Here is a 144,179-nt window from a genome sequence, read left to right as displayed (position 1 = left end):
GAAAAAGGCTGTAGCCCTTTGGCTGCAGAGCCAAATTTGGAGAATGACAGGCTAGAGACTGAGTAAGCAGGAAAATAATAATGAAGTTCATTTTTAATTATCATGTGCTTTTCAAAACAATCTTATATGAGTATTGATGTTTGTGGCATGATTGCTGAGCATGACAATTTAGCAATATCAAATAGTGTTAGGGAGGATGATGCCGGGGACAAGTGACTGGGGCTCAGATGCTGCTCCAGAGCTCGAATCTGTAACTTTTCCAGGCAAATTACAAAGTTCCACTGCCCTTTGGTAGAGGAGAGCTGTTGTCCATTTATCCTGGAGGAAAACATGGGCTGGGGCATGTGAAGTGGCTGCTGCATTCATTTTGAAGATAGGTCCCCCTTGGCCCAAAACTATTGTCATGTAAATTATTTATTATTATTATTATTATTTTTTAACAAAAAGACTATAATTTGCAATTTGGCTTTTTTGTGCAGTGCTCTGTGACGCTTGAGGGCTCCCCTGAACGCCTGCAGGTACAAGAAGGATCAAATGCTGGAGTTGCCACAAATTTGGGAGAAATCAGGACTTTGGGCTGGGGCTGCACTGTTCTTACCAGCTACAAGAGCGGGCAATACCATTGCCCGTACAGATGTGAAGAACCCAAAGCATGGACCTTATCTGCAGCACCAAGTGTGAACATACACTAGATAAAAGAGATTGTACTGATTGGGCTTTCCATTATTTGTAAGATCTGTTATGAGGGTAAGGGCCAAGGGAGAAAAGGCAGGGAATATGAACAGGTGTTATTACACCATGCAATACTTCCTAAGACTCAAATCTCTTGCTGCAGCTCCTTTTTTTCCTTTTGAAACCACAGCAATGCTCACAGACAAGACACCTCTGTACCTTCAGAGGCACGGTACAGCTGAAGCTAAATTAAATGTATTTCTATTCTTAGCAAAATCAGCACCTCACTGTTTCTTTTCCCAGATTGCCACTGATCAGATGAACAGCCCACTTTACTAACCTATTTCCACTATGAAAATCATCCATACATTATTAATATTTTTCCTAACACATTTAGAACTTACTTTTTCTTTATTCACTCAGCTCCTGAAGATGTCTGTGTGTGAATTCTGTGAAGCTAGCTTCCTGCCCACCGCAGAACAAAGCATGATGGTTACACTTGATGATTCTAAAGGTCTTTTCCAACCCTAATGGCTCTATGATTCTGTGCCAGACCTGTCTCTAGCTCTGCCCCTGTTCAGGGCTATTTTGACACGGGGTGTGTGAAGTACAGTGATGGTTTGAAATCCTCAGAGAAAGAGCAACCATTTTTGCCCTCCATGCTTGACCATGTGACTTGACAGCTGCTTAGACATCAGCTCAATGGCTCATCTCTGGGATCAAAAAGTTCAGAAAAAGGTTTCCAGCCTGTGTGAGGAATGATCAGGATTCATGGCACAGTGCAAATATGGCCCTCTGTGAGTCCTGACTGTTGAATCTGCGGTGCTTTGGGGTAGGAGGGCAGTGTACCCCTGTGTCACTTCTACCTTTTCCTCTCCTACTTGCTGATGCTCATTTGGCAGCACAATGCAGAGCAGAGCCCACTTCTGGAAGAGTCCTTCTTGCACAAGATCCCCCTTATTCTGATCCAAATTTGCAGTTGCTGTTTGGAGTGATTGATGTTATAAAAAGGAACCTTCAGGAGCTGCCTCTGAGCTGCACCCATCTGGGAAGAGCACGACAAAGCCACCTTTGTGCTTGCTCAGCTTTTTTCTCATGATAATCAGCGCCTGTATCATCCGCAGTGCTGTTTGGCTCTTCCAGCCAGCATTAACCACTCGAGCAGTGAGAACTGTTGGCTGTGATGGACTTGATTGGATGTGGGGCAGTGACTCTCTGCTGTCTCCAATCAGATTCTCCACCTTCTGCCAAAATAACAGTTTGCTATAGAAATAACAGTTTCTGCAGTGTGCAAGATCTTGGCAGGACACAGTGGGAACTGCAAAACATGACCTCTGCCTCCTAATGCCCAAATTACCCTCTTGTTTCACAGTGCTGCCACCATGCCCACGGCGTTGCAGTGTCCTGCCAGCCTCACCAAGGCCATCACTCACAAAAGCCTGCACAAAAAGCCAGGAGACAGTGACAATAACACTCAAGCCACAATCCTGGTGACCAAGTGGCCAAGGCTAGTGGGTAGCTATCACCACACAGCCTCCCTTTGGCTGGTTCAGTACCTCTCCTTGTTTTTCCTTTGCTAGATGTGCACCACAGGCATCTCCCAGCCCAGCAAAAGAAGATCCCCTCAACCTCTAAAAGTTAAAAACAAACAAACAAAACCCAGAGATATGACAAAAAGCCACGATTTTTCTTTCATCCTCCAATTTCAAACAAGGATATTCTACCTGAAGTACAGTAGCACTGCAATTCTGAAATATCCAAACCTGTGAAGCAGGTAGTGGCTCCTCTGCAGGTGTGCTGCTGGTATCAGGGATCATGGGGATGACAAGGGGGACAGAGGTAGTGGGGCTGTTCTATGAGACATTTCAGCAATTAACTGCTGGGAAGCAGGGAACATCTGTAGGAGCTAGGCTTTTTTGCTATTATGTTTTTCCAACAAATTCCAATAAATAAGTAAATGCCTCGGACACCTTCAGAGAGAAGTTAATATGCCAGTGTCAATGGCTCTGAGGCTATGTGGCTCAACAAAAAGGTCTGGGTGAGGCTATGTTCGTGTGTAGGAGCATCAAGGGTTTTAAGTTACGGCTCATGCTTCATGGCACAGACCAGGAGGGATTGCCCTATTCTTCCCATGTTCATCACTGCACAGCTGGATGCATATGGAGGGAGCAACACAATGGAGCTGGGAACAGTTACATTCCCTGGACCATCACATCTGACAGGACTCAATCTGTCTGTGAGCTTAACAACAGCTCCCGTGTTTCTCTCTCACCGGGACTGAAGTTATCGATCATACATGGATTGTGATGCTGCCGCGTGCTTCAGACTCAATTTTATCTAATCAAGATTGAATTCATCTGCTACTTTGACTACTTTTCTCCAATTTTATGTTCTTGCCAGGTCAGGCTCCAGCCCTGCAGGTACTTAGGATTGGAACTATGTGCATGACCAACAGCTGCTGTGCACAGCCACTCTGCAGGTGGAAGCTTGTCCTGCAGTGTTCAAAGAAGCAAGGCCAGGGGTCCCAGAGGCCAATTCTCCCAGCTGTCCTCTTAATTTCATTCAGACATCAGGTGCTCCTAAGGCCTGATGAACACACTAACAACTGGTACACAGTGCTGTTTATTCTCTTGAATTCTGTGTGTTTTTTTCCTAGATGTTTTGGAGAAGTGTTGACATTCAGAACTGCAATAAAAGCTGTTTTCTTTCCAAGTGCAGCAATTTCTCCTGTCAGAAAGAAAGAAATGAAAGAGAATTACGACCAGGTCGTTTTGATGGCAGCAGTGACACCTGTGACAGCCATCTGTAGGAGGGGATAGCTCTAGCCAACAGCAGCTGTGTTCCCTTGGTGGTAGCTTGCTCATGTGTCACACCGAGCTTGCACGGATTTCTGACCCCAGTGGACTTCTTGCACCATGGTTTTACCCCTTTTCTGAGGTGGTTTTGGGGTCTCAAATTGATGCTTAAAGAGAGTGGGGTAAGTTTGTGTTCAGGAAGGACCATGAGATGCTCCAAAGCATTTGCTGCCTTTGGAAAAGCAAGTGGACATCTCCAGTGGGCCGAGAACTGTGCTGCCACAGTCGTGCTGTTTGTAGGATCCCAGCTATATGTTTTAATGTTATCTGCTTCCATTTGATCTAAAGAAATTTTAGTTGGTAGTTGAGTCTTAGCTCTCCACACCCAGTGCACAATCCTGGGATATGTCCAAGGCAGTGTCCTTGCCCATGGCAAGAGGCTGGAGTGAACTCTGTAGTTCACTTAATGTCATTATCTTGCTAATGTCATAGCTGGGCACCAGCCAGCATCACTCATCCATGTGTGTGAACCCCAGGCTGTCTCCCTTCATGCTGGACCTTGCCCTGAATCACAGATGTGTCTCAGGGAAGCTGTTTTGCCTTCTTTCTCCACCACTGTTGTCAGGCTCCAGCTGCAGGAAGGGCAGGAGCAGGTTCCCTGGGACATTTCGCATGAAGTCTTCGTGCAGACGAACATCTCAAACTAAGAAAACCTTTCCAGGTGCAGACCAGCTGTGAGCTTTTCTGATATTTTTATAGAGATAACAGAACACATGGTCAACCTGTGGTGGCTTCCTTTAGCTGCCTGTTGGCTTCAGATAGGAGATTTGCCTGTGTGCTAACATAGCAAAAAGAGCAACACTCTGCAACCTGACAAGACCACTGTAAGAAGAGGACAAGCTCCCCACTCTGAATACACCAGCTTTATCAGAACAATGATAATCCATACATTTCTGAGGCCCAAACATTCCTTCGATTGACTTTCACACTGACCTAGGAGCTAAAGGCAATCTGCAAGGTCACCCAGATGGTGTTATGGCCCCAACCACCATGTCACAGAAGTACAGGAAGCAATGCCAGATGGGAATGGGAAATCACCTTAGGAATCTCAGTGCCGAGCTGTGCACTGCACTTGGCCACCCACAGCAAGGGGTGAGATTGTGACTTGGCTGAGATTGTTCTGCAAGGAGGATCGCCAGATAATGAAAGGTGCCCTTCTCTGACCAGATGTTATCCTTTGCTGTGTCTATGGTTCCAGAGAAAATTATTCTAGAGAAAAAGGCATGGAGGTATGCTGAGATGTGATTTATCTCCTCCTGAGGAAGAAGTGTCCTACTGCTCAGAGGAACTGCACTGAGGAAATGTTTGCTGCCCCCCACTGAGATGGATGGGTTCCAGTTCATTGGGAGCTGCCACTGTTGGAGGACATCCAAGGGAATCTCACCCCAAAAGGCAGAGACCTGCCACATCCCTCCCTATATTGTGCTGTAGTTCATCCTCTGGTAAATATTTGTGTCTCAAGGATGTCTGGATGGGGCTGTGGATTACCCAGACTGCTGAACTACTGTAGCAAAGTAAACAAATATCTGAAACAAAAAAACAAGCAACTGCTGTCACAGTTTTTTTTTTTTTTTTTTTTTTTTTTTTGGTTGGTTGGTATTTTTTTGTTATTTTTTCTCTTATATTAAACAAGGGTTTAATTAAGAAGAAGTCCGACAGATGGCAGGACAGTATCTAATATAAGATAGAGCACTTCTGTGAATTTAAGGTGGTTCTTTAACAGTCCTTTCTGCAAAGCAGAAGTGAGAGCCATGGGTCTTGGAGACAGTACTCACTGGTTTTTGTGGGCATTTCCGAATCTGAGCTTACTGAGGAGCCTTCTGCCTTCACCTTCACTTCTGCCTCCTCCCTTTCCCCTCTCCCCGAGAGCCGCCCCCAGCTGACCCTGCTGCTGCCTCTCCTTTCTTGGCTCGGTGGTGAGGGGTGGATGGAACACTGATGAAGTGAATGAACACAGCTGCGTGGCGGAGGTGGTGGTTTTCATTTCCCTGATGATTTACAAGGAATTCTGCTGTAGGCTTGAAGAAGAAAGGGCAACTATGTGGCTGAATTGCTGAGGTGGCCATCCCAGCACCATGTGGCAACATTTTCTCGTAAGCCTGGAAAGCTTGCAAGCCCTCTGGAGATTTTGAGCTGGTGTGGGGTTTTGCTTGGACATTTTGGTTTGATATTTTAAAGGAAACTGAAAATAAACCAAATGTGGCTGTTTAATCTGAGTTTCCCATGAATTTTTTCACTCTTTCATATGTGTGATCTGTGGTGAGATTCTTAAATAGTAAAATAAAGGAATTCCACACTATTTTCCATACTTTTGCAATAAGGAGGAAAGGAATTTTTTCCCTTGGATACTGATCTACAGAGCCTGAGAGACAGTCCAAGGACTGGGGTGGGAACTTACTCCCTCATGCCCTTTCTGACACTCTCTATGTCATGGCCAGAAGATAGGCTGCTGCCATTTCTGAGAGCCCCTTGCTCAGATTGGATGTGCCTGCCCAGCACTCGCTCTTCATGTTCCCTGCTGCCAGCTCCCATGTTTCTGCTGCTTTTGAGAGCCCTCTGTGGGGAATGCTCCCCCTTGTGACAGGCACTTGGCATGAAAAAAAACAATTTACAGGTATCTCTGCAGAGGCCTTCAGACACTTTCTCCACAGAATGATGAGCTGAGTTTGTCTTTCAGGTGATTTGGAGCCAAAGTAAATCTGGCGATAGCAGTGGAATACACCAATATTTAGTTGAGATATTTCTCAAAATAATAATAACACCAACTGGAAATAAAATAGAAAAAAAATCCCCAATTGGTGTTTTGGGAGAAAATACAGCCCTTTTCCTGTGTCCCTTCCATGTTCTCACCTCAAGGAGGCCTTGAGTAGGATGTTGGCTGGGACCTTGTTTTCGTTTCCATCAGGAATGTTTTTAGTTGGCACAGAAGCTACATGTGCAAAGCAGAGGAGCTTGGGAAGCTGCTTTACGCTTTCTTCCTATTGGAACCCTCCTACAAATTGGAACAAGACACCTATATCTAACAGTGGAAACTCTCTGAGAGCCACCCAGGCTCTGCAACAGCTCATACATCTCCTGGTATGTGAGGTTGGCCACCATGCCCCAACATGCATGGTGATGACACTTCTCCCCCAGCACGTAGCAGGGTATGCTCTGCACAGTGCTGGGGACTGGATCACGCAATTTCAGTTCATCCATGTTTATTCTGTCACTGATAATTCAATATCAAATTAAAAAGAGAAAGCAAAGCCACTACTGTGTAGGTAGAACCAGCCAATTTCAGCACGTAACGGGTTAGTGCAGCGTGGTTACACTTCTTTGCTTTGTCTAGTAGGTCCCCAGTTGATCTCCATTTTTCCTCCATTTGCTCTCCCTGAGCTGTGTTTTGTAGCCTGTGGCTCTCCAGATGGGCTGTGCAGAATCAGCCCACAGCTGGGCTGAGTGCAGGACAGTCTTGCTCAGTGAGCACAGTATTTTTGAAAGGTCAGCTAATGGGAGAGCTAAGCCTCCATTTGCTGACAGATGATAAACTTAAGCAATTCAGAGAATTTCTGTTTTTCACATGGTCAATAGCCTTGGAAAGATGAAACTTTTCAAAGATGCACCCATAGGAAAAGATACACTTTATCGCATCATTTCTTAATCTGAGGCTCATTAGAAGGCAACAAGGATAAAGACACCCATCTGCTTAAGCCAGTTTTGAAAATACGCTTTAGACATCTTAAATCAATGGCTAAATATTTTGATCAATTGGGTACCATGTTCTGGCTCTGAGAAGTGCAATAAATCACTTTGGAAGTGGACAAGAGCTGAAATAGGAACACACAGCAAGGAACATATCGGAGCTACCCTTGCGTAGAGCATTTCCATTCCTCTGCAGGGGATCCCAGTGTTGCACATGGGCACAATCTCACTGCCAGGAGGGAGGTGTGGGCAGTGCAGCCCCACTGCCACCAAGGACAGCTCTCAGAAGGCATGGCACTGCCTGCACAGCTGTTTTGGAGGAGGCAGCATTTCCAAACAACATGTAAGAAAATGCCTCAGGTGAGCCAAGGGCAATATGTTGTCATACAATGTGCTTGTTTCTTTTTACTCATCTGTCTTTGAACAGAGACACAGCAGGTTTTACTGAGTGAAACAGAAGAGTCTTTTTGTAGCATTGATACATGAATAGAGACAAATGGACAAAACCTTGCTGCCAGTGCCAGGCTCCCAGACTGGCACCCATTTATGTGAAACAGCCAAACCCAGCCTTGGTTTTGCTGGGTTCTGTCACAAGGGCTCTACTGGGCCCCAGAGAAGCAGTGAAAATCCCAGCAAATATCAACAGTGAACATACATGGCATTTTGTCTGAGATGGCATTTTGCTATAGAAAACGTTATAATCATTTATGGGTTTGAATTCCTTACTTTTCCATCTCTGTCTCTTAAGACAATGGGTTTACACGGCATATTTCACAACACGTGCTATATGCAGAGATCACTGAATATAAAATCAAATTACATATTCCATCAGGATAGTACTAGAATGGCACCAGACAAAAGAGCAGGTTTATTTCAAAAAATGAATGATGCTTTGTGTAATCAGATCTGCAAAGGAGGTTTGGCAAGCAGGATGCATACAGATTAACCTCTGCTGGGTCTGGATTCAGCCTTCAGGACATTAAATCTGAAGTTGTGGGGGATTGCTGAAGATCTGCAGGAGAGCAAAAGGGCACAAACCCCTTATTTATTTAAATCAAAGCCAGGACTAAGGGAGACACAGACCCCATTGCTAAGCAAAGCACTATTGTGTTTTGGATGCAAAGGGGTCAGTGCTGCTGTCTGTGTGTGGCTCCTTGTCACCCACAATTCGTGCTGCATGTCCTGCAGGCTTGGGCAGCCCAGCCTGATTACTCTGGGGAGAGGCAAGGAGGGCATGGTGCTCCTCAGAAAGCTGGGTGCTGCTAGCAGAAGCGCTGCCCTTCCAGCCAGCCCTGCCTGGGCTGAAGCAGCATGCAGGTTGCTTTGCACACAAGTGGGAAGCCACCCAGATGCTTACAGTCACATTTTAATACCATCCCACCTTCCCCAGGATGGAATTTTCCTCCTACCCCTCTCAAACCCAACAGGTTCTGTCAGCTTAATTACACTAATAAAGGAAAACATGAATCTCAAATTCAAAAAGATCAATCTTAGTCTCACTATTATCCTAAAGGTACTGCACTCCAAGTGAATTCCAGCCTCATAAACCAGAAAAAAAAAACAGATGGGTAATCCTATAGGAACTATCTCTTGCTTCCCAAGACCAGGAACTGTCACCACCACAGACCAGTCTTCCAGCTCCTGCAGACATTCCCAGCTCAGCACTGGCCAGGTGTTTTATTCCTAGGATGTAACAAGGAACAACATATTCCCAATGAATGCTGTGCTCCTCTGTGGTTTTAGCAGGATAACGCACAACACAACACTTCCCACTTCTCCCAAGCTGGAAAGTGGGAAGAGTGTCCTCAGAGCTGACCCTGCTGGAGCAGAGGCTAGACAAGAGCCTGATGACTCCTGGGTCCCCTCCCACCTCAGCTATCCACCAGTCCTGTAAAATAAGATGTGCTCTGAAATGCTACAGTGGCACTAAGGAACATGATTTGGTGATGAGGCTCAGTAGGTCAGCTTGATGACTGAACTAGATCTTGAAGGTCTAGCAGAGTGTTCCAGCAGGGTGTCATGGCAGTAGGACAGGTTGTATGCTTCAAGGAGATAACATTAGGAAAGAAGCAGTGTAAAGAGTGTACCAGCACTATAACATACCATAGCATCTCTCTCTTTTCCTATTTGGAAAGCTTGTATTAAGGGTGTTAATTTTTATGTTATGATTCTGCTAGGCACAACACACTAGAAATTCTGAGAAACACTGCCTTCCTCACCTCAACAAATACAGGTATTTTGAGCTCTGCCCTTCAAATTTCAGAAATTCCTGCAACATGGTCTTGAATGCAAGTCAAAAATAACACTACATCTCCAGCAGGAAGGTTTTAAGAATCAGCTGTCACCCCACCCGACCTCAGTTTAGTCAGGAAGGGTCTGCTGAAGCAGCTGGATGGCAACAAGCAGGGTGTGAAAAGCTGGACCCCAGCATGGGACGGAGGAAAGAAGATAGATTGGAAGATTTAGTGTGAAGCTGGATCTGCGTGAAGTGGAGAATTCCAAGTGTGAATGTGTCTATGTGTTCGTGCATGTGCTGAGGAAAGCCGGGCTGGCAAGGGAGACAGAGGAGAGCTTTGTGCGCAGTGCTTGCTCTGACATAGCCCAGCCTGCTCCCTATCTCCCAGTTCCACTTCTGAGTGTGCGGGAACATGCGGTGGCTCCTTTTCCCCACTATCTTCATCATCCCCTGCACCCAGCAGGTAAGTTCATTAAATAGGAGAAAAAGATTTCTCCCTTCCTCGCCCTGTCTGGATTTAAAGTTTTTATTTGCTTAACAAGAAAATAAATTTCAGAGAAGCAAATTATTCCTAAAGAATGAGGAGACATTCCCTACTCCTGAAAAAATTTTGTGTGCAGCTTGTTTACAGCATCTGTTCTGATCTTGGTATTTTTTCCTCTCTATCCTGTACATTAATATGACTCTTTGAGAAAAAGAAGTGTTAGGGAAGCTCAAATTACCTGTGACCTTGTGTTTTTTTCTCCCTCTTTTTTCTTTTTTCACAATGTAAGCACAAATGGTTATTTGATACAGTGGAGGGAAGTAAACATCTTGTCCATGCTCATGTTCCATATACATCTATGTATACACAGGGATTTGTTTTCAGATAGTTCTGCATTTTAGAAAGGCATCTAGGCTGGGTTATGTTATATCTGTTATGAGAAAATATTAAATGATAACTATTGCTGAAGAGATCTGTGTCAAGGGCCAATTTCATTATTTACTTCATTTTGAAAATACAGGTTACCTGTACTAAGTATATTTCTCCTCTATGATCAAGATGACTTCCAAATGGAATATTTCCAAGAGACTGCCTCTGCTAACTTTCGGAATACTTAAAGCTAACTTGCTATAACTGAACATTAGTAATAATATGTTGCCTACTTTTGCTATTTATTTATGCCATACACACCTTGTTCAATCCTTAAAACACATGAAAACAAACAACAGCATATGAAGAGCTGCTATACAATAGTCTCATTTTCTGGTCTGTGCATAGGATCAGTAAAAGTACGCAGTGGGCTTGTATGACGCAGATAGCTTTGTAGAGAAGCTTTGAGATGCAAGAATTAGAAAATATATGGCCTGTAAATTTGATAAGCAGAATTTCCATCATCACATAACATTTTTGAAGATTGTTCAGGCAGACCGAGCTATTCTCTAATTCCAAAGTTAAAATGTTCAGGTACTTGCCCAGTGCTGTTTTCTTATGGGGCTACTTTGAAGTCTTAAACCTCTCAGTTGACATCTGTTCCTAAAAAGGGAAAGAGAAAACACTTGCTTAGATAGAATTCTGTAGGTGTTAAGCACATTTTAATTTGTAGTACAAATTAAACTTACTGGATGAAGCACAGAGATCATTTCCTGCTACACGTACCCATTTTGAAATGAGATGCCTGATTTAAACCACATATTGTGGGCACAGGGCCAAACTCATAATAATAATACTTTGCTTAAAAAGAAGAAAAACCCATTGAGCAGCAAGAAAGTGAATTTCCTAAAGCAACCAGACCTTCCTGAATACTGTGAAATTTATGGGAACACCTTTTTTCCATGTAGTGTTTCCAGAACAAGCCCTTAATAGCCTTCAACACTCCTATGCACGCATTCATCAAATTAATGTTATGGTTTAGAAAACAGCTTAGGTGCTTGAACAATAGTAAACTGAAGTTACTTGTATCTGTATTATTGCTGCACTTAGAGAAAAAGGATTAGAAGAAATCCTTTATCAGCAAATGATTAATGATCAGCAAAATACTACATTTATGAAACTATCTTCTGCCTGTTCAGTGGAATGCAAGATGAGACATCATTATTCATTTAATGCATAAACTGCAATTCTGAATTAATATGTATCTTAAAAAATCAGACAGCCAAAGGGACTTGAAAGCTACTACTTCAGAGTTTCATTAGTAAATGTGGATTAAGATATCATAAGTATAATTCCAAATGACCATAAAAAATGGAAACTAATGGTAGAAAAAAGAGCCTTTTAAAAGGTCATTTAATGCTCAATGCAATTAGGCCAGCTCAATTATGCTGCAAAAGCTTTCATGTGATCTGTCACATGAAATGTTGAATTCTGCAGAGGTTGAGAGCAGACCTGAAAGCCCAACCAGCACTGCAGCCCCTCTTTTCTGCTAGGGGTGCCCTACAGCTAGAGGGATGGAGAGAAACGGATAGCTGGGACTGCACATGCCCCGAAAAATACAAAATATCCTCCTTTTCTTTATCATAGAATTGCTTAGATTGGAAGGGACCTTAAAGATCATCTGGTTTCAACACCCTGCTGTGGACAGGGTTGGATGATGATACTGGTGATACTGGGGCCTAGGTCTCATCTTTCCCTCCTGCTTTTTGGGCAGCACGAGCTGCTAGGCCAGAGCAGCTCCCAGGTTTACACTCCACTTACATGCCAGCACTGGCTATGCCCCCATTCCCTACATGTCCTTCCTTGCTGAACAGCAGTGCCATGGCCTGCATTTCTGCTGAAACTCAGCATGAAAATACCTGCTGCTAAGATCTAAACTGGCATGTTTTAGATGTAATCCTCCACAAAAACGTACAGAATACCTATCTCAAATACATCCTTTCATACTGTGCAGACTTAATCTTCCCCAGTGCCTCAGAAAGATAAATAAATGAGTCAAGAACTACTTAGGACATTTTTAGATGCAAACTCTGAGACAGAATGTGGAAACTGTAAATTCTGACTAGATCTTGACTTCCTGCTGCTGAGGTAAATCTCTTTTAGAGTTCCATTTTTGCAGTGTAAGCCCTAGGCTTAAGGAACACTTATTAATCCAAGTAGATACTTGCTTAGAAAGTTACCTGTTAAGCTCAGTGCAGTTACCAGCTTCTCTTAATTAGTCACAGGATGCAGTTGTTGCAGCTAGCTCAAAAGAACTTGAAAGTAATATAATTCTCCTTTCAAAACACCTGAAGTGTTACTTTGAGCCAAAGTAACCCTCTGAATGTTCCCTATTTCCAAAGGCTTTTGCCATCAGAAGTGTCACTGAGCAGTGGGGTGAGTCAGAAGGTAATTAATTTGATATAAGGCTTGTAGGAAGGACTAATTAAAAATAGATGTACCTTTGGTTTTAAAACACTTTTTCCTTACTTTATCTGCTATGGGCTTTGTCCTAACGAAGGAATGACCAACGAGTAGTGTTCCAAACCTGCAGTAGGCCATGATCACTGTTGGAACTGCTTCCCACTACCAAAGTCTTGTAGCATCTCACTTTTCTGGATCCTGCAACCTTAGGAGCTTTATTTTATGCTGTACCAGCTATGCAGAGAACATGCAGCTCTTAATGCATCCCACTGTATGTAAGTTTCTCTGCAGGGCGCAAGCCCATCGCCCACAGCCAAGGCCTGGTGAAAAACGTCCAGAGTGCAGCGAGGCCCAGCCACGCACCGAGCTGTGCCGCTGGCCCTGCCAGTGCCCACCAGTGCCCACCTGCAGCCCCGGGGTGAGCCTGATGAAGGATGGCTGTGGCTGCTGCAAAGCCTGTGCCAAGCAGGCTGGAGAAGTCTGCAATGAGGTGGACATCTGTGATCCCCACAAGGGTCTCTACTGCGACTACTCGCAGGATGAGCCTAGGTATGAAACAGGCGTGTGTGCATGTAAGTTGTTCTTTCATGTTCTATTCTGCAAATCCAGGAGGGTGGGAGCCCAGCTTGCTGGAGCTGTGCAGCTCTGTGCTGTGTGATTTATACAAATGCACACTGGTTGGAGAATCTGAGAAAGGGGCAGGGATTGTCTTTATACTTTCTGCCTACCAGCTCATTGTGCACAAGCCTGCTATTTGCAGATATGTTAATGACAAGGCTTATTTAAAGTGGGACAGTAGTAGTCTGTAGTTATTATTGAGGTCAAACAAAATTGTGTTTGGGCTGGGAAGAATTTGAAGCTAAGAATGCAGGAAAGGATGATTGCATCAAGCACTTAGTGAGCAAGAACACAGTGCTCCCACTGTGTCAGTAACTGTTGTTTACCATTTGCAGATCTGGTTGCTGTAGGATGTGAGCTCAATGGCATTTACTATCTCAATGGGCAGACTTTCCAGCCTAACCCACTTTATAAGTGCCTGTGTATCAGTGGTGCGATCGGATGTACTCCTGTATTCACACCAAAATTAGCAGCAAGTCCCTGCTCCAGTGGCACGGGTAGGAAGAAGACTGGACAAAGGGTATGTGGCCCTGGACAGAACAAGCAGCTTCAATCAATCAACTACAGGCGGATGTCAGGTATGCCCTGCTATGCTGGTAACAACTCTGTGCATGAGCCTTGCTCTATTCAGTGTTCTTGCTGCAGCAGCCAGGATGACTGCATGCTGGCTACTCTTGTTCTCCATCATGGCCATTGCCAGGGCACCTGGTCTGTCCCAGTTACCCCTTTTACTCTCAAGTCACAGATTCTTTTCTCTAAACTCAATGTATATGAGAAGCAAAAAGCCTTTTCTTTTCTGTTAATAGGGAATACCCACAGCTACCTTTAGCCCATCTTTCTGCAGAACTTCACTGCTTGTCAGATCTGCCCTATTAGGGCTGCTGATGGACAGCCATTTAGCAGCCCAGGAACTTTCTTGTTTTCTCTCCCTATGTAATGGTAGAGAATCTTGGGTTTCACACATAGATTAAAACGTTGCAGGCTCCATTTTCAAATGGAATGCAGAAAATTATAGACTGCCTTAGCAGCTTTCCTCAACTCACAAAACTTCCCTCCAGTTTCTTCTCTATGCAGTGTGGTCAAAACCACACAACAGTTTCTCCAAGCAGTTCTGCCATGGTCAGCTGATACTCCCTTCAACCTTGTTCTTGTTTTGCAGTCCTCTCATTTACTTTAGGGAAAGACCACTGACAGAAGCAGTCTTGGCCCTTCCCTGTGTCTGGATCCTCCTGTCAGCCCTTCTATTCTCTCCTTCCCTTTGCAAGTGCATATTTACATTACAAAATGTATCCTCATTTCAGCTAATATGGGTACCAGAAAGCCGAGCTGCTTATTTGGTGGTAACTTAAATTATGGAGAAATTATGGCCTGAATCATCAACATGGATCAATACAATAAAAAATGATCCCAAAGCTTATCAGAAAACATTCCTAAATACTGAAGGAGCACATGAGCCAATCTGCAGATAAACAGACCAAAGATATAACCTGAAGTTCAATTTGGACAATTTCTAAAATGTTAACGACGGTTATAAAAGTTTGCAAAAATGAAAAAGGAAGCACATCTTTGTTTCAAAATTATAATACCTAGTGTCAAAGACCTTTTATAGGAATCTATTTGATGCAGTGAGTAAAACCACACTCAGAAAGGCAACCAACTTCAAATGAAGTGCATTTCTAGAGAGCGTTACTAATCAGATCAGAGAGGGACATCCATTGACAACAATGGTAATAGGTGCATGGGGAGCCAATGCCCAGTGACACCCTAGGCCAATGAGAGTATTTGTTAAAACGAAAAATGGCAAATGTGCAAAAAAACCCCAAAATAAATGTTTTGAAGAATAAATTTCTTTCTCACCCTATCTTCCTCTGAAGAAATCTCCTTGAAATTTTGCTTCAAAATGAGGTCTTCCCTCTTCCCTTTTCCAGTACAGCAAAGCAAATTACCACGAAAACTTGTGCATCAACCGCATGGATGGCTCAATGGGCCAATATCTACATGGATAATTTTTTTTTTTTTCCTGCTAGCATGGATAACAAGTGCTAGGCTTCTCTTCATTGCTCTTGATGTTTTCTGGATTTTCTTGTCCAACTTTGACCTAATTTAGATATTTAGGGATGTACAGAGGTTATACTTAAAAATGTATGAAGTATAAGCAAACATTAAACTTCCCTTTATTTATTGCAGAACTGGGACAGGCTTTTAATCTGCTTATTGCAAAGAGATCTTAAAATTGGTGTCTACTTTCCAGGTATCCTTGTAATTCTACCTGTCATCTTACATGCAGATGTCATCTAGATGCAGATTCCACAGACACCAAGAATTTCTACACATTTTTTTTTTTTCTTAAACAAAACCTAGTTTTTACACTGCCTACCAGGAATTGGTACTAATGGTTACATCACCCCCCATTTGAATGGTGCTTAGCCTTAAATAATCAATGTTTCTTCCACTCCGGCCATTTTATAAAAATTCTGTAAGTAAGTCTTCACACACTATTTTCTTCATATTAAACAGAAGAGCCATACAGCACATACAGTTTTATAGTCTTTGCTAGGATACGAGTGTCAATAAATTTTAAAGGCAGCTCAGTGCTAAGACTTCTAAATAACTTTTTAAGGCCTCATCTTTAGATTTACTTCATGAGCAGAAGCCTAATGCTTATCCTTTTTATATTCAGTTAATCCTTTTGGGGTTATTCTGCTGCATAAGTAATATATTGCTGCTTTAGCTTACAGAAACTTACCACTAGTTTTAAAGAAAAAGTGCCTGGTGCAGGCAACTCCTTGGACACCGTGTTCCAGGACCTGTGGCATTGGTATATCCAGCAGAGTGACCAACGAAAACAAGAAATGTGAAATGAAAAAAGAGAGGAGATTATGCTTCATCCAGCCTTGTCTGACCAATATCCTGAAGACAATAAAGGTACCTTCTCACATATGAGGGCTGCTCCAAAAGTAACACCTCCAATTTGATTATGTTGGCCCACAACATCAGAGAAAGATGTTGGTGATATGGGAGTAGAAGTTGAACCTTCCCATCAATATTCCATTACATTTTGTTGCTGTATGACAGATGGCAGCAGAGGGGCAGTCTGACACAAAGGCATTTGATACACAAGTGCATATGAAGCAAAGGTGTGTGTCACTGAATTCCTCCATGGGGAAAAGTGGCACCCACTGACATTCATCAGTGCTTGTTGAACGTTTACGGAAACCAAACAGGGGAAGGGAGAGCAGTGAGGAGTCAGCAGAGTGGGTGGTATGTTTCATCACTGGTAACAGTGGTCCACCTCCCCAGGCTGCAGATTTTTTACGAGCGTGGCATGCAGGCTCTTATTCGTTACTGGTAAAAATGCATGGCTAACGATGGTGACTATGCTGGAAAACAGTGTTTTGTAGCTGAGAATTTCCTGTCGTATACTGTTATTGTAGTCTTTGTATCTCTTGCAGTCTCCTTGGAAATAAATAGGAGGCATTACTGTCAGAGCGACCTATGTAAAATGACTTGGTAGTAGAAAATAAAAACGTCTGAAGTAATGGAAAAATTGATGTATTAGTAAATACTTTTAAGTCATAAAAGAACACTTCTCCTTTTTCTACCTTTAGTCTTCAACTCTTAATAGTAAGCTACAGATGTATAATTTCAAAGTGCTGTCATGCTGCTTGGCCAACCAAAATATTTTTATTTGTTTACTGAAAGAAAAATAAGACAGCTTTTAGTAGGCGTAATTTTCAACATATTTTTATGTAAACATCACAAGTTTTTTTTTCATGTTCTGTTTTCCATGTGTAAAAACATAAGCTTTTTTTTTTGTTGTTTTACAGATTCCAAAAGGAAAAACATGCCAACCAACATTCCAGCTTCCTAGAGCAGAGAAACTATTTTTCTCTGGATGTTCAACAACACAAAGCTATAAGTTCACTTTCTGTGGGGTATGTATGGACAAGAGGTGCTGTGTACCCAATAAGTCCAAAATGATCACTCTCCAGTTTGAGTGTCCCAATGAAGGTTTCTTCAAGTGGAAGATGATGTGGATAACATCTTGTGTATGCCAGAGGATTTGCAGTGATCCAGGAGATATATTTTCTGAACTCAAAATTTTATGAATTAACATCACTGACTGTAACATGCTGCAAGGGTGACAGCACATTCACATCCTGAAGAATCAGCATTACCTGTCACCCCAGCAATGTTTGTAGTGAAACTACAAATGTGAATCTTCATTTAAAAAAACACACCTGGAAAATCCAAGAAAGAAGGTATCCTTTTAAACTTAACTGTTTTGGTATGTGGAAATACATTCTCAAGAATTGTGTATGTAACACTACTGTCAAAAGGAGAACTTTTGGTAATTCAACAAAGCACAGTGAGAACTGCTTGGTAACCTACCGTAACACTTTGTCCAACAAGACAAATACATCTAGATTCACAGATGCTCTAACTAATCTATACAAAAGCAAACAAACAAAACCGACCCTGTAACATCATCTATTATTCTTGATTCTCAAATTAACATCTTCTACCATGTATCTTCAAAAGCAAAACACATGAATGCTGTTGTGGATAAATTAATTGTAAGACCCAAATGTTCTTTACAGCAGATAATCTCTCTATTGCTGTGAATATAAACAATGTCCTTGGTAAAGGAAGACATAAGACGACATCTACAGATAAGAGAACTGCAAAATTTGAAGGAAATGCATATTTGGAATGCTTAAAGACACCCCAAAGAACTGTTATCACAAGGTTTTATTGACTATTTCTGGACACATACACAAACTGTACCTACTCATACACCCAGTCAAACTCTGCTAGAAGGATTTCAAGGTTTAGATCATTGCATTGGCCCACTCTGATTTGTAACAATACACAAGTCCTTGTGTTCTAAAATAGTCAAGGTTGGAAAGTAAACAGGAAATAGTACATTCTTATAAGTTTTTAATGTAATATAAAAGTCTACCTACCTTGGTAATTATAAATATTAAAACATCTATTTTACTTGCATTCTTTAAACATATAAACTTTGTTCACCTAACAGTCTTTAGTATAAGTGCGTTTTTCACTCAGAGGTATGCTATCATCTCACTATCAAGTGCAATTCACCATTTATAAACACGAATCATTAAAATAACATGTTAATTAATGCTCCAAATATAAAACGTCAAAGAAAATGCATTTTGGTAAATTCCCTGAAACCATCAACTCTAGTATCAGCTCAGAATACTCTAATACAGCCAGGTACAACAACGAAGAGAAAAGATTTTGAATTATGAACATAGCTTAGAGCATTCCAAAATGACTGCTTGTCTGCAAAGTTTCAGAAACAAGTTCCATTAGAGGATTGCTTTCATCTTTGAAGAGTATGCAGTTTTTCTTCTCTTCTTCGTTGCTTTTTAAGACAACTAAAGAAAAAAGCTAGCAATAGCGATCCTTCTTCGAACCAAGGCTTGCTTTCAGTTCACTGTAAGCTCAAAGTCTGGGAAAAGCACTACCTTCTGGCTGCTACTACTTCTCTTTCTTCTCTTTGCAGCATATGGTATGTCAATTTACTCTACAGTTTGGAAGAACGTTACTGATATTTGCCATAATTAGATGCCTTCAAATCTTTCCTACAGGCTGGGCCTGTCACTTTATGTGACACTTCTCAGAGAGCTGAGGAAGCAGTTATCTCAGCCTCACTTTAGAATAACAATAGGTAGGCACTTGGCAATTCATTTGGGTTAACTGAAGTAGTTGGATGCTTGGGGATTTTATTTTTTTTAAAATCAAAGTTCTTCTTTACACAGCTATCTTCAGTCTTGATGGGGCTGTTCTAAGCCCACCTTTTGTGGCATCCAGTTCGTTATACTCTTCTATTAGGTCAGACAAGGACGATATGGCTTCAGAAAAACAGCCTTGCTCCATCCCATCTACTTGCAGATAGTGGTGAAGATGAGCCTATGAGAATAGTGAATTCAGTGTTATTCCCTTTATTGGCACATAACGTAATCTATTTGCCTCACTAAGTATTATTTGGGCTGCACTGAAGAACTGTATGAAGTAGATTTGAAGACATGCCTTGACAACCCTTGCTTACATAATTAACAACTTCAGTAACAACCTGTGGAATCACAGTTGGTATTACGGATTCCTTACGTATTAACCTTTTCATATTCTGTCTTTGATACACCTCAACAAACTGGTAGGCACATCCACTGGATAGTGGCTCCTGGCTGAAGAAGTAAATATCTCGCCCTGTAGGGTATGGGTTAATAAGGGATTCGGTTTTTTTAAGCAGCAGCTGTTAGAATGATTCCTTGATAGATATCACAGTTAAAAATCTTGGAATACTACTTTTAAGCAGTCCTTCTATGATTCTAAGATTTGTTTCCCTGTGATCCAAGATGCTATGATTTGTGGCTGTGGATGACGTACCTACGACAGAGCCATACCTTTTTCTTGTAGAGCTTCATGAATCTGTCTTTGAGTTCCATAAAAGTTGGTTTCACACAGGTGTTGTTTGCTAAAGCTAGAAGGGAATGGGAATGGCCCACAGGAGGTACAGAACACAAACTAGTTTTCCAGCCTTCCTGATTCCATGATACAAAGTGCAGAGAAGGCTTCAACCTGTGATACGAAAGTGTACAGTTACTTATGGAATGTAAAGAGAACAAAGCTAAAGTTTCCTTTGCTAACAGTCAGCAAAGGTTAATTTTGAAGTTTTCACAATTAAGTTAACCAGTCAGAATAAGCATTTTGAATAAGGCATTTCAGATCCCAGACTGAAACAGCACATATTTAAAATTCACCCAGTAAACACCAATTTTGTTAATTTAACATATCAGGGTTTGAAAAGTAAAGTTACAAGCATGTATGTCTATAAAAGCAACTGCAAACACACTGATTTATGAGAGAGGTAAATTAATACTGTGTGGAGATAAGTCCACCCGATATAGGTAAAATTATTTTGATGCTCAGAACTTTTCCTTGTGCACCCATCTGCCTGTAAACTCCATTCTGCACTCTGTTCCACCTTTCTTGTTGCAACTACATAGGTCACAATAGCGTAAAAAGTAGAAACTGAGTGTGAACAACAGCAGAGAGCCTATTCTTTCAAAATCCCACAGCAGCAGGAGACCTCTGGAAGGCCAGCCTTCACCCTTTCAAACTATTAAGAATGGGGGGAGGAGAACAGGCATATCTAGTCAGCTCCCTTTATTTGGAAATCAAAGAATGCCACGACTTACTCTAACTTGTTAAGAAAGTTATTTACATTTTCTTTCTTTCTTCAATTACAAAAAAAAAAACAAACAAAAAAACCCAGTACTTATTTGGTACTCAGATTGAGTACCAAACAATTACACGATTACTTCGTGTGCTGTTACAAACCTTTCAATGTTTCTGCGAAGGTCCGAGACCTGCACATTTCCTCGAACAAGAAGTGCACAAGCAAGGTAGAGGCTATGCTTTGGATCTGCTCGAATTAATTGATGATCTCTACTAAAAGCGTCTGAAAACATTTGATCCAACCTAGGTGAAAATAAAAACAGTTATCTACTCTATTAAAGCAGGCTACAAAAGTTCAAAATACCCACCCTTCAGGGTTTCAAATATCCTGAAATCTTGGAAATAAAGGTACATTTAATCTCGGACCACATAGGACAGCAAAATCAAAATAACTTAATGGTGTGGATTCTATTTAATATCTAGAAATATGTTGCTCCCAGCAGAATTGTTTCCCAACAGACATAGTAAAAACACATTTTAAGTCTGCTGGCTCAACCATTAGTGAGAACAGGGACAAAAGGTGTTCTCCAAATGAATAGGATGAATTTTCAGAAGCGTGGCAGGCTTTAGAACACTTTAGGACTTCTGCCCTTAGTTTTGCTATAGAATTCTTTTTTTTTTTTTTTTTTTTTTTTTTTTTTTTGTAAATGGAAACTATGGAAGAATCAGAAATTAGGCTTCAACTGTAAAGTCTCCACAGCAAAATTTTCTTACCTTCTAGAGGGTATATTAACATCAGCCAGCGTATACAGAGGAGTCAAGCTTGAAACCAAGTAATGAAGTCGAGGAAATGGAACCAAATTCATACTGATTTCATTAAGATCCATGTTAAGGGAACCTTTGAACCTAGCAGAGCTGAAAAGTTAACAGATGTTACAAAATAGTCATAAACAAAGAAAGTTACTTTTATAATGTAAACATTCATTAAATATACATTTCAACTGTTCCTTGCAATAAAATAGTAATCGATAAAACAATTATCTATAATTACTAAATTTCCACATTTGGCAGTAACACTGCTATTCCTATTTCTTTACACTTTTCACTGTAGAACAACTAATCATCAAAAATGAGACCTTAATGATCCCGATGATTAAATAAATAAATAGGATAGCATATAATGAAACACGTATGACTTAGCAGCCCTGAAAAGCTGTTCAGACCACTGCTTTGGAAATGCTTTTTCAGCAAGAATTCCTTACAGCAATACACAGTTTAGGAACAACTGACAAATGGTATTTATAAAATAATAACATTGGTTTAGAAATTCTAACTTCTTTGGGCACTATTAGGCACTAATGGAAGACAATATCCTTCTGCCCCAAAACCTTTTCCTACTTCAGTTCTAAGACTATCACAGCTACAGCAACACCACTGCCATATGTATAGTTCCAAACACTTCAGATTTTCATTACTTTAAGAACTAATTCTTAAAAAGACTAATATCAAACTAAAAACAACACTGAGTTGATGCAGGTACACGTATTTGCAGCACACACTGCCTCTAGCAATATTACTTGTACAGAAGAGTAATCTGTGACTTTACCTTGTCAGGTTCAGCAGCAAGTTGGCTACAATATTGTTCATTGCATCAAATGGCTTTTCTTGCACTTTTTTTGTAGTGCCTGCACTTGATGTTACCAAGCTGTTTGGCTTCACAGTTGACCCCAGCTTCCCAGAATTGACCATGTGATGAATTTTATTAACTATATCAAACAGAGACTTTGAAAGGAAAAAGAAACACACACACACACAAAAAAAAAACAAAACAGAAAGCATACAAATCTCATCCCCAGAACATTCAAATTCCATAACCCTATTTTTCTATTTCAGTTGATCTTAAAGAAAAAAAACTAAGATATGGTAACGACAGTTCAAACGTTACAACTTTGATTCAAATATGTTCTACTTTTGACCAGTTCCAAGTGGCCGAAGTGTTCCTGAACAGCCGTTCCTTCCTTGTCACAAATGTAGATAGTCTGACTCAGAAATTTGACTTCAAATTGAAGTCAGTTTGAAGACATTAGTCATTCCTCTTGTTGCACTTGAATAATACTACACACAAATTGATGCTAAAAGATTTGAGGCTCAGCCCCAGTAAAAAGCATCTTACTTTTTACCTTTGAATAACACACAAGAAGAAAAATCACTTCAGACTACTTTGCACGTGGAAACAAAGTACAGAGCATCTTTTAAGTGATTTCACTTCAAAAGTCTGCAAGTTACCGAGGACCTCAATTATGATAAAAAAAAAAACAAAGACTCTTTATTTAAGACTTGGCATTCAAATCAGTGCAATCTAGTAAGAAAGAAATGGACAGAAATAGTATGTTATTTCTTACTTCATTCTCTATTGGTAGAACACAGTCTGCATGTTCATTAAGCTCCTTCATAGCCAGAACACTGTTGTATGGAGAAGTAATAACATCATCTTCACCGGAGGGATAAACTGAAGTAACAAATCTATACACTTCTGGGAATTCATCCTCAAGCAAATTCAGTACAAAAGTTCCAAGACCAGATCCAGTCCCTAAAAATAAGTAGGAACGAAGATGGAATGAAAGAAGATTAAAAAAATCATCCAAGTTCTTACAAGCATTAAGTCTCATACGTTGGAAACATACTAGTTTTCAATTTTATTTATATTCCAGCATTTTGAAGACTGCAGGAGCTATCTGAATGAAAGAAAGCAAGCAAGTTTTTTCAAAGACAAGTAAATAACTAAATGATATTTCTCATATTTTACTAGACAGGATGAAGTGAATAGTCTTAAGCATTTATGCAAAGAGTCCTAATATGTAACCAGAATTTCTCTGCCCTTTCTTAGCATTTTAAAATCTTTAATTTGAATCTTGAAATAAAATATTTGTTTAAAAAAATATTGAACCAATCCAAGTTATTTAAATTTACTTTTTTTGAGGATTTTTTATAAAGCTTTCTTGTTCTCCAGTTAAGACAGAATAACCCCTTTGCCCCAGTACAAATATTTTTTTCCTCATAGCATTAAGTTCAAATCAGAGAATAAGGTTTTTTTTTTTCCCCTGTCACATACAAGTAATATTTTCAACAGCAGACAATTTTATCTACGAAAAACACAGCAATTTCCTGTAATAATGGAAATTCCCTCTCAAATTAAGCAAATGATCATAAAAAAAGCCATTGGTAAAACTCTTGCCCCATATTTAGAGCTATTTTCAGAGTCTATTTTCATATCATAGCTGTTTATAATGCCTGCTACTCTCAAGTTTCTGGGAGAGGATTGCTCAGTGGCAATACAGAAAGTATGTGACTGATTCTCCCTTCAGATTTATTAACAAAGTAGGTGGAGTGAATGCAAAAAGAACTGTGTGGAAGGAAATGTAAAAAAAAAAAAAAAAAACAAAAACAAAACTCAACTAGAACAGAAGCTAAGCAACATCAGAAGTCTACAAAGCCTTTCTGAAAACACTTCTCCAGAATTAAAAACTTGATCACAGCAATGATGTGACCATTTTGAGGCAACTACCCCTTCTGATCAGTATTACTCAGCTTTTTCTCGTATTTGCCACCTATCTTGATCCATCCACTGTCTTTTCTCGTCTCTACAATTTAAACTGTGCTTCTGTTCTAGGCAGCACTTACTAAAGTAAAAGTTCATGATTAAGGCTCCTCAGGGACTGTGTTATTTCATTCTGCATTCTTCATGATTAGATCATTAGAGCAATCTTTGTTCCAAGACTTAGGCTTTCATTTTTATTTACCTGTGGCAGATGCAACCATACTAACAAAGAAAGATATACTTACCACCTCCCATAGAATGAATTATAAAAAAACACTGCAGACAGTCACAATGTTCTGCAGTTTTCCTCAGCTTTTCCACAATGTTTTCCCGGTACTGACAGCCATACACCTTGTAACCTACAGCCCTGGGGATAAGAAAAATACTTTAAAAAACAAAACAAAACACTCTAACAACCAATCTTCCAGTTTTCATTTTATTTAACTCCCTCTCTTTGATGTTTTGTATAGTGTTGCTTAATAATTCAGAGTCCAGAGTTGGATGTAACCCCCAACTTGTTAGCTGCAAAACTGTGACTACATCACAGAAACACGGGAGTTGAGATGTGGTTTTAAATTTAAGAATGCAAGTACCAATCAATTCACACTTTTGAGCCTGCATTATCATTTTACATCAGTAAGAAAATAAATACCTATGCTGAATGATCAAATTTTAACTATGAAGTGAAAGTTACATCTGTTAACAATGAGGACATCCTTGTATAATAGTGTTCTGATCTTCATTTGAGTCCTATGTGAGTTATTTGCTACCAGTGACAAAGAAACCCAACAGATCATTCTCAGCACACTTGCCTGCTGTTAGGTGGTGAGGCTATTCCCAATATACCTTCAGTGTATTTGCTAATCATTCGATTCTCAGCCTATACTGGACTGAATATTACCAGAGGTACATTAGCATCTCAGTGAAAATGTGAAATTTATTATGTTAATGAATCTTCTTCTGAATTTCTCTTTTTGATAATGTAATTTATCTGCACTATGCCAGCAATCACGATGCTTCGAAATCTGAACTATCATGTATCTTATTTCCATGGTAGGTGCACAGTCCCAAACTGGATTATGGCTCTGGCAGAGAAATGAAAGCAGCTGAGTACCAAAGAAACAAAAATATAAAGCATGTTCTTTTGTAAAAAATAATCAAGAAGCAGCAGCAGGGGAAAAAAAAAAAAGACAAAATGATTTATCAGCAGAATTATCTTTCTGTAAAATGGTTTTCAAAGCCCTCCTCCAGGCAACAGTGACTCCAAAGTTCACTGGTAATATGCTGCAGCAGAATGAACCAGAATACTACTGTTATCATTCCCCTTTTCAAATGCTATCCAATTAGTTGCTCTGAAGAGGATCTCACCAGTTGTTTCCTGAACCAGAAACATCTGTGATAAGCTGCTTACTATCAAAAACATCTCTCAACGGTCCCTGCAGAATTTCATTCACCACACCCTCCTCCATGTCAATCAACAGTGCCTGTGAGAAAGTATTGAAATTCGGTCAGTAAGCAAGCTGATCTTTGAAATAATTACAAAATAAGGAAAAACATCTACAATAGTAAAGGTACGTTGTTACTACTGTGCTTCAGAGAGTTGTTGCTAACCAGTTTGTAAAGTTTGTTAGCTGATCAGTAAATAGCACAGCATTTCAGATACAGCAACTGTTAACACTTAAAAATACTGTTCCCAAATACTTAGGAGTGAAGGAATTAAAACAGGTGCATTTCAGGTTTTGTTCCTTCTTAATCACTTTAAGTGGCTCAAAAAACCCACATCCCTTAGTGTTTTTTTTTTTTAATAAACACTTGGTACTATTTGTAATTGTTTTATTAAAATTATACTTTAAAAAACAAGCAAAGCTCCCCCAAACCATAAAGTTACTATTAGAAATTTTGCTATTCAAAGTACTTAAAAACATACAAAGTATTAGGAAAATCCCTATGCAATCAGACATAAATAAGTGGTATAAAAAGAACAGTCTTCATAAATTGCCTTACTCGTGCTTTTAAAGAACAAATTTTTCCTTTGTAAATATCAGGACCATCACCAGCACTTCTGAAAAACAACAACATTCCAAGTTTAGAACTGTAATAGAAAATAAGGCAACATATATTGGAATATAATTCCCTCTTTGATTTTTTATTGTTCAGAGTAATAAACACCTTGAAATGTACCCTGCCACAACATGCCTCATGTTTTCCCCAAAGAATGCAGTTACAGAATACAATCTCAATGAGAAATATCCTAAGCAGTCCATCAGGAGGATGAAAAAGGAAAACATGAAAAGTTTCCTCTCCCATACAGCCTCTGCTCTAACTCTACAAGCACTGCCAAAACCGAAAGCAACATCCTTTTTCCTAGCATGTGGTACATTACATCACATAGTGGAACACACTTCACCAGATAAAACTGCTATACTTTCAATAGGGGAAGCACAGCACTGTTCTACTGCTCCAGGCTTGAAAGCAGTACAACTGCACTAGGACAGCACTGTGCTTGACTTATTTTACCACTAAGATTTACTAACTCAGAAACCACGCTGTGTTGACACAGCTTTATCAGCCTTTTTTCCAGGATTGGTTGCACTGAATCAGCCCAGAGGGCTGTGCATTGCATAAAATCATATTTTTTTCCCCATAATGAATGCTGGTGCTTTGCACTCAGAGGATGAGATGAGTCTATTCTGGTCCAACTGTATTCAAGACTGTTTAAAAAAAAAAAAAAAAAAACAGAAAAGAAAAAGGATACTGCAAGATGGCTCAATCCACCCAGTTTAGGGGGCAATCAGCCTTAGGTTTAAACAAATCAAAGCACATCTTATACTGTTCTACATTCAATAGCAATAATATTCTAAAACGTCACTGGAAAGCACTAAGTGCTTTGACTGTGCTCATTCCCATCACAAACGAGTGAAAAAGGGAGGATGGGCCTGCACTGGATTCCCCAGGGAGCTCCTACGCCCTCACCCAAAGCAGTTTTCCAAACACTTCTCCTTAGCTGAGCACTCACAGCAGCCTACTGGACTCACACTGATTACTCCAGCCTATGCATTTCAATGTATGAGTCCACAGTCAAAGTAAGTTCTATTTCTCTTCAGGGACTAACAGAACCTGGAGAGAAAATAAACAATAACAAAAAAAGCCCACCTTTCTCTCTCTCTCTTATCAGTCTTTGTGGTCTTTCATGACCGCCTGTACTTTCAATCACTCGCATTCAGCTGCTCACAAAAATCCATGCATTCCTTACAGTCTCCCTGGATTATCTAAGACACGCTTTTCTGCATATAAAGCCATACATTTTTTATTGAGCTCATCCTATAACCACTAGTTCTTGCTGACTGAATAAAATATGCATGATCTTCAGAGTAAGACATCATCTTCTATATTTAATAACGTTTGGGTACCTCAATTTATCACTAGAACACTCAAACATGAAAACTGTGTTATACAATTAGCCCATTAGCACACTTCGTTATCTCATACGTTCACTATATATCTGGGTAATTATTTTGTCTGATCTAAGATGCTTCTAATAGCTATCGTTATACAGCCATCTTATACAGCCAATCTTCTTGCCATTGCTGACATGAATACAGAAGACTTTCAGGTGTTCTCTTTGCTGAATGCTCTGACATCTGGTTTCTAGAAAATTAATACCAGCAGCAGCCTCTACTGTAGAAGGTGGTGTGTTCTTGAAGCACGTGAGATGAGCGATCATCATGTTGATGAATTTTTGCAGGCTGAACCAAAAAGCTTTTAAACTCAAAAACCACATCCCTCCACAACATATGCCAATAGCTTCGGTTGCCAGCTGTGATTTGTATTCCTTGATGGGAAAGGAAAAGGAAGGACAAAAGAATTTGTAATATAGTGACTGAAGTGTGAAAATAAGTGATTTCAGACAGCAATTAAGGGCCAATTCTATCCAAGATGAAAATACATTTTTTACTTGAAAAACAATTAAAACTTTCTTTCTATTGTGCAGTTCATTGGCAACCAAAGCATCTTCCTACTGCAATCGACAGCAGAGTTAAGAGTGTGAATGCTCAGATCCCTCATTATTTCAGTACTAGTGTAAAATCCTCTGTAGGCAGGTCACAAATCAGAGAATTTACATAAACCCACTTCCAATCCTACACCATTTAATAAGTATCAGTAAAAAAGAGTGAATCTGTCTAGATCTGCCAGTGTTTTTACAGACTTCCCTTATAAGACAATCCACCTAGATTAATTGCCCAGAGAAGTGGTACAACATAGCATAGAAGACTGAAATTTGTCATTTTTCTAACACAGGGTTTTATGACTGCAGTGACATGGAAGGTGAAGCATTTCTTTTTGATAAAACTAAATCAAAACTCACAACAATAAAAGACCATAACATTGCTACCTGCCACAGAGTTTGAATTTTTTTTTTTTCCCCTTAAGTTGTAGTTAATACTACAGTCAAAAGTGGGAAGTGATTCCCACGTAGAAGGAACAGCTCCATAAAAGATGAAATCTCACATCTCACAGGGGAACCTTCCTTGAGACATCTACAGGGCTCAACAAGGTAAGTCCTTCCCTTTTACAGAGAAATGTTTACATTGCAGTCAATCTGCAGGAAGTTCAGTGGTTCCATGTGGCACATATAAAAACACAGACATTGCTTACAACTAGATCTTCTGGATTAAAAAAAAAAAAAAAGGCTATTCTAAGACTTTCTAAGAAAAGAATTGAGACAAAACACTATTTCAATGCCAATTTAGTTAAAATGGCATGCTGTGCTTTTGCTGCTTAATGGAAGGAAATAAAGACTGGTCAAATGCTTTTTTTCTAATTAGAATGTAACAATAATACGTAGGTGTCCAATTGTTCCATTCTTTTCAGCAAACTGGAAGAGTTTTTGTAACTGGACAGACATACAGTGAAACGCTCCTAAGGTATGAACTGGGCAACTTAAATAAATCACAGCCACTGCTCTGTGCAGCAAATTACAGATAAAAGTCAGATAAAACAGATTTAAAAATTGACACGACCGTTTCTGACCACCTTATACTATATATATATATATTATATATATTATATTATATATAATTCCATTTACAAGTCTTCAGTGAATTCTGCTAAGTTAGTATTCAGAGAGCTTGCAGTCTCATCCTGATTGGTAACAGCAAAAGCTATCAGATCTTGACTGTTCAGTTTTTCCGATGCAAGGAAAGGAAAGCAAAACCAAATACCTGCAACACATTTAACTACTGCAGTAAATATAATGAAAAGGATAGTGCCTTGAAAGACAAAAAAGCAGAATCTTTTTCTAATGCAAACTATATCTGATGTGAAAAAAAGGAGTTTTAATTTAGGTTAAGATAAGATGCTAGAATGTTAATCTGCTGTGTTAAATCCACAGAGTTTTCTGATAAGAAGACTTACCTTGTATCTACATTCCTAAAGAAACTGCTGAGGGCTTCATCATAAATTGCTTTCTGGAAATAAACAATTTAAGATAAGATGGTATGTCAGAAGTACTCAGTGCTTTTTCACAGAATAACTTAGGTTACAGTGAATTCCTAGAGGTCACCAGTCAAACTTCCCACTCTCCAAACAGGGTGAACCATCTACGTCCAACCCAGATAGCTCCAGCCAGCATTAAAAAGAAAATTTCATAGAACCCAAGAACATCCTGAGTTGGAAGAGATCCTCAGAGACCATACAGTTCAAATCCTGGCTTCACACAAGACCACCCAAAGTTCAAATCCTATGTTCAAGAGCATTGTCCAGACACTTCTTGAAGTCTGGCAAGCTCAGTGCCATGGCCACTGCCCTGCAGTCTGTGCCAGTGCCCGACCACCCTCTGGCAAAGAACCTTTTCCTGATCTCCAACCTGAACCCCCCTGTTGCAGCTTTGTTGAATTCCACTCAAGCATCAGCTGATATTAAAAACTGATATTAAAAACTGTCAGGAGGATGTAACCAGGATTTTTCTTTTTTCCAGCAGAGGATTAAACAAATACTTTTACTTCATTTCTTAATATTTAGGATTTTACTGAAGATTCCAATGAAGCTATTAAATCACAAAGCTGCTGCTTAGCTAATTCAGCTTAGTGATGTGACATGGAGACAGTCACGCCCACCATGATCTGTGGAAGTGAAGGCAGACTGCTGCATTGGTAATTTCTGAACTCCCCGCTGAGGGCTGCTGTGCAAATCACTTATCTCAGCATAAAGCTAAAGCTATTTGTCAACTTAATACACAGTCATGGTTTTTTTTTTTTTTGTTTTTTTGAAGGACCTGATGACACAGTGTTTGCAAAATCTCTGCAACACGTAAACTAAGAGACTCTCAATACACACAGGAACTCCACCTGTTGCCTTTTTACAACTACTTCAGCAAAAGGCATTCAGGACTGCTCACTATCACCTCTGTTAACTGAGTGTATCTGCTAGGAGCAGTATCTCTATAATAATACCAAGAAGGATGTGTTTCTGTTGAAAGCACTTTGCATAATACTGTGCCCTCTTTACAGCACAGTGACTCTGACTGCACCACACTGATGAGCATGCAGTAGGAAAGGTGGACTTATTATTGAATGGCTTGGGTTGAAAAGGACCCCAATGTCATCTAGTTTCAACCCCCTGCTATGTGCAGGGTCACCAACTACCAGACCAGGCTGCCCAGAGCCACATCCAGCCTGGCTTTGAATGCCTCCAGGGATGGGGCATCCACAGCCTCCTTGGGCAACCTGTTCCAGTGCGTCACCACCCTCTGTGTGAAAAACTTCCTCCTACATTTTGACTCAGGTTCCAAATCTATGGTATTCAATAGGTGTATAAGAACAATATTTACTGAGAAAAAAATAAAGGGTGAGAAACACAAAGCAACATAAGACAGCCGGCTGCTTTGTTTACTGTACTGCCAGGGCAACAGGCGGTGAGTTAACCCTGGTAATGAAGGCCTTCGGGGACTCAGCCCGCGCTCCTCCAGGCGGAAAGCCTCGAGAAAGCTGACCAGACCGGAGCAGATAGCGGGTAAGCTCTCCGCAGCCACCCCTCGGGCAGCGTTACCTTGTTGACGGCCGCGTGCTCCCGCAACGCCAGGTCCCAGAAGCGGCAGCCCACTTGGTTCCCGCACTGGCCGACTGCGAAAGAGACAAAGCTCAGCCAGGGCCGGAGGCGGCGGGAAGGCTCCGCGCGACGCAGCCCCTTACCCTGTACTACCACGGACTGCGTCATGACGGCCTCGGCGGACCGCTGCCACCTTCACTTCCGACCGTTTTCCAACTCGGCGCCCGGAAGCCGCCCTCCCGTCACGGCGGGGGACGGGCCCTGACAGCGGCACGCCTTAAGCACCGCCCGGCGCTGCTGTGTCAGGACTCCGCCTTTGTGGGCAGCCCGGCGATGGGGTGGGGTGGGATGGCGCCTTTCTGAGCACGCAGCAGCCGATTCGCTATTATTATTGTTATTGCTAAAATCGTTTGTTAAGATACGTTTTTCGCCCCGGTATATTATTAAGCTTGGTGGTGCCAAATAAAACGAGACTGTACTAAAAAAATAAAATAAAATAAAAAAAAAAAAAGCTCAAGCAGAAATGACATACCCACCAGGCTTGCAAAACTAGGTTTATCTTCAAGTTCGTTTTTGTGATTCTCGAGCAAATGATCGCCCACGTTGCCATTAGAAGAAGGTTTCTCTGTTGAACGCAGCAACTTCAGGGCTGTGTGTGAGAGGCAAGAAGTGCAGCAATGTCCTATTGCAGTACTGCAGACTGCAGCATGGCTGCTGCAAAATGGTGTGAGGAGCGCGTGCTCTGCAAACCAGGTCCTTGCAGAGGGCTCTCGTGGGCCTAAGATGGCACCCAGGCTTCCTGTGGGAGAACTGAAGCAGTTCCGTGCAGTGCGGTTCATTAGCTGGTGTGGCTACACAAAATATAACAAAACAGGCTTTTTCCAAATGCACTGTTCTGGTTTTGTATGCAAGGAAAATTTGTTGGATGAAATTTTTAATAGAAATCTTAACTTTATGCTCCAATTTTCATGATACGGAATACTGATCAAATCAGGACAGTTTAGTATATCCTAAACCTTTATTTACTTTGGAAAAGCCACGGTGCTGACTCATGGACATGACCTAGGATCCATCGGAGATCAATTAGAAGTCCCCAGCAAAACATGAATGTGAGGCTGCACCATGGGATTGAGTTTCACACTTTGGCTTCCTGTGTACTGTTAAACATACAGTGTTTCTTCTCCCTCAGCTGGGAAATGTTCTGAATCAGAAAAGAAGAATCAGAATACAAGATTCATATTCACAGTTCATCTTCTTAGTCTTCAAAAGGGGTCCAAGGGCAGAAAGTAGATCTGTAATTAGCAGTTTGGCTTGTTGCATGCACTTAGAGGTTTAATGGAACAGGCAGTTCATCACTGTAAAAGAAATAGCCACACACTGACTTGTTTTGTTGCAGATGAAGCTCTGGGTTAGAGTAGTATAAATGGATGAGTCTGATCATGTTCCCTCAGAGACTTTGTCTATGGAAATTAATCACCTGTCTTATGCTGCTTTGTGTTTCTCACCCTTTATTTTTTTCTCAGTAAATATTGTTGTTATACACCCATTGCATACCATAGATTTGGAACCTGAGTCAAAATGTAGGAGTAACATACAATGTCACTGAGAGGAAATGAGTTTGCATGGACTGCTGTGAATCAGCAAATAATCCTTAAATCCCAAATGTGTACCATAACTTAAATATATGTGCTATGCTTTCAGCATCTTAACAGACATTTAACTGTGTGGGTCACATGCTGCTGTAGGAAGAACATACTGGAATTTGAACTAATGTTATTCCTAGAATTTTATTAGGACTTAGTTCACACACATATATGTATATATAATTGGTGTTGTTGGCATTCGAGGATTTACTGTCAGACCTTCATCTTTCATATTCCTTTTCAGGCTATTGTCTATACTCTTCATCCCCGAGGATGGTTGATAGGAACCTTTGTCTGTGGGAGATTTCTACAGATTTTCAGAAATAAGAAATAGGGATCCTAATTAAATATTCTGTTTTGAATCGGTTGAGTATTTCAGCTTGAACTTCGATTCTTTCTGACATAGCCATGCAAATTTCAAATTTCAGAATATTTCACTTTATAATAACACTGTTATTAAAAACTTGAAGGTGACAGAGGAAAAGTATAATCTCCTTAAGGTCCTTCTTTTTTTTTTTTTTTTTTTTTTTTGAACAGCCTTTCTGCAAAATTGAGTTACTTATATTAATATTGAAAATGCAAATGAATAGCAATGCACGTTGGAACTTGGAGCTTTTTCTCAGATCTTTGAGATGAAGTATGAATTTTCAGGTAGATACAGATGACTGTTTGAATTCTGTGAAGATTTTTGCTTAGGCAGTCTCCCTCTCCTAAATGCCACAGGCTTCAAAATGAATGCAGAGGTGTATGTGATGTAATTCATCAGATAGAGAGCTTTTTTTGGTGCATGTGGAATGGCAATTTCCAAGGTCCATGAGGGTGCTGGGAGGAGAGAAACTCAATTTATTCTCTACTCTCTCCTGCCTATGCAAGAATCCTCTGGTTTATAGTATTTTTTCTTTCTGCAGAGAAAAAAAACCTGCATCTCTGAGGCCTAGACTGGAAACTTGCCACTGTTGTGCTTGATTAGCTGGGGATGCATTAAAGAGAAGTAAACCGAATTGTAGTTGTTTATGAATTTTAATGTGTTTTTTATTCATTTACTATTTTACTGTATTTTTTGTTTTCTATATATAAAGTATGCAAAGGACTGATTAATCAGAAAAATCATTTTATTTATTTTTTTTAATATATAAAACTACTGAGTGAAACCAAATCTGGTTGCAGCAAATATGTCTTAAGAAAAATACTGTTTATTCCCAGAGCTTGGATATGGATATGAGAAAAAAAGCTTCAGGTTGATGTAGATCTAAGATGGACAGTTTTTCTGAGTGCATGTACCAGTTAACATATAATGCTCCAGTTAATACTAGCACTCAGAAAACTGTGATGCTCTTAGGGGGCAGTATATGCTATTCTTGGCTATCTCTGCTTAACAGCTGCAGACAACTTTGAAAAGAATTTCAGTAATCCTTGTAAAAAATCTATCTAAACTGGAAATCTGCTGTCCTTTTCTTTCCAGCAATAGCATTCTGGAGACCAGGGCCAGAGGAAGTTTAGCTGAAGCTGTGTCATCTTGAGATAGATTAGGGCAATCTGAACTGTCTGCCAGTGAATAGAGAGAGACTTCTGATTCCCTTTTTACTCCTGGTGCCAGTTGCGCAGTCCTGACACTGTACAGTCTCTGGTACTAACTGGGAGACCAGCTCACTGATCTGAGAACTTTACTCTAACCCCCAAAATAAGATCTCAGTATGGAAGCCCTAAACGTTTTCTACTTGCACTCTAGGTAGTGGCTGGGAGCAGGAAATTGTTGAGTAGTCATATTATTTTTGATATCTGAGAAAAATACATTTGAAGGCAGCTAGATTTGGGGACCCCAGAATGTGCTTGGTAAAAAGGGGGACTCATTGCTTCCTTATGAATGATGAACGGTGGGCTTTGGAGTGATGAAGTGAAAGGGCTCAGCATCATTCCCAGAATAGAAAGCATTGGAGTGTTTTGGCTTATAGTAGCAGGGAGTGGAATGGGAGATTTGTCCAGGAGAACACATGGGGATGAAAGCATGTGCAAACTGGTGAAAAAAAAAGGCTGTGGTTGCTGGAGTCATGCTGTCTTCTCTTCTTCATTCATCACTGTAATTGTCTGATAACAGTGGGCTCTAGGGACAAGCCGAGAGGCAGTGATGCCATCCTGCCTGCAAAGCAGTCCATGTGCCAGTCTATCTAGAGCTTGTTGTTCTTCATCCACAGTGAGCCAAGAATACTTCAGTCTGTTGAAATACTTTTCCTACTGAAAGTGAAGAAGGTACTGAGTGGTATCTTCTTGGAGTGGTTCTTCCAACTGTCCATCACTTCAAGACTTTTGGAGACAGTTGTCTCTTCTGTGTTTTCCAGATGACTTCCTTTACATTTTTAGTCTGGGTGGTGGTGTCCTTTATGCTTTTAATTACTACTTTTCCTACTCTGCAGCTGGCTATATTTTGAGTTGGTTCCACCCATAATTTGCCCAGTCATTACAAAAGTTGATGTCAACAGTAGTTCTTTCTTCAAAGAAAATATATCAGAATGTCTTTGATACCTTACAGCTTATCACAGAAGAGACCACATTTTGCAGGGCATTTATGTGTATTTGATGTTAAAACATACTGCAAAGGCCTACAGTTTTACTTCCATTGACCTTCTATGAAGACACAGGCTCACACAGCTCACATCTGTAGCCCTTTGCAGCCCTTTGCCTCCTGTTTGCATCTTTCTTTTTCACTCCAAGTTCCTCCTCAGCAGTCTGTCTTTCGGGTTACGTTCTGCAGGAATGTCTGTCTATTTTGAAGATTACTCTTTAAACTGGAGTCTTGCAGTATTTTCACAAGGAAGTGACAATTTAATAAGGATTTGTCTGCAACAGTGACTATGATTCTCCTTTCTATACTTTGTGCTTACTTATTTATGCTAGTGCAAATAAATGAGTAAGTATATTTAACACTGTAGAGAAAAAGCTTGAAATTTGGAATTTTCTCTCTCTTCTCCCTTCCTTCATAAGTCAAGTAAAATTCTAAAATTACTGACTTAGAAAGAGGTCAGTTCTGTATCTGTTCTAAATAATACACATCCTTTCTCCACACTCTGCAAGAACACCTCCAAAAATCTAGAATCTTTCACTGTTTATTAGCTTACATAATTAAAAATATCTCTCTGCTGCCAATATAAATGAGGAATACTTAAATGAGTTGAATAGAAAATTATGAAATAAATCCTTGAACACTGTTATTTGCAATGTAAGTCTATTAATTGGCTTTATTCTTTAATATGCAGTAGCAGATCTTTTCCTGGGAAACAAGTTGGGACCCAAGATACGGAACAAAATGATGTACAGGATTTATTTTGGAAGAAACATATTTAGTATAATTTTTATTTCTTTTATAGTTCCACATTTTCATGTAGCAGATTGGCCGCACATATACTATAGGAAATGGTAAAGCTCACTCTTGTGGCATAATAAGAGAACTGCAGAAGCAAGAGCTCTTTATTCATCAGTGATTTTTGTTTTGCATAGAAATATTAGAAGTGATTTTTGTAAATTGATCCTTGCTGTTTTCATTTTTTTCTCAGCATTGGTGATGAATAGAACATGGTTTCTTTTGCTCTATAATTCCTTCTTGTGGTCTAAGACACTTCACAGGATTGATGCAGTGTGATCAGGCTGCAGGACATGTATTGATGCTTACAGCACCACTGACCAAGGCTGCTTTACTAAAACTCACTGTTTTTTCATCAATCATGAAATTACGAATGCAGCCAATGAAAGAGTTGCGTGTAGTCAGGCTGGATGTTAGCAGAGACTCTGGAAGAAACAAATTTTAAGGAAAAAGAAGTTAGAGCTTGTGAAAACCAAAATAATCAGGTTGGTAGAATGATCTGTAATGGAACTTAAATCTTCTTAATTGCAGCTCAGTCTCTATTCCAAAGCCCATAATAGATACTATCCATGATCCAACCACCCAGAAAACCAAATAGTGTAGAAAAATTAATTAGATGCTGGAGTAGAGTAGCCAGCTTTTAGAAGAGTCAGAATATATGAAAAATAGTTTTGTTCCACTGAACAGCTTGCATGGATGAAAAGAAGATTGGTGCCTGCAGGCTAGTAAGATGCTGGAGTAAATATGGGGATTTATCTACATTTAGGTATATGTCTCAATAATATATTATTGATAGAGGCTCAATTTGCATTTTTTTAAAGCTGCATTTTATTTAAATAACAGAGTAGATGAATCTCAGGCAATGAATGTGTTTGTAATTCCTTCTAACATTATATGTGTTGTCATCCATGCCTGATTTGTTAGGCTGCATTTAGTTTACTGTATTTACAGGTTATTAGTTAGTACTACATCTTTTTTGTTGTTGTGAAGTTCATTATAAGAATCTTCTATGCCAGAATGATAATAATATTATAGAGCCAATGTATGGCATTGCTTTAGTATTCTATAATTTATGTAGAAGAAGAAAGCTCTATTATGAGGCAGAATACTGTTTGCAATTACCACTTTATATTACCTCTCTGGGAAGAATTCTGTCCTAATAAAACTCCAATTTGGATTTAAAGAGTGAACAGGCATGTGTGCATAGATTTTATTACTCCCTTTAGGCTCATTTTTCCTCCTGCTACTGTCAGATGGATTTGAACATCGTGCACTCAAGACAATAATCCAAGATAAGCAATATAATAAATTCTGTAGTTAGAGATGTTTCTGATTGACATGCAAGAAACAGAAAAATAATGCTGCAAGTTTTCAATGAGAGATGTACAGGAGATGGTTTAAAAATTGGATCATGTAGTGTTGATTACAGTTTGCATAAGAACCCCAACAGAGTAGCTCTGTCTGTTGAATAAGGGAAGTAAATGTAGTAATCTTGGCCCACGCTACACAGATGGTCTGTGAGTCACAAATTCATGTTAGCAGACATCTGTGCAATAGGACTGCACTAGTCAGAATAAGAATCTTCATGTTTTATATTGTGTTCAAAGATGGTATTGCTTGAAGCAGAGGAAAGCATCCTACCAGCAAAAAATCCATAAGACTACAGTCACAGTGAATTTCCAGTTTCATAAATGAGAACAAGTAAATAAATAACTTCTTTAAAAAAAAAAGTAAACCCTTACTGGAAAGGAAAGTGTATAATAAGATTCTTTTTTTTTTCTTTTTTCTGGTTAGCAGACTAGAGAACTGAGTCCATATCCAACTCTCTAGAAACAGTGAATGTATTAAATTAAATGAAAGAAGACATTTTTCTTTTGAGATGTGAGACACAACATTTCTGATTTGCTTTTGAGACTTCGAATTTTACCAGATTGTTCAAGTGGGTATCTTTTGTTCTTTTTTGAAATTAAAATTAAAATTATAGGATGGTTTGGGTTGGAAGGGACCTTAGCAACTATTTTGTTCCAACCCCCTGCCATGGGCAGGTATACCTTCCACTAAACGTGCTTGCACAAAGCTCCATCCAGGCTGGCTTTGAACACATCCAGGGATGAGACATCCACAGCTTCTCTGGGCTACCTGTTTCCGTGCCCCACCATCAAAGTAAAGAATTTCTTCCTCGTATCTAAAATAAATCTACCTTTAGCTTAAAACTGTTGCCCCATGTCTTTTCACTACATCCCCTGATGAAAAGTCCCTCTACAGTCCCTCTTCTGTGCTTCCTGTGGAAACTGCATTGAAATTTGAGAACAAAGCTGCCACATACTCACCTGGTACACCTCCAATAAACACTGGCTCCCTGTGGTCAGTTGCCTTTGGGTTTAGTGGCCCTACTACGTGGTTGACTTCTGAGTCTACATCCAGCTGCACCACGTTAGCATCTCTAATAACTAAAGGGAGAAGGAACAGATATCAAAAAGATTTTCAGAAGTATCATTTGAAGACTTTATGACAGAGAGATGTATCAGTTTGATCTAAGTTGTTTGATTTAGTCTTTGCTTAGCTATGAGCTATGGTTACTGTCAGTGCCCACAGTGTGTGTGGGCAGATACTGGCACAGAACAGGGTCAAAGCAAGATGAGAGAGTGGAAGCAAGGGTATTTCTGAGTGAGGTTCTTGATTGCTGGTGCTTATGTCTAGACTGTAGGGCATGTGCATGCAATGGTGGGCTGCTGAATAAAACCGGTTGCCAAATCATTCCCAGTAAGGTCCTAATTTGAATGCAGTGAGTTTTTCTCCTTGCTTGTTCCTTAAAAAGGAAACTAGAATGCATAGGGAAAGGGCATATACTCAGGTCTCTTCTGTATGCAACACGGTGAGCATTCAGACAGAAAAGTAAGGGAGTCCAAAGTACCTGAGGTTTAGGTGTACTTTTTGACTTTCAAACCCAGGAATGAAGGATTCCTATCTGGCACAGGGGTAAAATCCTGACTGTAAATCTCTGTATGTGAGGCAGGGGTTCCTCAAATCTGTCCCGCTGACCTCTTAAGGGCAGCATACTTGTGCTCAGTACTAGCTTCTACCACTGTATTTAACCTCTAATTGGAAAAAATGGGAAAAGAAGAATAACATCTGGTTTACATCTTAGAAAAGGTTGACAGCATTTCCATGAGGCAGTCTTGTGTTCCCTGAACAACAAGCATTCATCTTTCTTTGTATTTGTTAGGAACTTGGTCTCGCCCTCCCAGGACACTACAATTCCTATGTGATTCCTATATGAGTGAGGAAAAGGACTGCCACTTTTGTACAAACTGCATCTTGACAAAGAGAAAGGGAAGACCTGAAAATATCTCCAGTGCACTGGCCCATGGAAATAGATAGCTAGGAAGGGAGGTTTTGGCACTGCTACCTTTCTTAAAGGTATGATCATGCTTTACTGACCTGCAATTCGGTGCCACCTGCCATCGCAGAGACTCTGTTTCAGTGTCACTGAAGTTGAAAAATCCCTGATTCCATTATTCAGTTTCACAGTAACCTGGAAGAAAATAATGTACTTGTTGGTGTAAAACCTCTTCTTTTTTTCCCCTTCTTTTGTGATAATGCAGTATTCTCCACTCAGAAGCAAAAAAAACCCCAAAACTAACTAACACCATTTTAAATAATGAAATTATTTAGAATAAAATATCAAATTCACAGATTTTTTTTTAGATTCAATAGTGCTAAACATTTCTGATTTGAACTCAGAATAGAATTCAAAAAAAGATTCAAAAATAACAGCTAATTTTACTCAGATTTCCTAGTACTGCTACTCTATAATTTCCTGTGTGTTAAATTAGTGTTTAGATGATGTTTTGGCATCTTGATAGCCACTTAATAAGAAAAACAGTCACGAAAAACCTAAACAAACAGACAAGATCTGAGAAATACAGACAGGGGACTTTAAGAATGACTTTTAGGTTACTTTCAATTTTACCAGGAAACCTCTGGCAGAACTATAAAGTGTACCTAATTTTGAATTTTGTACCTCTGCTTTAATCATTTGGATGAGTACCTCCCTGCATGGAAACACCCCTGTAGTAGCAGAGCAGCACTGCATCCCTTTTGCAGGGCACAAGACTCCCAGTGGTGGCTGTTGGATAAGTCATACACTGAACCTACCCACTTAGGGTTGGAAATAGATGAACTTTATGGTTCCTTCCAACCTAAGTCAGCCTCACTTATATATCCCTCTCTTTGGCTGGCAGTTAGATACTGGGACAGTTAGATACTGCATTGCAACAGTTATGGAATATCCACACTGCTCAGTCTCCTGACTATGCTGAGTTTCTTTATTGCAAAAAGAAAAGTTTAAATAAATAAATAAATAAATAAATAAATAAATAAATAAATCACTGCTCTAAATGTTTGCTTTTTTTGTCTATTTATACTGCAACTTATTGTTACACGTGTACAGTGGAGGGACCCAGAGGATACTGATGAACATAACAAAGGATAGCACTGGCAACAACTATCTGATATGCTTATTTCAAACTTTCCTCAAAAATCCAGGAATTTTAGAAAATGGATCAGCAGGCAATCAGAACCTTGCCTTTTCCTCATCTTTCCCCATTACACACATTTGCTAAAGCAAGAAGAGAATGTGCTCAACCCAGACTTCTCTTTTAACATACAAGAAATAAAAATCATCTTATTTACTATATATTTTTAATATGTGGATGAAAAAATAGTATCAAAGCATCAGTGCTCTGGTAATCAAATATTTATTGTTGGCACCAATAAAGTGATCTGATTTTGTCTGCAGTGTTATTTTTTTTGTATGTTAAAAGAAGTATCTGAGTTGCCTAATCTAAGCAGTTAACTTATCTAGGAGAGAAATAAGAATCAAATAATGCCAAATTTGTAAAACAAAAGCTGCATATAGCAGAGCCCGACTAGGCAGTAGAGGAACCAGTCAGAGAAGTGGAGGAAATGTGACCATTATACCTGTCCATTTCTCATGTGCATATTCAGGTACTCTCCATTCACACTGTGGCCATGCAGTAAAATTCCTGAGCTACTTCGGGGACGTATTTCAAAAACAACTTCAAATTTCAGACCTAGACTGAAGGATTCATCTGTGAGAGAGAAAGAATACATTATCTTTGTACTGAGTTAATGGTGAGCCTGGACATCTACTCAGAGTCCCAGGGTAGAATCTATATCTTCTGTCTTCGGAAGTATTAGAACCTGTTCCAATACACATACTTGAAGAGATAGCATGGTTTGCCACCCATTTACACTTCTGTTTGATTTTGTTTGAAGTACTAATAATAGTTTGCTTGTGTTTTTCATTATTCAAGGAAAAAAAAAAAGATATTTTCTTTAAAAGTATTAGCAATGAAATGGACAGCAGAAAATAGGTTCTATGTGGGTTTTTGGCAGTTTCTTATTGTGCAATTTGCTAGATATTCAGCAGTTTTTACACGGTGAGTGGGAGTTCACTTGAGCTTTGATGATTCAATAGCAGAAAGTCCCTTTTTCAATTTGCTGGCAGGCCAGGGAGCAAATTAGAAACACCACGTGGTTCTTGGTGTTGCAAAAATGTGACCCCCAAAAAAAGCCTTCTTAGAACATTTCCTGGAACACAGTAGTCTTCGATGATAGAAAAGATGGATCTGTCATGCTGTTCATTATCAAGATGTTCAGAAAGTCTTTTCATAGAATTTTTGAATTATGTGTTATTTTATTAAGTAAAAAATAAGGAATGTTGGTGTTCTTGGTTTTAGCCAAATTGACTTTTGTGTCTATAATAATTGTTACCATATTAGAATCTGTTCTCTTGTGAAATTATTCTAATTATTTTAAATATATGCATTCATACATCCATACAGATATATTTATGTAGTAACTTGTTAATTTTCATGCAGACATTCTTAACCTGTCAACATCAGCTGCCTACCACAATTATGATCTGTATCTAATAATCTTTGCAGCTCACAGCTTTGGAAATTATCACATTCTTTAGTGAAATATACTGTTTTGAAGTACAGTGAAAAGTATGGTTTCATTACTGAATATATTTCAGCAGCACGTTACCAAGGACGACGTATCCTCCTTCTGATGAAAAGTACGTTCCTGCTTCTGATGGGCCTTCAAAGCAAGGTGTTACACTAAACGTTTGTGAAGCTGAAGTAATTGATCTTCCATTGAGCTGTAAATTGCTGAGACAGCCATTAAAACTGTAGACTGAATTAATCTGGGGGAAGAAAGAACATGATTGATAGAACCACTGGAAACAATGTGCATAGAGCAAGGCAGTATTGTACATACCACGTAACCTCAAGGCAAGACAGTAGTCAATTTCTCCTGAAGCGTGTAGCTATCTTGTTAGGCACGTATCACCAAAGATTATCTTGAAGGAGTCTTTGATGACGTTGATTTTTCCTTCAACATTCCTTTCTATATACTTTAATGTCAAAGATATAGAGCAGAATACTGATTTCTAGGTACTGTCTCAGAAGAACTGAGACAACACTAAAACTTATATATCTCAGATCTTAGGGTGAAATTGATCTCAACTAATTTTACCTCACACATCTAAGCTTGAATGTTGCTAAGGCTTCTCTCTTCCTCAGGGACCACTAGCTTTCCAGATGCTGCTACAAGTCTACTGAAATCTACCCCGCTACTGAGCTATCCTGGCTCAGCCCTGTGGGATCTCTGCTATCACATGAACTGAGCTGTGAGCTCCTCAATGTACTGAGGACTGGGAACATACCTTTCTTTGGACTCATCCTTATAGGCATCTTTTGCTCTAGCTGTACATAAACGTATGGATGATGTAATAGCTGTCTGATTTACCTGGATATTTTTCACAGCTTTTCCTGGAGCTACACCCCCAATATACAGTGGTTCAGTGACTTGCCAGGTATTAGCATTGCCATTGAAAGCTTCTTCTAGTACTCGGAGACCATCAATTATCAAGCGACCAATATTTTTGCCTCTAATAAATATCACCTAGAAAGGGAGGAAAAAAATTTGGAAGATTACTTTCATATGTTGAGGGAACATTCCACTGCAGTGAAAGAAAGTAAGAAGTTAAGAAGAGAAGCTTGTGAGTCATACTTTGCAAATCAATTTTATTAACTGCTGGACAACCTTCTCTCTTCACATCTGTATAAAGGTTAGATTGTAAAACTGTAGTCTTACCATTCTGGTGTATGAGGTGTCACAGGGTCTACTGAGATCCGCTCATCTTATATTTGCACATATGATTTGTTGCTACAGTACTATCACTATTAATATTTTCATGGACATCTCCAGTTTTATGGTCTGGATTTATCCAACCAGCTTTAAAGACCTAAGCACCCAAGTTAGGAGCTTAGTGACTGTAGAGTCCCTCTGTAGTCAGTGAGGAGAAACAGATATGTACAGTAGGAAATTCACCTTGCCCCTAAAATTGTCTTTTTATTTTCATGGACTACAAAGAGTGCCTAAGATAGCTATGCTCCTGACTTAGGCACTTCAAAAAATTTGCTGAACAAAATTATCCTAGTCCTTCCTTTCCTAGCTTTTTTTTCTCCCCTCACTGTTCTGCATTTCTGCACACTTCTCTTATTTCTATTCACACAATAGTTTTGTGAGTTCCTGGACTTTTATAGCTGATTCACTTTTCTATCCCTAGTTAAGGACTTTATAAAATACATTGTGAAAGTTTAAAAAGTACTGGCAGAAGCTTCTCCAAATATAGGTGTGGTTATGAAAATGTGAATGAAACCTTCATGAGTTATCGGATCAGCAGTGTCTTTACTGCAGCATTATAGCACGTATCATTATACTGATTACTTTCTTTTACTTACATTGTGCCAAAGGCCATCATTGTATTTCTCTTGGCTCTTAATCCTTATCTTCTGATGACCAGCATTAAACATAAAAATGAGTCGTCCGTGAGCAACAAAAAGGGTCATGAAGTTGGTCTCCTTTTGGTCTGAGACATAGAAAATCATTCCATGAGACGAGTGAGTCTTCAGACTGATAGAGAACTGAGCTCTGGCAAACAAAAATGCAGTGTTAGTATTAAAGCAGATTTTACTGACTGAAATCAAACTGCAGGCAGAAGATGACTGAATTTTTTGTCTCATTGTATGGAATATTTATCTCCTTTATGGAAGATATGTTTCTGATAAACTTTCTAGTAGTTTTGAAGTAGAAGTTGGAGAAGAAGCTTCTTTGCAAGGCAGATTTTCAAAAACCAAAATTTATTGAGCGAATAAAATCAATACAGACCACCAGAAAATGACAGTATATACATTTTTGTTCACAGCAGTGTTGGAGGACTTTAACATTTTTCCAGCAGTGGCTCTGTACATGAACATTTAAAGTTACTCTAGACTTGCTACTAAATTTCTTCATCCTCGTAGGTCCTCATGACATCTAAGACAACATGGCAAATTATGCTAACTCAGCTCAACATAGTGAGCAGTTGAAGATTACTTCAATGATTAGTATCAGGTTTATTATTTAGGTCTAAAAAATGGCAAAGCTATATTAGTGTAGTACAATGACAGAACAGATTAGTTCTGCTTCTCATGTTAGATGAACTAGCTTAGCTGCTGTTTCTCACATGCCATACATGCTAAGGGCCTTGCCAATATCAGTTGTTGTAAAACATCACGAGTCATTGGTTTTTTAAAATGCACATTACAATGAAAAGTGTGTAATAACAGTTGTAATGTCTTGTAAGGATCAGTAGAAATGTTAGAGATTGGGTTTTCCTTGTTCCATCTCACATGGGCATCATCAGGACTGCCCTAAGTAAAACACTGTTGATTTAAAACTTAATGTTTTTGTTATCTAAGCCAGGAAACAGCACTCTTCTTTTCTGAATTAGTGGTCTGGTATGCTTCCAGGAAGCCCTGTGTTGTTGAATTTATTGTCTTTCATGGAAAGTATTAAACCAAAATCCTGTGCTGGTCAAAACATATCATATGGCATGTTCTGTGGGAGTCTGAGGGTTCAATATCCACAATATTTGGACTCATTATAAATTATTTGTATTTATGTTATGGCCTGAAGTGGACATGGTTTTCATAGTTTTATGTCCTACTGCATGGTGTAGATTCCTGAGCACTGAACAGCTGCTAACATCCACTCAACACATAACTATGCTTCATTTCTGGGTGAACAATCATGTTTTCCAGCTCTAATCTAATGCCATTACTTCTCACAAAAAGAGACTGATGATGCACTGCTTGTATATAACTAACATCCTTGAAGTCTTTATGCAAATGGGCAAAGAAACTTCTTTAAAAAAAAAAAAATATATATATATAATATAGATGAAGGCTCCACAAAAAGAATGGAATTGAAAACACATTGCAAAAATTTGCCTAAGATAAAATAAAAACCCTCAAAACACAGTAGCAGCAATAATATGCCCTTTTTCTTCTTTCATTTTTCATATACATCTCTTGCCTCCTCAGTAATTATATTTTTTATTTCTGAAGTCTCATTACCTTTCACTGAAATCCTTTGGTATGTGATCAAATTCTTGCCGACTGTTCGCTGTACCTCCAAACTGGTATGCATGTTCAGTTGCCTTGGGATTCATAGGCAACTGGCATTGAGGGTCTTTTTGCATATTCACTTCTTGATACAGTTTTTTGAGGCCAGTTGAAGGCTGTGAGACCTTGTCCTTATCTCTTCCCACCTTCACAGAAAGAGAACCATTAACCTGAAATTTTAACTAGAGCTGGACATTAAAAAAGAGGATTATTTACATATAAGTTAATAATATGCTTTTTTTTTTTTTTTCTTACAGAAATACAGGGAATGGTTCCCAGTCAGATTTTCCTTACAGAGATCTACTATAGATGCTAATGTAGAGCAGAAGGGATAAACAGAATGCCTGTGTATAATTATAATCCATTCTTTTGCAGTTTTCCTGATAGACTCCTCTTCTATGCTTTTGATGATATAAGCAATAGTACAAGTATAAAGGAACACTCTTGGACCAAAAGTGCTGCATGCTGGAAGAGGGATTTTTTTTTCTCATTTATGCATATTCATATGTGCTTACTGCACCCAGTAGAGTGAGGCAAATTGAATTAGCTGAAGAAAGCTTATTGCCTTTAGCCTGTAGAAAAACCAAGAAGAGCTTTTTTGCAAGACATTTAAAAATATGTCAAAAATTTTGTTTTACAGTTCCAGTAAAAGAAAATGGTGTGAGTGTAGGCCAGATAGGGCAGTGATTTGCAGTGATTCAGTGTGTAAAGGAATGGAATCCTTTCCTTTTCTACACACAAAATGTTCCTCAAGTATTACATTTTTGGATCCATAACTTTTTACAGAATTTAAAGTTACAACACAATACGTATCAACTCTGTACTGATACTATTTGTAGCAAACCTTTTTATTACGGTTTCCTTTGGCTTTTGATGAGTTTCTTCCTTTCTTATGAAGCAGAGCAACTGGTGGGGATTCAACAGGGCATCCATAAAAGGAAGTATGAACTTTCTCCGAGTACCGCTGGAAATCTTCCACTTCAACCTCCCGATCCAATCTATGTTTCAAGGAGAGGATGACAAAATCAGCTTTTTTTTTTTTTTCCCCAATGATGTTATTTTTTTTAATAAAAAGAATCACAGTAATTTACATTTGTATTTTAAATAATGTTTTGATGGATTTTTTTCATTCTTCGATTGTGAATAAGTTACAGATTGTATCAGTCAGTGTTTGGGTATTGTGGGCAGCCTATACTACTTTTGTATGTTCTATCCATGCTTTCAAAAACAGAGAGCCTGAATCTGCAATCTTCTATATAAGAACATTTCCTAAAGTGATTAAGGCCAACAAATATGGACCATTTTCACATGACTAAACTCCTAATTTCAGCAGCGTTCAGGAGATGCCTTAGCATCATTTTGTTTCAAAGGCAGAGATGAAAGCTACATCATATAAATGTAAATGAAAGCTATGCAAATTCCATATTGCACAAACAGAATTAGCAGGTGCAACAGTGAAAACTGATTTACATCAAATTATTCCCACTTCAACAATATCACAACCTACCAAGTCTGTGCCAACAGATTCCATAGAAAATAAGGTGAGAAACTTATGCACACATACTGTCTAGCTTCACAAAATGAGAGAGGGATTTTTATTGTTAAAATAAATCAGTTCTCTGGAGCTATAACCCGAGCTGTCAGGCAGCAATTGCCTGGTAATGTGTTTGGGAGAATGCCACACACCTAGTGAAGTATGCATTGCTTATACACCCAGTGAAGTTGGCTTGCTGCGTTTTGAGGGGAGAGCCACCAAAATAGAACTTCTTGATGCTGTCAGGGCTTTTCCCTGCTCTGTCCTTCACTGGATTCTTCTTGCTTTGTTTCTTGTCATCAACACTCAGCTCATATCTGCAAAGACAAAGCATCCACTTTGTAGACTCATTTTGGAAAAGCCTATGTTGGTCATTAGACATATTACGTGCATCTAAAATGTTCTGCTCGATGTATAAAGTAATGGAATAGCAGCGCTTTGTAGTCATGAAGAGACCCTTCCTGCTTCCAGCTGTGCAACAAGCATCAATGCAAATAGCCCACTGGCAACTAGTGTCCAAAGGCACAGGGATATGAAGTCCAAAAAAATACAGCCTGCCCAGTGAAGATACATAAACCAAGGGATTACTAATAAATAGAGGAGCCAATGTTTGGGTAATAGAAGACCTAAGCACATACTATTTCTTCTTTATGTCCCTATCTCTTTTTCCTTCTCTTTCATCACAATACATTGATGTTTGACCTCATACAATGTTCTATATCTAATATCAATTTGCAACTAACACTTAATTTCTGCAAGTATCAGGAAGAGTACTACTGCTTTAATGAGGAAATGAGTAAAGCTAAAACATTCAACACGGATTTTGTTTGTCAAGTTCAGATTTCAGTGCACTCAGTGAAACATGACAGCTCTCAGCACTGTTCCAGGGCACCTTTTTTTCACTTGCATCTTTTTGAACTATGTTTTTCGGATGTAAGAAACCATAGGTGCAAACATTCCTTTCAGTTAGAAAGCTGAGAATGACCTGGTTATAGCTGCATAGGCAAGATTCTTGAAGAAAGATTGTTTGAGTATTGGACTGTCTTAAGAAAACCCTAAACACAGAAAACAACAGTAAAATTCATACCAACAAACCAATGCTTTCAAGTTTTCTGATAAGTGGGTACGTAGATTTATTCCCCACTGCCATATCTAATCTAACATTTGCATCTGTCAGTACTAAAAACAATTTAAATATGTTCCACTCTGTATATCCCAAATGAATGCCTTTTCTGAAGATGCTTCAACTATTTCAGGGTCAATTTGGGATTGCTTTAACAAATCAGAATAATCAATCCTGATGAAGAATGAATCTCATGCTACTTTTTAATTATATTAAACTGCTTTCATACCTAAGGACAAAAAAGGACTAAGCTTTTAAAACCACAATTCTTTTCTTTTAGTTTTAGTAACAATTCCCAGCACCTCATATTCAGGTCACAGGGCAAATTTCAGTCAGAGATTTTGTCTTTGATTTTTTTTTTAAACTGAATTAATCAGTTAAAAATATAAATGAAAAGCCCACTTTGAAAGAAAATATTACATGTTAACATGTTCTTTACATGAAATATTTATATTCTAAAGGTAGGGATTAAAAGGTGCTAGACAGCTTTACCTTTCTGGTGTGACAGAAGTAATGATAAAGTGAGTTTTTCCATCGTTGTAATTTTTGTCTGGTGATTGAATTTTGATTCCACTTGCATTTAAAACAACAGCACCTCTGTCCATAGAGATGGATAATACATCTGACTGAAATACAGACAAAAACATCTTCATAAGTGAGTACACTATGGGAAAGTTAACAGTTCTGTACATTTTCCTGTTGGATTTACTTTCTCCAGCTGAGGTTTCTTATCACTATTTTCCCTATTTTTACTGTCTTTTGCACAGACTGAGAACCAAAAGAGGAGAATATCTCAAATTGATATTCTTGTGTTTTTTTAAGCCTGAATTCTGGGAATTCTGTTGCTGATTATGTTTCATGTATCTGTCACAGGAACTTCTTCTACCTAGCCTGGAAATATGATGTTTACATTTCCGTTGTGCTTCTGGCACCACTGCTGTGGTACTATACAGAGCAGCTTAGCTCTTAGCAAGATTACCGCTGTCATAAGGCCAATGCATTTTTTCTTTTCTTAATTCCCTCTAATCTGACATGTTCAGTCACTCAAAATTATCTTAGAGATATGATCCTTTATCTGGGTCAGGCATACAGGATCAGAGTGCCACATAGCTTGAATATTATCTGTTTCATTAGCACAAGCACTGCCACTGTGCACTCAGAGGAATCATGCTGTCTCATTCTGTCAAGTACTAAATTGCTGAACTTCCATTTCTTAAACAGGGCACTTAGCATCTCATAGGATTAGAGCTTTTGAGTTAAAAACAGAAGTGGTGTACAGAGTCTCATTTATGCAAGCAGCATGGATAACCAACATGGTTTCAATTTAAGGCAATATTCCATGCTGTAAAAAGTGGTTATAGGTGTCATACAGCCTTCCTTGCTGCACTGCCCATGATCTTCTGCAAGTATGGCAGAGAAGACTTTTGAGATGGCTGCAAATGTTCTGTCATCTGAGCTCGTGGGTGCTGCTGAAACTGCAGAATTCTGGAATCGCTCTGGTTCATTCAACATTTTGGGAGTGCAAGTCCATATTTCTGCCCATGGCACTCCTTCAAGGGGATATTTGGAGTGACTTGGCTTCCCATAGCTGCAAGGAGCCATTCTCAGGTTCAGCTTTTCCTGGTCATACACAGAGGTCTAAGAACAGGGAATATAGGCAGTTTTTTGACTGGTTTCTGTAAACTCTGCAATACTCAGAATAAGATCCTATTAATCCAAACAAATGTTCTGCCTTTGCTTGTAGGGAGTATTATTTGTACTTCAGTAGCATCTACAGGTCCAAATAGGGATTGCAGTGCAGTAAGATCCGCTTTCTATCAAAATAATGTCTAGGCATTGCAGGGTTTCATCTGTGAATCAAATGTGAACTGTGAAAATAAGTACACTGAGGAATGCTTCTATATTGCAGACTGCTTTCTCTATCATTAAAAGATGAAGTGAAAAATTCTATTATACCCATAATACTCTCCTGGAAAACAATCCAATGGAAAAAATAAAACAAACAGTAAAGAAAGATGTACTCACTCCTTCAGAATAGTAGAACAGCAGCCCATTGGGCTGCAATGTCCGGAAATTAAAGCCTCCTTCAAATTCACTTAAGAGGGACACTTTTTGGCTTGATGCAATGAAGCTCTCTCCATTGAAATATGCTTTGCGAGATATCTGTGTGTTAAATAAAACAAATTTACATGTAAACTTCATAAAACATTCAAATAATAAAAAGAATGAGGCTATTTTTTTTTCTTTTAAAGACTAAGCCAGTTCAGTTCCTCTATAAAAATTCAATTTTTTTGTGTATGTTCTTAAGCTAACTTTAGAAGCTCTCCCTGGCATGCTGTGAAAATCATAAGGAAGTATACATATTTTAGACAGTGCAAGCTAAATTGCTTTTAGTTTCCTGGGATTCTTGGCCTCATCCTAAGTCTGCTGATCCTAAAAATGAACAAGAAGTCTAGAAGCAGAGGACGCTTAAGCCTCTATCCAAGTTGTATGGCTCTGAGAACTACCCCAGCATACTAGCATGTTGCACTGAATGCTGGTGTGGGGGACTGATTGGACATGAGAGTCTACAGCCCCCTGAGAGAGAAGGAAAACTGGGTCTGAGATAGGACAAATTGCAGCTGGCCAAATTGCATTCTCCTTTATAGAAGGTGAGATTGAGCAATGAATTATACTAGTGGTGGGCTCCTTCGTGTTTATGTATTCTCAGTGTGGCTTTAGATAGTCGTGGCCATAGTATAAAGACCACAAACACTGTTTAGATTTACCAGTCTTGCACTGTAATGAAGAAATGATGAATGATGGAAAGGATCAGAAAGTAAAAGACAATTTTCTTGGCATTAAAGCTGATGCAGTTGGCCCATGTATGACGGAGGTAGAGCTAGATTGATGTAAGAGGTTTTTTTGTAACTCATTAGAAGGCTGAATATCTTGCTGTTTTTTCATCCCAAACACCTGCAGCAGGACGCATTTGGGAACAATTCTCCTTGTTTCTTTAATAAGAACTAATTTACCTGAGAATATTTCCATTCAGAATACAGCATACAATGTATTTCAAATCCAGCCTTCATATTACAATTTCACAAATAATAACAGTATCAAGTAATGTAGCTTCTGCTGCAATTCTCTGTGAGAATCATATCGCATGTCAGCAGACTTAGCATGTGTGTACGCACACACAAACACACACACACAATGAATGAATGAGTTTTCATTTCCTTTTTTGAAGTGTTACCTTCCATTGTTTGGAGTGAAAGACAAGCTCATGAGTGTATCCATTGCCAAAATTTTGTTGTTATGTTGCCTCACAAATTAAGTTATGCTTACCAGTGAATCCTCAGGGCACCCGTAGCTGATTCCCAGGGTTCCTGGTTCTTCCAACAAGTTGAAATCCTTCTTTTGGAACTGAAAACCCTTCATGCAGCCTTTAAAGCCAATAATTCCTGCCAGATGTGAACTAATGCTGTTGGAAAACAATGTCAAACAAGCTGCAATTACATATTTTTTGCCTTCCAGAATATACATTTATTGCCAAGGTGTTCTAAAAAATTTGGAAAAGCTTCAGTCATTTGCCTCACTTGTGCCCAATTCCTACATCTTTATGTAAAAAAGCTACTTAACCACATTAGTGGTTTTGAAAAGTCAAGATGCACCAGCTGTAATAAATATTACAGGGAGAAGTGTATGAGAATTCAGAGAGAAAACATGTACAGAGCAACTTAAAAAGATAAAAGTGGTTGCTGAAACAAAAGGACATATTTCTAAATGGATCTGTACCCAATTATGATAAAAATAAATTGAGTTATGTCTTCATTTATCATTTTAGAAAAGTTCTACTTTAATTTTCCTTTCTTGCTTTTACTGGCAAGCTCCTTTCTTATTCTGGGAAGCAAATGGATCTGTATTTCTTAACAAGAATTAATAACAGAGGTCAAGGAAGTAAGAGTAAATACTGATTGCTGGTGAATAGGTTTACATAGGTTTAAATTAGAGCAGTAGGTGGGCTTCCAGGATACTTTCTACGTTGGATTTGAGGTGCATAGCACAGCATTGTATCCCAGCTGCTGTTGCTCACTGCTCAAAGTTTTTCTACTCCACTCCTCACTGAGATAAAACAGCATTACAGCACAGGACAAATGTCACTGAATTTATCCTCACAATATTCAAGCTGTATGAAGAAGAAGAAATTTGCCAAAAACTGCAGAGGGTCTGTGACAGAGCAGGGAAATGACATGGGGCTTATTTGGTACCAGTCTAGGAGATAATCAGGGAACAAATACACTGAAGGAATGAATGTGAAGCTCAGAGTTTTGACTTGGCAAACATGTAGACAGTCTTTGTGCCTTCCACAAGACTTCCTAGTAGCTAGGTTCTCATCTCACATCAGATAATACTGACTGTCCTGACATCTGCTTCTGCGATAGTTTTCTATGCTCTATATCATTGTAAGGTAGGCACTGGAAACATGAAAAACGAATCAAGCTCTGGAAATATTTGCTTTTCTACGCTGGCTAAAATGGACCATCAAGTGGAATAGTTCAGATGCACATGTCTGAAATAAGGGGAGAGGGGGAGCATGTTGAGGCTTCATCTGCTGCTCAGTGAAATCAGCAGGAAAGCTAGATGAATGGGAAGGCTCCAGTCATTCTCACTGGGATTTGGATCACAGTGTGTGGATCAAAGTGTAATGAGTCAGTCAGTTTAGCCTCTACTCTGACTGATCATGCAGAAGCTGCAAACAGGCCATTAATTTAATAACGTTTTCTAGAAGCAAACAGAACTGAAGAAGATAGGTTTAAAGACAAAGAAAAATGTCTTCTAAATTAGTTCTCACATTTCCCAGCCCTCAGAACTTCTAGCTCCATGTAAGAATTTGCTTTATGAAGTGAGTGAAGCGGGAGAAAAAGTGTAGTTGAAATAAAGGAAAATATACTGCTTTGAAGAAAAATTAAATTTCTCCTTTAACTCTACAGCTACTTTTGCCCTGCTGCTGTACCCCAATGTCAGTCAAATGTCAATCTGCCTAAAAAAAGGAAACATAGGTATCAATAGTAGCTAGCTAGATAGTTGCATTTCTTCAGTGTCATAATTCTAAAAGCAAACTATGCATCCATTGGAAATGAAAACTTGTCACCACATTTGAATCATAATTTTTTGCTGTTTAGCCTTGTCTTGAGAACAAGGCGGGTATGATATACAAAACAAAGCTGTAGCTCTGTGTAAATCATTTCAATATAACTTTCCAATTTTTATAATATTTTTACCATATTTTTATAATGCCTATTGTTATTTTTCTCTGATACCACTTGTTCTTTTTTTTTTTTTTTTCTTTTTCTTTTTCTTTTTTCCTTTACATTATCTTCCAGATGTTTTGTAGAATGACCACAATACATTTGGAAAACCATGGACATAACTCATGTGATTCATCTTGTATCCTACATTTGTGAACAAGTTTAACTTGCTATGGGGCTACTCAACTGCATGAATTTCTGCATCTTTCTGATGTTTTCAGTGTTCTCTAGGCTTGAGTAATGAAAGTATTTTTCACAATCCTTTTACATTTTTTCCCCCTAAATCATTAATGTATTCAGTATTGACCCTAAGAGAGATCCTTTGGGCATGCGCTGTGGAACTTCTATTGTGTGAAAATGGAGGAGTTACTACTCTGTTTTATTTTCCCTTTCCAGGCATTTTATAATCCAATACAGCCTTTCCTTCCTCCAACCCACCAGTTTTTTCAGTAGCCCTTGTGATAAACCTTTATGAAGAGCAATGAATATCGCACAGGCTACTGCTCCCTTATCCCCCATTTTATTTTCATGTTCAATTAATTACATGGGGTCAAAAGGCATAATTTTCTTTTACAGGGTTTTGTCCCTATCTTTAAGTGTGTATCATTACATCTCATTATTTATCAATTCCAACGAAAGGGTCTCCTGGAAACAAAATAAGGTTTCAGGAGACTTACCAGTAATTCCTAGTAATTATTCTGCAACATTTGCTATCCTCTCTTTTTAAAAAACATCACGGTTATTTTAAAGAGAACCTGTATTTCTGCTAGCAGTTGTGACTCTTTAGTTAGCAGCTAGAGCCCTTTTGAATCTCTGAGCTCTAGGGAATGTGTATTTCCTGCCACACCCTTCTTCAAGCATCTGCCCTGATCTCCCAGAGTGTGACACTGCCTTGGTGGATTACCATTACAGTAAATTGGAGTATTATGGTTCACTGGGATCAAGCTTGGCTTCTATCAAGTGATAGAATGATACGTATGATAGGAAAATGAGACTTTTATTTTCTTCCCACACCCACTCAGAGCCAGCTGACTTGAATTTAAAGAGAAAATAAGATTCAACAGAACTGATGTGCACAGTAGGAAAGATATCATCTTTAGATTTGAAAATGCAGTTGGTGAAGAGTTTTGATCCTTCAGCTAATGCATTTTCATTTCACAAAGATATTTTTGCACAGTGAAAAGAAATAATGATTCTACATATTCATGCATGTCCCCTATGAAGACAGGCTGAGGGAGCTGGGCTTGTTCAGGGAAAAGAAGGCTGTGGGGTGACCTCATTGCAGCCTTTCAGTACCTAAAGGGAGCCTATATACAGGAAGGGAGTCAACTCTTTGAAAGGACAGATAACAGCAGGACAAGGGGAAATGGTTTTAAGATGAGGGAGGGAAGATTTGGGTTGGATGTCAAGGGGAAATTCTTTACTATGAGATTGGTGAGGAACTGGAACAGGCTGCCCAGAGAGGTTGTGGATGCGCCGTCCCTGGAGGTGTTCAAGGCCAGGTTGGATGGGGCCCTGGGCAGCCTGGTCTAGTATTAAATGTGGAGGTTGGTGGCCCTGCATGTGGCAGGGGGGTAGGAGATTCATGATCTTTGAGGTCCCTTCCAACCAGCGCCATTCTGTGATTCTGTGATTCTATGTGTTTAGAATTGCCTTTTTGTCTTAAGAAGATAATGGTTTCTATTAACCTAACTGAAACAGGACCAGTTTCAGCAGAATTTAGCTGTGCAGGATCCATCCTAATCTTTGGTACTGTAGAACTCTGAAAAAAAACCTTAGAAGTTTGTCCTAAGGGTTGTTTCATATAAGGTGCTGAAGCTAGGAAAAACACAGAATCACAGAATAGAAGGGATGAAGTTAGAATAGATTTCTGGTCCAACCCCTGCTCAAGCATAGGCACCTAGAGATGCTTTCCCAGGACCATGTGTAGGAGACTTTCAAGTCTTTTCAAAGAGAGAGACTCTGTAACCAACCTGGGCATCTTGTGCCAGTGCTCAGTCACCTGCACATTAAAGAAGTGCTTCCTGAGAAACAACAGTGATATGCTGTAAGCCTTTCAGCACATGTAATTTAAATTACATGAAGATAATGACTAAATCCCAGCTGTAAACCAACCTGGACTGTAAGATCTCAGCAGGTGCTCCTCCAATGTAGATGTCTGTGAATGGCATTGCTGTTCTTTCATTGTCAACACTTTTTATATGTCGTCTGTCTACTACCAAGATCATCTTCTTAGAATTATGATATATAATAGAAATCTGAAAAGAAAAACATGTTCTTAAAAGTTTCTAAAATGTCATCTTTGGTAAGTTGTAGAGGTGATTTTGCAAGATCAATAGTATCTTTATGTCTTTTTGTTTGAATAGTTAGTCTTGTTTATCAAAAAAGTTGTTTGTAAAATAGATAAGGCTGTCAATTCGAATAGGGAACTTATTTTGATGTCACCATTTCTCTAATTCTTGAAGAAACAGGATACTTCACTTATGATTAAATTCATACAAAAAACTACCCCCATACCAAATTCTACTCTGCACCAAGCAGATAAACTCCATCAGCTTTGCGGTGCTTTCTTGATTTCTACAAGAAGTTAAGACAGATTTCTAAAAAAACCTTACTGATCGTCAAAGCATAAAAGGCATATTTTTTCCCTGCTTAAAAAGCTTGAGCAGAACAGTAGCTGTTGCTATAGTTTGAATTTACATTGAATCACATTTACAACAAGCCACTAGGGGGAATTTGCTATTGCTGCTGCCACTGTCACAGTTACATTGGCTTAAAGTAAAATCTCTTAAAACTAGTACACCTTGGTGTTTATGATCTGCCTAAATCCCTAAAATACTATCCGTATATAAAAGATTGTTACCAGAATAATTCTTACTTTGAATGAAATGGAAAATACAATACCTCTTGTAACACAATGCATAACAACTAAGGCAGTCAAATTAACAACATGCCATGTTTTTAGTTCAGGAGCATTGTATATTTGAAGGATGTAATCACTGCAATAATTTCAATCTGAATTCTAATACTTTCTTCTTCTTCTTCTTCTTCCTTTTTTTTTTTTTTTTTTTTCCCACATGAAAAGTCCTGTTCTTATCTATCAGTATGCAGAATTTGTCCACAAGCACTGATTTACCAGGACTCTTGGAGAGACCCCCACCAACTGGCTCAGTGCTGGCAGGAATGATGTGCTCTCACATGTGAGGTATGTGTCTACTCTTCTCTTCTGCCCACTTGTGCATCACTACATGGCTTCTCATCCTTTTCTTCTTCTAATTGGAGCAAATCATGGCTGCTTTGGAGCTGCCGAGATAATTAATTACATGGCTGTGACTGTAACCCCATATCTCTACCTCATGAAATTTAGCATCATTAATCTGAGCCTTCTTCATGGAGTCCTCTAGCAGCACCGGGCCGGTGCTGAAGCCAAAGTCATAGCGGAGGTACAGGAATCCATTGTGCATCTCTAGACTGAAGAACATACTCTATATAAAACAAACAAACAAAAAGAAAACAGTCAGGAAAACACTATGATTGTATCAGGAATTAAAAGAAATGAACTGTGTAATGAGACTGACATTGTGAACATCAGGCTACTCAGAAAAGGTCATATTTTTCCAAAACTAGAGCAGAGCTTCTGGATTAATTCATAATATATGCTTATGTAGACACATAATTGCTTGATAAACACCACATATTTGAAGGCTGGGTGAAATGCTTTTCTGGAGAAACTGAATTTAGTAGAACAGGTGTGTCAATATTCTTCACCAGCAAAGTATTTGTAATGTGAACACATCTATTTGCTGTCAAAGTAATAGCACATGCCCCAAAGAAAGATACTATCTTGGTAAAAACAATGATGTGCTAGAATAGTTGGGGCTGCATCAGCAGCTTCTGTCAAGATGCCTAAAATAGCACAGCATTGTATCTTTTCACAGCCTCAATCATTGTATTTGCTGAAGGCAAATAGGTAGAGTGTATTTACTGTAAATTTGGTTTCTAGATTTTCTGACTATTCCTACTTCTTGTTTTGGATTCTCTTCAGTGGTTGAGTGTCCTAGATTTTGAAAACAGAAGCTCTACTCCAGGAAACCTCTAGGGAGAGCTTGAAATGAAGATCTATAGTACAGACTTTGTCTCCTTCTGAATCTGAACATAAGAAAGCAGACAGTTTACAGCAACTGTGGATCTGGGTTAATGCTTTTAATGCTACTGTTTGTGTTCTCTTCTAGTGTGCATGCTGTTCCCATACTTAATGGAGACATGGGAACAATAATACTCTAAAAACAACTACAGGCCATGGACTAATGTCTCTGACACAAATTATTCCACACTCAGAAGTCATTACTTGAAGTAATACAAGTAGATCTTAATCTAGTGCTTTTAAATGAAAATGCAGCTTGGGTTTGTTTTGAAAACTTTAAACTTGAAAATTAAGCAGGGATTACATTTATAGTAATTATGAGCTGTCCTTGCAGAATGGAATAATGGGGCAGTTTACACAATCTTTCTAAAAGTGTCTGTGAGCAGGCACGGTCTTCCATAGATCACAGTTTTCACTGTAACATACAAAGTGCACGTGTCCAACAAATCTCCATGCATTTTTGCTTAGAGATCTGCAATTGAAGCAGTAAAGCTTTGACCAGCAGTTGCTTAGTCTGGATTCTCCTATGAGCAAAGGTTAGTGTTGTGCTGCAGAGCAAATCTCTCTCCACCGCTCTCCTGTGCAAATTAAGGTGAAAAATAGAAAGTAACTCTGTTCTGAGGGTGGATTTGTTGTCTTCTGAATACTCATGCTGCTGTGCAGACCAGTGTATGTCTGTGATATGCATTAACATAGTACATTGTTTTCTGTGGCCTTATCAAGCTGTAATCTACAAGAACTTGGGAGCCTGATGTGGAGATGCCAAAAGACAAATAAAAAATCTGAGCTTATCTTCAGAGGATATTTGTATGTAGTCTTCTTTCTTTAAACCATTTCAGAGTTTGCATCACCATCAAACATCTGAAAAGCTGGCAACATCTGGATCTAGCTATTTTTTTTTTTGTGTTACTTTCTATATTCAGTAACTTAAATAACTATTTAGCTCTAGCACCCCCTGAAACACAGCTATAAAGTGGCAGCTACCACAAAATGACTGTTTTCTAGGAGCTACTTCACAGAAATTTTCTATAGACTTGAATGTACATTCACATTTAAACAAAGATACAACTCCTGATCTTAAGTGGTTTATCATCACAGGGTCATCACAGTGGCATTACCACTCAAAAGTCCTAAATGTCTGTGGATGAGAGCAGAGTCCAGCTCTACTTACTGCAAAGCATATGCCAGTTCTCTCCCAATGTATATATGTACCAGATAAACACATAGGTATTACCTCTTTCCGCAATTAAAATATTTTGCATTTCCCATGATATTGCAAGTACTGGAGAACTTGTGGTATTCATGGCTAAAGGGTACCAGAAGAATTTGATACTCACTCCATTAACCATCAGCAGGATCAATCCATTGTCTGTAGGTGTTCGAACTTCAATGTCAAACCGTGTCACCTGGCTGAATCTTCCCCTCCTCTCAATATTTCTTGCCACAGCATAGCCAGAACCATCAAAGAAATAACTCACAGCTCGACTCTGAGTGAAAGCCAACTTATTTCTATGAAAAAACAACCAGGGAAGCAAAAATTGACAGCATCAGCACTGTGGTCCCCATTTTCATTTGGAGAAATTTAAGGGCCTTTGTAATTAAAGTACTTTCTTGAAATTATTATTCTGAACCGATGCTTTCTCCTGGAAGTGATGAGACTGGTGACTTTTTCTTTCAAATTCTGAGAATTTTTTTTCTGAAATGTATAGATTTGAAGGTGCATCTAACTCCTTTGTCATCAGATTGTGCTTTTATTCTATGCTGTATGTAAAGGACAGGAACATTTTTTGCTGATCCTCATAAAGGTAATCACACCTCCTTATTATAAGGATATACATATATTCTTATTAAGAGGTTGCTTGGTTTGTGCAGAAATCCATTTGAATTCTCCATGGCCTTTAACTGAGAATGGGCCCGTATGGAGAGACAAGAAATGGGCCACATGCACTGATGTGGAGGGCAGCAGCTCTCAGCTCCTGGTCTCTCTGCAGTTCCCTTGCAGTGAAAGCTACAGGTTTCTCTCCAGTTTTATGCACAGAGAGACCCTTGTGTTATATGAACAAAATGCCCACTCATGCCTGTGCCAAACAAATGCTTTGGTAAATGTTCCCTTTTACTTTAAGGACCATATTTCCCAATGTGCGTGTGGCTTATCTGGGCGATTTGTACTGTTTCACAGCATATGGCTGAAAGGTAATTTCTATACTGACTTTGTTAGCTGGGTGTGGGAGTGCACTCAAGTTTACCAGGACTGCTGGAGCTAACTGGTTGTGGCCATATCACTTACAGGGAAGGGATTTAAGGCAGCAGAAACCCTGATCTTGACAAGCAGTCCAGGGAAGGTGGGAGTCTAGCCCCTGCCTTATGGAATAGCTGAAACACTCTCTCCACACTTCCAAGGCAGGAACAAGATTCTGAGAGAATTAATGTAGACAAAATATCTAAGTTCAGCTTCTTGACACAACTAGGAATTAACAGTGGCAAAGTTCCTTCTGGACAACTTGGCGTCACCTTCCCATCTGTCTCTGAAACAGATTGGAACTATCAGGAGTGGCACTTCCTACAAACGAGTGATGGCGGGACTGTCACCTACCTGGCACAAGGTGGCGATGTGGTGGTGTCGATGTTGTAGGCGTGCTTGAAGTTGTACAGGCTGATCACATCGTCGTTCAGGGTAGCCAGCTCCAGGCAGCCGATGAAGCCAGGCAAGTCTAAGCTGGGAGGGAGCTGTGCAGAAAGAGAGAAGTAAAAGGACACATGCCTTATTTGGGTTATCACGAAAGCGTTTGTGTCTGGGATCAGCTTTTTCTCTGTACTCCTCATATTGTGAAAAAATGGGATATTGCTGCCTTTGAATAGTCATTGCAGTCCTTATCATGATACAGCCACTAGCCATAACATTCCATACATGAAAAAAAGAGGAAATGGAGCATAAAGACGTCCTCACAGAGAGAAGACTGGGGCAGGTGAGGCAAGGACTTTTTTTGTAGTTTGGTAGTTTTGAAGGGAGTGCACTTGGAAAAAGGAAGAGTTAGGATCTGACTAATCCCAAATCTTGCTTGAAGTACTTGAATTTCTCAAAAGATATTTCATGTCTAATGTATAGACATTCTTTATTCCTTGAAAAATTCCTACCATGACGAAAGAGAAAGAATGAAAGAGCACTTTAAACTCAGGATACTTGGATTCAAAGACTGTACCAGTATCTAAGCCTCAACAGGTATTATTTTAAACAGCAGGATATAGAAACTCCTTTTAACAAAGGTCACTGCAAATGGAATTTAAATAGCCACAGTGGTGAAAGATACAAAAGAATAAAGCTGGTAGCATTAGTGAATAATTCTTTTAATATTAAAATACTCTGCTCTGTGGAACAGGTGTGATATTAATAACACCTGTTAATAGCACTTCAGAGACTGATCACTGACGGCAACTTTCATTCGGCTTCTCATTATTTCCATTTTGCTTACAATATAATAGTAACAGTAATGCAGCAGTGCAGAATATACGTAGCTGTAAGAGAAAGTGGGATTCTCATCTGCAGCACAGAACCTGTATCTTGTTTCTTTTTTTTTTTTTTTTGTTTCTTCTACTATTCTATTTAATTATTTTAAGTATGAGATATCCAGTGGTTATGTGATACATTTTCTATTAATAACAAGATCATTCATAACATTTTCTAAATCCAAAAAGTTGCCTCTCAGAGACAGGTAAATGAGGTGCTAGCTCATCCTGACTGTGGTGAGGTGGGTGCAATCCTTTAAAACCCAGGCAGAAGCATCCACCTCCTGCAAGTCCTCAGGTATGTATTGCACAGACAAGTCTTCACGTCATTGCAAGGCTGGATTTAAACCACTGATAATTTAAATTTGAACAAATCAGTGCATCAGAATTTTGCTACACCATGCTAGTATTAACAGTATGTTACCTTTCATTTTTGTAACAGTTGTGAAAGAAAAATTGTTAAGTACCAAAGCTCTATCAGCATTAAAAAAAAAAAGAGTAGCCTGCAAACCAGGTAGCCCTTCTGAGCTGGGATACCAGGCCTTAATTTATGCAGTTTGATTTAAAAAAAAATCACTTTTATTATTACTTTTCAAAAAACCTCATTGATAGCTAATAGGAATCTGATCATCCTACTGTATGACATGATATGCTGGAGAAAGTAGTAGCTTTTGCTGTAGATAGAAGAGATAGTCCTAGGATAATAAATGACTATATAAGGACATTTCATTTTCTAGCCATTTCTGTGTTAAAAGGGAAGCTCAGCAAGATAGGTTTGTATTATTTAAGCTCTGAATATAAAGTATTTATCTGACCGACCTTGAAGTCTGGAGGTGCTCCACCAACGTAGAAAACAGTATTTTCAGGTTCCAAATTCAGGAGAGAGCTAGGACCAAGAGTCTCTCCTGTTTTGATGAATTTTTCTTCTGATGTGCTGCTAAGACTTGGTATAGTTAAAAACATTTTGCCATGTCTTCCAATCCTGCAGAAGGAAATTGTAAGAGCAGAGGGTTTTGTGTTTGCTAGGCTTAAAAAAACAAACAACAGACAACAGCAGCAAGCCCCCAGCTCCAGGACGGTTTTTTTTTTTTCTTCTTCCCCTCATTAGAAGACTGGTATTCTACAGGGAAAGAAATAGAAAAATTACAAACGCTTTCCCTTCCCCTTCATGTCCCCATGGGTCCTGGCTCTCTAAAAGCAAAGCGAATTTCCATTTATTTCAGCAGGGATAGAAACAGACACTTAAGACTACTAATGGGCAATTCTGGGACAGCCTTTTCTGGTTATTTATTTATTTATTTGTTTGTTTCCTCTCTTTGAAGCAGTTTGAATTTGGTGAAATGTACATTGTCTGTTTACCTCTCAATTTTGATGATGCTGAAGTAAGAAGGCCAGGTGCTGACTGGCTTGGAGTCCAGAGGTATTTCCACGTCTTGGTCTCCCAGATTATAAATGTAGACAAGGTTGTCATTTTTAATTGCCAGTCCCATGTAATTTTTAACCTAAAACATCAGTGGAGAAGGATGTCAGAGCTACAACATCGAATCAGATTTATTGCAGAGCACTGGTAAAGTATTGGGCTATATAAGACAAAATGAAGGCTTTAAAAATAAGGTTTCATACATATTCTATTAAAATAATATATACATTACATTATATAATGTATTTATATTTTTAATTTTACATATTAGATTTATATTTTATATATTACACAAATATAATTAAAAATCTTAATTCTCTAATTAGTTTACTTCACTGCACAGAAAAAAACCTCTGATGTTTCATCCATTTTTAATCAGGAAAATACAAGGTCATATGATTTTTACTGACTGTAAATTAGTCACGATTAATGAGAAGCTACTTATCAGTATTTACTGTGCATAGGTGTTAAATATTTGAAGAAGAAAACTTTGTTTGAAGCCTAGGTACTATGATGCAAATAATTCTCCTACCAGGAGGGGTTTCTCTTAATTTATATTCAGTAGATATTCTTTTTAGAAAAATTTAAAAAGAAAAGCATGCTGTTTTACCCTTCTCAGCTAAGACCTTATCAGGATTCTACTTGGCTTGTGCGATGCGATTTTTCTTCTTTCAAGAATCACAATTTAATGAGCAACTCTTTCACAACAGTTGCAGGTAGTGAGAGCATATGCCATTTCTAAGTGTATCAAAGCAGTGAAGTACAGGTGTACAGCAGCAGCACAAGCCTCAGGCAAAAAGCCTTTTTAGCTTATGGACTTCTGGCTTTGAAAGTTTGGAATTGTCACTCTCAGCAACCTGGTTAAATTGTGGCCCACAAAAAAAGCAATACGAGTAATGGTAGCTGCTCAGTACTGGGTGTTCAAATGGGCAGGTGAAGCTCCCAGCAGTGGCAAACATAAAAGCATGCTGCGTAGGCAGCCCAGTTTGCCTGTTGGAGAGACCTCTTCATTGCTTTTAGTGAGAAGTTTCAGGGACAGGAGTGCTGGGGTGCTGGAAGCCCTTCCACTTTGCTTTGCGATAAGTCAGTGGCAGTTTTTAAATCAGCTGACAGTAGATACCTTGTATTTTGTGAAATGGAGAAAAAGTGAGAGGAATAAACAAGGGCAAATAAAGTTCAAACCTATTGCAACATTTTTAAATATATATAAAAATTAACTGGGCTATTCTCTTACATTTTTGTTTCCAAGGTACAAAATGAATCTGTCTGGAGATGCTGCCAATTGTGGGTTGTCTTTTTGAAGCTTTATATACAAGCTCATGGAAGTGAAAGACTTCAGTTCCTCCACGTTGATCTTTGGATTGACTTCAACAGCTGATTCACCTCCAAACATCATAGAAACCTGGACCTGCAGTTGCAAGTGCGTTAAGTGAGACATTATTGCAGCCTATAGACATTACTTACGTAAATGTGCAAGAAATCTTGGTCAGTAGCCTCTCTTACTACTAGAGTAAAATCTGCACCTATGTAGGTGCTATTTAGAATTTTTTATGTTTATAACAATCACTTATGGAAGATGCTTTAAAGGGAAGATAGTAAATTAAACTAATTGAAACTGCTCATTAACTATGCTTAAGAATATTAATATTAAATTAGAATATGTTTAAGAATATTCTTAACGTAATTTAAATTTCAGTGGGACATTGCTGTGTGCTTAGTTGAATTAGGGCTACATTGCAAGGTACAGACCATAATGAAGTTCCTACAGGGCTATAAAACTTCTACCTGTAATTTTTCTTTGCTTTGTGAGTACTATGGCCAATTTTCTGTTTATGAGTAATCCTGTTTTATTATTGAAGTTACAGTGACATGTAGAAGATGCTAATCAAATTTTAAAACATTTTAGTTCAAAATGAACTATGAACTTCAACATAAATGCAGTAATGATTTCAAGTTTAAGCAATATATTCCTGAATGATGAAAGACCTTTAAAGAAAAGTCAAATAATTCCCACGTACTCACGTACTAGATGAATTTTGCCTTTTTTTTTTTTTTAAAGCAATGTACATGGACAGCATTGTGAGCACGTAATAATGAACTGAATTTTTGATTTTTGTGAATTAACTCAAATATATTGTTTTAATTTTTGACCTCAGTGTTCTCATTACAGAAAAATCCTTCATAATTAATGTATGAAAATGAAAGCATTTTTCTCTATTAAATATGCATGAGTTAAAGATTCTCCTACTCTGCAGAAAATTAATTCACAAGAAAAAAAAGGAATACTCCCAACTGAGGAGAGTTTGTGTTATGTTGCCATAATTACTCCCGCATCTAACGAATATTGCCAGTTAAGTGATGAACTATTAGTTTTACCTGTAAATGGTTCTTTTACAGTGGCCATCATTAACACTGTGCCTATCACTTAACTAAAGTTGCTAACCCAGTAGAAACAGTCTACAGTGAACACTGGTAATGTTAATTGCTTATAAATATGAATTGCAAATATTTTATTGACTTTCACGTATTTTGTTTACGTAGTTGGGAGGAGATTTCAAGGTTCAGTCTTCAGACATAGCCCAAGAAAATAAAGCTCCTGGGAAGATGTATATGATAATTAGTACTATTAACCAAATACCCCATCTCAAAGTTTTACCTTGCTTGCCACACTCCTGGTTTGGGCAATCAAGTCTCTGATCCGCTGAATGCTGGAAGAAATATTGTTTGCTGGTGCCTTCTGTTCTACTTTGCGCAGTTTATCCAGGAGTTGAGGAAAGACTTCCGTAAGTTTCTTCACTGCAGTTAGAAAAGAAGTGACAGCTTGTTTTCTTCCTCTTTGCAAAACCAGTTTTGCACTAGGAAAATTGCTCCTTGCACTCTTCAACCAGCCTATCTCCTTGTACTTTCAGAACAAGTCCTAGGTGTGGTGTGTGAGAAGCACTGATTTCAGAAAGGTTAGTGTCTTATCAAGATCTGGTATGTGCAAAAGTGTTTGGAAGAAAAAATTTATTTTTTGCTTTGCACAAATGCAGCTATTTTTTCACGGGACTTCTAGTAACTACTAGAAGTTGTACCTATGTACCATTTTTCTAAAGGAGCTTTTTAAATGTTAATCATTTTAACCTTTTCATCTTCCTTCAAGGCAGATAAACGTTAAACCTGATCTTACAGATATGGCAACTGCAGCAGAAGGATTAGTTGTTTGGCTTCTCACTTGAGATCTGTGGCTAACCTGGGAATTTCAGAGTGGCTCATGAGCTTTTCAAATTCAATTTAGAGGAGCTGAACAGGTTGCTCTCAGCTGTGCATTTCTCCACCCACATAGAAGCAACAGCTGTGGAGTGATGTAGTAGCCCACTGTGCTAACAGAAACATTGCTGCTTTCAGCCTGTGATAAAAGCTTTGTGCTGTACAATGGCAGAGAAGCTCAGAAGATGATGAATATGCACCTAAACTGTGCTTACTGTCTGTCCCAGACTCCTCAGCTTTCCTGTCTACGTATGACAAGGTCATGAATCACAGTCCAGTGCTTCCAGTCTTTTGCTGCAATGTCTCTTGGTATGTGTGGGAGAAGGATGGTGGTCAAAGGGAAATGTGTCTGCTTTAACGTGTTCAAAGGCAGAAAGATAAGCAGAAATTAAAGAGAAAGGAAAAGAACTACTCCTAATGATAATCCAGTTTTGTCACATCAGATTCCACTGACATGCTGCCCTTTGAAGGATATTTACACATCACATCATTTTTCATCTCTAATTAAGTATAGGTATAAGTAGCTGAGTATAATTAAATGTGATTTTAGCCACAAGCTTCATGCATACAAGAAAGATCCAGTATTCAGTTAATTTTTAATGACATGGATTCACTGCAAAGGTTAAGATCTGATTTGTCAGGTTTTTAGTTATGTTTTAAGGGTTATCAACTTGCATCCACTTGTTCTTGTGTTCCTCTCCTTGTATTTTTACTCTTGTCTGAAAAGATAGGGAGACAGGTAGAGAACTTCAGCTGTACTGGCATTATAAAGAAGGGAAAAAAATTCTATTCTGTGCTCTCCGTTCCATGCTGACTACAGATTGAAGCAGCTCTCAGCTTCACTCAGAGTAGCACAGAGTATTAGAAGATCCCATGGAGTCCTATACAGCCTGCTTCCCTTTGGGCAGAGTAGAAAGCTGTATTTGCCACAACCTTGCTCTCCCTCTGCTTGGCTCTTTTCACTTGTGTTTTTCTCTCCAAGTTCAGTGTAGGAGCAGCTGTGAGGAAATTTAGTTTCTCCTGTTATTTTCCTTAAGTCCTGAAAGACCTTATATCCTATATAGAATCATATATTGCATGTAAGCCTTACTGTATATAAAAAGTGCCATTTTTTCAACAAGTCCTCAATGAAGCACACTGAATTAACGTAACACATTATTTCCAGACTGCATTAAGCATTCTATTTAAAAAAACAACAAAACAACACAACAGTATAGTATACTAATTCTCTTGCAGAAAGTTTGCTCTGCCTTTTGAAATGAAGCGTATCACAATAATCACTTAGAAAAAAAATCCTCTTTACTGTTAAAATAAAAAAATCCAAGCTCAGAAAGTGATACAGCAAATTTCAAGCATCCATTTTTTTATTGTTGCTTGTTTTGTTTTAAACCACCAACTGAACTGTAACTGTATTTGATCAGATATCTTGAAAAACTGGCTTTCTGTCTGTTTGAAATTTGAGATCCGAAGATAGAAACACAGCTGTGATATGAAAGCTCCTAACTATCATCTGTTACTCCTAGTAAAATCTTGCCATAAACCTCTTCTTTTTATCCTTTTTATGGCATTCTTCAACAAGGAAGAATGATGATTTTTTAGTCTTTGGAATAAAAGTAAAAATGAGTATTTCCTAGTCACGCAAGACAAAAAAAGAACAGAAAGCAAACTGTGAAGTAGGAAACATCTTGACTGTAACCTTCCAGATACTTTCTCTTTTAGTGTTTTCTTTCCCAAACTACACTTCATCCTTTGCTGAAAATCATCAATTCCCTGCACAACGGCAACATGTTAAGTCTTCTCAAACACCACAGCCATGAAATGTTCTTGCCCTTCCAAAAATGCCATGCAAGCTTCGGTCAAAGGCAGTTTGGGCAAATCAGCTTAGAGGCTTTCTCTGCTGTAGCAGTATTATTGGTATGATGGTGCAGGCACCTGGCTGAACATATTTCAATACTTCCTCATGGGCTTTTATGGACATTCCTGTTTCCAGGTCACCCACTCCTGGCAATGCACACAGCTGATCTGAAAGCACTCTGCTGCCCTCAGACGAGTCAACATCTGTCGTCTCAGGCTGTGAATCACAGCCACATCTAACTGGAGCACTTCCAGTGCAGTCTCCTTTGTTGTTGGTACTCTACATTCTTCCTAACAAACCCTCACATTTGTTCTCTATTCTTCCTCTTTGCCCTTCCTAATAAAAGTGAAATTGATGTAATGTTTACAAGCTTTTCTAGCAATCATCCTGCTTAAATATTGTATTTCCTCCTTATTCCTCGACTACAAGCTTATCAAATCAGGGACCTTTTCAACTCTATGTTTGTACCACTGAGGACAGGACAGCTCTGTTGTTAAGTACCTCCCAATGTTACAAAAACAGAAGCTGAACGATGTATCATAATGAAAACAAATATGTAAATAATCTGTCCACCTTTCAGTGTGACCTTGGTACCCTAATAAAACTGACTTAGAAGCCAATATGACTTCAGCTCTTAAGTGTTTAAGTCATTTTTAGAATGACTTATGTATCCCAAAGTTTTAAAGAGGAGTCAAGCCTCATGGCAAATCCTAGATAAAATTCTGTAAGATTATAAGCAATGAAACAACAATTTGCACAGCATGATGCTGCAGTGATTCCCTTCCATTTTAATACTACAGAATAGCAAAACTCAGGCTGCTGTACCTGCATCCCCAGCTGAGTGCACAGCGCTGTCGTAGGCAGCTGAGTCGTGCTGGAAGTCTTGCAGGTTCTGAGACCACAACCTCACATTCTCATCCATGGGAGTTGTAGCCTGTGTTATTGTTACTGTAGTGCTAACAGCCTCTGCAGTCTTCTGTTTAGCTTGCTCCAAGCGCTGTCTGGCCTCCACTACATAATAAATAGGGGATGAGAGGAAATGAACACCGACAGAGTTTCAAATGAGCTGTTGCGTGTACTTCAAAATTGATGAGATTAAAAGGATTTTATCTTCAGCAGAGTGGAGATCCAACCTTGCTTATTTGGTCTTCTCTTTGTTTCCACAAGGAATACTCAAAAGTACTAGTGGGTGGTCTACTGTTATATTAATTCTTTAAATGTAACAAATCCTTATTTCCTCATAGTTCTAGATTGATAAAGTTTTTCAATATCCTGGGATTTTGAAGGTTGTTGCATAGCCAAGGATATTCTGATTTTCTTTGTGTTTTTTAAAAAAATATATGTAAAGACTGAATATTTTTCATGAAAGTTATTTTCCATGGAGAGAAATCCAAGGCACTAAAATGCTTTTGTTATCCCATATCCAGTATCTTTTTTTTTTTTTTTTGAGTTACCAAGGACTGTATTTCCAAAATCATGGCATTTTGCATATGATATCTTAGTAGTAAAAAGCAAAAATAGGAATTAATGGAGAATTCTTGAATATGTCAACTTTGAACATCTTTGGGTATGGGCTGGATGCTCTATGATGTCTGTTTTCTGAGAAACTATAGTGAGATTTTGTCAGTCAAGACTGCCAGTAATTAATCTCCTAAATACTCTGTATGTGATTATATGAGAATTAGATTTTGACAATCAATAGAGTAAATCCACAGATTTGTAAATTCTCCACGCCCTGAAAAAATCAAGAGTTAAATGGGAGAGGACAATTACAGGAAGGAGGATCAAAACAAATGTTAGTAATTTCTGATGGAAAAAATGTATAATTTTATCATGAATACGTGATGGATTGGTATTGATTATACATCTTGTCATTTCATCAAATTTGTTTGAGCCTTCCTGGAACTGAAATCTTAATATCAACTTCATAGGCCATATGCAAAGATAAAATGTGGTGTAAGGCATTTGAAGGCAAAGAATCATGAAATGAGATTTCTTACAACCTAGTTCTGCTGATTGCATTTTTGTGATGGCTCTCATCAGTCTGCTTTGCACAGCATGCATTCGTGCCGCAGTGCCATTGACATGACGGCTGGTGTCTGCAATGGTTAAATCATTACCTGTGGGGAGAAATTAGGAGATATGATTGAATGATATCAAAGTAGCATTATAAAAAGATAAATTTTCTCCTATTGAGGTATATTATTAAGCCTTTAATATACCATAGGTAGTATGCTAAGACATTTTTTAGCATAGGCTACAGTAGCACTCTTGACTTTATATAATCTAAAGTCATAAGCAACCTTGATGCTCATAGCCATATTTGCCTTAACTCAGTCAGTGCCAAATCTCATTGTGTAGAATAATTCCAAACTTACACAGGAGAAAGTCTAAGAAACTCAAAAGGTCCTGGAAAATTGAAGAGGTCATTTCTGTAATTTTAGTACTATCGTTCATTTTCAGTGAAAAAAAAAAAAAAAAGTCAAAATCTTTTAACATTTATTATTATCCAACACTGATGAAATCCAGATTCCTGAATACTTAAACTGTTGTGAATTGATTTCAGTCAACTACTTAACTGAGTACATTTACATGTGAAAAACTATTTATGGGTGCAGATATTGAAACAGTGGATATATTTCAAATGGTTCTTTTGTAAATGAAATAAACTTTGTATATTTACTGTAAGCTGCTGTCTGTTGTAGCTCCATGGCTCGGCTGAGAAGTTCTTCACTTTTACCTCTATGGTAAATGATCTGAGTATCAATTCCAACTGCAGCCTGCAAGTATATTTCAAAAAAGAAAGTAAAATAATGTTTACCAAATGTTTCCTTTTAATGTATATAATTGTAGACAATGTATTGCTTGATATAAATGTAACTTCAAAGTCAACAGCAGTTTCATTTTTCTTGATAGCATTTAAGACTGGCAACTGGAATACAAAAAGAAGATTGACAGGAAAATTTCCTATAGGCTGTAATAAAAGCTTAGAGAAACATGTACTGTTCAGAGAACAATAAAGAGTAACTAAGACGCAGAAAGCAGAGAAGTCCTCTTAATTTATCAGCTCTAATATACCAACTTGGTATTCATTCTGCATGTTAGTTAGGCATCATGTTTGTTTCCACTGTCAACTCTATCGGATGATGAATGTGTGCTGTGTGTGGGGAACTGCTTCCACTCCCCATTAGCACACTGTAAGCAGAGGACGGGACTCAAAATCCCTAGGGATCTGGTCCCTAGAATCCAACCGGTTCCTCTTTCTATCCCACTAATAAACTGCTACTAAAGTCTTTTAAAATTAGAAACGTAAAAAAGGAAATAAAATATTTTAGAACAGTAAGGCCCAAGACAAAACTAGCATCCTCGTTAAAGCAGTGAGCATACAAGTGGGCTATTTGCCTCATTTTAACTTTCTATGAGAAACAGCGACGATCCTGTCACTGATCCTTTCCTTCCACCTGGTACTGTATGGAACAGGAGGACTCAAGCACCCATTCCTACAGAACCAAGGAGTTGTCTGCACTTTTACAGGACTGTCTCAGGTTGAGTGACAGGACAAAGAAGCATTTCCCTGTACTCATTGACAGGAAGGCCCTATTGCTTCTCTGTAAATTACAGGGGAATGTAGACAGGCAGATTAATTGATTCTGCAGACAGAATGATTGACCACCTAGGATTTAATTCAGGAAATAACATATGAAGCAAAATGTGTAGTGAGAACTTGGATGCGGACAATGAAGCTAGATCTTGTTTTTTCTTCATACTTAGGTGTTCAAAGCCCCTGTAGCATTGCAAAGTAAATGCTGGTGTTATGACAACTACTTACATCATTGACCCGGTTTGTTGTGTTCAGTGCTAGCAAAGCAGCTTTATTAGCTTCTTCAATATAACCAGCAATATTTTCATATACATTTGAAGCATTTATTGCCCTTTGTACCAATCCATTTGTATCAATACCATGTAAATTCCTGTTAAAAAGAGAGTAAACAGAGGAAGAAACCAAACTGCATCAAATTACTTTCAAACTGATTAGCTTTCTTAACATTCTATGAATCTTGACTATATAATTTTGCACATAAATATATTTGGCCTGATGTGTATTCTCTTTATTGGGTGTGGCCATCCATGCCAATCTAAAGCAGGAGAAAATGATGTGGATAGCAGGTACATCCCAGGGGTTTCCAACTTGCTAAAGCTCTGGGAATTTGGCCTTCACATCTATGTGAGCAGTAACAGGTAACTTCTAAGCTTTTATCTTTTTAAAAAATCTGGATAGATCATTCATAAATGGACAGAATAACAGATCAATGGGTTGTCCTTCTATGGAGATAACTCCTGGCTGTGAATGGAAAGAACTGTGTGCACCAGTGATCAGGACAGCTGTATCAACAGACTGTTTATATGTTCCAAATGTAGATGGGAAAAGGGGGAGAATTAGGTGAAGAACTATCCACTGGTCATGAAATTTTGCAAGAAGTTTGATTTCAGAAATATAATGTTGCCTTGCTGGCATGGTAGAGCTTGATGTGCATATTAAGAGGTAAATGGTCTTCAGAGGAGTTCAAAACAGTTGGCTTAGGACTGAACCTTCAACAATTAATAACTTTGAGTAAGCATTATTTTCTATATTTCTGTGATAAACAGAATTCAGAGAATATATTTATATAAATATTAGATATACATTTATATCTGCTTGTGTGTATTCACTTGAGTGTATTTGCACACTCAAAGAAGACATAACAATTTTCCAATTACCAGTACTGTTGTAAGAATTTTCTGCTGTATTTCCCCCCAAATAAACTTCAGCAACAACAAAAAAGCCTAACAAGTTTATAAAGCAAATCCTTTAAGAACAAACAACAGCAACAACAAAAAACAACCAATCAACCGAAGAACAACATAATGGTTTGAAGATAGGCTAAACGTTTTAAAGGATTAAAGTTTCATTGCAGGACAATCTTCTCAAAAATTAAGAGTCAGCACATTTCCATCTGGATATTTTGCAATTATTTCTGCTCATTTCATATTAAATTCCTGATATATTGGAGTTGGTAGTCATTTTAAAATTATTTTAGGAAAGGATGAAGGTTAGCCATATGGGGTAGTTTCTTTCAAGTGATTCTATTACCCCCAGCTAGGCGATCTCAGACTGAACATATTGTTTGCTTTCTAGGCTGTCTGTAGTTTGTGTAGCATTATAGAACAAGAGTTTCAGATATCAGCTTTGTACAGTTCTATAAAGGAAAGCCATCTGTTATTTTTTCACTGTTTAAATCTCCTATCCAGTGTGTACTAATATTAAGAAACAACTGGTATTTAGATAATATGCTTGATGAGTAGTTATAACACTTTATCCTCTGAAAACATATGTTCATTACATTACTTAAGGTAGAATTTGGTAAAGCATTTTCTTTAAGAAATCACTTGCAGCAGTGATTTTTTCATGTGTAGTACCAATTGCAAATAAAGTCATATTTCAAATTTCCTTAGAGTGACTTTTTAGTAAATTGAAGGAAAGTCTGTTTGCCAGCAAAATAGGAGGCTTTGCAGTAAATTTTTGGTATTACAGAGGGCTTGAAGCCCAATCTACACTTTAAGAAATATTTCGTCTGTAAACCACTTCTTAAACAAAAATTATCACAAATCCCATTTTATGACCCATACTACAAAAACATTTTTTAATGTGAAATAACTCACTAACAAAAGCAATATCTGCCAGCACCATTTAATCTGCCTGTATTGTATTACTTTTCAGTAGTTTGCCTTTTCTGTTCTCATGCTATGGTAATAGGAGAACGTGCCAAATTAGAAAGAGAAGAATATCACACAAGATACGTTTGTTTATGCTTTGAGAAGATGAATAGATTCTGTTTTGCTCAAATTCAGATTTTCCCTCTGGACCATGAAAATTCTTTCCATACATGAATTCCCAGCAATTTGTTTAATGCCTATTTACAGCCAGTGTATCTAATGTCACTGTGTTTCTGCTTGTCTCAGTTCATTCAGCTGTTCCATAATTATCACTTGTATGAACAGAGTGTGCTGAAGTTAAATTTTACCGGTCCAACTCATCAGCAAGTCTTCTTAGGTTATGTGCATGCTGCATAGCCTTTTCTTCCAGCTTATCATCAAACAGAGACAGATTGGCTATTTTTTCTTGCAATTCCTTTTTAGCTCCATCTATTTCTGCGTAGAACCCTGACACATTCTGTATAAATATGGAAGGAAGGAAAGAATATGAAAATGGTAAAAAAAAACAAGTCTTTTTAAAAATTATTATGTTTTATTTTACCTTTTATGTTATAGTGCTTTTGTTTTCTTTTATATTTTTATCAGATAAAAGAGAGTAAAGGGTGTCTTATGAATGTTGGTGAAGCAAGACAAACACAGGAAGATAAAAATCAGCCCAAATTCAAGAAATCTTTTCAAAAGATATTATAGAGAGATGTGAGAAATACAAAAGAGAGACAGTTGAGAGATGTCTTACCATCTGTTGTGTTTACTTTGTGTTTACTCTAGAACAGTGCCAATGGCAAGCTTTTTTGTTGTGAAGCGCGGCTAGGTAGAATGATTAAACCAGATCTTTGCAAAATCCCCTTATTGTGATACTAAATTAGGAAATGGAAACCATGGTGTGTTTGCTTTATTTTTTAATTTTTATTTTTTTTTTAAACCTACAGGCCAGAAATTAATTCTTGGGACTTCTAAACTACAAGCAAACTAAACAATGCTGGAGTGGCTGGTTTACAAAGCATCCCATTAGTGCATGATCCCTGGCACTGTTTTGGCCCTGGCCAGCTGCTGCTCTTCCAAGCCTACCTCTGTGCCTGTGCCCCAGGGGCAATGTGGAGGAGGCATGTTGTTGGAAAGGGACAGAGTTTAGCAGATGTAAGCTGTGCCACACACAGCTGTGAGAATAGTTCTGGACCCATTCTGTCTCCTTGCACAGAAATAGCTCTTATAGTAGGAAGACATCTTGTATTTGTCTGGTTTGCAGGAGTCTATCAGACAACTAACACTGTATGTATGGGCAAAGGAGAAGTACTATCCCTTTGCTTTAGCCATAGACTTTTCTTATCTGTGTGAAGACCCAAGTGGACATCTGTTCACCTTCTCTCCAATACACAACTTTGGCAGCAAGTTTGATGATTACAACCATGGTCACAAAATATAGGAAAAAAGGATGAAACAAGGGAGAGAAAAAGGATGAATGAGTGAAGCGTGAAGAATCTCACTGCTGGTGAGGATGGAAGTTACTATTCCCCTGCTATGCATACATCCCCTATGTGCAGATTTACCCACAGGATTGGGGAACCCTGAATGGTAAACTGCAGCAATTTATTTTACACAAAAAACACGAGAAAAAAATATCAGACTGACTGATTATCTTGGGATGGCTATAGTTAAAGAAAGCTTCCTCTTGTTGTTTTCTAAAGTTAATTTTCCAAGAAAAAATGTTTATATTTGTTTTTGTGTTGCTTTGAACAACTGTGACCAAAATAAATGTTTATAGAGAATTTTCATTTGTCTCGAACTATCAACAATTCTTATTATAAGAGATGAAAAAAAACCAAAACAAACAGCTTTTGTAAAACGGCAAAGATTTTAGTTGGAAAAATCCCACTTTTATTTTCTTCGGGTTTTTGTTTTTTTCATAGAAAGTTCAAAAACCATGAGAAAGTTTAATCGTCTAAAAATTTCCCACAACATCTTGTCTCATTCAGAGGACTGGATCCTAATCTATAGTTCCAAAAGAGAATTTCAATAAGGTAATACGCTTATATGTACAATTTACATTTTGACCACCATTGATTCTATGATTGGTTTTAAAACATTGCCTTCTGTGCTCACTTGCAGGCATGAGAAAAGTACAGTCTGCCACCAAAGCACCTTTTGGCAGCCAGTCATACTGAAAGACTGAGAACCCTGCAGCAAAATTCTTCAATTAGTTGTGCCTACAATAAGGTGTATTTCTAATATGTTGTTTTTCCATGGCAGTAAAATGTTACAGAACTTTTCATCCAGGAGGAGTTGTTATAATTTATTTTTTCATCACTATTTCATTGAAGCAGTCAAAAAAAAAAAAAGTGGAGAAAGAGAAAGAGAAAGGGAAAGGGAAAGGGAAAGAAAAAGGGAAAAGGAAAGGGAAAGGGAAAGGGAAAAAAGAGTGTTTTTCATTCAGTGGTCTAAGCACATGACTTTTTAAAAGTTCAGAAATTCAGGACATACCATTTAGACAAGTCAATGAGGCACCTACCTTTATTACCTCACTTAACTCTGAGCTGATCTTTTGTGGTTCTGCCAGAATAGCTGTGGCACTTAGCACAATACTGTTCACTTCATCTGCTTGCTCTTTTAATTTCTCATGCTGTTTCTACAGAACAAATCAACAAAAAAATTGCTGTGAATTGATAGAATAGTGTTATAATTTTTGTTTTGTTACTAATGTTAACTTAAAAGACGAAGAGGTAAACTAAATAGATTTTAGATAACTATAAAGTCAACGTTTTTCATAGATATCCCTATTAATAAAATAGTGTTGTTCCATTAATATTTAGTCCTTATGGGAAAAAAAATCATTTATAAGAATTGATTTCTTTATATATTACAGCAGGAACAGTTATTGGGATTAAGTACTAGTCAGTGAATGGTCAGCATAAACAAATCAAGTGTGGACTTTTTATAGTGACCTGGAAATTTTTCTTTCTGTAGGATTTTAAATTTATGGTATTGCGAATGTTTTTCACTCTCAATAATAAAGCTAACTTGAACAATATTTCATTGTGAGGAATAATGAAAATCCAACTGGAAAATCCAATAGAACACACTTATGACTGCAGCTAGCTCACATAAGGCTTCGTTTCAGACACGTCACATGAACTGCAACCTGCAACTATAACAATGAAACAACAGAAAAATAGAGACTTTATACACAAAGGATCTCAAGCTTCTCGTAGATGACTTCACAAGCATAGTGTGCTTTGAGTTATCTTCTGAATTATTAGACATTCCACATCATCATGAACTTCTAGTAAAGAGCTCAAAATGGAGCCATTGTAGTGCTATGAAACAGAGGTTGGTCTGAATTCATAAGATCATTCTTGTGACGAGAGGATTGCTCCCTAAGCTGCTCTCCTCCAGACACCAAACAATTTCAGTCATTAAAACGAAAACATGTTCAAATGATCCCATATTGTCCTGTCTTTCTTTTTTTTTTGCTTGATTAAAAAATAAACCAGAAAAAGAATTTTAGGTGAGACAGTCTAATTTTGCATCCCTTAAAAAAAAAAAAAGTCTCATCAAACTGCTGCAAGGGAAAAAAAAACTTTTTTTTTTAATATGAACAATGTATTAAGTATCTTTCTAGGATGAAGGACCTCAAAGTTCAATTTTCTCATCAGCCAGATGCTATTTAAACCTAACTCTGCCCCTCTCATGTGAACTTCCCCCTTCTATGGGGGTCCCACAGGGGAAGGTCTCCTCTGAGCTCTCCTCTGACTGATTGCTTTGTTCAAAATACTGAAGTTATTCAGTATATAACAGTGCATAAGAAAAAATTACTGTAGCCTCATAGCAAGGCAGTTCACCCAGCAAGAAGGAAACCCATTTTCAACCTATCTGGTGTGGACTGGTGAGAGGATGGATTTATGCTTGCTGACGCAAAGACAATCATCTACTCTTTCTAAACAACAACAAGAACAACCAAAGCAAAAAAAAAAAAAAAAAAAAAAAGGGGAAAAAAAGGGGAGGCATTTTGCTTAAAAGAGGAGCAGGAAGAAAGTGAACCCAACCACAGTCCAGAACCTAAATGCAGCACAGTCTCTATAAACAGAATAGTTCATAAGAACACAACTACATCTGTGAGAATGAAGTCCTTCCACATTATAAATGAATGCATAGTAGATGAAACAATTCCACCACAGTATTTATAGCAACTGTGCTACTTGGAATACATCTTCCTATGTTTAGACATCAGTAACCATCTTTTCCTTGGCCAGCTAGGACATGCCATGCCAAAAGCAACATGCATTGTCATTTCACAAAAAAGTCATAATTTTTGCACTTCTCAACTTGTTTAGAACTGGAATGTTAAACTCATCCTGCTGAGGAATTAAAGGACCTTTTTTGAGGTGGTGATTTCTAAATATAAACGGTAATCCGCTATTTTAAGTACTGGTAAATATGAACTATTTCACAGATGCTGATAATAAATAGACTGCATAATACCTCACTCTCTTGAAGATTGGCTGTGTTTTCCTTATTTATTGCCTCTGTTTGTGTAACATAGTCAAGTGCCTGGCCTAATGCCTCCTCCAGGTCTGATAGCTTCATATTGTGTTCTCTGAGCTGCTCCACCACATCAGAAACCAGAGATCTGGTGTCATTGTACCTCTCATGAAACTCTTCAACTCGCTGTAACACTGAAAGAAAAATCAGAGATGACTGATTAACCAGAGCAGGCACATGCTGACATGCATAAAGACTATCGTGTATTTTTATGCCTGTCCTGACAGCTGGGCAACAAGCAGAGACCTGGGGCAGTCACTTTAAAGCAGGGGCACTTTAGGCTGCTGTAACAGTCTCACTGTGTATGCCTGTCAGAGGCATGATGCTGCCGGTATCTTTTCCACAGCTTTAGTGGGGTGGGGAAAGGCAGGAAAAGAAAAAGCTGTAGCCCTGATGTTTATTTAAATGCTTGACAACCTCCTGAAGTCAACAGAGTTTCACTAGCTTGGGTGCGGAGACTGGCTGTCTGAAGCTGAGATTGCTTTTATGTTGGCACATAATGGCTTCTTTCAGTCTTTTTTTTTTTTTCTTCTTCTTTTTTACCCCAGATTTGCTCTTGTGCTTTTTTTTTTTTTTTCCTTCAAACCATCAGGAGTAGGAATTATTATTTAATCTCTTTCACTTCTTGTTTAAGTAATTAATGACAGAAGACTGCTGATGGACACAACAGGACTCATATGACCTGCTCTTACATTCTCCCAAGCTGTGATGTGTGTGGCTGCTCAACCACCAGCATCTGCTGTTCCTCCCCAGGATCTCAGCATTACCTCCTAAGCTGCCCAGCATGGACCTCAGCATTATGCCCTAAGTTGCCCAGCCTGAGCCAGCTGCGCATCAACATCTGAGTGAATGGAAAGCAGATTCAAAACTCACAGTCCACCGCAGCATGTTCCTCTTCATCTGCAAGTTGCCTCTCATTTGTGAAAGGCTTACGACGTTTGATCTCCTTCAGCATCTCCTCAGCCATACTCAGCTTCTGGGCAATTTCTTCAGGGCTTAGCTCTTGTTGAATCGCATAGTATTTCATCTTGCTGCTGATTTCTGTGGGAAAAAGGAACAGATGGTCAATCTAGCATGCTACAGAGAAGTAAACATTGTAGAGTACTTCTATTTTTGTGAATCTAGATCATGTGGTAGCAAAAGAAAATTTTAATTATCCTATGACTCTACAGTAGGTAATTATTATCTTTAATCCAGTCTTAAAATGAAACCTGGAAATAAACACTTTCTGGCATACGTAGGGATCTCATCAGAAGACGATGAGAGTAAACAGGCAAGGGTAATGTGCTTTATTTGGCTTGGCAGCTGGGATCATCTTTTCAATTTGAGCTCTGTGGCACGTAGCAGATTGGGGCTTTCATCTGGGATCATCTGGGTTTTTAAGTGCTACTGAAAAAATATGATGTTTATTAAATAAAAATAGCAGCAAGGAGACTAAAATAATCTCTTTGGCCATCTGAAGAATTTTGAGGCACCTTTAAGATTTTACACACAACTTCCGGTCTGATGATGGCTTGCTGGTTTGGAGATGGGTATTATTTCAAGGTTTTAGTCTCAGTTCAGAGATCCTTGCAGCTGAAATTGAGTTTACCCATTCCCAGAGCAAGCATTATGAAGTTTTCCCACTTTTTCATCTCTGGCTTCAAATACCAACCATGTCCTCTTTTGTACCCTGTGAGTAGCTTTGGCTTGCGTTCATCACCAGTTTTGTGGATAAGCAGATCTGCCAAAGCCAGCACTGTCCATCTGAAATTTTTAATAAAGTATGTATGTATCACTGTGACACAACAAATTCTTTGGCAGAGTATCTTTTAATGCAGTTTCGAGATGGATCCTGAACTCATTAGTGAAGCTCTAAAGTCTCAGTCTCAGCAGTAACTGAATGGCTCCACAGCTTTCTTTTTCCAAGCAGAGATTGGTGTAATCTCAGTTTTATATACCATTATGATAATGTTATGCCACAGATACTCTAGATGAAGATGATCATATTGGACTTGCAATTGTGCTTGGGAAGGTGTTCACTGTTGTCATTTAACTTTTGATGTATAGTACAGTAAAAATTCTTGAAGATCCAAGCAGTTCTCAGGCTGTAAATCAAACAAATCTTCACCTGGGAAGGTCTGAAATACGTCCATTTACAGTCAGAAGACAAATTATGTTTTGAAATTTATGTTAGTTCTAGAGATGTTTTATTGCTCCAGCATGTTGCCCAAAGACAGACTTAAGTTTCACTTGCATCTCCACGTATCATATGCACAGATGAGCATGACACTGAGATAACAGGAGACAGTTTGTCTCATTTTAACATGAAAAAGCTTTTGGTTTCATTCTTCTAATTTTGGGAGCTCTTAATCATGGTTACCTTTCCTGCTGTGAGACAGCATCACTATAACCATTTCTGACAGTCTGCTCTAGCCATCTGGTTTAAAATTCTGCATTTCACTTTGTGGGGAAATGAGAAGCCAATGAAAACGCAGTTTTCTAACGCTACTTCTCTATTTCAGGAAAAAAAAAAAAAAGACAACAGTCACCCTCTATTGCTGTTTGGATGGGTCTGAACTCAAACTCAAATGAAAATTTTGGTCAGATGAAGCAATAAACAACTTGAGGAGAAAATCATCACCACCTTCCAAAGTGAGCTTGGGGATGCAGTACATCCACAAGATCTTTTTCTTTTTAGAAGCATTTGCATGATGCTATATCAATCAATCAACATAGTTCTACTAAGAAACAATTTTCTAAAATGCAAAATATTGCTGATTCAGCAGAGGGATCACCAGACTTAGTCAGATCTGACTGCCAAAAGGAAAAGTGATATTTAAAAAAAATCTGTCTAGCATATGTGTGTCCTCTGTTATTTACCTGCAAGACTAGAAAAGAGCACTTGCATTGATCTGCTATAAAAGAAGACACCAAACATTCTCACCAAACATTCTCACCTCCATTCCCATGCTTGTGCTTGTGGCTGCAATCTGTTCCAGTCTGATATCAACTCTATTTTTTTTTTCTTACCACTAGTATATATAAATACCTTGACTATCTATTCAAACCATCAGAGGTTACAAATTGAATTATCTTACAAGTATTTCATGTAAACTTATTTATTATTTTGCTTTTTCAGAATGAGAAAAATGAAGGAGATACACTTATTCTAGTTGTCAGACCAACTCAGAGACAACCTTTCATCGTGGTACTGCAGGCTCTAGTTGCCTTATGTGTGGGTTGCTTTGTCAGAGTACCGGGGTGCTATGGCCTTTTTTTTGCTGGAAGTTTCATTAATACATGCTTCACAGTGAGCTGAACTAGAAATAAATCTATTTACCTTGAATATTATCCCTCATATTACTAAGCTTCTGCACGAGCTGAGTAGCACGGCTGTTGGTCTCCATGATTTCCTTCTGTACCAGTAGACCCTTGCTGGAAGCTTGATTTCCCTATGAATAAACCATGTAAGCAAGATATTAAATCTTTTTTTTTTTTCTTTCAGATCTGTATGCATGTGTGGAGATGAGCAGTGTAAACACACATTTAGCTTTTTCCTGATGAGCATGCAAAAGTCCATTTATCATATAAAGTGTTATTTACAGAGGTGTTTGAAGTGGAGGGCTGTCTTGTCGATATTTTCAGTATTGCAGAGTGAGAGATTAAAATCTATCCCACGTTTATCCATCACTTGGCTGCAATCAAATTGTCATAAATTATGTACAGTTGTAAACCTCCCATCTGCTGAGTCTCCTAGGCATTCAGCAGGGCTGGTTTATTTTGTTGGATATCACATTTATTGAGTAAGTGTATAGACTGCAGAGTAAGGCATGAAGCTCACCACCATTTTTAGATCAGTGTCTCCCTCATGCGAGGTTGCTTGCTCTGCGACTTGTTAAAATTAAGAAAACAAGCATGAGGATTCAAAAGGCCCGGAAGAGCATAGCCACACTCTTATCACAAAAGCCTGTAAATACAGGTGAAGGTTGAGGAGGGACCTCTGGAGGTCATCTGGTCCAACCCCAATGCTCAAGCTGGGACACCTCCCGAAGGTTGCCCAGGACCATGCCCATACAGCTTTTTGAGGTCTCCAAGAGACTCCATAACCTCTCTCAGCAATCTGTCCTAGTGCTCCACCATTCACAGCACATCATAGGAAAGAGGGGTTCCCTGATGTTCTGTATTATGGCTGGGGCTGCACTCCCCATTGCATTTCCCACATGTGCACTGAGGTGACATGGTCCCCGAACAAGTAAGGCACTGAGTGAAGCTGTTAGGGAGGTGAACATTTACCATGGCATGGCTATCATATTATCTGGACATGATGTTAACTTTGGGATTCCTTAAATTTAATTTTCACTGGTATATCTAAGGAAGGAGAAGATAACATGGCTGCTGACCATGTGTGTACGTGTACGCCTGCACCACACGCTTGGCAGTGGCGCAGTGTTCAGTTCAATGTCCTCTTAGCGCTGCAGCAGCGAAAATCCACACTGTAAAATCAGTCTGAGCATGGGAGTGAAGGCTGGAGAGCTCGGGCTGCTGCTGTGCTCGCGTCATGGCGGCGCCAGACCTGCTGAGGCGGCGGCACCAGGGGGCGCCGAGGCCACGCCGACCCGGCCGGGCTTAGTGGAAGGCTTGTATTGTCCGCTTGCTTGTTTTCAGTCTTTGAAGGGCTTGTCCTTTACTGCTGTCAGGGTTTCCAAAAGGTTAGTGGGAAGCACAGCTGCGTGAGTGAGGGGTGCTCTTAATGGCCCTCAGTTCCCCAGTGGCATGGGGCACTTGTCCTGTGCTTTGCTTGGAGCCTGAGCAGGAAACGTGTTGGGCTCCCCCAAGTCTGCCAAACACTCATGGTCAAGCTGTGTGCAACTTTACTCCGAGCTCATCCTGAGCAGATTCCAGGAGTTACAGACTACATTTATCACATGCACTCACACTTCTCTTTTGAACGCAGAGCCTTTGTAATTCTGCAGTGCCCTTTCTCCTAAATATGTGCTGATTAAAAATACCCAAACCCAAATTTTGTCTTCCACTTGTCTATACAGCCTTTTTTTCACTCTTTATTTTTCTTTTTCTTTCTTTCTTTCTTTCTTTTTTTTTTTTGTTGTTGCTTTTTCTTCTTTGTTCTCCTGCATTTCAGTTTTCCTAATGGTATAATTTTGCCTTGTGAAGGAATTGGTAAGTAAATGTACACTGTGGTGTTTTGCAATAAGCATGAAAGACACTCCAGTTGCTGTGTCAGCTGTGGTTGTCTCTGGCTGGAAATAATACAGCCTGGTGTATTTCCCTAAAATATATATATTTCACTAACAAAAAGCTGTTCAATAATATTCATTTAAAATACAAGAAATGCAATTTTGAACTTCATTCTTAACACAGAATCAATCATAGAATCATTAAGGTTGGAAAACATGACTGCAATCATCTAGTCCAACCCCAACTCATCCCCACTAACCCACTAACCACATCCCTCAGGGCCACATCTACACATTTCTTGAACACCTCCATGGACAGTGACTCCACCACCTCCCTGGGCAGCCTGTACCAGTGCCTCATCATGCTTTCTGAGAATAAATTTTTCCCAGTATCCAACCTGAGACATATCACATCAGTATTCTTTCAGGGTGCAGTGAAAGTGTTCTGTGAGCTGAGAGCAGATAACCTTAATTTTATAGCCTGACAATTGAATATGGATGTAACATTTATGATTATAATTGTGTTAAAACGTATCTTGAGTGCTGATCAGGCTCCCATCTCAGTGGGTACCTCAAAAGGCTTTTAAACCAGCAGCTTTGTAGCACACTGTGAAGTGACTAATCAGACTAAATGGAATTTTACAAGGGCAGACATGTAAAATAAATATAATATGAAGATTACTAAAGTCAGTCCAAATTACTTTAATGTTGGTTACTTCGGTTTGAAATTGCAAGGCAGAGTGTCTACTGTGCCTATGGTGTAATGGGAGGAAAAAGGAACTAGATTCCAAGGGAAGGCTCTTTGCTGTCTTTGACAAACCTCTGACAATGCTCAGAAAAGTTTGGCTCTTCCTTTTCTGGGAAGAAGACTTGGTGGGTCTTCAGCACTTTTAATTTAGAGCCTCAGTAAAGTAGAAAGTTGAGAAATAAAACATTATCCTAACTTTCTTTCAGGGCACTCTTGGTCTTGTGCAGTGAACATTGTTTGCCAGCATGAGAATATGTCAAGCCACAAGGCCTCTGTGCACTGGCTGTGAACAAACCTGGTCATCCAGGTTTTCTGCCTCTCTCAGGAGATCATTCATGTCGTCTGCAGCATCATCGAATTCGATGGTCCGAAGCGTGGAGAGGTCCTTTTTTTCAGACATTGCTGCCTGTGTGTAGGGAAAATAAGAAGTCAGCACAGCCCAAATCAAATTTCTGCACTGAGGGCGGAGATGTAAATTTACATGAATGGAGCGGAAACCCATAGATGAAAATTACATTAAAAAAAAAAGCAAAACATCATCAATATTTGTACCTGGAGATGGGTGGTAGTGAGGTTCAGGTCATTCAAACGTTTCTGAGCTGCAACACCTGTAGAGATGCTCAATAAAGTTGATTTGCTTTCGTCAATAGCCAGCACTGCTAACCGGATGTCATCTGTCAAATCCCAAATACATTTATCGCAGCCTGATAAGAAAATAAAAGTGCCATTTTACTTTTAGTGCTTGTGAAACTTAACATCTTAAATTTACTTTTGAGTGCTCCATGGGGTTTCCTCTTTCTGATATGGATGGGCCTTGATTTATATCCATTTTTCTTTCCCTTTCATCCACCCACTCCCAAGGTCCCACAGGACAGGCATGATGCTTCCAGCTGAGCAGCACCAGATGGGACTGCTCTGAAGGGCCATCGAGGCGGCACTGCAATCAGTAGGGAGCGGGAGATGAGGCATTTCCTGGCTATTCCCTAGAGGTTCCACGTGTTTGTGTCCCAGAGAACAACAGATGAGGGTCAAAAAAAACAAGTTCATTTTGCCAGCAGCCAGAACTCTGCATTTTAAATCTGGTGATATGAGAAGTAAGGATGTCTAGCAGCCAGACTCTTGGCTGTCTACCCAATTAGAATGGCAACTTCTCAAAGCAGAGTTTTGACATGTTGAATTATGCTGCTGCAGAACTACATCCTTGTCCTGTAAGAATGTTTGCAATACCACCTTGTTTTTAGTGACATTTGTGCCACCAGTAAATGCAGGAGACTTAGATGAACATGAAACACGGATTCCTGTAGGAACTTTTGCTTGGTTTTGTACATCTGTTTCCCTGATGGCAGCAGCTGCCAAATGTTTTTCTTCTGATTGTGCTTCTGGACACGTGATCCCTCTTCTTGGGAACATGCTTAGGAATCCATAGGTGACACATAGTCTGTGTAATACTATAGTCTTAACACTATCTTTTTAAAAGTATCAGTATTCACTAGAAGTTGTAACAGTGCTTTTGGAACAGGCTTCCTGTATTTAGAATAGGGCAGATAGCTGAAAAGCAACTGACTGAAGTGTGTATGTCAAATCCAACAGTAACAATTTATATTTCATATAAAATGAGAAAAACAGAAATGATATGCAAGGTAGCATTTTAGGGTATCTGTATCTCTAGGCCTAGAGAAGTAGTTTTCATGATATATCCCTACTGCTCTGCAGTTTGTACCTAAACATATAGCTGTTTTACAGAGCTGAACATATTCATGGGCTCAGTCAGGCAAGTAAGTACAAATTAAAATACACAGTTGGCAGGGCACTGGATCTTTGCATGTTTAAGCGCCCTGCAGAATCAAGGTATAAGAAGTGTGCACTGGAGAGAGAGCTGAGCTATTAAGTTAGTATCTGCAAGCATCTGAGAGTGATCTTCATTTTTGGTGTTCTCATAATACTATTCTTACTGATGGTTGGGCAGTCTGTGCCAGTAGAAATTACAGGACTGTCTGCGAGGCATTCTCCAGTCTGGCTGTCACACATTCTCCCACCGCAGTTACATGCTGAGGAAAAGAAAAGGGTTTTAAGATAGTAATCTTCAAAATGTTCAACCCAGCTTTCCCATTCCAAGACTAATGAAATGATTGTATGTAGGATTGTGCAAAGGTAATCAAACCAAAATCAAGGGCTTCCTTGACTGATTTTTCCTTAATTACATAGAGTGGGCCAGATGAAATATTAGCCATGACTCAGAAAGTATGTGCTGAAATGACTTGTTCAAAGCTTCCCAGCTGGTCAAAAGCAGAGGCAGAAAGGCCAGAGTTGTCCAGCAGTGCCGTTGTACATTACCATCTGCAGAGGGTGATGTTTAGGAGATGTGCTAAGAAAAGCAGTACAGCTGATGTTAATTATTTGTTATGTAACTCTCTGCAGGCCTGTGGAACTTCTCAATGCTGTGTCAGGCTCCCACCAAATAAAGTTTCCAGCTGTCAGGGAGTGATAGTGGACTCTAATTCCAGGTTGATCATATCAAGAAGTAAGTATCTCCTACCACTTAAAATGAAGAACAAGTGAGGTTTAACATTTTTTTAAACTGAGTAAGCTGTATTTCTTTTGCCAACGCAAGTGGCTTTTTAGAAAGTTTAATTTTTAATCTAAAGTGTCTCTCTCAAGATTTAATTGGCCTTTTAAAATATATTATTTTCAAGATGAAAATATTATTGGAGCACTTTGATAGAATAACAAAAATTAGCAAAATAGAGAAACAGCAGTGATATCTGGAATTCATTTTACTCTTGTGATTCATGGTTTTAGCAGAATTTCATATCTAAGAAAATTGCTTACTGCCATTTTACTGCAGCACATTCATTGTTCTCTGTGAGTTCCCTTGTATTTACATTCCACATTGAACATTCAAGGAATTTTCTAGGAAAATTTGTAATACAGCCTCAAAGTCAACACAATACTCTAACATTGGAATATTTCTTTGTAAGTGAACCAAAGTTAGTACAAGTATTCATTCTTTATACTAGTGATGAAAGAAGTTGGTTAAGAATGTTATGAGGTAATCAACCTTTTGACTTCTCCACAAGTTTGAACTGGCTTATTGCAGCTCCTGAATCTACACTGTTTTAATTTGGTCTTTGTTTTATTAAGAAGTGAAAGAGAAATTTCAGTTAAAAGCAGAGATTTCTCTTAACTTGTATCACAGGATCTATATATCAGAGCTCTAGTTTGGATTAGGTTAGTACTCAAGAAAATCAAATTGTGTCTTCTTATTTAACTGGATAACTCTTAGCTTGTTACACAAATGCTTATAGTAAATTCATTTCAAAAGCAGTTCTGACAATATTTCATCAACTTTTCAGGAGGTACCAAATTTTTAATAGAGAGTTCAGAGTTTCAATGCTATTGTGGTTTACTGGTAGAGAAAGTTACCTGCATTTCTGAGGGAGATTTGTCATAAGCTTTGAAGTGTGGATAAAGGACACATAATTAAGAAATTTAATGAAAAGAGGCTGAAAACTGCTATTGACAACTACAAAAACTTTTTCTTCTGCATGAAAGAAAAAAGGATGATCTTAGCTGGATAGAAGTAATTGCTTGCTTTTTCTTTTTATTTATTTATTTATTTATTTTTATTATTATTTTTTTTTCCTGTATACCTCTTCATACTCTATGAAAGATGTATACATAGACTGTTTTTTTTTAATGCTATGGGTTTTTTTTTGACTGTTTTAAAGAAGATAATTATCTTATTTGACAATCAATATTTTTTCTAAATAAGAACTTCTAGTCATTCTGAACTGCCAAATAAACTATAAGCTTGTCTTGTAAGCTACCACAGTAGTTTGGCTATCATGGATTTGTTGACTGATGCAAGAGATCATTGCAGCTGCCATTTATTAAGTACAGCACATTTGGGTGTTTAGCAGAAGTGAAGGTAGAATGAGGACTGCATAACTGTCTGAAACATAATACTTCAAAGTCAGGATTTGCTAGAGTCAACCAAAAGATTGCTGAAAGCATAAAATGAAATGCATAAGCAGGAATTGCTTTTACAACCTCAAATTCACAGAGATTGAATTGTGGGCATATGTTGGGTGCCCAGATCCAGATGTGAACTAAGGATGTGCAGTTCCTGCAACCTCTGTCTTTGGCTTGTTTGGATACCTGTGATCAGCTTTTGGGGTTACAGTGTATTACCTCCTCTCCTTATTCTGCTTAAGTTGAATTAATGTAACTTAGTGAGGTGAATTACACTTTGGAAACAGGAAACAAGAAGGAACTGCATCATACACTGTATGCGTAAATGAAGATTGCTGCACAAAAGACACTTGAGTCCAGATTGTCCTCATAGCTTCTAATCTCCAGGCTCCCAAACTTAATACTTTGTAGTAAGTGAATAAAAACTCCAGGTGCATATTGAGTTACAAGAAGCATGGAAATTTTATCAAGAGATTGCAAACATGCCAGGGATTGCACCTTGAACCCTGCAGTACTTCAATTTCTAAGCTGGTTGCACGCTTGAATGGCTTAAAACAAATCAAGCTGAGAGCTAGGAGTGATCCATCCTCCTCATTTGTGTTATTGTCCTTGAGGAAAGGATTCTGGCAATGGGATTGGGAGGCAGCTCCAAGGTCCTTGCTCTGAGCACTTGCGTTTTCCCTTTGGCTGTGGTTGTTTCTCATCTCTTTGGAGAAAGATGCAGTCTCTCCTCCCACAGCCAAAGCTATGACAAAGGGCATGAGGACAAAGTGCTGTCTGGCATTTAGTTGGGATATGGGGTCTGGGCTCTTGAGAATTCCTTATGGGTAATGGAAAACAGGCTAGGGTCAGAGGTTATTCAGCTGATGGAACGTCCACAGTAATGCACTAGGAGTGTGGCCAGAAACCCCCCCTGCCTCCCAGGCCCACTCCCAGGCGTCTGATGACTGATTTTAAACATCTCTGGGAGGCAGTCTGTGCCCCATGCAGTACCTACTCTTTTCTGCTCATTACATCGAACTACAGACAATACCTGTACAATTTTTAGCGAATACAGCATCCCCGTAGTAACCTGGAGCACATCGCTCACACTTGAAGCCTGTGGTGTGGCGCAGGCAGTTGCGACACTGGCCGGTCATTTCATCGCAGTCTTCAAAAATCAGGTTTGGGTCTGAGTTGCCACTGCAGTCGCATTTTTTACAAGTGCTTCCAATTAGCAAAGGATTTCCATAGTAACCAGGGGCACACCTGAAAGGAGAAGCAAGCCCAAAGTTGACTTGCAGTGCCATTCTCATCTGTAGTACCATTATTCTCTTACCTAATTGATGTTCCCATGAACTGTTGACAGTCAGCAATCGCTAAAGGACAGAAATTAGGAGCTGTACTCCTGAAGAGACTTTTTTATGCTCTAATCTCATACTGTCCTGCTACTTATTTTTCCCTTCTTGAACACTTCTGGTATCTCAGTCACTCTAGTCTGCGTTATTTTTTTGTGTCCTTAGCGGGGCAGTGATTTGTTCTCCATTGTTTAAAATATAACAGCATGACCTTGGCAGAGAGGCAGTTCTGATGTTTATTTTGGTCTCTTTCAGCTTTGGATCTCTCCAACCATATTGTGTTATATAGGAAACTGGGGCAAGAGACTGTTTTTCGTGATGTGGAAACTTAGAGGAAGTTCAGACGTTATTTTCATTGTGATGCAAATAGCAGAGTTCAGACTGGAAGAGGACTAAAAAATATGTCTGTGATGTGGCACTGGGATGGCAGCTGGTGTTTGCAAAACCAAACAGGTGCTGAATCAATCCATTACATTCACAGCATTTTTTTGGTTTGTTCTGTTAGCCTATTGGTTGAGGCCAAAGAGTAAGAATGTCTGCGAGCCCAAGAGGGGAGGATGTCTCTGAAGGGTTGCAGAGGGAGAGCAGGGGATAGGCAACAGGCTCTGCAGAGAAGGTGCATTTCATGTTTGGTCACTTTTGGGATGCGTTTGTGTTGAACGATTGCTACATCATGAAATGGGTTAGATATTGAAACTGTGGTGATTGTTGGAAGTCTAGACAAACCAGCAGTATGTCATGAGCTGTAACCTTCTGCTAAGACACCAGGCAATAGACTTGGTGTCATCATCTGGAAGGAAAGGGCAGGCTCTCAGTTAAGAAAGTTTCTACTGGTAGCAGTATGCTTGTTCCCATTTGCTCCAAGTATTTAGGAAGCAGGGGGAATCAGGGCTGTCAGCTGGCAGGATGGAGAAAGCCTATGTAGCCTGTGGCATCGTTGCAGGAGAGCTTGTCACCTTGAAGACTGCACCACAGAGGCTGGGGTCTTGTGGCCCCAAACTTATGGGAATGAAGAATGGCTGCAGGGAAGGGGTAAATAGCTGGTGTAATGATTGCTCATTGAAAAAGACAGAGGGTTGAATGGTTGTTGGAATGATTTAGTTAAGGAGTACTCTGTGTTATCCTGTTTTATCACCCTGTTGTCCTTGTCTTTTCTCCCATCCATAAAGCCTGGGATTCAGATACTGTTTGTTCTGCTATTTGTGGGTGAGGAGGGTGAGCTCTCATGCAGCTTAGTTTAATTTTCTCAAGATTCTGGCTGGGGACATGAGATCTATTGTCTCCTGAAATATGAACATAGACAAATCTTGGTTCTGCTCTGTCTCAACAATGAAAATGTGGGAGATCTGATAAGAGCTTCTAGTTTTCTACATTTGCTGAAGGTTTTTTTTTTGTTGTTGTTCTTTTTTTTTTTTTTTTTTTTTTTAAATAATGAAAGTAATTTCCTCAAGGCTCTTTTGTTCATTTTCCAGTCCCAAACCCCCACAGTAAAAACACATAAAATTTTAAGCATCTTAATATAAACCACTTGGCTGCCTCAAATACTGCCTTTTCCAATGGAAAAGAGTCTGTTTGTCTCTTTCCAGCACTGCCAGAATCTTTGCTGCAGATCTTATCACTTGCGTGACCCAGATGTAAAGAATAAAAATGTGACCGAGAGTCCTCTGCACTCAAATAAATGTGAATGCAATGCAGAGCGTAAAGATTGTGATTTAACTGACTGGAGTGGAATTGCTCCCCTTTTCCATAGAAGTTAGAGCAGGCAGTGAAGTGTGATGCTTCTGTTTAGTCGTGCCAAAAAAGCTTACTATAATTTTCTAATATTTCAGACAATGTGGGATAGTCATATTGTCCAAATTTTCAACTTTCAAGGTGTATGTACAGAAATATCTGTTTTTTTTTTCTTTTTTGTTATTGTTGTTTAAATCTTCTGAGCCATTTGTTTTACTATGAGCTCTCAATGTCTTGCAGCATTTCTCTTTTATCTTCTGTACTTAGATCATTTTCCAAATAATCATCTGTCTGATGTGTCCACCAGATCACAGAAGCCACTGGGCTGTGCTCAGGTGAGAGTATACTACCAGCCAGTGTAGGTTTTCAGACAGTGACTACCAATGACTGCCTGCTATTCCCCATCAGGCCTATGGTTTCTCATAAGGACAAGGTGACTTTTTATTTTATTTTCAGAAATACACCATTCAGTTCACTTGCCAGAAATGCAGTGGGCAATTCCTCACAGATAAATGTGTGGGCTTGGAAGTAAGTCCTGCTTTTTACAGTCGTCTGACTCACTTTTATTAGCCGTATCTGCTAATCTAGTGTAGCTGTCTAAAACAAATAGGAACTTTTAGAGCTGTGAATAAATGTGTCACCCTCACTTTTCCTTTCTCTTTGCTTCTCAGGGGACATTATAGGTTTGGACTGTGCCTTTCCTCTTTTGAATGGTTGGTAGCATGAGAAGAGGAGGGACTACTGAATGGAAACTTATTGCTCCATCTTTGTGCTTTATGGTCTGGAAAAGTAGAAGCCTGTGGTAAATGTATTTTCCCTCTGCTGCATCAGTAAGGGGCTCTGTTGCTAAGAAAGAATATTTCTTCTCCCACATGATTTGTCAGCATTGTGGAGATAGTAAAGCTGCTAGGCTGTCTTTGTTTCATCTTACAGCCTTATTTGCTTCCTGCAATTACTGGTGAGTAAGAAATTAACTTCCACTTCCCTGGCAATGCCAAAAGGACTATTTTCTTCTGTTCACTTTGGAATCTAAAGCATAATTTGTTCAATTATATTTTTTTACATTTGGACATTAGCAAAACCTGCATTTCATCTGCTGTCACCTCAGTGCTTCACTGCCAGAGTCCAGGAGCAAAATGACTCATTCTTAAATGTTGAACTGAGAGGTGGTTTTCACAATTCCTAGGAAAGGCATCCATAATTTCACATTATTCACCGGCACATGTAAAAGAAACCAGCAGACTTGTGCCAAGGCCCTGACTTAGCACAAGGAAGCTTTCTACACAATTCCAGGAGATTGGAGCAGGTTGTCATGCAGGCACTGTGCAAGGGAGGGTGTCCCGCTGCCCTGTCCCCCTGCAGGCAGCTGGCAGGGGGCATGGAGAGAAGGAGGGTGATGGGATGTAGTCTTCCTCTGCCCTCGGGATACAAGATGCCCTTGCGATGTGGGATGGGCAGGAGTAATGTCCCTTCTCCTTTGATACTCCTATGGTGCAACGGCTGCCAACACCAGCAGCTAGTGTTAGCTTGTTCTTTGATAAGTGAACACAGACAAGCATCTCTTGTTAGTCTTTGAAATGCTTTTTGTCCTATCTGACATGAACCAGGAGCAGGACCAACCGCCTAGCAGAAGGAAAGGTCTCTTTGTCACTGCAAACCACTTACCACAGCAGTTTGCAAAGGGCTTAATGCAGTGACCAGGACAGGCTGATTTCTTTTTGTAACCTTTTCTAACCCATCTACACATACTTTTGAAACAGCTGCAGTGTGTAAGGCTGGGTAGTTAGAAAGGAAAGCTGCTGCCATTCTCCGCTGCTGCTATGAATCTGCTTCTCATTTCATGGGATTTGATTTGCTTGTAGTCTAGGATGACATTTTAATAACCATTAGGAAACCTCACTGACCTTTTAATTGTCTGCATTATCCTTTGTGTATACATCTGACATTTCCTAAGAACAAAAGCATGCAGCCATAGCCCTGGAAACAAGCCTTTTTTTTTTTTTTTCATTTTGTGCCATCTGTCTAGAGGGCTTTCACTACTGCTGTCACTGTATTAGTGATGCAGAGGTAATACGCTGATATTTTTGCATCCTCTGTAAGGGCAAAAGTCTTCACTCTCTTTTTTTATCTTACCTTTCTCTTCACGTATTTCTCCCTCACTAGTAAAGTGTCATCTGAATTCAAACCTTGCTCATTAATGAAAGTGGACTGATTTCTTACATGGTTCAGGGGATTTAAGAAAACTCAAAATAAAGCATTGTGAAATTCAGTCTCTGAACTATCCTATACCCCATAGTCTTTGTGTTAAAGTGGTTTTAATTTATCGTCTGCTGAAGGAGAATTATAATTCCACCTCTGACATTCAATGTAGCATTGTCCATGTGTGTCCAGGGTAATATGGCCTTTTATAAGACAGGACAATAAGTCATATTTCTACTGCAAATCTCCATTTATTTGTGTACTTTGTTGTTTACTGGAATTGCTTGTGAGCATAAGAGTTGAAAAGCAACACTGACCTGTGGTTGTTTGCTTGACTTTGTTTAATGATGCGTGTAAATATTTAACATGCATCTGCTCATTAAGAATTTGATCAGATAAGGCATTATCTCTTCTGCTTTTGAAACATTTAATCAGCAGAAGCCTGTTATGTTTTCAAAGTGGAGCATTGTGAGAGGCATGGTGGTGACTTTTTCACTTCAGCTGCTCTTACTGGTTTGTATTTTCATTTTTTAAATTTTATTCCTTTTTGTAAAATAACCATGTAGAGGTACACAGAGTGCAAGGAGTGGGTCAAAGAACATCAAATATAAAAGTCTGTCTTACCTGACATGTCTCCACAGAGAGTCTTTATAGATTTTACTAGGAACTAAACGAGATTCTTGAACAAGCATGATTCAATCAAATGAATATAGGGTTTCTCTGTGCAGGGTTTTCTCCCCAATATGTAAAGGCTCCCTTGAAGGTTCCTGAACTTCAGTATTGTTGACCATTAAGTCATTTTGTTAGTTTCTTACCTTTCACAGTTAGGTCCTGCATAGTTTTCCTTACAGACACAACGCACATTTCCATTTTTTCGATAACAGGAGACTGCAAAGCTGGAATTTCATTAGAGTAAATCGTTAGAATAGCAGGCAATGGCAAACAGTTGGGAGTATTTCTTCACAAACAATGGACATAGGTTGTCAATGCAAACTCTGGCTCTTGATTTTTCACTGTTGAATATTCCTTCACAGGTTTACCTAAGCTCTGTATGTGATGCATATTAAACCCCTTGTCTAGTCTTTTTAATTAATTAATTAGAACCACTAAGTAGTGTATAATACTATGGAGCTATATAGTTCCCAGATACATACAAATTTCTACCCTGCAGCATAGATTGGAGGCACCTACAAGTTTTGCTACACGTTTTAGATCAGAGATTTAGGATAAATGTGTATATCGTGCAAACCTCATTGCTTTCTGTCTTTTATTCTAAAGGACATGATGTTGATTACTAAAAACACTGCAGAGAGCCCTTCAGACTCTGGAATGGGTGCAGTAATTTCCTGTGCACATCTCACAGTTTTCTTCAGATCTCAGCTGGGAGTAGTGAGTGGTGAAAACTGAACTCATTGGTGCTGTAACAAAAGCTGCTCCACCATCTCTGTGAGAAAGCTGGAAAGACCTTAGTGCCTCTTGTGTGACCATCTTGCCAATTAGTTATGCTGACTGCAGAAATGCCTTATGCAGTAATTTCCATTGCTAAGATTCTAAAACATGGATCTCTTGCTTTTGTATGTTTTCAGAATTTAACAACTGTTTAACAAAATAGAACATCCAAGGAGCAGCAGCAGCCAGATTTGGAAAGTGCAAATCCCATTCGCTTCAAATACAGTGATGTACATGACTTAAATACATCTGCTGTAATAAGGCATACAGTCCTAAAGATGTTTTCAGTTAGTTTGCAATCTGCATGTCCAAATTCCTGCCAGCACTGGAAGGCAACCAGCATACTGAGGTGCAGCAGTTGCCAGCTGTAGGCCCATGATTGCTAAAGTAGATGTTGTGAGTCCTACTGCTAACCTCATCCTGAGCAGTACTAGCTCCGATTCCTAAATGGTTGCATGCCCCTTGAGAAATGTCAGCATCAAGAATGACTGTAAGTCTTTGTCCTCTTGTCTATCTCATGTTTCAGTGTGATGCCAAGCTGTGCTGTGCAGCTGTGGCAGTTTTCATCCCTTCAGTACAAGATTTCAAAACTCTCAGAGTGATGGGAAAGAGCATGATCCACACACAGCTTTTCCCAAGAACTAGCAGTACTGAGGGGCAACAAGAATTCCTGCAAAATTTCAATTCCCAGCAGTATTTCTTAGCTGGTGGGATATCCAGGGTCAAATACATCTGTGTCTGGGTTGGTGTTGTCTGAAAACATTTCATATAACCAGAGAGAACACAAAATGAGATCCATCTCATAGAATTCACAAATTAACTTCAGTAAGGCTTTTGTGAGAACTTGTTAAGAAAATCATGAGTTTGGCAGCATTCTTCTTCTTTAACAGAAGCTAATTCCTTCACGTAGTTGAACAAACCACATTGTGGATTTAAGTTATGAAATACAGCTGAAGGCTTCCTCAGGCTTTATATTTTTGTGATCTTTTAGGGGAAAAAAAGTTCATAAAATTCCCTCTGGTTTAAAAAGAAGTAACATCTGCTGAATGTGAAGCAATGTCCACCCCCTTTTTTTGTTCCAAAGAGATGACATTATCCTTCATGTAGCTTACTCCAAAAGTTTACAGGATGGCAGATATGAACATGATCTTTCCAGAAAATCTGGAGACACACAGATGAATCCCAAGAACAAGTATGTGTCTGATAGTCTGTCAGTTTACAGACTTGGTCGTCTCATCTATTACAGGTTCACTGTTTATTTCCAACACAGGGTACAAAACAATATCCTTTGTATGTTTTTTATTTGAGACTTCTAATGCTTCTCTGATTTCTGATAGAGTTACTGTATTTTGCCTCAGTATATATGGATTAGGATTGATGGAGGAAAATTACAAGAATATGAAAGGATAGTTATTCCTTGAATTTACTTATGCAAGGCTGAATGTTGCTCAGTTGTTAATATTTGCCTGTGTTCCCCATGCAGCTGAAGGCTATTGCTGTGGCCAGGTCTCTGTCATGCAAGATGCTGTGCAGGGAATTTCTGCACGTTACTTAGATACAGGCATAAGGCAAACTGGGACAGGACACTCTTTTAACGACTGCCTTCAGAACTTGATTCCAAGGAAGACCTTAAAAAATTGAAATGGATTTTTACTGGGATAGATTTAAAAGCGTGACATACTGTTGCTCTTGAATCATCCACATGATGGCTCCTGGCAAGTTTTGTTCTCTCTTCTGTACCCTACACTGCTGCCCTTTGGAGTTCAGAGCTCCCTTAATCCTAGGTTCCCTATATCTGGGGGGCTGCCAACGCCAAGGGCACTTCTCTGAAGCCCAGCGGGTTGTGGACAGGGGTTGGTGGAGGCAGGTGGGCCATGCATTGCCCAGTGGCACTGTACAGAGGGCAGCCTGGAGGTGTGCTGTAGCCTTAGGGCTGCCCATGGACTGTGCTGGGCAGTGCTTCTCCTTACATACTTTGTGCCCAGAAGGTTAGAAATAATCACTTTCTTTTGCTAAGGAGAAACCAATGCTTCCAACTGTTATAGTTCTCCTATTTCTGGCATTACTTCTGCTGCTGGAAGTGGAGGAAGCAGGAAGTTTTGTCTGTGAGCTCACTCATGTAAGCAAAACCAGGTTTTCTCCCTGTCTCTTGAGGGTTTTCTTTCTAATCCAGTCAAAGCTGCAGGTTTTCAGCTATAGCTGTTCTCCACCTTGTGACCCTCCTCATGTCTGCAGCTCACTGTGGAAGCCAGAAGGTAATCTGTGGAGTTTGGCTGGAGAGATTTTGCTCTCTGTTGCTGTTTTGAGCCAGTGCCACAGAGCAGCTGAGCAAAGTGAGGCTCATCCCACCTTGGGGCTGGATGAGAAATGCTATAGCAACTGTAAACAAACAGAATAAGAAAATTCCCCTTTGCTGAGGAGCCCTGCTTGCAAGTGGAATGGGAAAAAAACACAAGGGAAGTAGGTAGCTCAGTAAAAAATAGTTTCAACCTGTTGGCAAGTATTTAGTAGCATTTCCTCTGTGTAATACAGTGGAATTTGCCTGGATGCCTCTCACGTAGCACAGACCTCAAGCAAGAGGGAGCTAATAATATGTTGTTCAGATGCTTTATTGATGTGCCACTGGGCTTCTACTAATTGGTCACAGTTTGCAGTTTTTTGTTTCTTCTGAAGACACAAAATGGATAGCCCTTTAGGCCTTTAGCTTGGTCTTGGTTTTGTTTTTGGCTTCAGAGCTTTTTGTCCTTGTAGCTGTGTCAACTAAAGTGGTGCCATACTCGTCACAGTATCCTCCCACCCTTTCCTTTCAGTTCTGCCCAGATCCAGCACAGGAGTCTGCCACGCTATGCTTTCGCCTGGTTGATTTTACCCTCCAGAGGTCACAAACTGTTTTTTTTGTTTCCTGTGATAATAAGTGGGAGCAACTCTTTAGTTTTCTCGGTTGGGAAGGGCAGAAGCTTTGTCTGTCGCATACAGGCAAGGATGCTTATCCAAGCTTACAAAGGGCCCAGACCAGCACAAATCAAAGCAGAGACTATTTTACGTACTTGGCAACTTCTGGCAGGGGGCAGGGGCAAGGCTGGCAGAATGTGGGTGCTCCTCCAACAGCATCACCAACAAAGCCGTCTGGACATTGCTCACAGTGTTCCCCTGTTGTGTTTCTCTGGCAGTCCTTCAGTGAAAAGAGAGAGCAATGAAAGTTAAATGAAAATGCTGCCTAATTCAGATAGAAATCATTTATCTGAAGGGCAAGCAGAATAGGCGCTGATGCCAGACCCCAACCCTTCAAGGCACTGATGGGTGAAGCTAAACTCTATAGTAACTATTATTGCTGCAAATAAGAATGCTCCATGTGATTACATTGGCCAGCCAATAAGTGTTGGCAAGGTGCATGACAGGACAAAACAGATACATGTACGTGCAGGGGGCAGGGTGCTGGAGCAGAAACAGCACTGGCTGTTGTCAGAGATGTCGTGGGTACTCAGGTGTAGCTGACTGCTTTGAGTTGTAAGTGCCAGTAGGAAAGATCTCTTTTGCTGCTACCAAACCAACTTGAAAAATATCTGCTGGTAAATGCTGTCAGCAGATTTCAGTGTAGACATAGGTTTCAGTGAGGCTGCTTCTTAGACCTAATAATTGGAAAAGGGCAGCAGGGGTGAACATCTGCAGGCAGATGGTGGCTAATACACAGTGTGGTTCTGATGATTTTTGTCCTGAGATGGGATGTTTTATCACTACACCTTCTTAGTTTTAAAGGAGGTATGTTAAATGGAGGGAAGAAGCAGGGGTCTAACACATTTCTTTCCCATGACAAACTGCATTTGCAATGGCCTTTTTATAAACTACAGAGCAATGGTACAAGATGTCGCTCACTTTGTAAGCAAATTTCCTGTCTACAGTTTGATGTTTTTGAGGAAACATGTTTCATCACACAGAGGAAAACTGACCGCTGGCTGATACTGTTCGTTTTCCATGACAGTAAATCAAGCTATGGTAATGTATACAGAATATTTTTCAAAATTTTTCATCATGCTAGGTACAAAACTGCACCTCTCAGATAACATTTTCAATCCCCTCAAAAGGCCAAATTCATCTGTAAGCAGTTATAAATTGAATTCAGAAGTTCTGCAGGCCCAAATAAGCATTTATATCATTTGATTGAGAAACGGACACACTCAGATGTGATAGGTTACGAGGGCTTTCTCCTGTGCACATGGTAATGCTCTTCATTTCAGCAAAATACCCAGAGGCTGTCATTGAGAAAACACACTAGCTGTCTTGCTGAATTGTTTTTCAAAGAGTAGAACTGTGCAGAAGTGCTCTTCCTTCTTCCAGCTGTTCAGTGGGTTTTGCAGTGTCCCTGGATAAGAACTCTCCAGGGACAACATTTTGTACTGATAAAGTATGGATGCAAACAGCAATGCAAGCTTGAGATAGCAGAGAGCCAGCTCCATGACAGAACTACGTAAAACCATTAGGAGTTTAAGTATTCTAAAACATACTTTACACAGAAGATAAGAAACTTCTCCAACCTGCTGCCAGGAGATGACAATATTTGCAAGAGTGAAAATTTTTAGGAGAAATTAATGGATATTCATACTCCATAACGTTCCCTATTACAGCAACTGTGGATACTGGTAAAATATGTAGCAAAGAGACATCAGAAACAGGCCAGGCTAATGGGTCGTCCCCTAACAAGAGGTCTTTTTTCCACCATTGGAGTCCCAATATGGACTGCAGAAACCTTTGCTTAGGCCCTACAAATGCCTGCAATGCGTTCAGAGTTCGCATAGATGCTGGGAAATGACCATGGTGCCCCAGCTTCTCCTCCGGTAGTTGTTTAATCCCATCAGACATCTCTGAGCTGTCAGCAGCTGGCAGTGCCTGGAAGAAGTGGGAAGTTGTGTGTTGGGTTTCAGGAGTGCTGGTGTGCCTTTACTTTGCGCTGTCTGTGCCCCGGTAGCACTGGGGGATGGGTTTTGCTCACTGATGTTCTGTTAAGCCAAGATACTACAGATCTGAACCTCACTTTCTACTCCAACTACAGTGTGTTCTTTAAAGAAAAAAGTATGAGGAGAGAGGAATGAGATTAGTGAAGATGTTTAACGAAAACAAATAGTTATGTTTCTCTTGTGCTTGCATTGGTAAATGAGTTTTATATCTAAATCCTATGAGTTTAGTTTAGTGGTGGAGTTTTCTCCTGGCAACACTGATGGGTTGTTTCCATACATCTTTGTGCACTTATCATCTATCTCCATTGAAAATGCATCATTTTAGTAAAAGACAATTATCCTTGTCAGAGCACAGAGCATATCATGTGTTTTTTTTCACCAATCTTCCTCATTTGAATCGCATAATTGTCCCTAGGACTCATTAATTTAGTTCAGACTCTTTTTGATTCAGAGACACTTTGCATATGTTACTGCTTTTTTTCTTTGTAGTCATGCAGAACCCATTGCACAGCAACTATTTATTTCTACAAAGCTGTGATTTGGCCAGAGAGCTCTACAGCAGGTGGAATATGATAAGGAAAACAAACAAAAAAAAAGTAAATCTCTTTCTCCATGGGTCTTTAAGTATATTAGACACCAATAGCTGCAGAACAAAATGTGTTTTTTTTCCATAGTAATATTTGCTGTAAAGAGAGTAATTAGTATGCACAAAACCAGAAAGTACTGTTAACAAAATGGCTCTAAGATGATAGACATTTGATTCAGAGGAGGGGAAGGAAAGAAGCCCGGTGAGAGCAGAGAAGCTCTGTCTTCATTTACAGAAAAGTAAAGACAGAGCTACAGGCAACTCCTGAGAGATGTCTGGCCCTTGCTCTCTCTTGTGGTAGCACAGACATTGCGTGGCCACTGCAGCATGCAGTGTGAACCAGGAGGAAGCAGAAGGCGAGTATATGTTAAAAATAGTTTGCATTTGTCCTTCTTCAATGCAAATGCAATTTTGATATATTGCAAGAAAGAGTTAAAAGCGTAGGAACTGAGAGCTCAAAGAGAAATAAAAATCTTGTATCTAAAGTGCTGGCAGTGGCCTCAGGTGGGCTGCATTCATTTTCAGCCTTCATCATATTCTTCGTTTTTGCTCTGAGCCATTGATGTCATCTCTTTTGGCCTCAACTCCCCAAACAACACTGGGGCAGTAGCAGAATAAATCCATTACTGGTTTCCAAAGCATAGATTCTATTGTAAGGAACACAGCAGGGCTGCAGGGTAGCTGATGCTGTTCCATACATTTGCAGTACTTTTCATCTTCTAAACTGAAGGGAAATGCTAAAAGGCCCTCTTACCCAAAAGGCCCTGGTTGCTAAATGCTGGAGGCATGTCTGTGGTTTTTCTCTGGTTAGTGATTATGTAAAAGTGGCTTTATCTTTTTCAACAAATCAGCACTCCTGTGGGTATTTAGAATTACATTTTTACAGTGAAAAAAATTGTCCTTGTATACTTTATATTGAGTTAGCTTGGCATCTCCAACAAAGCTGCTGTCTATAGTAAGCCTGTGAGACATCTCTGAGGCAGGGAGGACATCTTCTCTATAGCTCCTAGGGATTCTTAGTGCTGAGGGGCAACAGTTTGGTAGTTTGAAAAAATATTTCACTGCTGAACCAGTTACTTCTAACAGAGAAGTAATCATGGGAGAAAAAATAGAATTCCATTTATAGCCTCCTTTGAGAAACTGGATCTTAAAGAAGTGCTTTGCTCTAAGAGTTACAAGGGGTACTCGTTGTCCCAGTATTTATACCTGCTTTAGAATGAAAGCCATCATTTACAGTAGGTGACATAAATTTGACTGTGTGTGATTGTTCACAGCCTTTCCTGTGTCAGTGGTTCTTTCAAAGGTATTTATAAATTTGTGGAAACATGTTTAGTGATATTGGTGTCTACTTTTACAAATGATGAAACTCTGTGCATGTGTATCTATAGATTTCCTATGAGCAAGGAAGACTGAAGTAAAGATCTCTAGAAAGTAGTCATTAGATACATCTCTTAGGAAATCAAGCACTGAAGCTAACAGAAAATTGCTGCCTATCTTTGTACAGAACAGAGTGAGACAGTAAACAGTTCAAAAAAAGAGATACAGCCATGAGGTGAAAAATACTGCAACACTTTAAAATGCTCTGGGATTTGTAAACTATTTTTTAAAACTATGTTTTAAATTTACATTAAGTTAAAATTCTAAGCTGAATTCTTTCCAGATGCCCATGTTAGTACAGCCTTTATTTTCATGGAACAAAAATAGGCAGAAGTGTCCTGTCTTCACAGGTAATTCAGTTTCAGAGAAAGTAATCCAATGTAATTGCAGCCTCGCTTCTGAAAGCTTTTATGTGAGGTTACAGCCTACCATCATTCACCATCATTACACCAACAGCAAACTGTACTATGACTGATTGGCTGAAGTGCATTTTCCTGTTAGAAAATGCCTCCGCTGGTTGACCTACTCTGATCTCATGGAGTAACATCAATCAGGACAAGCATTTCTACCTCTGGCTGCTACTGTAACCATCTGTACTTCACATATCTGCACATGAAAAGATGCTGTACGAAGCCATTTTGGAGTTGTTGTCAGCTGGAATTGCTGTTCTGAGATCAGAGAACACTTATGTGATGTAGTTTTGCTCTGTAATAATGCTTGTGCACAAATAATGATGAATTTCCTCATTCTCTTCAGGCAATGGTACAGTGACAAGTAAAATTCTAATTTGTCCCAGCAAAAGACAAACATACTTTTCTGCCAATCAATATTACTAAAAACTGTAGAATCTGCCCCAACTTAAATTAAGATCCTGAAGAGAACAGAGCTCTTTTTAATTGTCTCAAAGGCAGTGGCTTCATTAAATATGCCATTTAGACAATTACTTTGAGGAGGTTATTTCCCCAGTTTATTCCAGTGCAATTTAAGCAGGATGTACCTCTTCCACAGGTAAATAAAATAGCCAACAAATTTTCTACTTCTCCTCTAGAGTTAAAGCAAAAAGACAGGATCCACCACAGAATGATATTAGGCACCTAATGCTGGGTGGTATTGAGTATTTCCAGGGCAACAAAAGTTAGTAGCCAGCATTGCTTCTAGTGAGACTAATAAAGTGGGGAAAAAAAAAGAAAAATAAAGTAAAATAAAATAAAATCCTTTCTCTGAAATATTATTTGTGAAATCTGGAAGTGTCCTCAAACCTTGCTTGGGAATTCTGAATATTAATTTGCAGCTGAAAACAGTCACTGTTACCAGACAGACGGAACTGGCTTTTTTTTTTTTTTTTAATGACTATTCTTTGAGGTAGTCTTTTAATAGTTATAAATGGAGCAATTGTTAAAGCAGAATACATATATATATGCATATAAATAAATAATTATACAGATAGAGTAATGAAAGTGGCTTACATTGTTGTGCACTCTGTATTTGTTGCTAGGCCAGTAGAGATTGGTCTGATATCTGGATTTAGATTTAAACTTTTCCAAATATGGAAGATGCCCTCCTATCTGAGGTTACAGATCTGCATAGTGTTGCCCACACCAGAATGCCAAAACTCATTGCAGTCCCAAAGTAATAGTAAAAAAATTACTTTAGCATAATGACTTGAAAGCTCTGGTATTTATGTTTTATCTTTTTCAGTCTTTATGATTTCATCCTTCTCTTTCCAGCAGTTGTGGATGAGCTGCAGTGTTAGCTGTAGTGGTTTGATAGTTTGGTATGGAAGTGATGGGGACTAGAATGAAATACTAAATTCGTGTAGCTCTACTAAAGTAAAGACAACTGAAAAGTGAGAATAGCAACAAAATCCAGTTCCTGATCTGATTTCAGTCAAGGTACCTAATTGATGTCAAAGTTTTTGTTTGAAGAACGTCTAGGGATGTCTTGCCAAAACACCTGGCCCTCTATTTTTTCCTTCTGTTACTTGTCCTGGCGTAGTGTGGGAAATGCTGCTGAGCTGGCATGTAAGCAAGGGCAGTGATCCTTGCAGCCTTGGTCTGGCTTACTACCAGACTCTTGTAGAAGCTGTGCAGGGAAAGAAAACAAAATGCTTACACATTAGTGGTATTGTTGCAAGTTTGCAGTAGTAATACTGTAAAGACAGCAAATATTCTCTGTTGAAAGAGAGCCAAGAGGAAGGGAAACATCTACATCTGAGGCACTGAGACTATTACCTGTGGCATTTCTGACAACTAACGAGTATGAAATCACTCTGGACAATGGCTGCAGCCATTTTGACAGCCATTTTGACTGCTGTAGTTCTCTTTGGCTTTCCAAACATGTATCATCTCAGGCACTTAAAGATGTAGTCTATCATTAAAGAAGGAAATAATTAACTGTAAGAGCTGCAAGGCTCTTCATGGAGCCTGGAGTACCTAATAATCTGGAGACTTTTGCTAGCTCTCTGCTGCTTTGTGCTCATGTTTGATGGATGGTTTTAGATTCACTGGCAGTTCTCCAGACCTGCCTTGGCAGTCATGTGGAACATGTTATATCCTCTTGGGCAGAACTGCCAAATCAGTTCCAACTTTTCCACTCAACTGTAAACCCAAACACTAAAACACAAATCACTTACATGACAATACACCCTATTGTCAAAAATTCCATAAATGTCTGGAATGGATATCAGTGAATATATACTCTCCGTTGTTATGATCCTTTATCCTTTCTTATTCCCCCGTAAGTCCCATCTATCTATCTACCTATCTATCTATCTATCTATCTATCTATCTATCTATCTATGTATCTTCATGTAGACTTTGGATGCCATCAATACATACAGATAAAATATATGGAACAGACAATAACAAAGCACTTTGAGATTTTTAGGTAGGTACCAACAAGCTGACACTGCACCTTCTGCTGTAATGTTTTCTCCAGCCTTGCTCTTTCTGATCCATGTACCTTTATGAAGATCTAGCCACACAATAATACTTACCATCCATTAGTAGAAATAATTACAGAAAGTATACTGATAATTCAGTCCAACAAAAATTTTGTCTGTATATCCATCTTTGTAATTTCTTAACCCTTGCAGACTTCCAGTCCATTTCATCATGCTCATCAAAGTTACCGTGCAATACTGTGCAGTCATCTCAAGTGACTTCCTCCATAGCCTATGCAATATTTTTTTTTAGTATAGTAAATCCTTCTTCTTGCACATAGTATATATACTACTCACTTCAGAGATGACAATCACAGAATGGCCTGGGTTGCAAGGGAGCTCAAGGATCATGAATCTCCAACCCCCTGCCACATGCAGAGCCACTGACCTCCCCATTTAATACTAGACCAGGCTGCCCAGGGCCCCATCCAACCTGCCTTGAACACTTCCAGGGATGGGACATCCACAACCTCTCTGGGCAGCCTGTGCCAGCACCTTATTACTCTCTCTGTAAAGAACTTCCCCCTGACATCCAACATAAATCATTGCTCCTTCAACTTAAAACCATTCCCCCTTGTCCTGCTGTTATCTACTCTTTCAAAGAGTTGATTCCCCCCCTGTTTGTAGGCTCCCTTTAGATACTGAAAGGCTGCAATGAGGTCACTCCGCAGCTTTCTTTTCTCCAGGCTGAACAAGCCCAGCTCCCTCAGCCTGTCTTTGCAGAGTGGTGCTCCAGACCTCTGATCATCTTTGTGGCTCTCCTCTGGACCCTCTCCAACAGCTCTCTGTCTTTCTTGTACTGGGGCTCCAGACCTGGACACAGTACTCCAGATGGAGCCTCACAAGGGCAGAGTAGAGGGGAACAATCACCTCCCTGTCCCTGCTGGCCACCCCTCTTTTGATGGAGCCCGGGATACCATTTGCATTCTGAGCTGCAAGAGCACACTACTGGCTCATGTTAGGTTTTTCATCTATCAGGACCCCCAGGTCCTTCTCTGCAGGGCTACTCTCAAGGACTGCTCCTTCCAGTCTCTATAGATGCCTGGGATTCCTCTGGCCCAAGTGCAAAACTTTGCACTTAGCTGTGTTGAACCTCTTTAGATTCACCCGGGCCCACCTTTCAAGTCTGTTGAAATCCCTCTGAATGGCATCCCTTCCTTCCTCTGTGTCAACTGCACCACTCAGCTTGGTGTCATCAGAAAACTTGCTGAGGGTGCACTCAATTCCAGTCAGCTGTGATATTCTGCTCAGTTACAAAGTCATCACAGAATCATAGAATCCTTAGAGTTGGAAGGGACCTTTAAAGTTCATCTAGTCCAACTCCTCTGCAATGAACAAGGACACCTATAGCTAGATGAAGAAGTTGTTCAGAGCCTGGTCCAGCCTGGCATTGAATGTCTCTAGGAATAGGGCTTCCACCACTTCTCTGGACCTCTTTAAGTTTGAAACAATTTCCCCTTATCCTATCACCACAGACCTTACTTAAGAATCTGTCCCCTGCTTTCTTACAGCCCCCCTTTAGATACTGAAAGGTCACTATCAAGTCATCTTGTAGCCTTCTCTTCTCCAGGATGAGCAGCCCCAGCTCTCTCAGCTTGGCATTTGGAAGTCATTTGAATCATACATCCATGGCTGAATTTTAAGCAGTTGATCTTTCAACAGAGGCACTCTAAAGAAATAACTTGGCTGTGGATTGCTGGTGTTATAGGATCTGGGAATGGTGATGGAGGTAAAAAATTCATTTTGCATCTTCATATTTTATTGGTAACAAAACCTAATTGCTTAGGCTTTATGCAGGAGGAATGGATACCACTCTATGTGGAGACTGCCACTTTTGGTTATTATAGTTTCATCCAATTAACATCACATAAACACATGTTTCCAAACTGAAAAGCTACAGGGTCCTAAAAGTGCCTTCCTTTTCTTCTTTTAGCTAGAACTGAAAAGGTTACATTAAATTTTCAAAGTATAACATAAGCATCAAAAATGTATTTCTTCCCCTATTGGCCTTACATGCATCACCAGATAATGTATTTGAAATGAAGCACTATTTGACATCTGTAATGTATTATATCATAATGGAGTTTATGCTATGCTGACTGCTTGGGTGATTTTCTGCACTAAAAAAATAGGCTGACTGGCTCTTCATTTATAATCACAGGATCACATGATTGATTTCTGCACCAGTTTTACATGGACATTTATGCAATAATGGCTCTCTTTGCACTGATTTCTTCTGTCTGGTTACCTAATGAGATTGTTGATTTATTGATTGTGTCATTTTATAAGCTTTTAGAGACTCATGGGTTTGATTTACACTCTGTGAATAAGCTGAGAGAAGTTTTCAAACAGGAGCAGAAGTTAGATATTTATGTCAGCAAAATTAAGAGTGTGAGTACTTTATCCTAACACATCACTGATAGGGGTTTAATTTTATTTGATTTCAAATTCAGGGCAAAGGACAATGAAAATTTCATTAATTTGTATGCAGTGAGAACTGCATACATATTTGCATAATATGAAGGTCTTAGAGCTTGTGTGAAATCTGGCCCTTGTATTTCATTTCTTTTAAAGTAGAGTGCTTTTTCATTTTCATACTGCCTGAGACTTGTTCATTTATTCAGGTCTTACAACTTCGTTATTAGTTAAACTGCAAAAAATATTCACCAAAGCTGAATACTGTGTTACAATTACTTTCTTGTCTTCCATCATTGTTAGCAGTTAAAGTATATATATGTTTTTCATATATAAATAATTCTACCGTATGAATAAACATGCAAATGTAGAATCTTTCAGCTTTGCTGAATATCAGTTCTTCTGAAGATCTTTTGGTGAGGATGTCCAGTAAAACGTCTGTAACTCAGAGTTAGGATAACCTGAGGTTCCAGTGGGGAGTCTGCAAGTGATAAAACTTCAGAGAAGAGTTGCATATCAGAAGCAGGGAGATAATAGACTTGTATGGATATAAATGCAGGATGACAACAACAATAAAGGAAATGTACAGAATGTTTCTCTCTTTCTCTTTTGTTTTTATCAATCTTTCAAAAACTAACTGAATGCAGAGAATCTTATATCTTACTATCAAGTGTGGTGGTTACCACTGCAATTTTTACAGAATAATTTCCTAAAAGTTTGAGGAGGAAAAGCCAACGAATTCTCAATACCACATGGTTCTATCAGTTCCAAGAAATTCGCAGCCATGCAGACATCTACTCCTCTCTGTCCCAGCTTCATCCCCTAGAACACTTTGATCAGATCCATGCCTGTGTTTCTCCAGAATGGTCCTTTGGGAAAATTGCTTTTTTCACTGATTCTGACAAAATCAGAGTCTTAACAATAGAGGATCCTTTTCTCAAATTACTCACATGTATTCATCTAACCTACTTCTGTCTGCTGTTCTTCCAAATTATCTTTGTTTCTCTAAACATTTATTCTCCAAAACTTTCTCAGTCACGCTTTGTGGTTTACCAGTTTCACCAGTCAGGATATGGAAGTTATTCTCTGGAGCTTTCTGCATCCTCAGAAAATTCCTGTTCTTGCAGTCTCCATGGGCATCTCTGTTTTCAGCTATCATACCGTTTAAGTCCCTTTTCGTTCTACTCTTTCCTTGCATCACTCTCTTTCCCTTTCCCTTTGACTCTTATTTTGCTTAAGCTGTTTTTCTGTTCATCTTTATTGAGAACTAAATGGCCTGAGTGTAATGACTTACTAAATCATTCAGACCAGCCTTCAAATGGTTTATTTGAACTCAAGCAGTAAACCAGGCTTTAGCTCTTAGTTTTCTTCTTACTACCTCATCACTTCATGGAATTTAGTATCCCTGAGGGACATCAGTCACAAGTGCACATACCCTTTCAGATTATTTTCTGCTAATACAGCAACATTTCTTTTTCCTTTTTTTTTTTTTCTTTTTTTTTTCCTTCTCAGCTCTTGACAATGGCCTCATTTTTGTAGAAGACAGGAAGCAAGTCTTCTGGTGTGTTTGTAAACTGAGGATATAACCACTTTCCTATCACATATATTCTACTCCAGAAATTCTCTTGTCAACAGAATCATGAAAAGCAGACATTTGGAAATTTCTTATTCTTGTTCCCAACTCCTCTATTGGAAATTTCCTCTTCTCATTGTTTCATGACCAAAAACCATGTCGATGTGAAAGAGAATAGCTGGGAATGCTTTACAGTGTAAAACTATTTTAAAAAATGTAATATTAACCCAGTAAGTCAATATGTATTCTGCAAAAACTAACCAATCCTATGTGTGCTACAGGGGCCAAACCATAATAATTGTTCTTGGGCTGAACAGCTGCACCATGTTCCTCCTGTGGGAATGGAATTGGAAATATGCCATGGAGCATGGAATTATATATAACTGAAAACTTGACAGAGGCTGCAACAATGCAAAGTATGTGAATATTATAAGGTCATTTTACGAAGAGACAAATAGAGGGCAAAGATTTATGACTTGTCAAAAATAGTACAGTGAGTCCATTGCAAAACCAAGAGCTCTGGGCTCTATACAAGACCGTAAAGCGAACACTAGCGTTTGCTCTTGCTATGCTGTTCAGATACATTACAGTGTTAACTTAACTTCCATCCTTTCTCTAGTGTATTACTGCTCAAATTACCCATTAGTAATTGGGGTTAGTTTTACTGCCTTGAATTTTGCTCTGGAGCTACAAGTCATCAACTACTAATGCTAACTCACAGCTTTCTGTATGAGCTGATAATGAGTACGCCTGCACATATGTGAAATTGTAATACTACCTTGGAGTTCAGCATCTTCCTTGCTTGGTGTATTATTTCAACCTCCTCATGTTGTTCCTTCACAGCAGGAGGCTGCCATGCAGCAGAATTACTATGGATAACACATGTATATACGTTCACAGAGGTCACTCGCCACTGTAAATTATTTGTATGATATACAGTATTGTATTCATAACGGAGAGAATGAAATGTATTTGAATTTATGCATTTTTCTCTGAGGAATACAAAACTCTTTCCATATTTCTTAGGACTGCAATTTTTCCCCAGCATACTGACTCCTGCAAGTACTACATGCAGAAAGTGGAATCTGCAGGGATAACCTAAGCAAGTGAGAATGAAATATGGCTAAGATAATCTTACTCATGTTTTGATCTTGGTCTTGCTTATGATTGCCCTTCAGCAAAAAAACTCCTGTGGGACAGACATTGTTTTTGCTATGTACTGAAACTGAGCACTGCCGTTAATAGAAGAGTCAGATCATGGCCCTCAGTTTCTTGGGTTTGCCTTTGTGTGAAGCCTTATGCAAGGGTGAAAGGGTTCATGTTATTACCAACAGAAACCCAAAACCAAGTGTGCTGTCGTTCAGTGAGAGAATGGCTAAGAAGACAGGAATTCCTTACCACACAGATTCCAGATCCATCAAGGCATCTGTTTGCATTACCATTACAGTTGCAAGGAGAGCATTTTCCTGAGCTGGTACGGTAAAATCCTTCTTGGCATCCCTGCAATGAGAAAATAAAAACAAATTATCCCCTATGCAGATATATTCTGAGGGTTAGGTTTGGCAGGAGAAAGCAAGATCCAGAAGAAAGCAAGAATTGCAACCACCAGTTTTCCTCCAAGTATACTCCACAGCCCTTTCACAGAAGACCACACACACTGCTGAGCTCCAGTCTGTTCCATTGTTCTCTGCCCTGGTACTTGCAAATTGCTTTGCGGTGTTCAAGCTGCCAGCATCCCTGCCTGTGTCTGGCCCCTGGTCAGCAGGGGGTGCCTATAGCAGTGGGGACAATAAACTACATTTTGTGCTAGATGATGGGTCAGCCAGAAGTGATGACTGTTATTGACTAAAGAAGGTATAGCTTTTACTTAGAAAACCCTTAGAAAGCTTACTAAAAGCAGACTACATATTGGCTTTTATGAGCTTTGAATGAAGAGCCCTGAGAAGGCAGAGCCATATCTATAAAGATCAGTGTCCTTCTGAGTGAAAGCTGGTGGCTTTGTGAGATGCTGTCAAGGCAGTGCTATCTGACTGTAAGACTGGTGAGATGTGCCAACACTATATGAGTCCTTGGGAGATAAAACAGCTCTTCAGTCATTCTTCATGAGATACAATAAATAAATGGGAGAGATTGCATGAAGGCTAAGATTTCCCTGTTTTTTGTTTTTTTTTTCTTGAAGGTGTGGCTGTGCCTGGCGTATATCAGTTAACATAACCATGCTTGTCAAAATAAAACAGAAGATTGTAAATATCTAAATTGACTTCTTTTAAACACTAATTACAGCAATAGTATAAGCAGTCAGAAACACAAAGCTATTAAGATGCCACTCTAAGACTGGAAGATAAGAAGAAAATGAAAGAGGATTGCTTTTGTGTGGTCTATTACGTGTAACTTGTTCTCCACAGAGGACATTATACCTCACTGTGCAGCTGGTGAGACACACGAGCTGGTTTTGGGAACAACCTCTGCTGCTCAGACAGTGCCTGCTCACCTTGTATAGCAAACTCCCTACATTATATGGGTGATGTTAGATCCACACAGATTCATGAAGTTTTGGATCTTAATGCTGTTACCACTGCATAACTCTTGTAGCGTTGTTGCAGAGCTGATGAGAATATCACTGAGATCTCCAGAAATTATTTGCCCCACCTTCTTTTAACTGGCACTGAAGAAGACGGTCCCTGACGTGACAGTAAGAGCCCGAGATACACCAGGCTCTCCTGAAATATTTTTTTGTAGCTGACTCTACAGTAGTTTCTGTATTCCCTGGTCCCTGATGTCACTTATTCCTGCACTGGCCTAATCATCTCTTCTCATGGCTACTTGAGCTACGATGTGAACAGCAGGACTACAGCGTGAGTGCAGGATGGTGATTCCTCCACTGGCTCGGAAGCTAGCCTGAGTGCAGTATTGCTCCCTGTTCTACTGGTGGCTGGAGCTAACCATGGCACAGTGCTACAGCTGAACTGCTTCTGGGGCCTGGGATCTTGGATCTCTGCCTGGTGCTATAGACACAATATGGAGCACTGAATACCAAAAGCTAGTGATACTGAGGTTCATTTTTGTGTTAGCTTCCATTCTCAAGGGTGGATGGATACTTTTATCCAGTCGGATGAGCTTCTTGTTTAGGAAATAACATATGTTATAAGATGACTAACAAGATTTAAGAACGAGGCTTACAAATGAATCATTTAGTCCAGTCTTATCCCAGAGATCTCCGAGGATCTGAGATGAACACAAATGGAGAACTCAGTTGCCTTTAACGTTCTTACACACAATATTTTATCTGCTTTGCTTTGGAAACATTTTCATAGATAATAGCTCCTGGGAGGAAAAGCCTTTACCTCACCACTTTGGAACAGCAGAAATACTATCCGTTAGTGCTTGTTTCTTTCAGTTGTTTAGTCTTAACGCAGAACTGTAGACTGACTCCCACCAGACTAAGGATTTCAGCTGAATGATTACGCCACACACTGCGGAAGGCAGACAATTATTTTCTAAATTGAAAACAGATTCTTTTCCCAGTGTCTTTCTTGGCGATATTTCTCTTTATCCATACAATTTTAAGGCATGCTATGTTCTCTGATGCCCTGCAACTGGTGGGTGGTCCTAAATGATCCATGAGAGCTTGAAGCCTGGCTCTGCAGGCCTAAGCAGAATTGTTTCTGACATAGGATGGTGAATATGGACAATGGAAATGTATGTCTATGCGCAAAGGTGTCTAAACAAATTCTTCATATGGCCATAAATATTATTTGCTTTAAACTTCAGCTAGGGGTAACTCCGCCTTGCATCCAGTTCTTTCACCCAGAAGATGCAGTTAGGTGCAGGACAGCACAGCATCACTGGAACCAGCTGCATGGGTCTGGCTGCTTGGTTGTTGACAGAGCATGCTGGGAACCAATTTACCTCCTACTCTGAGTGGACAGATTTCTCAGCCTCCAGAGACATCTATCCTAACCTGGAGTGTCTGATATCATGGCTGTCAGAGACACTTGAAGACATTTGAAATGCTGGTGCCTAAGTCACTTGGGTAATTTCTGTTAACATCATCTTCTCAGAACTATTCAGTTCATCACAATATCTTGGGAACTGATATTTTAAACTGGGTTGCATCAATTTAAACCAGAAATGAGGTATTGACAATGAGTGCTATGAGGGAGATGGGAATGAGATGAAAATTGGATGCAGATTGTTTCCTTGGGTTTCAAAAATTTTCTCAGGCATTCTCAATTATTCTGATATGTTTGTGTTGCTCCTTGCCCTACTAGTGATAATGGAGTGATCTGTTAGTTGTTCCAGGGCGTGAGCCAATGCTGTATTTATAAAAAGAAGTGTCAGAGTGTTGAGCTAATTGAGGGATTCAAATGGCCAAATGTTCTGGGAGCAGAAAATAATGGCATGCAAAGCACAAACAGGTCTGGAACAAAAATGGAAATACCTCCCTGTAAAAAACCATTATGTAGGCAACTGAGTGAGGAACATTTCCATCCACTGGCTGTTTCTGAAGGCTGACAACAATTACTAGGCCAGAAAACCTAGGTTTGCATTAGCAATTACACCTTCACAATTCTTTTTTTTTTTTTTTGCCCATGGGACAATGTTTATTCCAATTCAAACTGAAAAGTCCCATCTAATGTGGATCTTGCTGAGCCCTTGAAAATCTTCTATACCCCACAGTGCATTTAATTTTCTTTTTTTCCTTGCATCTGGCTTCAGTTATTACATTTCTTACAAACAAGAACCAGCTGTGGTGCTGCAAGTGCTGTGGGGCCTGTAGCCATGTTCTGTTGCTTTAAGCCTTTCTGATGGTATGAGTGTAGGCTGGGACTGAAGATGGCAGTCCAGATACATAGGATATGAGTTTATTGCCATATATGTTCAAACAGTTTTACCAATTTGATTGCAGCTACTCTTGGTCTCGATTCCCCATTCCTTTCCTGCTGCCAAACAGCAGCCCTGGTGCAGCTATCTGTAGCTATGGGTAGGTCTGTTTGTTGTGATACTCTTTCATCTGGCTTGCTTTTCCCAAAAGAAAAGTGCTGTGACATGCACTGAGTGTTCTGTGTGGTTTCATCCATGTTAGCCAACTAAAGAAGGGCAAAGCATGGTTTCAGGCACTGGCTTATGGCAAATACAGAGTTTAAGCATGTGGGTATGGGCTGTGTTATGCTACTTGATAAGGAGGTCCCCAGACTACTTTATTAAGTAACTGAGATGTAGCCACTGACTCTGTCATCTAACAGTAAAAAAACATAGCATGTTTCTTTAGTTAGTACTGGAACTTGTGACTTTCCTGTGAATATATAAAGCACAAAGGGTCTCTTTCTTTGGCGGTAAAAGTCTCCCTTGGATCCTCACCAGTATTTGTTATTTCCAGAGTTTTCTCTTGAGTGCTGGAGTGTATGGAGAGATGTGGATTCCAGGCTAAATGGTCTTCATTAAACAACTTCAGCTTTTGTTATATTCCTTATACTCATGACTTTCAGTCTTGTACCAGAGACCTCATTGGATTTGGCACAGAACAAATCTGGAAGAAAAAGATGGTGTTTGCCTCCAGAATAGTTGTAAAAGAAGAGGCAGATAGGGCACTTGGGGAACTGAAATTGAAGAACAGCACCGGTGTAGCAGTCGGCACATTAGCTGCCATGTCACTGCTATGTTTAGTGTCCTATAGTCTTAGCTGTAGTTGGTTTTGTGCACCTATTGCCTTGGTACTATAGATAGAGTCAGAAGGTGTGCTTTCTTCCAGGGCTGGGAAAGATCCTCACTGCGCTGCATAGATGTTCAGATAGGTGGGCAGGGATCAAACATCATGGTGTTGCTTAGCAGATTTTCACCTTAAAAGTCAAGTCAAGGTAGCGAAAATGAATGCAACCTGGTCACATTTAAATTGTTAAATTCAGAATCTAGTGATTAAATTAAAATTAACTAGATCAACTAATATCCCAAATGTGAAAACACAAATAACTTCTATTCTGTTGTAAACACCTGTATTTTCTGTGATTTTTGATTCTGTGAGGCAAAAATGAAGATTTTTTTGTTTCTGGCAATCGCTTCACTGTATTTCTTCGTAGGTTAAAAGGGTAGAGAACTGTTTGTAGCATAAATTAAGATGTGCTAGTCAATCCATGGTGACTGCTCCTGAGCATGCTCTTAGCACCTTGCAAAAACATTTTATTTTCACCTTCATTGAAAGAGAATTAAATTAATTCTTATTAGCAGTCATCTGGTGATGTTCAAGGACATACACAGATATTGTGGCTGAGCCTACATATCACAGTTTATTCACCTGTTTTATCTTGATGATCCAACAAGTACATTGGAGATGTAATTTTAGTTGGAAAACTTTTTGTGCATTAGATTTTCCATTTTTCTGCTGAGCTGTTCTGTAAAAATATTATCAGAACACGTATTCTTGAAAGTCTGAGAACTGTGACATCTGATATAATAAGTTGTCTACTTATAGAAACTTATCTATGGAGAATTAGGACACACACTGTAAATTATTTGTGTAATAGTATCACTTGACATAGATTGATCAAGGGTCATCCATGCGACCCTCAAAGTTCTCACTGTACTAAGTGTACAATGCACTGAGTGTAAGAAAAGAAGGAAGAAAAAAAAAGAAACCTTCCATTATCAAGCCTCACCTCAGAAACCAAGGAACAGGGAAAAGAAAACAGAAAAGTGTTACTCCTGTGATACACGAGGCTTCATCTTAGCCACTGATAACTGTCAAAGGCGGACATGACTAGTAAAGCACAAGTTTTCATTATATTGATTAAAAGAATTAGTCACATTGAATAGATCAATAGATTCTTCCCTTCTTGACAGCTTCACATCAAGATGTAATGTTTTTCTGGAAGGTATGGTTTAGCCTAACAGAAGTTTAGGATTCAACATAATATTAATTCCCTGAAACTCAGAATCTTTTGCTACGCAGGGGTGAATGAATACTCTAAAAATCCTCCACTCATATTAAAATCTGTAGGTCTATGGGAATGACCAGTCTGCTGGAATACACGGCATTGCCACAGAAACAACAGCCATTTGCTCACTGGGGATCAACCCAACTCAAACATACTTGCTTTTTTTTATTTATTTTTAATGTACAATATTTGGAATTGGCAGATGCAGTACTGGAGCATTTTTGAAGATTGTTTGCGTAGGCCAACTTGAGTAAATACCCTACTGCCCTTCCTAAAAATAAAGATGTTTTCCTGCTTGGATATCTCCTGGTATTTTTATTTATTTAATTATTTATTGGAAATTAGAACATTAGATGAAAAGCTCTGAGAAAGCAGTCCTCTACTGTACATTTGATGATATTCCAATTTTCTCTGTTTTCTTCAGAATAGGTAGGATTCCTTTCCAAAAAAATTCCTGGTCTTTATTGCCTATAATATGTTTGCATTTGGAAATAATCTCCAACCAAGTACTCACAGAAGAAAATTCAGCATTTAGCAGATATCACTGGCATGCCTATGTCAGCACTGAAGACAGGCTGAACCTTATAATACCTCCTTAGCCCAGGTGCACACTGTGCTGACACAGCTGTGGCTTTGCTGACCTAGGGGCACTTAGGCCAGCAACCCTTGCAGCTGGGCAGTGGGATGCCTATGTAAGGCAACCAAACCACAGCAGGCTGAGCATTGTCAGTGTGGAGATTTCCATATGAGAAGAAGCGAATTAGACTTCCTTTGGTTGGTTTAATTCCTTTTATAAGAAAATGCATCTAAAGTAGGTCAGCTGTGCCTATCGTTCGTCACTGATTGCAAATGGAGACTTGCTATTTCAGATATAGGTAATCACCTAAGCAGCTGTGTTGTTACATTTGAGTTAGCTTGATTCTGGCCAGTTTAAAGCGTATGTTTCCCTTCACTCAGATAGCATCTCCTTTGATTTTTACAGCTAGCTTTCAAAGCTTTCTATTATATTGCCTTGCACTGGTGCTACCATCTCCACTGAATGCTTGTGCATTCAAAAATCCACAAGCAAAATATTTTCAGCCCATCCCTAAGATATATTTTTCTTCTTGGAAGTTGGAGGGAAAGCATGAATATATGCTAACATCTTTGGTAAAGAAAGCTGTAATTCTTACAAAGAGTTAAAAAATACTGCTGAACGTTGCTATCTGAGAATTGATCTTATTGATGCTAATAATTCAGTTCGATGGCTTTGGGCAGCATTGAGCATATTTAGGAAAGGACAAAGGGAAATGGTTTCAAACCAAAAGGGGGGAGATTTAGGTTGGACATAAGGAAGAAGTTTTTTACAATAAGAGTGGTGAGGCACTGAAACAGGTTGCTCAGAGAGCTGGTGGATGATCCGTCATGGAATGTAGACATTCAAGATAAGGCTGGAAGGGGCTCTGAGAAACCTGGTCTGACACCAGCTGTAGGTGTCCCTGTTCATTGTAAGGGAATTAGACTAGGTGGCCTTTAAAGGTCCTTTCAAACTCAATTCTTAGTTTCTGTGACTGTATGAAAGAAACTTGTAGGCAATTATTATTAAGACTTCTTATTGTCATCTGAAATACTCTGCTCACTGCAAACAGTGACTTTAGTTCTAACATGTGCCTATGAGATAAAAGATAATTTTACAATGAGCAAATCTGATTCTTACCATCATATTAGGGTTGCTACGTTCACTCCTGGCTCAAGCTGCAATTGAGCACTGCAGATGTATCCAGGAAGAAGGGCTATGAGTTGTTGTGAGTGACTTGGAAAATCTGCAGAACTCGTGTCTGGCAATTCCTTGAACAGCTACGTAGCAAAGCTCTAGCAAAGAAAGAAGCATGACCCCATTCTGAGGATATATTCCCTCCAGAAAGCACACTTTTTCCACACTAAAAATATGCTTGAGATGTAAGTAAACAAAGTAAGCGTTTGACCCCTACTACTCTGACTAGCAGAATTTTTACAGCTTATCATGTTTGGGAAGTATTAATTACACAGCAAACTTCTTTACCTCCAACAGGTATGACACTCTTACTTATAATGTTTCATTCAGCTAGAAAATACTGGGGGAACCAACGTGAGTTCTACCTCTGCTTCTCAGCTCAAGGAATAATTGATGTCCACTACTTTTAAACATGGACTTTTAAAATCCACACGGCCAGTGCAGACTGATGGACTTTTGACCATTACTGGGAGCTCCCTGGGAGCAGAGTAACAGACATCTCAAATTCCTCAAGTCAAAGACATGTTATTCATGAACACAGACACAGAAATTTAGTTCAGTCTGCTGGGAAACTTCATGCAAAAAAAAAAAAAAAAAAAAAAAAAAAAAAAAAAAAAAGAGCTGTAATGACCCTGTGCCCCACTGTCCTGACCTTCCTGCCCTCCTCTCAATTTATTCACAAAATATAAAATCTGGCAAATGTACAGTACAGTCTGTGTGCATGAGCAGCTTGGTGCAGTTCTTCTACAGGAGAAACTTGAGAGCAGTCTCTATCTCTCAGTAGCAGAAATGATTGAGGTATCAGATGACTGTATTTAAACACTTTGATTTTTGTTACTCCTCACACCTGCCAAAACAACTACATTTGATTCAACTCTGCATAGATCATGTGGGCAAAGGATATATGGAATCAAACCCTATGTGAACCATATGATTTGGAATAAAAATTCTCTAATGAATTTTTCTCTGCTTTATTTTTTTTGGATTTTTGGAGGCAGGCAATAGAAAATATTTCTAGAAATCATCCTTGGGCTCTTTATATAAAAGTACTTGATAACTGTCATTCATTTTTCTGCCACTTTTTTTTTTTTTTTTTTTACAAGTAATAGGTGCAAATAATTTGTATATCAATTTCTTCTGGCTCTGAAGTCCCTCCAATATGGATGTATTTCAGTTTTCCAAAGGAAAAAGGATAATCTTATATCTTATCAATAGGGAACTGTGTTGTTTCAAGTTTCCTCAAAAGCTTAGTGACTACTTGAGCCTTGAGGGGTTTATTGCAGACAGCATGTTCCAGTAGGTCCATTTATTTATAGTGAGATATTAATTAAATCTGTGGCTCCTCAGTTTATATTCAGAACACTCATTCACTCTAGTTGTTATTTATAGGATACCTTTTAGTCCTGTCTGTATTATGTGTCTCTCCTGTTGGCAACAAGGCTTGAATGTCATTTAAATGGTCTTACAGTAAATGTCATCTAGATGAAATGGTTGCTCATTGGCCCTTCATGGGGGAGGCCTTTGTACTTGGGCTATTTCTATTAATGGTGCATAAGAACATTACATTGATGGGTTGTGGATCTCCATTTGTTCCCAGTCAGCTCCCATAACCCTTCTGCTGCTATCTCGTTCTTTGCTTGTGTCCTCCTGGTCTGGATTTTCATTGGTCCTCTTACCTCTCTTCTTCATTTGGCATTTTCCTTCACCTGGTTCTAGTCACTTATCCACTTCATGATATATCCATCACCTCTAGTCTACTAAAACCTACACAGTGATAGTTTCATTATATTAAGTTTGAAATTAACATAAGAAAAATATTGCTCTTCACTAAATAGTTGAGAAAATTATTGCCTTGTTTCTGTACATGGGCTCCATTGTCTCTATCTGTGTTCATAAAAATACCAAGACCCAAAAAAATACACTGTTCTGCTCATGTTGTGTGACTATGCACATCAGTCTTTCCCTCAGTTTTTCCATCTGTGAAATGGAACAATGTCAGTAGCCATCTTTGGAAAGGGCTTTGCTGTATGCTAGTGGAAGTGCTACATAACAGCTTTATTTCCATAATAATTATTACTATTCACACCCATGGTTTCAGGCCTTTATAAAACTCTGTTACCATTCAGATGTACCTCATTTTTTTGATCGACAGGCTTTCGTATTTTTTCATGTTTCCCCAAGTTGGTGTCAAATCCAGGAAGGCAACAACAAAGAACATCATCTGCAGAACTTCCATTAGCTCTAGTTTTCACAAGAAGAACCTCTGTGTACCCAGTATAATCCACATCAATGAAACAAGTCATTAGGGGCTCACAAAACAAGAAGGACATAGAGCTGTTGGAGCAAGTCCAGAGGAGGGCCATGAAAATGATCAGAGGGCTGGAGCACCTGCACTATGAGGGTAGGCTGAGAGAGCTGGGAATCTTCAGCCTAGAGAAGAGAAGGCTTTGGGGGTACCTTATAGCAGCCTTCCAGTATCTGAAGGGAGCCTACAGGAAAGCTGGGGAGGGACTCTTCATAAGGGCAGGTAGCAACAGGACAAAGGGAAATGGTTTTTAACGGGAAGGGGTAGATGTAGATTAGATACTAGGAAGAAATTCTTTACAGTGAGGTGGTGAGACACTGGAACAGGTTGCCCAGTGAGGTGGTGAATGCCCTCTCCCTGGAAGCATTCAAGGCCAGGCTGGATGGGGCTTTGAGCAGCCTTGTCTAGAGGGAGGCATCCCTTCCTATAGGAGGGGGGTTGGAACTAGATGGTCTTAAAGGTCCCTTCCAACTCAAACCATTCTATGCCTCTATGATGATTCTATGACTTCTTTTAAGTGAAGTAGTCAAAACAACTGGGAATAATGTATATCCCCATATGACAAACATTTCTAGTAGCCATTACTTATTTTCAGTGTCTGCTATGATAAGTCGTTGTAGTCCCATGACTTCAATCTTTTTAATCCAGTGCTGAAAGAACTTTTTTGGATTAGTCAGGGAGAAAAAGAAAGAATGTACTAAAATTTCACACGAAAAAGTGAAATTAATTTTGTAGGAATGGTTTTAAGGTGTTCAAGGGATTTCTGTTTACTTTGCTTTGCTATCTTTGTACTTGAGGCTATAAATCCCTATGTAGTGACATTCAGAAGAATCTTTGTCTTCTCCTGCAGAACAAGGCTTTCAGAAATTAGTAACAGAGCCATTGACCAGACCCACTCGCCAAACATATTCTGTCAGCAAAGTTATTGTAAAAAGAGATGGGCAGAAGTCCTGTTCTACACTGTGAGGGGCTCCACAATATGCACACAGAACCACCTGTTCTACACTGTGAGGGGCTCCACAATATGCACACAGAACCAAACACCTGCTCTTGAAATTTATTTCTTCTCTATTGATGTTTGCTAAATTTATCTGAGCTTTGAGACCTTACAAACCTAGAGAATTAAAACCAAATAAGATTGTTCACCAGCTTCCCCTAAGCCCCCAAGCACTATTTATAATTTCTGTAAGCCTATATTACCTCTGGTCCAAATTCTTTTGGATGACAAAGGTCACATTCTAACTATTATTACTGGAGAAGTGAATTCTCAGTGTGACATCATAAACAGGCACTTAATTACCCCATTTACTAGGACACTACAGCTGTTAGATGAATATTTGCATGCAAAAAGCCACTGTACTGAATTTGCAGTTTCAAGGACAGAAGCCTCACATAAATTGGTTATTTCAAACTTACTTTTAAAATATTCATGATAGATTTTATAATAAACAATCTGATGTAGTACATTAAATTTCTGTATTGTTTGCTTCAATTTCTGACATAACTAGCTATGAAATACTTATTGCTTCCAGTGCTCCATTGATGCTGCAAATCAGGAATTAACCAGAAGTTGATCAAGTTTTGGATACAATACTGGTAATATTTTTTTATCCGCTTGTCTTGACAGGTATTTCAATTCTAATTGCATTTAATGAGATTACAAACTAAAGCAATTACTTGAATTACAAAATAACAAGCTTTCTATTTTATTATTTAGCTTACAAATGTGAAAGCAAATTATTTCTTGTTGAATGTCATTCAGTGAAAAAACTCCAACATCATTACATATTCTCAAATTAAATTCCAAGGTGTGATAGTACAATGGAAATTAAGGCTTTACTTGGCAAATGGTTTTTGCCAAGTACCATAGTAAGGTTTTCTTGAGTTTTCACGTATATGAAATAGTCATTAAAACTAAAGTGTATTTTTTTTGATCCTCAGCAATTTGAATCTTTTAATGTCAAAATCAACAACAACAAAAAATACAACCAACCTGTCACTGATTTTGAATCCATAATCTTTTTCAGTAAACAAATAGTTCAGTGAGTAATGAAAGAATCAAAGCCCTGTTTCCTATTACTAGTCTCCTTTATCTTGTCCCCTGTGTGTGGCTCTCAGTATCATCCCTTTCTGTCTGTGTCTCTGATGATGTCTCACTAAGTGCAGTCACGCATGCCATGTCTGGCCAGCCTGCAGTTGCTAAAGGGAATATCTAATGACTGAATTTAATCTGATTTCCACTCAAACAAGAAACACCATAAGATCTTCATCATTTGTACATAAGGAACAGTTGAGCTCTCCTCAAAATTCACTGAAAAAATTATATTTTCATTAAGGAAGACAGGACAAGGCCCCTAACAGTAAGAGACGACTTGAATACCTCAGTTGCTGGCTTATCCCTTACAACTGGGAATATGTATGCATCACCTGAAGAGTTATCAACTCATCAGCTTCCAAAATAGATCTTTATTTCTGATGATAACAAACACCAGATTATGCTGCTGGCAGAAACTGTCGTCACAAAGTTTTGGACAAAACACTCAGTGGCTGCTAAAACTAAAATTAGCAAGATTGAAACCAGTTGCTTTAACTGTAGATAGCATTCTGTTGGCAGAGATGATACAGAAAAAAAGTTGTTTCTATTTTTCCCTGTTGCATAGAGAAGTTTGGAGTGGGAGGGAGAGGGTATATGGCTTGTCATCCATAGATAATCCCCAAACCAATAAGCAAAGCAGAGAATGGACAACAGACAAAAAAACACATGGAGATCCCCTCCCAGACCACTGTCACAATATTCTTGTTCCTTGGAGGGGTTTGTGCATGCCTCCACTGCAATAGTGACGGAGTAACTGTGACTCCCATAAAAACAATCCAAAGCTGAAAGCCAGATGGCTTTATGTGGAGCAACAACATTATCTATTGCCTTAAGAAGGTAATTGTGTTTAATTTTCAAAATTTCCTGTGTTGAAAATGTTTCCAGACTGTTACCCCTTCTCCAGTCCAAGTGAAAAACAAAATGCCATTCAGCAACAGAGATGGGGCTGGATCCAACATAAACACTTCTCAGTTAGGCATTCTCCATCGAAGTGCATAGTCATTTTTTCCATATACAGTGAGAAAGACAAAGCCTCTGCTTAAAAGGCATTCTTCTCCAAAGAGGGGAAGGGCTAAAATGTCTTAGCTGTCTGCAAGCTGGCTAAGGATTAGAGTTTAACACCAGCCTCCATTCTAATGTACTTATTGCTACAGCCACTAAGTAAAAGTATTACTGTTACAGATGTTCACTACTGCAAATAGAAGATCTGCAGCTGGAAAGGCTGCTATTTGATCTTCCTCTTTCAAAGAAAACACCAAGCTTATTCAAGAAAAACAATTTACAGGAAAATGGATAAATAATTTTGCTTTGTTTCATCATTAATCCCCCTCCACGCAGTCCCCACAAATCACTCACACGAAATGTGCTGCCTGAGCCATACTCCATTCATCTGAGTCCTCCACATAAGGGGGACATAATCAGTTGATGTAGTACAACATTCCCAGAGAAATTTCCAGACAGACACAAAATTTTTGTAGAGATAAACAATAAAAGTGTTTCTTAAAGCATGTACTACTATACTTGTGGGACAGGGTTAAATCAGGTGTGGTAAACCTGAGAAAGATGGTCAGGTGTGACTGAAGCTGCCTTTGATTTCTCTTTTGCCACAACTACCTCACCAATTTTCTAGTATTTCCTGATTTTACAGCTCTTTGACATTTTGGAATTGCAGTAGAGACATACAGTGATCTTGTCTGGCTGGCAAAGCATCAGTTTAAAAGCCTGTTAGTACCAAATACAAGTGTGAAAAACTTGACAGAATAAGAAAAGGACTTTTCATCCATCTCTGCTTCCCAAGAGTGGCTTTATAATGGACAAAATGGGACAGCTGATGGAAGGTGCCATATTTCTGGGCTGTATTCTTAGCACAGTTTCCAGCTTTGTGGTGCTAGCACCTTGCAAATGTGTGAGAAGGAAGGGAGTCAGCTGCACATGGTTAATTTTTGCTACAAGTCCTGTACCCAGAGATGCTCTCTGACTGATACTTGGAGGTGGGCAGAGGAAATATCAGGGCTAAGGAAAAGAGATGACCTGTCTTGATCTTTCACTGCCTCGCTACCCATGGCTGGTTTCGTCATGGACAAGGTCTAACAATGAAGGAATCATTTTCTTACTGTCTCAAGGAAGGGAAAAATAGATGCATCAGTAAGAAAGAAGAAAGTCATCTCTTTCTCCATCCCTCAGAAAAATCCCTTACTTGAACTCCAGATTTCAGTTGACTTAGAATTAATTAACTGGTGTTAATTAACTAATGTTGTAGAGCCACCGCAGACAGTCCCTTCCATTGATAGGAAAACATAGAGAAAACATAAACTTGGAGAAAGATGAAGTCTACTCATCTCTTGCCACTGAAAAGTCTTTTCATTCAAAAGCAACAGGATGCAACTGGATCACTGGGTGGTAACAGGGCACAACAGACCAGAAATTATCTGGTTTAGACACTTGTTCTCTATGTATCTTCCTATATCTGGCACTAGCAGTGAAAGATGGAAAAAATCCTTTTTTATTCATTTTTGTTGGGAGGACAGAGTTTAACTATCATTCATTTAGATAAAATGGCTGTATTTAGAGTTACAGAATCATAGAATGGCTTAGGTTGACCTTATAGATTACCTATTTCCAACCCCCCCCAGTCATTGCAAGTTGCTGATACAGGTAGGTTCTTTTTTACTTGTTATTTATTAAATTGTGATTCAATTTAGTACTTGTGCCAGTTCTTCCCATTCTCCCTGGATTCCCTGTGTCAGAACTTAATGTCAGAAGTCCAGAAGTGAACTGTAAATTATCAATGACTGGTTAATATCTTAATCAGAAACAACATCTATCTCTTGAACAGCTCATGAATGCTAAGAGCTGTAATTAAAACTGTAGATGTGTTATCAGATAAAATCAGGATATGTTTTCTTTCAGTAAACAATTATTTTGTTGCTTCTCATAGCCTCCAGAAAACCTGGGATTTTAGTTCTTAACTTGCTTCCTATATAATGAATAAGAACAGGCATGAAATGCCTTTTATTGGTTTTCAAAATCCTGAATAAGCTTTGGTGCGCTTTGCTGGTATCAGCCCAAATCTTTGTGGGAATTCACTATAGTAGAGTTTAAAAAGCATTATTCTGGTGGGTGCTTTATGTACCTTCTCAAAATAGAGAACGCTATCCATCTGCTTTGTCCTTTGGTTCTATTCACTTTAGCTTCCTACAATTAAAAGGTTTGGGTTCTGATGGCTCTGCTCCTAGCAGCTGATTTTCATTAAAACTTTGATGAGAAACTTAAGCTGGAATCACAAACATCTGCAGTAAAACTTCCTCCCTGCTAATAGAAGCTTCTTAGAAGCTTCTTTTTCTTTGTTGAAAAAAAAAAAAAAAAAAAATCCAAATTGCCCTTTATGGGAGTTAACCTAATGTAACCCTAAGGATCTGAAATGAATTTATTTAAAGGTCTGCTTTTTCAATGGTAGGTGCAGTTTCCATTAGCTTAAAAGAATATAAAGATTTCTGTCAAGCTAAAGCCCTTTATTGGTTTAGACATCAGGATTATGTCTTCTGCTATTTCTTTTAGAGCTAGTTTGTTTTGAAGAAATAATACTACGAGTAAGTATCACCTAATGCCTTCTCTAAACAGTCTGTAAGGCCTCCTGTTCCAACACTTTTTGGGAAAGGGATGAAGGCAATTTGGTGATAATTTGAGTATTTGTTAACAACTGGCTAGGGTTTTTGCTTATTCAATTTCAGATATTTAATGTAAGCTATTCTAGAAAGGCGAGGTTGCCATAATCCTGCACTCATTATTTCTTCTTACCTTACAAAACCAGAAAGGAAGTACCTCAGATATTGTTGCTTGTTTTTAAGAACTTAGATTAGCAGATACTGCTAGAAATCAGGTGGGAAAAAATGATGGTTAAACATGTCATTTTATTGTGCAAGCTCCAACAGTTTACTTCTGCCTCTTACTGACTTCTATAGTAAATAGCTCATTTTTGCCCTGGCATTTGCAATAATTTCCTTTAAAGGACTAGTCTTATTTTGCCTTCCTCTGTGTCAAAAGCACTGATGCTGGAAACAGTTTTTAATTTATCCATCGATATCATTCTTTCCTGCACTCTGAGAGTTGGCTCTCTGCCTTCTACCCACTACTTTATTATTATTATTTTTACCCTTAAGGCTTTGGATTATGTCATTCTTGCTCTATTTTTTTCCTCTCCTTCAACTATTTGCTTCCTTTCCCACTATATGCTTCAATTCTTTCCACAGAGGATGTTTCAATTCATCTTTTCTCACTTAGCAAATATCTCCACAGAATGTCTTCTCTTTTTTTTACTAATCCTTTCTCTGCAGCCCTCCTATACTGGGCTTTCTTCGTTATTTTCTGGAACCTCCTGTAGTATATAAGTGAATTTTCATCTGGATATCACCTTAGATTCATTTTGCATTAAAATGAGTAACTACACAGTGTGAATCACAGGGAATCCTTTGCCATGTTCTCCAGTATTTGAGGTCTTGCCCCACTGATTATTCTCGCCTGAGACTCTATACTATTCCATTGATTACAAGCAACTTTGATCCTACTGGGAAATAAAATTGGTATCTATACAATTGAAGTCATCATGTCAGTGAAATTTGCAAATATAAACGTTGACAGTAGCAGGTTTTAGATCCAAATGGTGATGTACAACCTACGTCTTATTTTAAAGGTATGTTTTAGACAGTGGGATGTAACTTTTCTCAGAAGGTCATTTGTGTCTCTGTGTCTCACAATTCCCTTTTTCTTCTGTCCTCTTTATGCAAACAGGTTGAACACAAATCCAAGGATTCTTAATGTTTACAATTCACTTGCTTGCTTTCATTTGCAGTTGGGCTGTCAGTCTGAAATTCCATCATCTCTGATGAGCCTTCCTTGCAAAATATTTAAATTCCTCCTTATTTGGAAAAAAAATAATCTTTAACTTAATGCAATCAGCTGCAATTGGGCTACACTGATGAGCTGGATCTGGAGCTTTGGGCTCATGCCCCCTCAGGATTTCAGCACCATAACATCTTCCCTGCATGCCTTATTATGCTCCTACCCCAAGGAACTTAGACATCTTAAATTACACGAGTGAGATGAGTACTTCACAGAGTGCTGTTCATACTGATCTGCCTATTGATAGGCAGTCCAATACAACTGGATCCATTCTCTATTGCTTAATTACCTTTAAAATTTAAATTTGTAACTAACTTTTAGTATCAACATGGCTATTTTTAATTTCCACTCGTTGCATGTCATTGCACCTTCATGTGTTAGATCAGTGAAACTCTTACTGAAAAACTGTTGTGTATGTCCTTATGCAATTAATCCCCTGAGCTAAGTATGTTGAATTATAGAATCTCTCAGTTACCTTCAAATTCCTAGCAATTTAATCCTTTTCATGATACTTTCTGAATAATGTTCAGCAATTTATAAGAATTCTTGTTGAAACAGAGGCATAGAGCTAGATACATTATTTCATAATGGCCACTACCAGTGCTCATTATGCAGATAACATGACCTTGCATTTGGTGGAATGTAGTTAATTTAAATATCTAAATGTTCTCTAATCTGTAGCTAATTAATGGAGCCATCCTGAAGTCCTTGCAGAGGAAGAGCCTCCTTTGAGGAAAAACCAGTAGGAATTAGGGAATTTAAAAACCTGGTGCCTCCATTACTATTTGTGAAATTTGGGCTTACACTCGAACGCAATGCCCGATTCAAATTAAAAAAAGTTTAGGCATAGGTTACATGCCTAAGTTATATGTACTGAACCCCAGTTATGTATTCATTTATTACCAGGACATCAAGCTATTTAGATATTGCCTGAGGTCCAACTCATACGCATGATCCACGTTGTGATGGGGTACAGCAAGTCAGCCTAGTATTGAAAATATAGTTAGTCTCTTCTCTCTGCCATAAAGAGACTTTCATTCAAATCCAAGGTACAGGAAAGCTCCACTGTAACATTAATTTTGAATTTTTTAAACTGCTTCTCCAAGTGCCTCTAAGTTTAAGGTTGCCAAACTTGAGAAAGGAAGAGAAGTGGAAAACTGAGAAATATGTGCTAATACATACTTGTTTACATTAACTGAGGTTGCCTGTTCTGTCAGTTCATAATATTAGCTCCTACCAGGAATTAAGAACATCACATTCCTTGCATATTAGAAGCTCCCGCCAACACTGTTACAGACCTGGATTTCTGAAGACACTATGAAGTGCACACTAATGAGTGGGTCCAGTACTGTTCATCATGTTCTCTGCATGCTGAAATGCCATGCTTTCTATCTGCCCTGTGTTCTGCCTTCAGAGCAGCTTGTTTGACTTTGCGGTTGAGTGGCACCACAGACCTCATGAAGGTCTGTGCACAGAAAGCCTGTGGTTCCCTTAGCTCTGCCTCGCTAACCAACCGTCTTGTGTAACTTGGCACTATTCAATGTGACTAACAGCCTCTGTCTGCTTGGGAGAGCTGTGGGCCTGAGTCAATATTTAGATGAGAGAGCTGAATCAAGCCGTGTTGTGTAAAGGAGTTTATACTGTGGTTCCCTGTGAGCTGTGGGCTAAGAACTCAGGCTTGGAAAAGGCTGATTCAAAACTGTTTGGATAGGCCCTCTTCTCACTGCTGAATGAGAGGTGATGGACTTTGGGAAGAGGAAACCATCTGAGGGCTGGAAGAGACACTACCAGGTGTCACTCTTTGGTCCTCAGATCAACCTCTGGGCTTAGAGTAAGCTCCCAAGTCCCCATTATCAGCTCGTGAATCATTGCAACAGAGCCATCAGTCCTATCACAAAAGAACATCCTACTGGGCCTCTCTGGAAGTAGGCATAGAGGTGGGCCCTGAAACATTGTTATGGGGTACATCTGCATGTAGCAAAGGAACCTGAGCTTCTTCCTGATAACATCCTGCTGTCAAGAGCCTTGGCATAATTACTGCAGGTATTCATTTGGAATATGGGATCTGAACAGTATGTAAATGTTCCCATTGTAGGGACTGAAATAAACTGCTGGAAGAAACACCAGTTAGTGAGTCTGTTAGGTGAAGCTTCAGAGATGATTGAGATGGGTGAATAGGGCTTAAGTGTCATTCTTCTGTAAAGTCCAGTGTATATCCCACAGCACCTTCATAAAGTCTGTTAACGCAAATTTTTGGAAAACCATATAACAGAATCATACTGAGAATGGCCAAAAAGATTTAGAACCTTTATCCTATGAAATACAGCTACAAAATCCATTCAACTCCTAAATCTGGCCTTTCATTCAGTTTCCATTTTGTAAACAACAGGTGGCAATGTGGCTTCCCAGGGACTGATCCCAGGCCAACAGTGCAAAGATGTACATCCCATGGCATGGAGCCCATCCAAACCTCCAATGGCTCCTCAGAGTCCCTACACTGAGCAGAGCAGGGGTTAGACTCCAGTTTTCTCACACGGGTCATGTTTCACAGCAAGTCCCTCACAGGATAGGCAGGCAGGCAGGCATTTTGGGAGGCTGCACTGCTGCTTGGAGCCACAGCAGCGTGGGGGGTGAGCTCTGTTCAGTCCAGCATTAACCCCAACCATCTGAAAAGCTCGTACACTAATTTCCATGGATATTAGCTCTAATAATGGGAGTATGGGGGTGGATGGGTAGGATTAGCCTTGTGATATAAGAGATTGAGATCTTGATATTGTCATACTGACTTGGCTGTGCTAATCACACCTCATTTTTGGATGTCATGCTAGAACAACTCTTTCCCTTCCCATGACCTTATGTAACTCAATTTGCCTTTTACTTTGCATCTCCCACGTATGAGACATTACTGCTTCCCTCTCTCTGTGTCTCTCTGTGTATGCTGTAGTAATTTATTGTTTTCCCAAGCTGTGTTTTTTTACAGTTCATTCCAGATGTAGCCCTGCTAGAATAAGTATCACCCCATCCTCTAACAAACACAGTGACTGCTGGAAAACTTTCCACAGTCAAAATTTTTCTCAGATCTCTCTAATTTTATTTGTCACTAATCTCAACCTCATATTTTTTGGAAGGCATAAAATCTCTGCAGGTGTTTTCTCTGCAGGCAGTTTCCTACATGCGTTTGATTTATTATCCTTGCTCTCATCACCAAGAGGAACTTTTGGAGGTGGATGGCATTCAGAAACAGAAGCATAAACTTCTACCGCACAGTGTTTGCCCCCCAAAAAAGAAAGAAACTCTTTGTCAATTTAAGTGAATTAAAATCTTAAGCATAAGGCAAGCAGAAAAGTGTAGTGACAGTTAACCCTTCTAAAACAGCTCTGTTTGGACAAGCCTGCTTAGTATGTTGGCAGGAAAGTTGGAGACGTGCTAGGCTGGTCTCACTGCAAAGCACAGCAGCTGCCTGCTTGCAGCAGGCAGGGCATGTGTGCATTCTGAAGTCCTGAACTGTATCTCTCTAGTCTCCAAATGCAGCGTCTCAGACCCCCTGCAAAAATCTCCAGCATAGCTTTAAGGGTCGAATGATTAAGCTAACGTTAACCAGATGGGAACTTCGACACAGACAGATGAAAGCAGAAAAGCGCAGACACCAGAGAGAGAACGCAGTTACTGTACCTCAGCAAAAGGCACCCAACTTCCAGTAGCTACTGACTGCTGCTGCCCTCTGATAACAGTAGCTTCTTGCGTGCTGACCGCTGAGCTACCTTCAATGTCAAACAGAAAGACGCTTCCCGCGCTCGAGGCTGTGCTGGAGGAGAAGCATCTCGAAAAGAATAATATAGGAAAAACCAGGGGCCAGGCGGAGATCAAAGCCATTTCCTCCCCTTACATCCAGCAGTGGTCTTCTAGCGTCTTAGTAATTGTTTACCCTCTTCTGCAATCAGCCCCCCTTGGCTTAGTGGTGCCTCAGTTATTTTAACTTTCTTTCAGCGTTCAGTTTCCAGATGTGGCACTTCAAGGCAGTCTAACCAGATCCTTATTTAAAAGGGTGAAAAAAAAAAAAAAAAAAAAAAAAAAAAGCAAAGAAGGGAAGAAAAGCGCTTTTGCTGCCTCCCTCTCTCGTTCACTCTCTGTGCCTGTGGCTCCTCTTTTCCCCAGAGGCTCCAGCTCAATAACATACAGATGGGCAGTGCTTAAGCAGAGAGTGTCAAGCGGAGGTTGTGTTCCAGGAAAGCACCGCTGGCTCCCCAGCCACCTTATCTCCCCCTGTCAGGATGCAGACTGACGCTATGCGCGGTGCTCTGGCTTCCTTCACATGTTCACATCGTTCCCTTTTTACCTTTCATGCCCGGACCCTCCCACTCCAACTTTGCTGTTCAGAAGTAAGGTCAGCTTTCCCTCCCCACCACCCCCACTGCTCTGTCTGGGTACCCTCAGCCCCTCTGTGCGAAGCAGGGGCATTTGTGACTATGTTTGCGGGGCTTTGTTGTTGTTGTTGTTGTTGTTGTTTTGTTTGTTTTGTTTTTGTTTAACATCTCATTTATTCAGTGGAAAGCAGGAAAGTGCCAAATTTATTAAAAGCTGCCCAACAACCCTTCTCAGGAAGAGGGGAGTCTGTAGATGGGGGGAGGAGGAGGAGGCAGTCTGGCTGTGCCATGGGCTAATAGGGCAAAGTGGTTGCTCTGACATGCTTCGTTCAAACCGTTTTCCTCAAGTCCACCTCTTGGCTTCTCAGCGGCTTGTGAAAAAGAATATCGTTCACTACAGTTTTGGAAAATGACTTCATCACTCAGACTCATGAACTTTTATTTACAAAGAGCATCTTGTATTCCTTTTTCAAGAGATGCTTTGTGAAGCCCTGCTAACAAGGCCTGCAGTGTATGAAAGCAAGCTTAATATATTGCCCACAGATGACCTAATTTTATGTCTACAATCTCAGAAAGACAAAGCAAAAGCCTTCTTATGTTTTGGGATAAAGTGAAGATGTAATTATACTAAAGTGCACTGCTTCTTCTGAGGATTCAGCACCTTGTCCTTTAGCTGTTCTATTTTCAGGATTTTCTGACATCACTGCACTAGAGATTGGCTTTTGGGGCTTTGTTCTGAAAAAGTATTCCCACTTTTTCCCCTCCTTCCCTCCCCCCTTTTCAATCTGATTAAAGAAATTATGAACTGAGGATGCTGTCAATAGAGAATTAAAGGTAAAATAAAATGCTCTGGTGATCTGTGAATTTCACACACCTGTAGGTTAAGATTTGTGCCCTTAAATGCTATACAAGTGTCATATAGGAACTATAAAGTAGTTACACATCAAGAAACTCTCTGTGTTTCAGAAGTGGTGTGGGCAAGCAGAAAAAGCTATGCAACCCAAGGTTGTGAGGATCAGGTCCAAAGAGTGCAGGAGGAAGTAAAACATGGTTGAGGTGGTTACAAGTAATTCCACCCCAAGCACAATGCAGATCTCTCTGTGGACGCGATCTGACATGGTGACAAGCGCGCTGCCTCCTGGGAGACTGATGATGAGATGTTGTTGGGGGCTGTCAAGGCTTTTCCAGCTCTTTCTGCCAGTGGCAGCTCCGGGAATGGTCTGGAGCAGGTCCGAAGGATTATAGAGCAAAAGAAGGTGAAGACTCCCAGCCAGGGCCCCACAGAGTTCCTATTAGACCTCCTGCTACAGGGGCAAGTTTCAGGTGGGAAGGTAACAGTTAAAAAGAAGATGCAAAAGAGAGAACAAAGCATCTTGAGAATAAGTGACAGAATCACCACTAGTGTGACAGCATTGGAGATTTAAAACTACCCAATGAATTGTGCAGCAAATTACTAGACTATGTGTGGACAATTTTTTAACCTTTTTATTCTTTTTTTTTTTTTTTTTTGGAGGGGGAAGCAATTAGCAGAGAATCTTCTATATCTGTACCCAGCCATTTGGAAGGAACTGTTAAGAAAGAAATAGAGAATGACAACTTGGGGAAAAGTTACTTCATGTTCATAACCTGTAAATGAGAACTGGAAAGTCAAATCTACGTGTTTCTGGTAGGGGATCTCTAACAAGTTTGGGTACTTAGGAAGAAATTTCTCTTGCCTAATAGAAAAAGGAACTGAAGAATGTAGGCTATCTGGAAAGAAATGACATGAATCAGAAAGATGGAGAATACAAGAAGATTTGATCAATCTGGGAGTAATTTCTGGAGCTGATGCTCAAGAAGAAATGTGGGAAGTAAAATCTGAGACTACATCTGAGCAGAGAAATATTGAGCCAAAAGTTGATAGCTAAAGGCAGAAAATGAGATGTAATTTTGAAGACAATAGGTATGAGAAGATGATTTAGAGGGTTAGGCACTGGATCAGGCTGCCCAGAGAGATTGTGGATGCCACTCTGCAGGCATTCAATTCAAGGCCAGGTTGGGTGAGATCCTAGGCAACCTGCTCTGGTGCTTGGCAACTCTGTCCATGGCAGGGCGTTAGAACTAGATTATTTTTAAGGTCCCCTTCAATCTAAACTGCTCTATGAGTCAATGATTTAGGAGATCCTTGGTTCAATATTCATCAGAGAGAAAGATATCAGTGGAGAAATCTGAGACATGAAAGTGTTAAAGAGGAAGGAATGGATAAATGCTTTCTTGAGGCTTTTCCTAGCTCTATGAGCTTTAGTTTTCCTAGGAAGTCATTAGCTGTTGTAGTTTTGGCTCTGGAGAACAAGACTTATTATTCTAGTGGAACAAAAAATAAGGTGTAGAACTGTATTTGTACAATTGCTTGTATATAACTTTTTTTTTTTTTTTCTGGCTTGTGTTGCAACAATGAGAAACAAGATTCTTTCCAGTTTCACAGTTTTGAAGCTTTGCTTCATTGGTAAGTAGAACATTTTGGGTTAACCTCAGTAAATATGTTTTCAGAATAAAAGACTTTGAAAGCATTCCTTTCAGAACAGTGGTCTGTAGAGTCTCTTTGTATCTTTTCGTCTGTCTAATAAAGTGAAACTGGTACAGTTTAGGCCCAAGAATATGTCACAAGAAGTATCACTATGTGAGAGACCAATTTTAGGTAACAATCATAATGTTGACTGATTCAGTTTTGACAAATTAATGTACTTGAGGAATTTAAATTAATTGAATTATTACACTTTCACAACTTGATTTTTTAAATTGTCTTTTTATTACAGAGGTGTTTAAGGGAAGCTGAGTATTGCATGCATGCACACTTGGTTTTGACTGAGATCCTGCTGTTGTGTACACAGGCCACATAATGGCTTTGGAGAGTTAAGTGCTTACATCTTCAAAAAAATTTGGCTGAACTGAGTTATTGTATTAGGAATGAATGGCAGGAATTGGGAGCAGGGGCTGTGGGGTACCCCGTGCAGGAGGCAGCCATGGATTGCTCTGTTTTGGCTCAGAAATGGCTAGAAATGGCTAGTGTTCCAAATCATGGTTTTTTTGCTCAAACACTTTCAAGAAAAGGCAGTGCTGCTAGGGCAGGAGATACTGAAGAAGCCATGAGAGCGAAAGGAAAGATAAGAAGATGCTAAAATGAAGTGCGTGAGAAAAGTGTGAAAAGATACATTTGGAGAAATGAAATGGAAGGGATGCTTGGTAGAAAGCATTTCTGGAGAAGTGGTTGGTGATGCAGACTGGAGGGCACACTTGGTGCTACATGTAGAGTGAATCTGAAGAACAGTGGCTTTGGTGACTCAGAGCAGGGCATGTAGTACCCTCAGGGAAGAGCAGCCTGCAAGTATTCCAGGGCAGGGTTAGTGAAAAAAAAAGATTATGTGAAAACAGCATTGTTACCCATCACATCATTTTTATGTAAAATCAGGATAAAGATATTCATATCCCTTGTAAACAAATTCACAACACTTTAATGGAGAGAAATAGCATTTTACTTATTCTCAAATCCAAAATCTTAAAAGGAGGAAGGTGTCTGGTTAATATTTTTAGAAAATTAGATCCTTTAAAAACAATCTCAGACTGGCCCTGGGCATTCAAAATCTGGAAAATTTCATGTGGTGAAACCAGATAGGAAAGGAAATACAGATAATTAAAGATGATAGAATTATTAAAAAATAATGATTTATTCTTATGAAATACTAGGAACCAAGGACTACACAGTTCATCACTGCTCACAAGATCTTAATCTCTCAAGCACATATTAGTCCCATACCAGAAGAATTATAACCAATTTTTCTGAGCGGAAAACATATATACTAAAATCACTGAATATTTCTATACTTTGCATCATTAGAATAGCTGGTTCAGATCATGTATAAGCAACATCCACATACAAAAGTTGTTTCCTGCATTTACTTTTAAATCTTTAAAAATATCATATTCCTTTTCAGAAACAGACAATTTTTGCAGAAATAAAGAAAAACATAAATGGTGCATAGGATATATATGAAAACACAGGCTTTTGAATGTAAATTTCTGCTATGATGGACTCCCCATTTCCTTATACTTGGCAGAGATGACGTGGGTATGTTGCATGAGCAATCTCAGATTTGGAAGAGGAATTGTTCAATATGGTAGGGTATGGAAACAGCAGTTAATCCTTCTGCTTTCACAGTATCATCTTCTGTTCTTTCCACCACTTCCCCGACTTAACATTTGGTTTTGATTCCAAGTGTGAAGATGCTAAGATTAATGAGACAGAAATGAAGAATCCAGTGGAAGACTTATTAGAAATAACATGTTCTAAATTAACTAATATCAAGCTGTTGTGTGTGGGCCACTGGTGGCTTATCAGGCCCCAGTAGGAGATCTGCAAGCAATCAGTCAAGCTCCAGTGCAAATATTACCAGTTAAACATTTGATTTTGCATGGTGGTCCAATAGAAATGTTGACAAATGGCTGGTGTTAGTAATATAAAATATTTTGGAAACAGAAACAGAAACAGAAAGAGTACTTCTGTAAAGGTTAGAAGACATTGGCAGTGTATCCATGTATCATCAAATGAAAAAGCATTCTACAGTCTGTGTTAGGGACCTGTGTTGGCTGAGGGGCAATTAGGAATGATTTGTCAGCCATAGTTTGTGCCATAGATATGCAAAAAAAATATCAGTTATGTAAGCAAACCACACTGTTGTTATTTCATGTGTTTTGGATTAAGTCACATTAGGAAAAGGCAAAGTTTTCATGTAGAAGATAGATAGAATTTATGCTGTAGAGTTCAAGGGGAGTAAGTAAGTTCAAGTACCTTTAAAGGCTTCAAGTTCTAGATCTAGTGCAAAGGTGCACAAGCATGTTCTTCTTGGCTGTCCTGGTTAAGGGCATTTATGTAATAAATTTCCCACGTGACAACACTTTCAAGCCAAAAACTCTTGTTCTTTGTGTTATTAGTTAGTAGCAACCCTAGGATATGGCTGATCCCAAACTACTTTCAACTATTTTCATTTCCCTTCTGCCTTGATACATTATTAGTGCTTATTTTTTCCTCTCTGTAAAAATCTTCAAATTCAATTAAGCATGCCAAAGTCTTGCAAGTCCGATGAAAATGCCCTAATTCTTTACTACTACATTACTAAAGGCAAACTTGTTTACTGAGAAAGATTTCTTGGGGTTTCCATCTCTAGAGTGCAACTAGATGGGAAACAGCTGTCTATCTGTCTTGCTGAAAGCACTGTACTGGGGAATTATATGGACCTTGCAAGACTTGAAATGAACCATGGTATTGTGTAGTACTGGATACTTGAAAAATCCAACCTATTCTGGTTGCTAAAGTCAGTCAGATTCAGATGGTAGATTTCCCAATCCATTATCCTCTTCTGGTGGTAGCCAGTAATAACATTTTCACATTGTCTTAATATTTGAGCTTTTCAGAATACCTGGTCATTTTTGCCAGCCATATCTGAACTCTGTTGTAATTCAGCTATATCAACTTTCTACCTAATGGCCTGCTGAGCAATAGAGACGCTATAGGACCATTAATGGCAGCATCTATTTCATTTCCTATAGATCCTAAGATTCTGTCTGCTTCTGAGACAACATATTTATGCAAATAACTGCAAGTGTTATAAGCTGTAAGGCCAAATCCCATTGTAGAAGGCTGTATAAGAAAAGAAAGCACCATCACATTTAGCATTGCATAAATAGCAAAATTTCAGTGGTCTTTAAAATTAAATTAGAGTAGGAGCTGGAGAGATGAGAATGAAGGGTATTTTGAAGGGATGAAGACTGTGCTTTTCATCTTCTTTGGATGAACTGCTAAATCTTTTTATTTTCTTTTACAATTCTCATGCCATCTCACTTGTGAAGGGTGGACCATTGCAGTATTCCAATTCATTCCTATGACCCAGTATTTGGTTCTAGCACCTTGGCTTGCACCTCCAGCACTTGATATTTCCATATGGTCTTTTGTATCAATTCTTGGATTCTTTGTGACTGCTTACTTTTCAAGGTCAAATAAGCCAAGACAAATCAATTCAGTCTGTTGATGCCACTAAAATAAAATCTAAAAAAAAAAAAAAAAAAAAAAAGAAAGAAAGAAAGAAAGAAGAAAACACAAGATGTTATTTCTGCAAATGAAAAAGCCTAATTTTTTCAAATATATTTGTAGATTTCTGTGATTCTGGAATGAATACAGTAAGTACAGTAGGACAGAAGTATTTTTTTTCATAGATGATGATGTCTAATATGAATGGATGCAGTTATGTAGAAAGATACATCTTTATTGCACAGCAAGTATCTGTTATCTGGGGTTAACAGATTAGTATCTCCTGTTTGATAACAGCAACGTGTTATACAAAGACACTTGAAACTAAATAGTGTCAACAACTTAGAATCATAGAATCACTCAGGTTGGAAAAGACCTTAAAGATCATCAAGTATAACCATGACTTCTTTTGAAATTAATAGGAATAGACTTCAAAGTCAGACCCACAGGACAGATTAATCATAATCAGCGCCTATGTTGACCCTATTTGTAGTCTGGGCTGCAGATGATGGATTTTTTCCTGCTGTTAATTGTATACTCAATTTATTTCTGAAAAAGATTGCATTGTGAAAGACAAATCATTTTCAACTAAGTACATTCATTTTCAGACTAAGGGGAGGCCTATCCCAACAATAAATTTCCTTACATTTTCCTTCTTTTTGCTGTTGTCACAAAATCACAGAATCACAGAATGGCCAGGGTTGCAAGGGAGCTCAAGGATCATGAATCTCCAACCTCCCTGCCACAGGCAGGTCCTCCAACCTCCCCATTTAATACTAGACCAGGCTGCCCAGGGCCCCATCCAATCTGGCCTTGAACACCTCCAGGGACGGGGCATCCACAACATCTCTGGGCAGCCTGTGCCAGCACCTCACCACTCGCTCTGTAAAGAATTTCCCCCTGACATCCAACCTAAATGTCCCCTCCCTCAACTTAAAACCATTTTCCCTTGTCCTGCAGTTATCAACCCTTTCAAAGAGTTATTTCCCTCCTGTCTGTAGGCTCTCTTTAGGTACTGAAAGGCTGCAATGAGGTCACCCCGCAGCCTTCTTTTCTCCGGGCTGAACAAGCCCAGCTCCCTCAGCCTGTCTTTGTAGGGGAGGTGCTTCAGTCCCCTGATCATCTTCGTGTCTCTCCTCTGGACCCTCTCCAACAGCTCCCTGTCTTTTTTGTACTGGGGGCTCCACACTTGCATGCAGTATTCCACATGGGGCCTCACAAGGGCAGAGTAGAGGGGGACAATCACCTCCCTGTCCCTGCTGGCCACCCCTCTTTTGATGGAGCCCAAGATACCATTTGCCTTCCAAGCTGCAAGGGCACACTGCTGGCTCACGTTAAGTTTTTCATCTATCAAGACCCCCAATTGTCCTTGCCAATCTTCTCCAAATCTCCAAGAAGATATTTCTTAAATTGCCCAGTCTTCATGATTTCAGTTGTATTTACTGCCTTTGGAAATCCCTCTACAGGAGAGGTCTCAAAGGTACAATTCCTTCATGAATTTATACTCTGCATCTAATCCTCTCCCTGACTTTTGTTTGTGTCCTTCACAGAAATAGAGTGCAAAGGGCTGACTGTTCTTTTGAGTTCAGTCAGGAAGAGTTTACTCTAACAAAACCAAAGAAGATTAAAGCAAAAATCTTTTTATTTGTAATCAGTCATCCTCGACCTGTTTTTTGTACTCACAGCCTGATAAAGTGGCATATTTAATTATTGTGTTCTTACACAGTGCAACATTTCCCTTAATACTTCCCATCCCATTATGCTTTGAACTGCAGTGACCATTTTCCTCTCTGCCTGGAGTCTTCAGATATTTCCCTTCCTCTCCCAACTTGTTTGTCTAAGTTAAGCTACATACTTCTATTTATTTATTTATTTATTTTAATTCTCCATTCTCTCTCTAGGGAAATTTCCCCACCCTTCCTCATTAGTAGTTGTTTCATCATGATAATGGAACATTGGCTAAAGAAATGAGCTGCATAAAAATCCACACTGAACTCTATATACCCTCTAGAAGTGCCCATAAAATTGCCTGCCAAAAGTAGGATGGGGGTGGGGCAAAAAATGGAAAAAATAACAACCCAAAACCTAAATCTCATAAAACTGACAAACAATCGTCCCAAATCCAAAAATGCTCAACATAGCTTTGGATATAAAGGCGCACAGAAATAGCTATTCCAGCTTCCACAGTTAAAATGCTTCTGCTGGATTCTGTGCTATCAGCATAAAAACAAAATTGTCTTGGATCTCTTCAAGTTTATCCCGCTCCCTTCAAAGGGTGTGCTGGAGGTCAGAAGGGTGCATGCCACTAACAGCTAATAGCAAAAATGGAGTCTGACACAACTAGATGAACTAATACTGAAAACACTAGCAGTCCAGACAAGGCAGCAAACAACTTGGTGCAGCTGTTTCCCTGCATGTTGAGTGGGTTTTGGAGCCTCTACTGAGCTCTGAACATACCCAGACATGTGCTGGATGTAGCAGATAACATTTTGGACTTGTGAGAGTGATGTTTTCCAACCCTGCTTGTCTCATGGGCAAGCATCCCAACACCCGCCAGCTCTGTCTGTTCAGTCATTTCCTTTTTAAGCATTTCACAGGTTTTAAAATTGCTCTGTGCCAGGAGAGCTTGAAAATAGTCTTAGTTGGCTTGCATAGCAAGCCTAAAATGCATTCAAAACCTTCTGTACTGTTATGGGACAGTGAAATATTTCTGGAATCGTTCAGTCTGGAGAAAAGGAGGCTCAGTGGAGACCTTATTGCTCTCTATAACTACCTGAAGGGAGGTTGTAGTGAGCTGGAGGTCAGCCTCTTTTCTCATGTAACTGGTGATAGAACTAGGAGGAGGGGAGATTTAGGCTGGATGTTAGGAAATACTACTTTTCTGAAAGAGTGATCAGGCACTGGAATGGCTGCCTAGGGAGGTGGTGGAGTCACTGACCCTGGAGGCGTTCACGGAACGTTTGGATTTTGTATTGAGGGGCATGGTTTAGTGAGTACTATTGGTGATAGGTGGATGGTTGAACTGGATGATCTTGAAGGTCTTTTCCAACCTTGGTGATTCTGCGATTCTGTGATATTGCCCTGTAACATGAACACTTCAGCAGGGCAGATTAAGAACATATATTAATGTCCAGATTTTTCTACCATATCTATTGCTGTATGCTCTGATGGCGAATTTTTCAAATCCTTGGTTTCTATATTACTCTTCTGCATTTGTTTACAAGGAGGGAGTTGTGAGCATGCTCTTTCAACTAATATGGTTTGGATGCTGAAGTGTTTTCTTCTGAATGTCCCAGTAAGCAAGGCAGAGGAGGAAACATTTATTGCACTGAGCCACCTGCATTCCTGACTGCTTAATTCGGTAATGTCAAGTCTACAGGCATTAAATGAATGCTCATGAAGTCCTGACTATCTGATGAAGGGCACTGGCTGGTATGATGCAATTAGCTGAGCTCATCGATTATGATGGACAGCTGGAGCGCTCTGGGATTTTCCAAAAGAGCTTAATCAGAAGCATGAGAATGACAGAAGCTCTCTAAATGATAAAGGCAGTGAACTAAGACAGTTAATGAGATTTTTTTTTTTTTTAAATTCTAGTGTTTATTTTACTTCCCATTTGTCCTTGACCACAAATGGACTTACCTACATTGATGATTTCACTTTAATAAAAAAAGTTTCAGTTTGCATAACAAACTGAAAGTATTTGTATACAATGGACCTGTTAGGAGGTGAAAAAAAAGTATTGCTCACACTATTTTGCATGGTTTCCTTGGCCTCTCTTGTCAACAAATATGTTTGAAAGTCACTAACAGAGTTAACATGGTTAAGAAAGAATTTTTCTTCTTTCCTTTGTGTAATTTTTTGCGATTTTCACCCTGGACAACCAATAGATTCAGTACAAAAACAAAGCAATTCCCTTTGACAGCAGGCACAATACCAGCTAACCCAGCCTGTCTGCTAGCAAAAGGGCTGGCTGAGCAGCTGGCCCCTGTCCCATTGCCAGAAACTGCTGACAGCAAGAGCTACAAAATCTCAGCTGTTAACCTGCTCCGTAAGTATGTCTTGATGGCTAATGAATTGTGTGCTATCCTCGTCTGTCCAGAATGGAGAAAAAGAACAGCAGCTTTGTGACGTCAGCTGCTTTGAGAGAATACCCGCACCCTGGAAAGTTTCATTACAAATGTGCAGGACATGTTCTTCATGCAGTGACATCCTCTTATGTGTGACGCACATGAATGGTGGTGTGTTTTTAGGTAAAGCATAGTGATCAAGAGTTTGGGAGACAGCAGCATCTTTGAGCTGGCAGAAAGTGTTTTGCTATGACAGCAGCCAGCCACGGTGGAGCCAACAGACAGAGCAGTGTGCATGCAACTTGAAAATTGGCTGATTTAGTTGCTTCTCCACACGTACAAATGAATCCTGGTAGCTCCCTAAATGCCAAGCTGTTAGCGATGCAGTCAGACAGCTACAGATTAAGTCAGTCCCTTCCATTTTAGATGTTTGCTTTCATAGCTGTGAGAGAATCCATGTGGCTTTATCCATTATTATTAAGCTATCAGAGATCTGAATGTCTGCAAGCGTGTGGACAGGCATTGTGTAAAACCTTAGAGTTCTGTGCCTTGAGGCAACTGCCCTTAGGTACACGTGCCCTGTAAGGACCAGAGGCAGCTGTTTCTTCTCTTGTATCTTAGGCAGACTTTATCTCAAACATGAAAAGTCTTCTGCATTTAAGAATAATCAGAAGTTTACTGTGGTGGCCTGTTCTAACAGAAAGGCATTAACTTAAATGGGATGATCACAAACAAGACATGGGGAGCATTAAACTGATCTGCTGCATGTTGCTAAAGGCACAAACTACACTGAAGAAAAACTACTCAATTCTTAGTTTGAAGTTTTGACATCCTGAGAAGATCTCACTGTTAGATATCTGACATTTGGAGGACGAGTGGACTGTTCAGATACCTTTGGGGATACTTCTTTTGATTTTTCTAAACTTTGCACTAAGCCCAGATTATTATTTTTTTGGTAAGCTGGGAGTATCTTTTTGAGAAACTACTCTTCCTACTTAGGGTGATGGATGTACCAAGATTGGTTTCTGAGTTGAAAGCAATTAACAACCCTAATAGTGGATCAGTCCTGTGGGTCTGTAACTGCAGGCTGCCTGGTCTGCTGTGACAACAGCATTATGATCTATAATCAGTGTGGATGGAAGCCATGTGAGCTCCAGCTACAGCGCTCCACTCAGTTCCGAGTTCGTTGTTCAGTGCGGGGTGAAGGGAGCAAACCAGGCAAGCTATTTTGTACAGCATCTGTGCAGTCAGGACCAGCCAACTGATCCACACAGAGGCAGGAAAATGTCGAAACATTCACCACACCAGGCATTAAATTCTACATGGTGAGGGATACTCAGACTTTTCAGGATCTATATTTATTTTAAAAGCACTGCCAGTGAATGCATCCAAGTCCTCCTGACTCAGTGTCTGCTATGCCCTTCCAGCACGTATACCATGTGTCCATAGCATCATTCATTATCCTCATTATGAAGAAGTCTAAATGAGGCTTACAAAGCTAGCATCATTCTGATAACTCCTGCCAAAGCCGCAGGAAAAAAAGCACTTTATGTATTTTTGCTTACCACTAATCTAATGGCAAAAAAAAATAAAAAAAAATAAAAAAAAATAATTGTATGCTTTCAAAATTCCTGGTACTGAGACAACATTAAACCCACTAACACTTTGACACCATTCCCATTGTGGTTTCCAAGAAAACCAACCACTTTCTCTACTGACTATCACTAGTTTCCGTAAACTAGGAATTACTGCTAGCTGCCAGGAAGTTTTCTTCACTTCCCAGATATGTTTTACTCATAGCTACACAAGCTGTCTTTAACCTCTTATTTTCTATTTTTATTGTTCCTTAGTTGATTAGCACAGGTAGAGGTGAATTAATATTGCTATTTATGATTGTCTTTCACATCACTCTTTCCCTAGCTCTAGACCTTATTGTGCTTGGCAAAATGCTTGAATCAGATGAAACAGTGGGCTCTTACATTTTATTATCATGATGGGAGAATCCATGGCTGTTGCAGCGACTGCACTTAATGTACACATAGCAGCCAACATCATGCTCAACGGCTTTGGAAACAACCCCTGATGAACACTGGATTTGCATGAAAAGCTCAATTGTTCGTACAGACCATCAAATTAAACAGAAGATATTTCCCTTCTTGGTTGAGTTTGCAGAAAAATAGTTGCTGTGGGTCTCATTTGAATCCTCAGTATTTGCTGGGCTGGGTACAAGATTCTCTTGTGAATAAAAAAAAGATGTCTAAAAATGTTTTGTTTGCCAAGTTTCTGGGACAGTACAGATTTACTTCTCTCTCAGAGCAAACGGTTTTAACATTGTTGATCATACATGATATTCTGCAATTTCTGATTCTTTGTCTTCTTCTTATGCCAGTGGTACCTTCCCACTCAGCTCCACAGCTATCAACATGTGGCTGTTTTGATCTAAGGATATTATATTGTGCCTAGAAGATCCCTCAGCTCTTTTTTCTTATTTTGTAGCAAAACCAGAAATTTTAAATATTTTTAGATTTTAAGCTCAGGATGTTGGGAATGCCACTGACTGGTATGAGTTGTCCAATTTTTTAGCATTGGATTTTTAAGTCTATTTTTGTGGGCTAGATTATTTTAGGTTAGATTTCACAGTTTTGGGGACTATGAATTAACACTGGAATGTCAGCTCCAGAACTTCTTGCTTCTGACCACTTGTTGTTGATTGATGGTAAATATAGGCTATCCTGGATGTGGCTGCATGAACCTGACAATATTGCCCTAACCAACAGTAAAAAAAAGTGAGCAAACTCAGATCTGTGGCAGTTAAAAGTTACAGATTTGGCATGTAGAATTGAGTTTTAATGGTGATGTCAGTAATAGACAATGGTATAATGAAAGCCAAACAGAATCTTGCCATAGGCTGTATTAGAATCCTTAGAGATTTAAATATAGAACTATACCTCATTTATGAATTTTATGAAATAGTAAAATTCACAAGAATTGATTATAAAAAAGGGGGAATTGCTCTGCCAGGACTTTTTGTTAGTAATTTTTGGACAATTCTACTACT

General features: G+C 39.1%; 3 protein-coding genes across 10 annotated transcripts; 1 reads left to right on the top strand and 2 right to left on the bottom strand.

The window, feature by feature from the left end:
• Positions 1 to 9,853: 9,853 nt before the first annotated feature.
• Positions 9,854 to 18,712, top strand: CCN6 (cellular communication network factor 6). Its single transcript, XM_085217461.1, has 5 exons — positions 9,854 to 9,910; positions 13,044 to 13,335; positions 13,717 to 13,959; positions 16,113 to 16,306; positions 17,209 to 18,712. The coding sequence occupies exons 1-5, from the start codon at positions 9,860 to 9,862 to the stop codon at positions 17,488 to 17,490; spliced, it is 1,062 nt and encodes a 353-aa protein (XP_085073587.1). The 5' UTR covers positions 9,854 to 9,859; the 3' UTR covers positions 17,491 to 18,712.
• TUBE1 (tubulin epsilon 1) lies at positions 18,119 to 31,544 on the bottom strand. 7 transcript variants are annotated; one of them, XM_085217455.1, is made up of 12 exons: positions 31,379 to 31,544; positions 31,236 to 31,309; positions 29,604 to 29,656; positions 26,193 to 26,250; positions 25,557 to 25,672; positions 24,434 to 24,555; positions 22,993 to 23,180; positions 22,197 to 22,372; positions 21,365 to 21,505; positions 20,753 to 20,893; positions 19,816 to 19,990; positions 18,119 to 19,321 (listed from the first exon to the last, which is right to left on the bottom strand). In XM_085217455.1, the coding sequence occupies exons 1-12, from the start codon at positions 31,401 to 31,403 to the stop codon at positions 19,163 to 19,165; spliced, it is 1,428 nt and encodes a 475-aa protein (XP_085073581.1). In that variant the 5' UTR covers positions 31,404 to 31,544; the 3' UTR covers positions 18,119 to 19,162. The 7 variants fall into 7 exon arrangements, with proteins under 7 accessions (XP_085073581.1, XP_085073580.1, XP_019468613.2 ...); XM_085217454.1 differs by lacking the exon at positions 31,236 to 31,309 and having other exon boundaries at positions 26,193 to 28,020; positions 31,379 to 31,512; XM_019613068.3 differs by lacking the exon at positions 31,236 to 31,309 and having other exon boundaries at positions 31,379 to 31,512.
• A 2,428-nt stretch (positions 31,545 to 33,972) lies between these two features.
• On the bottom strand, positions 33,973 to 130,918 carry LAMA4 (laminin subunit alpha 4). Of its 2 annotated transcripts, none has more exons than XM_085217451.1 (38): positions 130,299 to 130,918; positions 110,041 to 110,142; positions 97,846 to 97,970; positions 94,165 to 94,245; positions 89,116 to 89,330; positions 86,063 to 86,158; positions 84,663 to 84,814; positions 84,406 to 84,516; positions 81,508 to 81,619; positions 79,059 to 79,226; positions 78,126 to 78,319; positions 76,156 to 76,272; positions 73,958 to 74,106; positions 71,725 to 71,866; positions 70,579 to 70,675; positions 69,896 to 70,015; positions 68,721 to 68,906; positions 65,448 to 65,587; positions 64,026 to 64,199; positions 62,731 to 62,873; positions 62,191 to 62,353; positions 60,461 to 60,594; positions 59,205 to 59,376; positions 57,077 to 57,208; positions 55,839 to 55,981; positions 51,760 to 51,895; positions 50,458 to 50,595; positions 48,925 to 49,058; positions 47,462 to 47,626; positions 46,620 to 46,773; positions 45,728 to 45,921; positions 44,072 to 44,261; positions 43,074 to 43,229; positions 42,309 to 42,468; positions 41,217 to 41,347; positions 39,675 to 39,768; positions 38,564 to 38,683; positions 33,973 to 36,658 (listed from the first exon to the last, which is right to left on the bottom strand). In XM_085217451.1, exons 1-38 carry the CDS (start codon positions 130,497 to 130,499, stop codon positions 36,513 to 36,515), a joined length of 5,487 nt encoding a protein of 1,828 aa, XP_085073577.1. In that variant the 5' UTR covers positions 130,500 to 130,918; the 3' UTR covers positions 33,973 to 36,512. The 2 variants fall into 2 exon arrangements, with proteins under 2 accessions (XP_085073577.1, XP_085073578.1); XM_085217452.1 differs by having other exon boundaries at positions 69,899 to 70,015; positions 130,299 to 130,917.
• Positions 130,919 to 144,179: the final 13,261 nt, after the last annotated feature.

This window comes from Meleagris gallopavo, chromosome 2, assembly GCF_905368555.1.
Source record: "Meleagris gallopavo chromosome 2, MGAL_WU_HG_1.1, whole genome shotgun sequence".
In the NCBI taxonomy this organism is placed as follows: Eukaryota; Metazoa; Chordata; class Aves; order Galliformes; family Phasianidae; genus Meleagris; species Meleagris gallopavo.
This window is presented reverse-complemented; position numbering and strand designations above follow the sequence as displayed.

Excerpts from the sequence above, each read along its gene's own strand:
- CCN6 (XM_085217461.1), top strand. The coding sequence starts at position 9,860 with ATGCGGTGGCTCCTTTTCCCCACTATCTTCATCATCCCCTGCACCCAG. Across the intron at positions 9,911-13,043 it reads TCATCCCCTGCACCCAGCAG|TTTCTCTGCAGGGCGCAAGC; the intron begins GTAAGTTCATTA and ends ACTGTATGTAAG. Across the intron at positions 13,336-13,716 it reads TGAAACAGGCGTGTGTGCAT|ATCTGGTTGCTGTAGGATGT; the intron begins GTAAGTTGTTCT and ends TACCATTTGCAG.
- TUBE1 (XM_085217454.1), bottom strand. The coding sequence starts at position 26,495 with ATGGGAGAGGAAACTTTTCATGTTTTCCTTTTTCATCCTCCTGATGGA. Across the intron at positions 24,556-25,556 it reads TCTGGTTCAGGAAACAACTG|GGCTGTAGGTTACAAGGTGT; the intron begins GTGAGATCCTCT and ends TCTTATCCCCAG. Across the intron at positions 20,894-21,364 it reads GTTAATATACCCTCTAGAAG|GTTGGATCAAATGTTTTCAG; the intron begins GTAAGAAAATTT and ends ATTTTCACCTAG.
- LAMA4 (XM_085217451.1), bottom strand. The coding sequence starts at position 130,499 with ATGGCTTTGATCTCCGCCTGGCCCCTGGTTTTTCCTATATTATTCTTT. Across the intron at positions 89,331-94,164 it reads GCAGGACCTAACTGTGAAAG|GTGTGCCCCTGGTTACTATG; the intron begins GTAAGAAACTAA and ends TTCTCCTTTCAG. Across the intron at positions 41,348-42,308 it reads AGGAGGATACGTCGTCCTTG|ATGAATCCTTCAGTCTAGGT; the intron begins GTAACGTGCTGC and ends TCTCTCTCACAG.